Below are 144,179 nucleotides of genomic sequence, written 5' to 3' on the forward strand. Positions count from 1 at the left end.
AGGGCAGACAATCATTTCGCGCCTTTTTTCCTGAGTTACCTGTGCAGATGCCATACCACTGCAAGCATGGAGCCCGCTCAGGTAACCGTCACCCTATGTCTCCTGGGTGCTGGCAGACGCGGTACGGCATTGCTACACAGTAGCAGCAACCCCTTGCCTTGTGGCAGCAGACTGTACAGTACGACTGGTAGCCGTCATCATCATGTCCGAGGTGCTCCTGGCCACGTCGGCTGGGAGCGCCTGGGCAGACATGGGCGCAGGGACTAAATTTGGAGTGACTTGACCAGGTCATTCTCTTTAGTCCTGCCTGCAGTCAGTCCTATTGAACCGTCTTATGGTGAGCGGGCAGGCAATACGGACTGCTAGCAGTCGTACTGTACCATCTTCTGCCGAGCAGCCATGAGATGTGGATGGCATGCAGTCCTTCTGCACCGTCTGCTGCCAGCCAAAGATGCAAAAGATAGATGGAGTGGATCAAAACAAGAAATAGACCAGATTTGTTTTGTACTCATTTGCTTCCCCCCCTCCCCTGTCTAGGGGACTCATTCTTCTAGATCACACTGCAGTCACTCACAGAGAAGGTGCAGCGAGGTAAATCTAGCCATGTATCAATCAGAGGCCAGGCTAACCTTCTTGTTCCAATAAGGACAATAACTTAGGTGCACCATTTCTTATTGGAACCCTCCGTGAAGTCCTGCCTGAAATACTCCTAGATGTAAAGCCACCCCCTTTGTTGATTTTAGCTCCCTGAAGCCAACCCTGTAAGCGCCCCTCCCGGCATCAGTGCAACGGCAAACAATCGGGCATCTGAGAGTGCTGTCCAGAGCAGTCACAATGGAGCACTCTGATGGGGCTAAAACATTGTCGCGGGTGGTTCTGGGTACGTATCGTCAGGCCCCCGTTCCCTCCCTCCCTCCGTGAAAGCAAGGGCAGACAATCATTTCGCGTCTTTTTTCCTGAGTTACCTGTGCAGACGCCATACCACGGCAAGCATGGAGCCCGCTCAGGTAACCGTCACCCTATGTCTCCTGGGTGCTGGCAGACACGGTACAGCTCTGCTGCACAGTAGCAGCAACCCATTGCCTTCTGGCAGCAGACGGTGCAATACGATTGGTAGTCGTCCTCGTCGTGTCCGAGGTGCTCCTGGCCACGTCGGCTGGGAGCGCCTGGGCAGACATGGGTGCAGGGACTAAATTTGGAGTGACTTGACCAGGTCATTCTCTTTAGTCCTGCCTGCAGTCAGTCCTATTGAACCGTCTTATGGTGAGCAGGCAGGCGATATGGACTGCTAGCAGTCGTACTGTACCATCTTCTGCCAGGCAGGCAAGAGATGAGGATTGCTAGCAGTCGTATTGTACCATCTTCTGCCAGGCAGGCAAGAGATGGGGATGGCTAGCAGTCGTACTGTACCATCTTCTGCCGAGCAGCCATGAGATGTGGATGGCATGCAGTCCTTCTGCACCGTCTACTGCCAGCCAAAGATGTAAAAGATAGATGGAGTGGGTCAAAACAAGAAATAGACCAGATTTGTTTTGTACTCATTTGCCTCCTCCCCTGTCTAGGGGACTCATTCCTCTAGGTCACACTGCAGTCACTCACAGAGAAGGTGCAGCGAGGTAAATCTAGGCATGTATCAGTCAGAGGCCAGGCTAACCTCCTTGTTCCAATAAGAACAATAACTTAGGTGCACCATTTCTTATTGGAACCCTCCGTGAAGTCCTGCCTGAAATACTCCTTAATGTACAGGCACCCCCTTTGTTGATTTTAGCTCCCTGAAGCCAACCCTGTAAGCCGTGTCGTCAGTCGCCCCTCCCTCCGTCAGAGCAACGGCAGACAATCGTTCCGCGCCTTTTTTCTGTGCGGACGCCATACCAAGGCAAGCATGGAGGCCGCTCAGCTCACTTTGGCAATTAGGAGCACATTAAACACCACACGCATTATCCAGCAGTATATGCAGCACCAGAACCTGGCAAAGCGATACCGTGCGAGGAGGCGACGTCAGCGCGGTCACGTGAGTGATCAGGACATGGACACAGATTTCTCTGAAAGCATGGGCCCTGCCAATGCATGCATCATGGTGCTAATGGGGCAGGTTCATGCTGTGGAACGCCGATTCTGGGCTCGGGAAACAAGCACAGACTGGTGGGACCGCATAGTGTTGCAGGTCTGGGACGATTCCCAGTGGCTGCGAAACTTTCGCATGCGTAAGGGCACTTTCATGGAACTTTGTGACTTGCTTTCCCCTGCCCTGAGGCGCATGAATACCAAGATGAGAGCAGCCCTCACAGTTGAGAAGCGAGTGGCGATAGCCCTGTGGAAGCTTGCAACGCCAGACAGCTACTGGTCAGTTGGGAATCAATTTGGAGTGGGCAAATCTACTGTGGGGGCTGCTGTGATGCAAGTAGCCCACGCAATCAAAGATCTGCTGATATCAAGGGTAGTGACCCTGGGAAATGTGCAGGTCATAGTGGATGGCTTTGCTGCAATGGGATTCCCTAACTGTGGTGGGGCTATAGACGGAACCCATATCCCTATCTTGGCACCGGAGCACCAAGCCGCCGAGTACATAAACCGCAAGGGGTACTTTTCGATAGTGCTGCAAGCTCTGGTGGATCACAAGGGACATTTCACCAACATCAACGTGGGATGGCCGGGAAAGGTGCATGATGCTCGCATCTTCAGGAACTCTGGTCTGTTTCAAAAGCTGCAGGAAGGGACTTTATTCCCAGACCAGAAAATAACTGTTGGGGATGTTGAAATGCCTATATGTATCCTTGGGGACCCAGCCTACCCCTTAATGCCATGGCTCATGAAGCCGTACACAGGCAGCCTGGACAGTAGTCAGGAGCTGTTCAACTACAGGCTGAGCAAGTGCAGAATGGTGGTAGAATGTGCATTTGGACGTTTAAAGGCGCGCTGGCGCAGTTTACTGACTCGCTTAGACCTCAGCGAAACCAATATTCCCACTGTTATTACTGCTTGCTGTGTGTTCCACAATATCTGTGAGAGTAAGGGGGAGACGTTTATGGCAGGGTGGGAGGTTGAGGCAAATCGCCTGGCTGCTGGTTACGCGCAGCCAGACACCAGGGCGGTTAGAAGAGCACAGGAGGGCGCAGTACGCATCAGAGAAGCTTTGAAAACCAGTTTCATGACTGGCCAGGCTATGGTGTGAAAGTTCTGTTTGTTTCTCCTTGATAGTGAAACCCCCCGCCCCTTGGTTCACTCTACTTCCCTGTAAGCTAACCACCCGCCCCTCCTCCCTTCAATCACCGCTTGCAGAGGCAATAAAGTCATTGTTGCTTCACATTCATGCATTCTTTATTCATTCATCACACAAATAGGGGGATGACTACCAAGGTAGCCCAGGAGGGGTGGTGGAGGAGGGAAGGAAAATGCCACACAGCACTTTAAGCACAGCACTTTAAAAGTTTACAACTTTAAAATTTATTGAATGACAGCCTTCTTTTTTTGGGGCAATCCTCTGTGGTGGAGTGGCTGGTTGGCCGGAGGCCCCCCCACCGCGTTCTTGGGCGTCTGGGTGTGGAGGCTATGGAACTTGGGGAGGAGGGCGGTTGGTTACAGAGGGGCTGCAGTGGCAATCTGTGCTCCAGCTGCCTTTGCTGCAGCGCAACCATACACTGGAGCATTCTGGTTTGGTCCTGCAGCAGCCTCAGCATTGAATCCTGCCTCCTCTCATCACGCTGCCGCCACATTTGAGCTTCAGCCCTGTCTTCAGCCCGCCACTTACTCTCTTCAGCCCGCCACTTACTCTCTTCAGCCCGCCACCTCTCCTCCCGGTCATTTTGTGCTTTCCTGCACTCTGACATTATTTGCCTCCACGCATTCGTCTGTGCTCTGTCAGTGTGGGAGGACAGCATGAGCTCGGAGAACATTTCATCGCGAGTGCGTTTTTTTTTTCTTTCTAAGCTTCACTAGCCTCTGGGAAGGAGAAGATCCTGTGATCATTGAAACACATGCAGCTGGTGGAGAAAAAAAAAGGGACAGCGGTATTTAAAAAGACACATTTTATAAAACAGTGGCTACACTCTCTCAGGGTAAACCTTGCTGTTAACATTACATACATAGCACATGTGCTTTCGTTACAAGGTCGCATTTTGCCTCCTCGCACCGCGTGACTACCCCCTCAACCTTCCCCCCTCCCTGTGGCTAACAGCGGGGAACATTTCTGTTTAGCCACAGGCAAACAGCCCAGCAGGAATGGGCTCCTCTGAGTGTCCCCTGAAGAAAAGCACTCTATTTCAACCAGGTGACCATGAATTATATCTCACTCTCCTGAGGATAACACAGAGAGATAAAGAACGGATGTTGTTTGAATGCCAGCAAACATACACTGCAATGCTTTGTTGTACAATGATTCCTGAGTACGTGTTACTGGCCTGGAGTGGTAAAGTGTCCTACCATGAAGGACGCAATAAGGCTGCCCTTCCCAGAAACCTTTTGCAAAGGCTTTAGGACTACATCTAGGAGAACCGCAAATGCCAGGGCAAAGTAATCCTTTCACATGCTTGCTTTTAAACCATGTATAGTATTTTAAAAGGTACACTCACCAGAGGTCCCTTCTCCACCTGCTGGGTCCAGGAGGCAGCCTTGGGTGGGTTGGGGGGTACTGGCTCCAGGTCTAGGGTCAGAAACAGTTCCTGGCTGTCGGGAAAACCGGTTTCTCCGCTTGCTTGCTGTGAGCTATCTGCAACCTCCTCCTCATCATCATCTTCTTCGTCCCCAAAACCTGCTTCTGTATTGCCTCCATCTCCATTGAAGGAGTCAAACAACACGGCTGGGGTAGTGGTGGCTGAACCCCCTAAAATGGCATGCAGCTCATCATAGAAGCGGCATGTTTGGGGCTCTGACCCAGAGCGGCTGTTCGCCTCTCTGGTTTTCTGGTAGGCTTGCCTCAGCTCCTTCAGTTTCACACGGCACTGCTTCGGGTCCCTGTTATGGCCTCTGTCCTTCATGCCCTGGGAGATTTTCACAAAGGTTTTGGCATTTCGAAAACTGGAACGGAGTTCTGATAGCACGGATTCCTCTCCCCAAACAGCGATCAGATCCCGTACCTCCCGTTCGGTCCATGCTAGAGCTCTTTTGCGATTCTGGGACTCCATCATGGTCACCTGTGCTGATGAGCTCTGCATGGTCACCTGCAGCTTGCCACGCTGGCCAAACAGGAAATGAGATTCAAAAGTTCGCGGTTCTTTTCCTGTCTACCTGGCCAGTGCATCTGAGTTGAGAGTGCTGTCCAGAGCAGTCACAATGGAGCACTCTGGGATAGCTCCCGGAGGCCAATACCATCGAATTGTGTCCACAGTACCCCAAATTCGAGCCGGCAACGTCGATTTAAGCGCTAATCCACTTGTCAGGGGTGGAGTAAGGAAATCGATTTTAAGAGCCCTTTAGGTCGAAATAAAGGGCTTCATTGTGTGGACGGGTGCAGGTTTACATCGATTTAACGCTGCTAAATTCGACCTAAAGTCCTAGTGTAGACCAGGGCTAAGAAGCAATTCTTCCCCTCTCGCAAGCACAGAGTCTGCGGTAGAAAGAGTTTCTTTAATAAAAGTAACCTAGCATTAATCTGAGAAAACAGCACACTCAGTATTTATAATCATAAAAGCATTAGCAAGACATCCTCCCCAGAGTACGCTGAGCAGTGTCCTTTGCTTCAGGTTTTTGAGTCCAACACCCAACTTCTTGCAGTGTAATCCCCCCACCCCCTTAAAACCTCACTCATAGTTGTTGTGCCTGATTAGCACAGACCCAGAGTTCCTAGGTACATTTGTGTGAATTCTCCTCCGCCATGAGTGTGTGTGTGTGTGGGGGGGGGGATAAATGCCACCATACTCGCTCCGCTGCCCGAGCTCCTGCCGGCTGCCTGCTTGCTCACTGCTCCCACCGGCTGTCCCTGCCAGCCGCGAGCGCCGGCTGGCTGCTCGCTGCTCCCAGCGTGACCTCTGCTGGTCAGTCTCTTAGTGATTTTAGCTCTGGGCAGAAACAGTCTTGCCACAAGTGATTTCAGCTCTCAGTGATTTCCAGCTCTGAAAAGGCAGGGCAGAAGCACAGTTCTACTGTCCTACCAGAACTGGTTTCAGCTCTGATTGAGCAATTAAAATAACAAAGAGGCTCCTAATGAAATCTATTTAGCTCTATTCTTTGAACTGGGGGCGGGGGGAGGGGGAGGAGGAGAGAACAGGTTAAACCAGTCTAGAGAGGATGTGAGGGTGTGCAGTCCCCTGACTGGGATACCTGTCCCCACCCCTCTTACTTTCACAGGGCTCTGACATTCGAGGCCCTGGCTTAAGGAGGAGGGTGGCCCCCTCATTTGGGACAGGTTAAGCACAGTCATGCTTTCCTGTGTTCCTACAATAATTACAACATTGGTAACCATATTTCACTACCCATGCATTCAGTACTAAGGTGATTTGTACCCAGCACCAGCCAAAGTTGATCACTTTGACATGGCTGTATCCACTGAATCTGTAAGAAGAGCAGGAGCAAACTGTATTTACATAAACACACCCAAAGTCTCTCCTCCGCTCAGTTAGCTGTCAGGGCAACATTCATTCAGACCCTGCTTACACAGATTTCCATTTTGGTCCACTATGCCCAGAGAATAGTGAGAATATCTTAACATCTTTCGGCATCAGCTTTTGATGTAGCCACCCTCTCATAAAGTGAAAATAAAGCCTCTCTCTTATTGTATCTACTATGTAAATCGTATTAATTAAGTCAACATAGCCAGTCTTGTATAAATTAGCCTTGCTGTTAAACCTGTCAGTACCTTAGCAGAGTGACCTTTCTGGTCCCAGAGCTTGTTTCTTTTATTGCTCTAATAAAAGGCAACACATTCTCTATTTTGGCTGCTATTTAGCATCATGAAACACAGGAGGAAAATAAGCTGAAAGGTAAATAATTACTTAATCATCGTGTAAACTGTACTAAGCAGCGATGAGAAGATTGAATACATTCCAACAATTATAATTACAAAGGGGAGTATGTATATATATTAACCCAAATAACAGTTTATGGAAAGATTTTTGAAAAGCTGGTTCATCAAAAACAAGTTACAAAAATAGAGGTTAGAATTAAATAAAGTCAAATTATGACTAGATTTAAGCTATTTGCTAATAGTTGAAAATGTCTGGCACGCTATTTCCACAGTCCTAATGACTTAATTTCTCTTTGCTCCTAAATTAGCTCCACTAGCTATGCACTGAAGTAAATATTCTTATAGGGCCAAATCTGCTCTTAGGCAGGGAAAACTCCCACTGGAATCTCAGCTTGCCAAATCCTAGTGCAGCCATTGACCCATGGGACAGTAATCCAGTTCTGACAGAGGAGGGGCCCTCAGCCATAACCCTGGAACTGCCCTTTAGCTACCTAGCCTTTTCACCTTCCATGAAGGCAGATTTCCAGATTGTGCTTGTGTGGGGAAGGAAGAGGAAGACTGAGTAAGAGCCAGGCCCCATCACTACGAACATCAGAGCCAGCTGGCATCTGTGAAATGGAGCGGTCAGCCAGGGATGGTGGTCCACCCAGAAGGAAAATAACCCCATACTGCGGGAAAAGGAAAGTAGGGGAGAACAGCAGAACCCCCTTCAACTCTCACACTCTCCACCCCACCAATACTAACTCTCCCTCCCTTTCTGTGGATGCTATTTCTGCCACCAAACAACAGTATTCTCTGCAGTCCTTGAACAGGAAAGAGAAGGATCAGGATCCTTCACAAGTCAGTGAAGGAGATGTGAGCTCATTTATATGAGCTCCTAGACACATCTTAGATTAAACAGTTTCCAACCACAGAGCAGCCTAACTTTCTTCCTAAGTATTGGTCAGTCTGCTGGTGTACATGATTTAAAGCCATGCCAGAATACTGCTAGGTTAGCTGTAGTGAACGCTGCAGGATTTGGCTCTTTGGCAGCAAATTACAAACTTTTACATTCATTGCTAGCTTATGCTAAACTCTGTAGCACAAAACAGTGGGGAAATCCTCTTCCCAAGACACTTTTGTCCATCCAACGTTACAGAATGCTACTTTGAACCAGAGCCATCCCATGATATGAGAAAAAGTGATGAGCTGTAATAGAGCTGTTCTCATGGATGTCAGTTCCTGTATCTAAACTTCAGTTCACTCATCCTCCTGTAGATTAATGTATCAGTTATTTTCTCCATGAACCAAAATGAGCTTCTGTTTTAATATAATGGTGTATAATGTTGTTTACTTGTGTTACTACAATTTAAGTCTTATTATTATGTGACTGGACTTCCGATGCTCATGTGTGTTCTTTTTCCCTCCTACTACATTTTCTATACATAAAACTTGCATATGACTCAAGGTCACACATAAATGGCCTGGTTTTGCTCCTCTTATGTGCATGTAAATTGTAATACTCTAACTCAGCTGAAAGCAGAAGACTTGAAGTACGCCAGTGCAAGACCAGTGGTAAAAGCCTGATCCAATTCCCACACTAAAGATAATGGGGATATTTCCATTGACTTCAGTGGGCTTTGGATCAGGCCCTAAGTGAGAGCAGGATCTGTTCCCATGTCTTCAGCAAAGTCAGAAATAAAACACATATCTGCTTACTCCCGACCCTGTGCTTTCATCATAAAACCATCCTTCTTCATATGTGGCACCTGTAGTATTACATCTTCATAAGCAATCAACCCATCACATATTTTATCCTGCAAAAATGAATGGGTATAATCTGGTAGAAGTTCAGCAGCCATTGTACAACTAAAATATCTGACAAAATGTCCATCTCAAGCATTCTCTTCCTCCTTAAATGACATTATCTACCTTAAGGACCTAATTTAAAGGAGTAAAATCAGAGTAATTCAGAATTGCATCTGTTGAACCATCCACAAAAAATTACACAGAAGAAGTGGATGAGATATGGAAAAATCATTGGAAGCAGCAAATGCAACATCATTAAGTATGAAATCCTCAGTTAGGTACGACCCTATACGAAGGAAGCCATTGTTTCCATGCCATATTTAGTAAATCTTTTTCTGGTTATACAGAGTCACTCAGGTCAGCAAGTTGTCTTTTGTAGTAAGTTTCACCTTGATAGTAAACTTTTTGGGGGAAGAGACCTTGTCATATTGTGTTTGTCTGTATTAGGCATATTTACAGGAGTGTAGGACTAATAATATTTTTTTTTCAGATTCTGTGAGTAAACACCTAGCAAAACTTGCTTTCACATTTGACAAGTACAGACTGGTCATTTTAGCTGATGTTCACTTTCTGTAGGACAGGCTGTGTGCAAATTAGCTTGGCACAGGGATAGTAAATGTGAGGTCTACCCTCCGTTTGGCTTTGTCTTACCTCATTTAGTAGACCTGGTGGAACTGTATGAAAATCAGCATTTTACTTGTCAAAGTCTAAATCCTCTTGAAGGGGAAGAGTAAATTACTGAACTCATTCATCATACTTATCGTATAGGATAATTGTAAATCTTATAAAAGAAAAGGAGTACTTGTGGCACCTTAGAGACTAACCAATTTATTTGAGCATGAGCTTTCGTGAGCTACCGATGAAGTGAGCTGTAGCTCACGAAAGCCCATGCTCAAATAAATTGGTTAGTCTCTAAGGTGCCACAAGTACTCCTTTTCTTTTTGCGAATACAGACTAATACGGCTGTTACTCTGAAACCTGTAAATCTTGTATATCTTAGACTGTATCATAACAAATCTTTGACCATCTAGGATTTCATGACTTGATGCACATGATAGCTTTAAGGTAGCATCACTTACAGAACTCAGATCCTCTTCAGTGAGCACAAGCCCCCATCCCACTGAAACTAAAGAAAAAATCTCTATTAGCTGTTAGCAGGACAGGACCTATGACCCATAGTTGAATCATTCTGATTGTATCCAGTAGAGGGCAATAGGACATATACACACTATCCAAGTTCATTACATTATTCTTGATGTTTTATTTTCAGTGGTTTGGGGATTAGCTTAACCAACATTCTGGAGGCTGGTTTTCTTTAAAGTGCTCAGCTATCTAGACTGTCAGTGAATGTAAAACAGGACTTTTCTGTAAGACTCTGCCCACTGAAAATCATTGCTAGTCTAAGAAGATTATCTTCTGTTGAAATGAGAATGTTTTTTTCTTTCTGCAAGCTTATTTAGTCCTATCATTTTAAAGGAAAAACCACTAATAACTCTGTTCAACTGTGCTAAATGTGAGATCTTGCTGTGATGGGAACAATAGTCTCTCAGAAAGGGAATTGAAAGCACTAAACTTCTTTTCCTTAATACTGGCCAGAGTTGAATTTAAACTGGCTGTCGAGGCAAAAAGCCAGGAACATGTCTTTTTTTGACACCCAGCTGTTAGTACTTTCAGTCCTTGAATCGGAAAGAGAAATAAATGATCTACTGCAAACAATCAGATATCAGATGTATCTTTCTTTTCCCCACTTTAAATACGATTGATGTGTTTTTTTTTGTATGCATTTCCAGCACATTCCTGTTTGTGTGCAGCCTAAAGCAGTCCTAGGTTTTACAAGCCTTGAATGCCAGGAGCATAAAATTATATACTGTATAAAATTGTATTAGTATAGATCTGTATTATAATTATATGTGTCTGTAGCATACATTAGTATTCGTTTTCCCAACTTTGTCCCAGATCCTTCCCTTGTGACATAAAAACAGTGGAAGGGGAAAGTTATTTAGGAGGGGAAAAAACTTTCTTTGTTTTTGCCTCATCTCCTGCACAACCTCCCTTTTAAAATTTGGAATAGTGGCCTAGCAGAAGGAAAATTGAGAGGGGATTCATAGGCTATTCAGGACCTGACCTCAAAGATCTCTGACCAGACCCACAGAGCTGCCCTACCTATGGAAGCACCACTGGTTTCTGCTGTTGCTGCCACTAGCTTCTTCATTCCAATCTGCCAACTTCCATGATAAAACTGGTGAGGGATTTATTCCTTTCCTCAGGGGATCAGGGCACATATTTGCTTCTTTGCTTGGCAATCTTGCAAACTGCCCCACCTTCTACCCCCCTCCAATTTCTAGCAGATCCCCAACATATTGTTCCCAAGGATGAGCTGCACGAGAGAAGGAACATTCAGTATAGCTTTTACTTCCCTTTACAAGGTCTCCCCAGCCCACTTCTTCACTATTTTAATTCCCCTCTTAGTAAACAATGTTCAGATCTAACTTCCTGGGCTTTCCTGATCCTTGGGCATTGGTTTGGGTTTTATTTCATTATGAGATGGTCAAGAGCCCATTGAAGTCAATAGAAAGGCTACCATTGACTTCAGCAGGGTTTGGATCATTGTTTAAAAGGAACATAGGATTAGCTATACTACATCAGGCCTTCAGCCCCACATGAAAAATCTGCCTCTGGCAATGACCCATATCTGATGCTTCAAAGGAAGGTGAAAATCTACCATAACTCTCCAAGCCAATTGTGCAGTATTATAATTGATGGTGGTGAGGGATATTTTCTTGACTTCCGTTATGATCAGTATGAGATCTGATTACCCACATGATGGTGATAAAATTGAGGACTTTGCTCCCCCTTGCCAATTTAATTCTAAAACAAAAATGCTGTGACTTAAATTTATAAGTTACAGAAGGAAGAGACCAATACATTCATGCAATCCATCCATCTTCCAATGCAGGATTACTCCCTAGAGTAAATTTTCTAATGCTTTGTCTCATCTAGTTTCAAAACTCTGAAGTTATGGAAATTTCTCTACTTCCCTTCAGAGAACAGTCCATCTATGGCAGGACTTTCTTCCATATATTTAGTCTAAATTTTCCATTACTCTTACTTTTACCCACATGTGCCACCGTGAAGTCTTCAGATATCAGACTGTTACGTTGCCACTTAGTCAGCTCTTTGCTAAATTATACATATTAACTCCCCTAATCCTTCTTTATGAATCAGTCACAGCCCTCTGACTATTCTTGTTGCTCTTATCTGAACCTTTTTTTAATTCACTAATATTTTTCTGGTTATAGAAATTCATTAAAAAAATCCCCATGGACAAAATTTACAACTGACAATATAATTATTATGTATAACTTAATTATAATTATTTGAATTATAATTTTAAAATAACAAATTATGTGTATACTGTAGTCTTACAACCACACTGTCACTTTTTAATGGCGTTTTCAAGCAATTAGTTTGTAAATCTTAAAACACAAAACTGGCTTTCTCTCTGGAATGTGACTTTTAATTTGGTGCACCTGAGTATGTGTCATTGGCTTAACTTTCATAGCCAAGATACTAGCTTTATCCTCTGTAAAGATCTTTAGCAAACTATTTTTGTCCTCCAGACTCAACTTTGGAATTTTTTAAAGACATTAACTGTAGGCAAAATATCCTTTGTGACATTTTATTCATTGTTAATAACTAGAATTTAGTGTATGGCAATATACTGTGTCAAACAAATGGAGAAAGCAAGCTATGTAGACTAAATCACACATGCTGTTTTGTTGCATTTTTATAACCCCCTTTCTCTCTCCTATTTCGTCAGAATGTCTTGAGTCAGCAAGAGTTTTTCACTGCTGTATCATTCCCAAGTAATACATTCAAAGTAATTTGGTTGCTGGAAATAAAATCCAACATCTTCCTTCACCCAGGAGAAAAGGGGGACTGTAGTGAAGATGATTTTGTTATTTTAAGCAACCAGAATTTACACAGAGAATCATCATGGGAGTTGGATCAGCAGTCTGCTCAGTACTAATTGTGAATTTCAACCAAAAGGGAAAGCTCAGTCATTGTCAAACCCAAGTGCTCAAGTAATTTATAACTGATGAAAATGAAAATCATGAAAATAGAATGAGACAAACTTAGAAGATAACCACTAATTTTGGTGAGGTCAAATAGATCTGTTTTCTCTTTCAGGCATGCAAATGATGAATTGTTTCCAAACTTCAATTTTTGATGGGATTCATACAGTTCACTGCATATACAAGGCTGTCATGGGATTCATACAGTTAACTGCATATACAAGGCTGTCACACAAGACATATGCAGACCAGCTGTATCCAATTCTGAGCAGTGGAGCTAAAAGAAATCCATAGTATGAAATCAAGCAGAACTGAAACCCAGTATTCCACTGACATTGACTGAACTGCACCAGAGATGAATTGTCCCCCTCTCTTCTAATGCACCCCCCCAAGAAGTCTTTAATGCTGTGTTTTCATAGTATGAAGTACAGTTGCTCTCTGTTTTGATGATAGCTCTGCTTTCCAGGAACAAGATTGACCATTTGGATGATGGCTGAAGCAGGAGAGCCCTACACTTATTATGCAAATGCACTTAATATGTCTCGTATTACATCAGCAATGGCAGTTCCCATTCCCTTTGGTGCCTACACCAGATGGAAAATAAATTCTGCAGGTACTGATAGTTGAAGAATTAGATAAATTCATGGAGGACAGGTCCATCAATGGCTATTAGCTACAGTAGTGAAGGATGTAACAATATGCTCTGGGTGTCCCTAAGCCTCTGACTGCTAGATGCTGGGACTGGATGACTGGGGATGGATCACTTGATAATTGTCCCGTTCTGTTCATACCCTCTGAAGCATCTGGCATTGGCCACTGTCAAAAGATAGGATACTGGGTTAGATGGACCATTCTTCTGACCCAGTATGACCATTCTTATGTTCTCGATTATGCCTGGATCTTAAAAGGTTGTGAAAGAAGAACTAAGGATTCCCCTCCCACTTAGCATCACTACTTAAGGGCTACCTGGATTACAACTCTGTGCTTGGAGGAATCCTAGGACTGCACACCAGAAGAACCCCCAGGAGTGGGCATGGCTCTGCCCCCGACTCACCATGTACACATGCCCCACCCATCATCACAGTAGGGAAGCCCCAAGCTATATAACTGAGTAACGGTGTCTCCCAATTGTCTTTATGGGATGGTGTGCCAGTGCACCAGCCATTACTATGGGCAGCATGAAAGTAGCCTGATTTAGCCCGCAGTAAGTGCATTTTATTTTATCTTTTAAAAAATAATCTGCTGTTTTAGGGCCTGATGCAAAGCCCAGTGATGTCAACAGGAGTTTTTCTACTGGACTTCAGGGGGATTTGTATCTGGCCCTGTAGGTTGTATGTATATCTGAGAAAGATTTGCAGAATGGTCTTGTGAAGAAAGCAGTCCTACCAAATCACATGGTACCACTCCGTTGCTTTAAGAACTGGAAAAATAAATTACCAACATTCTCAAAAAGTAAAAGTTCTGACAGCATGTGCGCTGTGGCCTGCAGCAGTTTTATGAGAGAGAGAAAGCAAGACTATTAAACCGTGCAAGAAAGGCAATAAAAAATGGTTTGGAAGACAAGAAACAAGGAGTTTGAAAACTAAGCATCCTAAATGATCCATCCAGGTGGTCTACCTAAGGGCACAAGTGTACAGGAATTTGGAGCATTTTTGTTGGTTTTTTTTGTTTAATGCAACTTTCTTGCACAAATTTGAGAAAGATGAAGGAATGGTTAGATGGAAGGTTGAAATAAATGGAAAATGAAAGTTTCTGTCTGCTGTTTAAAGCATACCCTTTCTTAAGGCCTGGCCATTAATTTTTACTTCTGTTTGGCGCTCTGGAGAGTGTCAGTGCTCCTTGGAGGCACTATATATTTTATACAAAATGTTATAAAACAGCATCTTTCACAATTTTGTCAGATTTGTGTTTAAAATAGTGTGGAGAAAACATCCTCTGATGCAACTCTACTGCCTTCAATTAATTTATACTGCGGGATGAATTTGACCCACTGTCTCATAAATTATCATCTTTTTATCAACTCCTGTTGGACTTTCAGCCAAGAAATGTGACGGAAGAACAAAGTAAATTGGTTAATGAATCGAATGCTGAACATTTCTTGCTGGGCAAATTTGAAGGTGACTTTGTAGAAACCTTAAAAAATATCTCAGGGCTCAGTTTCTTAGAAGTCACACATTCATTTATGTTGGCTAATGGCACTTCCCAGGGTTGTTACAAATATCATGCTGGGAAAGTTTAGAATACGTTTCCAAAGTTGTGCATGGGTAGTTATTAGTACAACTTCAGTTATCAGCTGAAAGTGTGTTACTTCCTGTGCTCCTCTATTAACTTTGAATAATCTTTTTCTTTCTTTCTTTCTTTCTTTCTTTCTTTCTTTCTTTCTTTCTTTCTTTCTTCCTTCTTCAAATTATTAGCTTTTTTCTTCATCATATATTCTATAGGGAGCTGGTAGTGACCTCTCTAGATAGATTGCTTTACGCCTTTGTCAAGGTTCCTCCCCCACTCTGAACTCTAGGGTACAGATGTGGGGACCTGCATGAAAAACCTCCTAAGCTTATCTTTACCAGCTTAGGTCAAAACTTCCCCAAGGTACAAAATATTCCACCCTTTGTCCTTGGACTGGCCGCTACCACCACCAAACTAATACTGGTTACTGGGGAAGAGCTGTTTGGACGCGTCCTTCCCCCCAAAATACTTCCCAAAACCTTGCACCCCACTTCCTGGACAAGGTTTGGTAAAAAGCCTCACCAATTTGCCTAGGTGACTACAGACCCAGACCCTTGGATCTTAAGAACAATGAACAATCCTCCCAACACTTGCACCCCCCCTTTCCTGGGAAATGTTGGATAAAAAGCCTCACCAATTTGCATAGGTGACCACAGACCCAAATCCTTGGATCTGAGAACAATGAAAAAGCATTCAGTTTTCTTACAAGAAGACTTTTAATAAAAATAGAAGTAAATAGAAATAAAGAAATCCCCCCTGTAAAATCAGGATGGTAGATATCTTGCAGGGTAATTAGATTCAAAAACATAGAGAACCCCTCTAGGCAAAACCTTAAGTTACAAAAAAGATAAACAGACAGAAATAGTTATTCTATTCAGCACAATTCTTTTCTCAGCCATTTAAAGAAATCATAATCTAACACATACCTAGCTAGATTACTTACTAAAAGTTCTAAGACTCCATTCCTGGTCTATCCCCGGCAGAAACCAGCATATAGACAGACACACAGACCCTTTGTTTCTCTCCCTCCTCCCAGCTTTTGAAAGTATCTTGTCTCCTCATTGGTCATTTTGGTCAGGTGCCAGCGAGGTTACCTTTAGCTTCTTAACCCTTTACAGGTGAGAGGAGCTTTCCCCTGGCCAGGAAGGATTTCAAAGGGGTTTACCCTTCCCTTTATATTTATGACACGCCCCCCAAATCTCAGCTAGGGTGAAACACTGGCTGGGATTTCTTCCTGGAGCTCTTGGAAAAACAGAGTTAATAAGACACATGCATCTCTAAATATACTACCAAGTACATAAAGACTAACAATATTTTCCACATCTCAAGGACGATTTTAACCAGTTGATTCTGGGAAACTTTCACGGGAGAGTGCATCAGCCACTTTGTTAGAAGCTCCTGAGATGTGTTGGATGTCGAAATCAAAATCTTGGAGAGCTAAACTCCACCAAAGAAGTTTTTTGTTAGTTTCCTTGACGGTGTGAAGCCACTTCAGTGCAGCATGGTCGGTTTGCAGGTGGAAACGCCGTCCCCAAACATATGGGCGTAGCTTTTCCAGAGCATAGACAATGGCGTAACATTCTTTTTCAGTGACTGACCAGTTGCTTTCCCTCTCAGACAGTTTTTTGCTGAGAAACACTGCAGGGTGGAATTCTTGATCAGGTCCTTTCTGCATTAAAACTGCTCCCACACCACGCTCGGACGCATCTGTGGTTACTAGGAACGGTTTGTCAAAGTCTGGGGCCCTTAGTACAGGGTCAGACATGAGTGTCGCTTTAAGCTTGTTAAAGGCCTTCTGACACTTGTCGGTCCACTGAACAGCATTTGGCTGTTTCTTTTTGGTTAGGTCTGTCAGTGGGGCAGCGATTTGGCTGTAGTGCGGTACAAATCGTCTGTAATAACCGGCCAAGCCTAAGAAGGATTGAACCTGTTTCTTTGACTTTGGGACAGGCCACTTTTGGATAGCATCCACTTTGGCCTGTAGGGGGCTGATAGTTCCTTGACCCACCTGGTGTCCAAGGTAAGTCACTCTGTTTAGGCCTATTTGACACTTCTTAGCCTTAACAGTTAGTCCTGCCTCCCTTATGCGCTCAAGGACTTTTTGTAGATGTTCCAGGTGGTCTGCCCAGGAATCCGAAAATATGGCCACATCGTCAAGGTAGGCGACTGCATATTCTCCTAATCCCGCTAGGAGACCATCTACAAGTCTTTGGAAAGTGGCGGGTGCATTTCGCAGCCCGAAAGGGAGTACATTAAATTCATACAGCCTGAGATGTGTGATGAAGGCTGACCTTTCTTTGGCAGATTCATCTAGCGGTACCTGCCAGTACCCCTTGGTTAAGTCCAAGGTAGAGATGAACTGGGCCCGTCCCAGTTTCTCTAATAGTTCATCTGTGCGTGGCATTGGATAGTTGTCTGGGCGAGTTACAGCATTTAGCTTATGGTAGTCCACGCAAAAACGTATTTCCCCATCTGGTTTGGGAACTAGAACCACTGGAGATGCCCATGCACTTTCAGAGGGGCGGATTACACCCATCTGTAACATATCCTGGATCTCCCGTTCTATAGCAGTTTTAGCTTGAGGAGACACCCGGTAAGGTTGAACCCTAATTGGGTGAGCATTACCTGTGTCAATGGAGTGGTATGCCCGTTCAGTCAGTCCTGGGGTGGCTGAGAACGTTGGCGCATAGCTAGTGCACAGATCCTGGATCTGCTGTCGCTGCATACGCCCAAGGGTCATGGAGAGGTTCACCTCTTCCACACCACCACCACATTTCCCTTCATAGTAGACACCTTCGGGCCACTCAGCATCGTCTCCTCCCTGGGCTGTAAACTGACAAACCTTTAATTCTCTGGAATAAAAGGGCTTAAGAGAATTAATATGGTACACCTTAGGCTTTCGGTTGGAGGTGGGGAATGCTATGAGATAATTAACAGCTCCCAGGCGCTCCTGGACCGTGAATGGCCCTTCCCACGATGCTTCCATTTTATGGGCCTGGAGCGCCTTTAAGACCATGACCTGGTCTCCTACTTTGAAGGAACGCTCTCTGGCATGTTTATCATACCAGGCTTTTTGCTCTTTTTGAGCATCCTGTAAGTTTTCTTTAGCAAGGGCTAAAGAGGTTCGGAGGGTGTTTTGTAGGTTGGTTACGAAGTCCAGAATGTTAGTTCCTGGAGACGGTGTAAATCCCTCCCATTGCTGCTTTACCAACTGCAATGGCCCCTTAACCTCATGGCCATATATAAGTTCAAATGGGGAAAACCCTAAACTGGGATGTGGTACAGCTCTGTAGGCAAAGAGCAACTGCTGCAACACTAGGTCCCAATCATTGGAGTGCTCATTTACGAATTTACGTATCATGGCCCCCAAAGTTCCATTAAACTTCTCCACCATGCCATTTGTTTGATGGTGGTAAGGAGTGGCAACCAAGTGATTTACCCCATGAGCTTCCCAAAGGTTTTTCATAGTTCCTGCCAGGAAATTAGTCCCTGCATCTGTGAGGATGTCGGAGGGCCAACCTAACCTGGCAAAAATGTCTGCTAGTGCCTGGCACACACTTTTAGCCCTGGTGTTGCTTAGAGCTACTGCTTCCGGCCATCGGGTGGCAAAATCCATGAAAGTCAGTATGTACTGCTTTCCTCTGGCTGTCTTTTTCGGAAAAGGACCCAGAATATCCACAGCTACTCGCTGAAATGGAACTTCAATGATGGGGAGTGGCTGGAGAGGGGCTTTGACCTGGTCCTGGGGTTTTCCCACTCTTTGGCACACCTCACAAGACTGGACATAGGTAGAAACATCCTTGCCCATTCCCTCCCAGTGGAATGACCCCCCCAAACGGTCTTTGGTCCTGTTCACCCCAGCATGGCCACTAGGGTGATCATGGGCTAAGCTCAAGAGCTTGGCCCGGTATTTAGTTGGAACTACCAACTGTCTCTGAGGATGCCAGTCTTCCTGGTGTCCCCCAGAAAGAGTTTCCTTGTATAAAAGTCCTCTTTCTACAACAAACCTGGATCGATTAGAAGAGCTGAGAGGCGGTGAGTTGCTCCGTGCCGCCGTCCAAGCTCTCTGGAGGCTTTCATCTGCTTCCTGTTCGGTCTGGAACTGTTCCCTTGATGCTGGAGACATCAGTCCCTCATTGGATTGTGGACCTAGGCTTGGTCCCTCTGGAAGCGATATAGGGGATGGAGCTGTTTCTGTTGACTGTGAACCGCTCTCCGCTGGTGCACTATGTTGGGATTCAGGCTCCGGCTGAGCCTCTTGGGTCGGGTTATCAGCTGCTGCCAGTTCAGGGTCGGTGGGGCCCTCTGGAGTTGAGGTTGCAAGTACTGGATTCAGTGCTGACACGGGGTCTGGTGTTGGTTGTTCGGCTGGTTCCGGTTCTGGGACTGGTTCCGTCTGGGTCTCTGGGACTGGATCCACTACTGCTGTTGCAGACATTAGCCTGGGGTCCGGGTCCATCACCTCTGACTGGGTCCTGATAGAAGTTTCCGGAACAGAGCTAGGCCTCACGGCTTGTTTAGCCTGGCTGCGGGTGACCGTTCCCACCCTCTTGGCCCGCTTCACATGATTGGCCAAATATTCCCCCAACAGCATGGGGATGGGATAATCATCATAGACTGCAAAAGTCCACATTCCTGACCAGCCCTTGTACTGGACAGGCAACTTGGCTGTAGGCAAATTGAAAGAGTTGGACTTGAAGGGTTGAATCGTCACTTGGATCTCTGGGTTGATTAAATTGGGGTCCACTAAGGAAGCATGGATAGCTGACACTTGTGCTCCGGTGTCCCTCCACGCGGTGACCTTCTTCCCGCCCACACTCACAGTTTCCCTCCGCTCCAAGGGTATCTGGGAGGTATCTGGGCCTGTGGACCTCTGGTGTGATTCCGGTGCAATGAACTGTAATCTGTTGGGGTTCTTGGGGCAGTTGGCCTTTACATGCCCCAGCTCGTTACATTTAAAACATCGTCCAGCTGACGGGTCACTGGGGCGAGGAGGGTTGCTGGAGAACGGGGTGGTGGGACGATAAGGGGTCTGGAGGGTTCTTTGGGAGGTAGGTGGGGCTTTGGGCGGCCCCTGGTAATAGGGTGTGGTCTGGGGTGGTCCCTTCTGGTCTCCGCTCCAACTGCGACCAATTTTCTTCTTCTCTGCCACCTCCACCCATCTGGCTCCAATCTCTCCTGCCTTGATTACAGTTTTGGGTTTCCCATCTAGGATGTATCTTTCTATTTCCTCAGGAACACCCTCTAAGAATTGTTCCATTTGCATTAGGAAGGGCAAATTTTCTGGAGATTCAACACTTGCTCCTGATATCCAGGCATCCCAATGTTTCACAATGTGGTAGGCATGTCGGGTAAATGACATGTCTGGTTTCCACCTTAGGGCTCTGAACCTCCAACGAGACTGCTCGGGTGTTATCCCCATTCTGACTCTCGCCTTGGATTTAAACAGTTCATACTTGTTCATGTGTTCTTTAGGCATTTCAGCTGCCACCTCAGCTAAGGGTCCACTGAGCTGCGGCCTCAGCTCTACCATGTATTGGTCAGTAGAGATGTTGTACCCAAGGCAGGCCCTTTCGAAGTTTTCTAGGAAGGCCTCAGTATCATCGCCTGCCTTGTAGGTGGGGAACTTTCTGGGATGGGAAGTGGTACTTGGAGAAGGATTACTAGGGTTTGTTGGGATATTCTGCTGAGCCTTTATCTTCTCCATCTCCTCCACATACTTCCTCTCTTTTTCCTTCTCCTCCAGTTCTTTGTCCCTTGCTTCCATAGCTCTCCTGTGAGCAGCCGCTTGGTGTTGTTCTGCTTCTCTCGCTGCCTCCCTTTCTTGTTCCTTCTTCAGCCGCATGAGTTCTATCCGTCTTTCATGTTCCCTTTGTCTTTCCTCAGCCTGAAATTTGGCTAATTCGAGCTGTAGTCGAGCCGCGGATTTTGTCATTCTAACCTCTCTGTTTTTAACTAACTTTACACCCAAGGTTTAGAAATAAACAAACAAAACTTGGCTGTAAAATTTTGCTGTGCTGGAATAGAATACCTATTCTCTGATAGTGATTGTCAGCCTACAGAAAAAGACAATTCCCTTGTCTCTGCTCTGGGCCCAAATTAAAGCAAAAAACCTCCAACTACTTGGAATCCTGCTTACCCAGCCCAAAGAAAAAGCAGATGGGTAGAACACACACCCCCTATTTACTTTTAGGAAGAAAAAAAAAAAACCTCTGGGTTGGAAGACTGTGAATTTCCCTGCAGGAGTTAAGTACCCTGCCTCCAGGCAAAGAAAACCTGCAATTCACAAAGATAATCCCCTTTTGTCTCTGCTTGGCCACAAAGCAGAGAAAAAACAAGCTGCTTTCAGTTTCAGCTGCTTTCTGGACTTCCTTTCCAAAGGAAAAAAAAAATTCCTTTTTAAAATCTGTATTTCTTGTTCAAAAAATCTCAACTGGATCTCAAAATGATTTCAGGTTAATCCCACCACTATGCCACCATGTCAAGGTTCCTCCCCCACTCTGAACTCTAGGGTACAGATTTGGGGACCTGCATGAAAACCCTCCTAAGCTTATCTTTACCAGCTTAGGTCAAAACTTCCCCAAGGTACAAAATATTCCACCCGTTGTCCTTGGACTGGCCGCTACCACCACCAAACTAATACTGGTTACTGGGGAAGAGCTGTTTGGACGCGTCCTTCCCCCCAAAATACTTCCCAAAACCTTGCACCCCACTTCCTGGACAAGGTTTGGTAAAAAGCCTCACCAATTTGCCTAGGTGACTACAGACCCAGACCCTTGGATCTTAAGAACAATGAACAATCCTCCCAACACTTGCACCCCCCTTTCCTGGGAAATGTTGGATAAAAAGCCTCACCAATTTGCATAGGTGACCACAGACCCAAATCCTTGGATCTGAGAACAATGAAAAAGCATTCAGTTTTCTTACAAGAAGACTTTTAATAAAAATAGAAGTAAATAGAAATAAAGAAATCCCCCCTGTAAAATCAGGATGGTAGATATCTTGCAGGGTAATTAGATTCAAAAACATAGAGAACCCCTCTAGGCAAAACCTTAAGTTACAAAAAAGATACACAGACAGAAATAGTTATTCTATTCAGCACAATTCTTTTCTCAGCCATTTAAAGAAATCATAATCTAACACATACCTAGCTAGATTACTTACTAAAAGTTCTAAGACTCCATTCCTGGTCTATCCCCGGTAAAGACCAGCATATAGACAGACTATAGACCCTTTGTTTCTCTCCCTCCTCCCAGCTTTTGAAAGTATCTTGTCTCCTCATTGGTCATTTTGGTCAGGTGCCAGCAAGGTTACATTTAGCTTCTTAACCCTTTACAGGTGAGAGGAGCTTTCCCCTGGCCAGGAAGGATTTCAAAGGGGTTTACCCTTCCCTTTATATTTATGACAGCCTTCATTATAGGACATTCTTGCAGCCTTTTCTCTGAGAAGTTTTCACACTTCCATTGTTTACAGCAGGCCTTCAATTGTTAGCAGTGGGCTAGCCCTCTTATTTGTCCCATGAAATTCTCTTCAGCATAAGGTCCTAGAAGCCCATGCACCCCTTTGGGTGCATTATTTGGGGCAGGAATCCCCCAACTTCTGTGGAGCTGGAGAAAGAAGGAGCCAGGCCAATCTCCTCACCTCAGCCACTACCTATCAGATGCAGAACATGGCCCCAGCAGCCCATTGCCTTCTCCCTCCAATCCTGGTGGCAGCACCTTGTGGCATCACCTAGGGTAGGCATGGCAAGCAGAAGAGAGAGTTGGCAAAGCCAACCTGGGTTCCTCCTAGCCAACTACTGCTCCTCAGATTCCAGGACATAAACCCAGCTGTCTATCCCTCTGCCCCCTTCTCGAGGATAACAGCCTCCTCTTGCTGCCAGTTAGTTCTACAGCTCAACTGGGGGAAGTCTGTGCTGTTATGCTAAGGTTTGAAACTTTGCTGATGATGCATGATGAGGAGCTTGTTATACATGCACACAATAGAATCTGTATTTACCTTTTACCTTTAAAATAATTGGGCAATTACATTTGAAAAAAGGAACCCCTCAAATGTTATTTACATTGCAAACACAAGCACCCGAAATTTTAGAAACGTCAGATTTTCAGTTGCTCATGAAAACTTAATTCAGTCCTCCCAACCACCCCTTTATGCCTATTTATCATGGTACAGTCTTCAATTAATTCAGTCCTCCCAACCACCCCTTTATGCCTATTTATCATGGTACAGTCTTCAATTACATGCTCACATATTATTTCTTCCACAGGACCAGTGCACAGGCTAGACACACAAAGTCTCAGAATTAAGGCTGCAGTAGCAGCAACTGCAATAGCGGTATTTGTATGCTTGTCTATGAAACCTAAATAGTGTTTTTTTAACACAGACTATTTCATGTCATATACATGCAAACTTTATTACAAGGTGAAACTGAACACATAGTTTCACAAGGGCCAACATAGCAAAGACAGTAGTGTTACACTATATTTTTTAGATGAATAAATGGCCAATTTTTCCCTTAGGTGCATTCATAGGGCTTCAACAACAGATGTAACCTCAGTGATAGAAGTGAGTATACCTATATCAGGGCAGAATTTGACCCAAGGACCAGAAAAACAAGATGGTGATCAGACTAACATGAATTCCAGTGGTGAAAAGATATCTGACCTTACCCTAATACCCTTCTCTTTCTCCTCTGAGGATCTCAGTGCCCTTTACATGTACTAGAAATGAATGGAGTGCAGTATATATCACTGAGACATTTGAAATCACAGCTTTCTGAGGGTGAATTTAGCTTTGATGATTCATGAAATCATAGAATCATAGAAATGTAGGGTTGGAAGGGACTCCGAGAAGTCATCAAGTCCAGCCACCTGTGCTGAGGCAGAACCATGGAAACCTAGACCATCCCTGACAGGTGTTTGTCCAACCTGTTCTTAAATAACCTCCAATGATGAGGATTCCACAACTCCCTTGGAAGCCTTTTCCAGAGCTTAACTACCCTCATAGCCAGAAAGTTTTTCCAAATATCCAACCCAAATTTCCCTTGCTGCAGATTAAACCTTCGGTGGACCCAAAGAACAATCAGTCACAATCCTTTTTATAACATCCCTTAACATAGCTGAAGGCTGTTGTCAGGTCCCCCCTCAGTCTTCTTTTCTCAAGAATAAACATGCCCAGTTTTCTTAACCTTTCCTCATTACTTTTTAAATCTTTAATACTTTTTGTTGCTCTCCTCTGGACATTCTCCAATTTGTTCACATTTTTCCTAAAGTGTAATGCCCAGAATTGGACACAGTATTTCAGTTGCGATCTCACCAGTTCCGAGTAGAATGGGATAATTAGCTCCTGTGTCTTACATATGACATACCTGTTAATACAATCCAGAATGATATTAGCCTTTTTTGCAGCTGTATCACATTGTTGACTCATTCAATTTGTGATCCACTAGCATACCCAAATCTTTTTCAACAGTCTTACTGCCCAGCCAGTTGTTCCCCATTTTGTAGTTGTGCATTTGATTTTTCTTTCCTAAATGTAGTACTTTGCACTTGTCTTTATTGAATTCCATTTTGTTGATTTCAGACCAATTCTCCAATTTGTGAAGGTCTTTTGAATTCTAATCCTGTCTTCCAAAGTGCTTGCAATCCCTCCCAGCATGGTGTCATCAGCAAATTTTATAAGCATACTCTCCACTCCATTAGCCAAGTCATTAATGAAAATATTGAATAGTAACAGACCCACAGCCCTTAAATCTGTGACTGGTCCAGGAGTGAATATAGCAAATCCTGGATCTCAAGCTATTAATAATTGCTCTGACCTGAATTAATTCCCCACATCCTGTGGAGAATGGAGCAGCATTTTGTGATACATCATTTTTGTGGTATATTTTGTGGCACATCCAACTGTTTGAGTAGAGCTCAGAAGTTTGGAATGGATAGGAGGCAACAAGAACACATATTGTGAAAATCATGGGAGCTTAGAGTCTGTTTGAACATGGCTAGTATTTCATCTTGCTTAGGTTTTAAATGATTTATCCAACACATCAGAGGTCTCTGAAATCTATTAAGGCTCAATACTATATATTCTTTCCCTTGTAAAGAGAAAAGTTAATCTGTTTGTGTGATATGAGCAGCTCTCAGAAATGTGGTTTTAATTTTTTTCTTTGATTTAAGAAAAAAATTAAACTAAACTTGAGTAAAAATGAATTAATCTGTTCATTAATCAAGAATTGTCTATTTTGCTTATTCTTAAAAAAAAAAATCAACATCCCAATAGCCAGACTAAGTGCTGAGTCACAGAAATCCATTCTGAAACAGGATCAACACAAAGGGCCAAATTTGGCAGTGAGATACATGCACATAGCTAGCACTGACTGGGAACTGCATTTGGCTCAGAGGATGGAAATATGGTACTCTCTGCCAAATTTCAGAAACCGCAACACAGGAACATTTCTTGAATGTGACTGTGGTTGTGGTCCAATGGTCTACAAAAGTGAAAGAGAACAAGGAAGCATGAAATCAGCAAAACAGATGTGTTCACAAGGCATTGAGTATCAAGAGGGATGTAGCACAGAGTCTAGGGAGCCAGTAAACCATGCCTTACTGTTTGTATGAGTTTCTGAAATGGTTTGAAAAGCATTAAAGGAAAATAATTTTGTTCTTCAGTACCATTTAAAGAATTCAAACATACCCTTATTATAATAAAGTTTACATTTTTGTTTATTGATTCCTAGAGGCATTGACTATGAATGGATGCCATCCTATGCTTATATTTTTCTATACACATGAATGTATTAAAGTAAATATTATGGTAATAGTCATTCCACATACAGGTGCACATTATATTTTAAATGTTTTGCAGAAGGTCATTATTAGTTGCTTGGGTGATGACCGTGAAAGAAAAATGAAAATGTCTAATTGTATGTTAAACTGACCATAAAAATTAATATTTTAATATACTTTTTAGGGTACATTTGGTATTATTATTAGCCTAATTTGAATTAAACCAGCCTCAGTGAAAACCTCTCAAAATGTGTCCAAATTCTGAGGACAAAACTGTAAATCTAAGCCAGATTTGTTCGTTAAATGAATATTTGGTCACAACTTTTAAGGGGGGTGGGGTTTGGAGAATCTTGGGAAACATTATTATTGCTCAAAGTAACTAACTGTATCTTTTAGACTGAGATACTTTTATTCATGTTTCTACATTATTTTCCAGCTGTTTTCCATGGGGCCAGAGAAGGAAAGATGGGCACCCTCCTTGCTCCAACAACTGCGCCCCTTTCCCTGTGTAGCCCAGGCCCTGGAGCTCTCAGAAGGTTTCATGGGCCTGGGGACTGTGCCACTGAGATAGTGAGCATTACTACTATTCAGAAGGTGAGAGATCTATGTGCAGAGGTCCCTTTAATTTGTAGTTCTCACTTAGGGACAATCCAGACACAGCTTTGGCAGTGCTAGTCCATCCTGAACCGATAAACTCTTGTTATCCTGCAGCCCAATCTAATATTGTCTTACTCATTTGAGCAAAGATTACTCATGAAAATAAAGCTTTACAGGACTGAAATCATAGTCGTGGGCCTCTCCTAAACATAAGATGCTTGAAGTGAAATTTTGGCCCCACTGAAATCAATGGCAAAACTCCCACTGACTTCAGTGGTGCCAGGATTTCTCCCCGATTGTGACAAACTGTACATAATTAGTATGAGGTAGGTTTAATCTATCCTTTTTTCATCATGTGTACAGTATACAAGTAAACTCATACAACCATCTGTACAAGCAACAGTGAAACGTGATAAGTTGATGATTCTCGGTGTTTGCTTTTAAAATCCATTAAGTTACCGGGGACACATTATTTGTAATAATGTTTAGAAAAAGTCAGCTAATACTTTTTTTATGTTAACTTAAAAATAAGTGCTAAAGACATTACATTTGCTGTTTAGCATGCTCCAGCCAGATGCTGGATATTCCTGTCTACACTAACCTTATCCTGCATATTGTTGGTGGCTAAGGTTTTTACCTTAACTCTGAATTTTTTGGCTTTGTTGAGTTAAATGATTCCCCCAGAGTTATCCTTCCATTTCCTCTCTATTAATTTCAGGTAGTAATGAAACATACAAACAAACAAACCTCATAACTTATGGATGAAACTTCTGAGAGAGGGCCAGATCATCCCCTCCTGGTGGTAAAACCTGTGGAAGGAGGCTCTGGTGATAGCATGTTCGATGTCATGAAAGGGCATGCAGTAGGAACCAGGGAGATCAGAGAGGATTAGTTTAGAGTAGTCAAAGCAAGATATGGTGAGGGAATGGGCTACAGTTTGGGTAGGGTTGGCGCGCAAAAGATCCATTTTGGAGCTGTTGTAAGGACAGACAGATAGCTTTTAATGTCAGGCTGCATATCAGAGGAGTCAAAGATGATGCCAAAGGTTGTGACAGGGGGGATGGTGGACAGAGATAGAAAAGGGAGGGAGAAGGCAGGGAGAGGTGGGGTGAGAAGCTCAATTTTTGCAATGTTGAATTTGACTTGACAGTGAGATGAGATTTGGGAGAGACAGTTGATGATGTAGGACTGGATAAAGCAGGAGAGTTCTCAATAAATGTCTCTTGAAACTGGGTAGATTTCTCAAGTTCTCCTCTCCTACTAAACAATAACAGCACTCATCAAAGCAGTAGGTACTCTCTCTTAACTGCAGAGAGCCAGGTTGTAACTGTTATGTTCACACTGAGCAGAATCTTATGCCACAAGCAACCTGAATGACTTCAGTAGGACTGCTCATTGTGTAAGGTGCTGTTCAAAATGTAACCTGGCCCTTCAGAGTGGCTCTGTCACAGTACAATAACACTCTGTGGCTAACGTTTTCCGACCAGCAGTGCTTGTCTCCTGCTCAGGAGCCAGACCTTCCCCCATGAAGGTCTGGGACAGACTCCCTGCTCTCTTCCTGGGCTGCCTTTATATAAGGCCTAGCCTAGCACTGATTGGCTGGCTGTAATACTGGCCCTGATTGCCTCCCAGTAGGCCTTTTCCTGTTTGGCTTCCCTTCACGCCGTGTCTCTGATAGGTCTGGGGCAGCCGCCCCACCACAGGTATAAAAAATTAAAGAGCTGGAGAGTTTCAGCTGTAAAATGTGTTTTCCTCATGGTGCTGCAGTAACTTCTTAACTTATTTATTTTTGTAAGGTTTTTTTTTATTCCATCATTTAGAGCTGATGTTGGTATCAGACAGTCATAGGACTGTAAATATACAGGACAAGATTTTCAAAGGCGACTAGCATTTTTGAGTGCCCAATTTGATGTACATCAAGTTCCAGAGGATGGATGCTCAGCACTTCCTGGAAATTAGGCCCCTTTAAGTTTTCTTAAGTTAGGCATCCAAAAACTGAGGCACCCAAAAACACAGACAGAGCGGTGCTGGGGAGGCTCGGGGGAGGATAGAAGGGCTCTGGCCCAATACCTGCCAGACTGCGGGCCCTGATAGAAAGGGCCTAGAGGGTGTGCAGGGCCAGACGGGAAGTGGCCCAGGGACAGTTAGACAAGGGGAGAGAAGGAAGGCAGGGAGGCTGCCACTAGAGGGTTCCTGGGTCGGGACCCAGAGTAGTGGGCGGGCCTGGGTCCCCCCCTTCCTCCTTGTACAGCACCTGGCAGTGGAAGGGTGGCTGTGACAGACTGCAACCGGCCCTTGAACAGAGGGGCTAGACTCGAGAAGTTGTGGTTGGCCACTGCAGCAGGAGCAAACTGGAAAGGCTGCTCTTAACCCCCCAGGCTCTCCCCCCAGAAGGGGGTGAGTGTGGACTTGGGGGCACTTCTGGAGGGCAGTGTCCTGAAAAGAATGCCGCGAGCTGGGAGCAACGCGGATCTAGACGCCAGCAGGGCGAGAGATGGATGGGACACCACCGGCAGAAGGCACTCCGCACTGAACAGAGCTAATTCCCGGACTGAACAGCAGGAGGTGCTGCAGTGGTGAGTCCCAACACCATCACAATACCCTTCCTTTCTAAGCAATGGCATGTGCTTTTTGAATCTGCCATTGTATACTCTTGTGCTTCTCAATAGTAGCAACAGATTTAAAGTTGCAATTTCTATTTAAGGAAGCTTAACCAAGCGTTTTAACACTACCACTTCAGTATTTTTGAATATAAAACCACCTTAGAGCTGCCAAAAAACAGAATAGAAGCCTGCAGCCAGTGGCAGACCAAGAGCCAATGCCTTGGACTGGAGCGGAACGGAGAAATGAGAGAGGCAGATGAGCATGGAAAAACAAGAAGAAAGGAGACAACAATCAGGGACAGCTGAGAAGAGGGAAGTAAGAGAAAATAAAGCATGGTAATACAGATATGAAAACTCATTATTGATCATAGTGTAAATAATGGCATATTCTTCACCAAACAAATGAGCCCAAGGTTGTAAGTCCACCTTAGGTGTTCAGATGATACTAATGAACCCAATGATACTGATGAATATCTCCTGTTTGATGTTATGAGAACTCATTGATGGAAATACCACCTCACTGTTTGCACACAGCTGAACAGTATTTAGTATGTTAATGTTCGTGAAATGTTTATAGATTAATACACACTTCTAGAAAGTCATTAGAGTTAGAGAAGGAAGTGATCTGTTATGCCTGCTTTTCAAAGGAGTATTGATAGCTATTTGTATGTATTGTACACAGTCAGGTGCTTGGTGTTTGAAGATCTAATAAAATCCATTTTAAAGCCATGGAACCTGTTTGTGCCTAGAGACTGCATATTTAATTTACACTCAAAGCTGAAACCTCTTTGAAGGTTTGGTCCTTGAGGTCATCTTGTCTTTCTGCATGCTTGTGCAGGTTTTCTTTCTCATGGGATATTTCAGATGGTTTTTCCAGTCCACATTTTTTTTGTTTTGTCTAGTTTGTTCTCCGTGTGGTTTCTGTCACAACCCATGGGAAAATAGTCTGCATTCTACTAGACAAGGGGCATTGTGGAAACTTTTCTGATAAACAACCTACATTTTCCTTTGCCTAGTTTCATACAATTACTTCTATGGTGATTATAGCTCCTAAATCTAATCTATCTGTTTTATACTGCTGCCCATTCCTGTAGAATCTGTGTGTCTAATTGACGAGGTGGTACATTGGTAAGTGGATGTAAAGGTGTCTAAATGAGGCTAAAATGGCTAGATTCTTCTCCCACTTATCCCTGTTTTACACCAGTGTAACTCCATCAGGGAGTCACTCTCCATTTACACTGGGATAAGTGAGAGGAGAATCATTCTAAAGTAATATCTAGGAGTCTAAGTGAATGGAGGGGTGATTAAAATGGTGTAAGTCATATGATCAAGGATCAGAAGAAAGTGCAAGAAAAAAATAAATTAAGTAAGGGGTTATCCATGTAAACTTATTGTGACGTTGAACTCCATATGATTTTATGAAAATGTTCTAATGAGTGTGAATGTAATGTAACTGGAATGTGCTTCATGCAGGGGGTCTCTTGTAAGGTATCATTACAGAGTTTGTGGTCTGCTGAGTGTGATCATCCAATTTGTATGGATGTATGATTCTTGTATCTGAAGCTAGAAATGTGGGATATAACTCTGAGGTCCTATTGTGATTATGCAGAGTGTGGGCCATTGATGGTGGCTTGGAATCTTGATGGCTCCTATTGGCCAGGATAATTGACTGTAGATGGCTCTGTTTGCCTGCAGGCCTTCCTGTGAATCAGGCCGGGAGGTGTGAGGGCTTAGGGTCTCACAGGTCATGTGGCCATGTCTTCTGGAGCTGGAATCCATCTTGGACCTGGTGCTTTTCCATGTAGAGAGAGGGTGGGAACCCAGAGAGGGACAGGGGATTCCCGCTTTGTGCAAAAGATATATAAGGGGGTATGTATATATATAAAAGAACAAAGGGAGCTGCAGTCATGAGAAATCCCCTAGCTACCACCTGAGCTGGAACAAAGACTGTATCAGGAGAAAGGATTGGGCCCAGACTAGAAAGAGGCTAGTCTGTCAAAGAAGCTTATTGGAACATCTCTGAGGGTGAGATTTGCCTGCATTTAGTTTCCTACTCTATTAGGCTTAGACTTCTGTGCGTTATTTTATTTTGTTTGGTAATTTGCTTTGTTCTGTCTGTTATTACTTGGAATCACTTACATCCTACTTTTTGTGTTTAATAAAATCACCTTTTACTTATTCATTAACCCAGAGTCAGTATTAATACTGGTGGGGGTGAGGGGAGGGAAAACAGCTGTGCATATCTCTCTTTCAGTGTTATAGAGGGAGAACAATTTATGAGTTTACCCTGTATAAGCTTTATACAGGGTAAAACAGATTTATTTGGGGTTTGGACGCCATTGGGAGCTGGGTATCTGAGTGCTGGAGACAGGAGCACTTCTTAAGTTGTTTTCAGTTAAGCCTGCAGCTTGTGGGGGAAGTGGTTCAGACATGGATCTGTGTTTGCAGCAGGCTAGCGTATCTGGCTCAAACAAGGCAAGGTACTGAAGTCCTAAGTTGGCAGGAAAATCAGGCTCAGAGGTAGTCCGAGCACATCAGGTGGCAGTTCCCAAGGGAGACTCTCACAGACTCTCATGTGAGTCACTTTTTCTGCTACACCCCTATTGATATGTGAGTAATAACATAGACAGTACCTCACCCTTAATTAGGGTACATCTACACAGCAGCTGGGAGGAGTAATTCCCAGCTGAGATAGATGAAAACATACTAGCTCTCCTCAAGCTAGTGCCTGAAAATCACAGTGTGGCCACAGTGGCTCAGGCGGCAACTAGCTGCCAAAGTATGCACCCAGGAGGGTCAAGCTACATAGCTACCAGCTGCTGTGTAGGCATACGTTTAGACATTTAGACTTCCTGTGACTCATTTACATCCACATACATCATTTCTGAGTCTGAGAATTCACTGACAATATGGTCAACTGCCCTCAGTAACTTCCACTGGTTATCTTCAGGAGTTCTGCCAAGGAGAGGAAATGAATCATTGCATGCCCTGACCCATTCGTTCTTGCCTACTGTTCTGGCAGCAGAGGCCCTCTTTCTCCCCCGCAGTGGGCGGTTACAAGGCTGAAACAGCAGCAGCAAACTCCCACTGTGCATTATCAATCACTGGACTCCGCTGAGGTTTAGGCCAGCATTGACTGGCATAAATTATAGATAAATTTGGGCTATTAAATGGAAATCATAAAATTATCAATAAAATAAAACCAGAAAAGGCAGAAGTGTTCAATAAATATTTCTGTTCTGTATTTGGGGAAAAACAGATGATATAGTCTCATCATATGGTGATAATAACATTCTTTCTCTGGGAGATGTTAAAGAAAAGCTACTGAAGTTAGACATTTTTAAATCAGCAGGTCCAGATTAATGTGCATCCAAGAGTTTTAAAATAGTTGGCTGAGGAGCTCACTGGATCATGAATACTGATTTTTTCAGTAGGACTTAGAAAACTGGGGAAGTGCTAGAAGACTGCAAGAAAGCTAATGTTATGCCAATTTTTAAAAAGGGTAAATGGGATTACTCAGATAATTGTAGGTCTGTCAGCCTGACATCAATCCTGGGCAAGATAATGGAGCAGCTGATATGGGACTCAGTTAATAAAGAATTAAAGGAGAGTAATGTAATTCATGTAAATCAACATGAGTTTATAGAAAATAGATTCTGCCAAAATAACTTTATACCTTTTTTTGGCTGAGATAATAAGTTTGGCTAATAAAGATAATAGCGTTGACTTCTGCTTAAGACTTCTATAAGACATTTTACTTGGTATTGCATAATACTTTGATTAAAAAACTAAAACAGTATCATAACATGGCTCTCATTAAATGGATTAAAAACTGGATAACTGATAGGTCTCAAAACGTAATTGACATGAGGAATTTCCATTGAGTGGGCATGTTTCCAGTGGGGTCCTGCAGTGGTAGGTTCTTGGCCCTACGCTATTTGACATTTTCATTGGTGACCTGGAAGAAAACATAAAATCATTACTGATAAAGTTTGCAGATGAGACAAAGTCGGGGAGTGGTAAAGAAAGAAAAGGACAGGTCACTGATTCAGGGTGATCTGGAATGATTGGTAAACTGGGTGCAAGCAAATAATATTTGTTTTAACATGGCTAAATATAAATGTATACATCTAGTAACAAAGAAAGTAGGTTTCAGAGTAGCAGCCGTGTTAGTCTGTATTCGCAAAAAGAAAAGGAGTACCTGTGGCACCTTAGAGACTAACAAATTTATTTGAGCATAAGCTTTCATGAGCTACAGCTCACTTCATCGGATGCATTCAGTAGACCATACTTACAGGATCACTCTTTTCTGGGAACCAGTGACTCCAAAAATATTTGAGGGGTCGTGGTGGATAATGAGCTGAATACGAGGTCCTAGTGTGATGCTGTGACCAAAAGAACTAATGAGATCCTGGAATGTATAAAAATGGGGATCTCGAGTAGAAATAGAGGTTATTTTTACTTCTATATTTGGCAAGGCTGTGAGCGCTGCCAAAATACTGTGTTCGGTTCTGATGCCTACAGTTCAATAAGAATGTTGATCAATTGTAGAGGGTTCAGAGAATGATTAAAGGATTAGGAAACGTGTTCTAGTGATAGACTCAAGTAGCTATTAATTTAACAAAGAGACGGGTAAGCTGTGAATTGATTAGTCTGTAAGTATCTACATGGGGAACAAATATTTAATAATGGGCTCTTCAGTATAGCAGAGAAAGGTATTACACAGTCCAATAACTGGAAGTTGAAGCTAGACAAAATCAGGCTGGAAATAAGGTGTACATTTTTGACAGTGAGTGTAATTAGCCACTGTCAAAGGGTGGTGGTAGATTCTCCACTGACTATTTTAAAATCAAGATTGAATGATTTTTTTAAAAGATTTGCTCTAGGAATTATTTAGAGGAAGTTCTAAGGGCTGTGTTATACAGGAGGTCAGACATGATCACAATGGTACCTTCTAGTCTTAGAATCTATGTATCTATGAATCTATTAACTAACTAGTTCTCACACCACCACTGTGAGGATTCATGATTAATGAAGTCTTCACTAAAGTGCCAACCCTGCAGAGAGTTTCTTAAAATTGCCAGAATCATCTCTCCTCTTGCACTGCTCTTAACAGAGAAGCTTCAGCAAGTGTTAATTAGTCATTCATTGGGCTATGTGAAACACACTGCTGTGAAGAATTGTGCAATGCAAAGCAATCCTGCTTAGTATTTGCAAGTTGTCATTGGAGTGAGGACTGTAAATAACCCTGAAGATGTACTGAACATGCTTTGGAACAATATTAAGATTGAAAATAATCTGTCTGTTAATAAAATCCAGCTTTTAAATTGGGCCAATTTAACTTAAAATACACTGCGTAAGTACTGTCTTCATGATATTTTATTGCTGTAACAGAATAGTGTGGCAAGTGAATTCAAAACTATTTTATTTATTTAATCTTCCTGTTCATACATTTTGTTTCTATATTCCTTATGTGCTCTAGCCTCTTTTGGTGGTCTAAGTGGATTTTTTCTCAAACATCAGAGTAGATATATATCTTTAAAGTTTACTGGAGAAAGTAGAAAAATGCCAGAAAAAAATGGAACACTTCATTTGGACAAGGCTTTTTTAGAAAACCACTCAACAGAATGTAAAACTATGAGATAAATCAGTTCTAGTTTTGTGTAAAATCATTATTTTGTTTTTTGTACTGTAGTACGTAGAGAACTCAACCAATATCAGTGTCCCATTGTTCTAGAGGTACTACATACAGATTATGAGAAACTTTAGTTACCCCAAAGAGTTTATAATCTAAATAGCTAAATTAGATAAAGGCTGCGAGAAAGGAATTATTATCCCCATTCTACAGATGGAGAACTGAGGCACAGAAAGATCAAGTAACTTGCCCATGATCACACAGGAAGTCTGTGGTGGAATTCAACTCAGATCTCCTGAGTCCCAGTGCAGTACCTTAACCACAAGGCCATCCTTCAACTTTAAATCATATTGTTTTAACATTTATGGAGAACTTTGCCTTTTGAGGAATCCTATAATGTGCAATTGTAAAGACTATATACAGGGATCACTTCATCTAAGATGCAGCCACTTACTGTATGAAAAGCAGTAGCTATTCCATTCCAGACACATTACATGACAGTAGCATTAGGACATGTGAATACTAATTTATCTGATTGAAACAAAAGGGAAGACTTAGACAGAATTATTGTAATTGAAATTTGGCTAGGGCTTGTACTGTTCTCTAGCAATTATTATTTTATTTTGGTACCATCATTTTATGGTTCCCGTGGATTGATACAAACATAATGATCCTGACCATTAACTAGTAACTCTTTTTATGGAGGCCATGCAGATGTGGACCTACTGTGATGAATAAGATTTCACAAAAAAACAGGTTAAATAAAGAACTGTTTGGCCACATAACAATATTCGACTAAATTTTCATCTCAGTGGAATTACAACAGTGTAACTGAGAGGGAAATTTATTTTGTGCTATTTTTACTAAACAGCAGGGACCATGTACAAAGCCTTAGCCATTTAGGCCCCAAGCCTACAATTGGAGCTGTTACATGTTCTGTACCGATGCAGTGCCCCACTGATTTCTAAGCCACTCCATGCAGACATAAGAGCCTGCCCATGCAGATCTGATCGCAGGATCAGAGCCATGAAAGGTAAAGTCACATGCAGCAAAATTAAGGCTAATTTTCCAAGTCAGAGCTTAAATGTATATATTTATGGATCCTTGTAGGTGGATCAGTTTATCCCACTATCTTTTTAAACTTGACCATGGACCACAGCAAGCTTTTACTAACATAGCTGTTTCTCAAGCAATGCTGTCTTTATTTACCTAAATTATTTTTAGCTGTTTTGAATTCAGTGTTGTAAACAATGATTTGTCAATTTAATGTGGAGTTATCATTCAAATTAGAAGTTGCAGTTGTTTTTTTTTTCCCGGGAGGCAAGTAAGTGGGCAGCTAGTTGCAATGGCTCTTGATATATCAAGAAAATACTCCTTCACAGATGACAGGGAAAATAGGCTTAGCTGTTTGGAATATTAGAAACTGACTGTAGTTATATTTCAAAGAATGAATAGAGAGCACATAAATGTGATACTTGTCAGATTCTTAATGCAAAAACATATTTCAAAGTAACACAATTCAACTCACCTTGAAGAACTATTTATTCTGCTGTAGGAAGAGAATTGTCCCAGTGAACATCAAAAATTATGGTGTGAAAGGGCAATTTCCCACCATATCCTTGAAAAACGTTATTAAATTAAGTGTCTTTGAAGTATGTTGCATTGAATGCAAACTTTATGTATTATTATGGGATTAGCTGTAACTTCCGTAGGGGGGAGATGTGGCCGATGTAAACCCAGCAACATGTTATGAGCTTCAAAGGACTATTTTAAACAATGTACCAGACAAGAAGGAACTTTTGGGACAAAGTTAAATAGGTTTCCTAGGAAATACCTGGTGGGGGGTGGGGGGGAGAGATGCATGAAAATTCCCACGTCCAGACCCAACCTTTTGAAGCTATCCTTGAAGAGAGAACCATTGTCTGCAGATTCCCTATTCCCAGAATCTGAATATCAAAGGCCCAAGATGTATAAAGGACAGTCCTATTTATTCATATGGGTATTTGTTCTGAGCAGAGGCTGTTATGAACTTGTAACCACAGAAACCCACCTGGTGTGGTTTGAAGGACAGCCAGAGACCCTGCTGTGTGTGTTTGTGCGTGTGCGTGTGTGTGTGGGGGGGGGGGGCGTGATCTCTGGCAAGCTTATTGGCATGTGTGTAGGTTCTTTTAGTCTTTGTAATATGTTTTCTCTGCAATGCTTCCACATTAAGAATAAATGTGCTTGCTTAAAAAGGGCGGTGAGGTAACTTATAACTGTGGGAAATCACAACTGCTCATAGCTTCTGAGGCGAAAGCAAAGCACAGACACAAGCCTGCTTAGGCAGCCTAGTTTGCTGGGAATAACATAGTATAGGCAGGGAATTATGCAGTCTGAACAAAAACCTGTTAGAAGGGAGATAGACACAGGTCTTCATACATGAGTGATGATGGCTGGGGAGCCGGAGCCTAGAGTGGGTGCCCTTACTGCACCACAGAGGGGGAATATAGGTTCAGTTGCTATGAACTTGACAGGTGGAAGTTTCATAATGGATACCTAGAACTTGATTCATCCTTCTCCAAGTTAGAGTCAGGCCCTTAGGCTATATAAATGAGAGCAATTTGCTATGACACAATATACTAGAAATAATTTAGAGGTAGATTGTGAACCCCTTACTCCTTAATTGACTTCAGTCTGACTATTCATGTGAGTAACCAGACACCAGTAAGACTAAGGGGGTCATAGTCTGGTCCATAATTAATGAAGGATCAAATTCTCTTCACTGAGGTCCAAGGGGTTTCATTAGATCTGTAGAGTGATCTTGGAATGAGAAAGGAAACAGTTACCCTAATTTTATGTCGCCCAAGTGTGGATTATTTGTCCCGTAGATCAAAAGTTACTGCTGGTATGGGGTGGTAACTTAGCATGGATATTTGAGCATGAAAACCTTACTTTATGGAGAGTACCAAATATTGCATATTACCTTTCTGTTGACTTGTCTCACTTTTGCTCCTGGCATAGCCCTCATTTTCAGCCTAATTCTGCCACCCGTGCTCACTCTGAGTAGTACCTTAACCCAGAAGTAGTCCTATTTAATTGCAATAGGACTTCTTGTGCAATATGGTTTTACTCATTTGTTTGAAATCAGTGAGACTACTTGCAGAGTAAGATATTGCTCTGCATGAGAAAGGGTGGTAGAATTAGGCTTTTTAAGATCAGATCCCACAACCATTATGCAGACAGCAGCATATGTGGCAATCTGACAATGACATTATACCATGCACCCTGTGCATTCATGTGGATGCCATTAGACTGAAATTGCTCAACTTCAGACTATTTTCCAGTTGTGCAGCTGTTGGGAACATATGGGCCTTAATGTTCTGTTACTTAGTGATGCTTCTCTCACACACAGACACAGTCTGACTTCCCCTGTACACACTACAAAACATATTTGCGTTAGAAATGGGATAATGATACACTGAACTTCCTATAAATATTTAATAGCTTCATTGTTTTGGAACAATTTGAAACTGTTGCCAGCTCTCGTCTGTTTCTTTGGTACTGTTTAAAATTTTTCTCAGCATATTCACCCAGGCAAATGGGAGAGTCTCTAAACTCAGCAGGGAGAGCCCTATTTTTCTGAGCAAAACTGACTCTCATTTCTTAATTCTATAGAATGGTTTCCATTTACCCACAATCGTTACATTTTAACTAGCTATGATAATCCAAGGGATTATTGACATTGGTGAGGCCTCATCTGGAGTACTGTGTCCAGTTTTGGGCCCCACACCACAAGAAGGATGTGGAAAAATTGGAAAGAGTCCAGCGGAGGGCAACAAAAATGATTAGGGGTCTGGAACACATGACTTATGAGGAGAGGCTGAGGGAACTGGGATTGTTTAGTTTGTGGAAGAGAAGAATGAGGGGGGATTTGATAGCTGCTTTCAACTACCTGAAAGGGGGTTCCAAAGAGGATGGATCTAGACTGTTCTCAGTGGTAGCAGATGACAGACCAACGACTAATGGTCTCAAGTTGTAGTGAGGGAGGTTTAGGTTGGATATTAGGAAAAACTTTTTCACTAGGAGGGTGGTGAAGCACTGGAATGCATTACCTAGGGAGGTGGTGGAATCTTCTTCCTTAGAAGTTTTTAAGGTCAGGCTTGACAAAGCCCTGGCTGGGATGATTTAGTTGGGGATTGGTCCTGCTTTGAGCAGGGAGTTGGACTAGATGACCTCCTGAGGCCCTTCCAACCCTGATATTCTATGATTCTATGATAATTAGTCATTCTGAAATTAAGTTTTATAAAAGTAGTGAAGCGTGTGCTTGAAATCTACAGGACTACTTACCTGTTTAAAGTCACAATGGAAAATAAAGGGAAAATATCATGTTCTATTTCTCAATTCAGTTGTACAGATCTGTCTACAGAATTACTTCCATTTAATTTTTAGCACAACAGCCGTATTTTTTATAGAACTATGTGCCTCATCTTTCAAACACAGGATAAATCCAACCCACATTTTAGAACTATGACCCAAGTCGGGCTGCTAAAAGATTCTCTGGAATGTAAAGAACAAGTTTGTATCACTAAAATATTTTCCTGCTACCAAAGAAGAAATGATAATGAACTAAAATAGAATCTCATTGAAGGGGAAGGTGTGTCTGTGGGCGGGGGGAGGAATGGAAATAGCCTTTCATTACAATGGTTTCCATATTATTTTTGATCTGTATTATGAGGAATATAAAGCCATCAAGGGCCTTGCATCTATTTTGACAGACTGCCCTGATTTATAGTTGGTCACTTATAGGTCCCTGATCTGAATTCCTATTAAAAACTTTGAAAAAGTTGTCACAGTGCCTTTAATGGCAAATCAGGAAACACTACATTCCCCTGTAGCAGTATTTCATAATTTGCATTCATTCAAAAAATTATAGCAATAGTCAGAATGTTAGTAATGAAGCTCCAAAGTAAAATACATATGCATGCCAGCTGTTTTTCCATCACCAGATTCATAGTAGTGAGAAAATCCAACAGTGTTCCTGTCAGGGTTCCCTCCCCACTCTGAACTCTAGGGTACAGATGTGGGGACCAGCATGAAAGACCTCCTAAGATTATTTCTACCAGTTTAGGTAAAACTTCCCCAAGGCACAAACTCTTTGCCCTTAGAGGGTACGCTGCCACCACCAAGTGATTTAACAAAGAATCAGGGAAAGGACCACTTGGAGTTCCTATCCCCCCAAGCCCTTACACCTCCTTTCTGGGGAGGCTTGAGAATAATATCCTAACCAATTGGTTACAAAGTGATCACAGTTCCAAACCCCTGGGTCTTACGACAGTAGAGAAATCAGTCAGGATCTTAAAAGAAACAGAACTTTATTAGAAAGAAAAAAGGTAAAAGAAGCACCTCTGTAAAATTAGAAGGGAAGCTAATCTCACAGGGCAATCAGATTTAAAACATACAGGACTTCCTTCTGGGCAAAAACTTTAAAGTTACAAAAAGAAAACCAGGAATACACCTTCCTCTCAGCACAGAGAAAATCACAAGACAAAACAAAAGTAAACTTATGCATTTCCTTGCTAGTATTTACTGATTCTAATGGAGTTGGATTGCTTGCTTTCTTGATCTCTCTCCAGCAAGCACACAGAACAGACAGACAAAAGCCTCTCACCGCCCCAGATTTGAAAGTATCCTGTCCCCTTATTGGTCCTTTTGGTCAGGTGCCAGCCAGGTTACCTGAGCTTCTTAATCCTTTACAGGTGAAAGGATATTGTGCCTCTGACCAGGAGGGATTTTATAGTACTGTATACAGGAAGGTTGTTACCCTTCCCTTTATATTTATGACAGTTCCCCTTTGGCAAACAATGCTTTGCATGGTGGAAAATGAAGGAATAGGACGGGATTGTTAATATGGTAGTTGAGTGATTACTGAAAAACCTTATCCATATTTGCTCAAATCTAAAAATGGCTGTGACCCTTTTTTGTGGCAGTTCTTTTGCCTCGTTTAGTGTTTGCTTTCCAACTTGATTTTTTTAAAGGAACCTAAGAGAGTTAGGTGCTCAACTCCCATTAACATCCAGGGGCAGTTGAATGCCTAATTCCCTTGAAGATCCCTGGTTCCAAGAACATTCACTGGATCAAGTTTTACGCATAGGAATGTTCATGCAAGGTGAATGTTAAGTTTGCATCTTCAAATACCAGTACTAGCATGGTTGTAGTTTGTATGGAACACTACACTGTGTGACAGCAGGGGGACAGGGTTTCCAAAACTTTGGCACACAGACAATTAAATGAGCTAGACAAGGAGTTGCCCAAACCATCCACAAGTAGCACTGCAGATGTGCATGCTATCCCATGAAGTTGACAAGTAAAAGCTACATTTCTACTCTCTTTGCATCCAGCTGCTTACAGTATCCTAATGCTTCTAGGAATGATACTTCAGACAAGGCCTATCTGACCCAGAAAGAGAGAGGTTACAAGTGTTCTAAACTTCCCTAAACCTGCTTGTTTGCTTCTTCTCCCTGAGAGATTCAAAACCCCTTTAGCTCAAAACCTTTGATTTTAAGAGTTATGCCCATGAGCAGACAGAAACAACACTTGTGACTTACATGATCTACCAAAAACACTTAATGCAGTTCAAATTTTAACCCACCTACTGTTTTGGGAGTCTATCTGACCCCAATGTGTACAAAAGTGTAAATAAGATTTTTACTGTCAAATCTGTGCTGCTTCATACATCAAGTATTCTCTGACTAGGATGAGGTCAATTGTTCTACATTGGTTATATCATCCTACCTGTTGTGGTTTTTGTGTAGCAAAAAGTTACTAAAAAGGTAGTGGGATGAATTAGACCCACGAATCTTAATCATTGGGGAAAATGAAAGTACTACACTTCCAAGGTGTTTGAGGATTTCTTGGACCCCAAACTCATATAAACATTTAAGTAAAACATGTTATGCAAACAGCAACCTCTTCTTTCTTTAAGAATTCCCAAACTATGATGAGAACAACCTGTTAGTGTTGGTTTTCTTTGCATATCTGTTGTGGTTTTAGTGTAGTGAAAAAAGTCGCTCAAAAGGTATTGGGGTCAGTTAAACCCCAAATTAATTACTCAGGTATTCCAGCATCAGATTGTTTTTGTTTTGAGGCCACAGTTATGATTTGATTATATGACTCTTTCAGTATTGGTTTTATCATTGTAGTTTCAGTGGTTTGGGGTTTTCAACAAAATGCACCAAAAGGGGTGGGGGTCTCTGAAACCCAGATAACATGTGTCATGTATCATAACAGTTGTCCAGCAAATTGAGTTTCTTTGAAGATAATGACATCAAATTTTTTTCTCAAAAGCCTACACTTGCTAGAAAGAGTTTCTGGGGAAGTCCCAATTGTCAGATACCTTTTCTGGCAAGCCCACACTTGACAGATGCTATTGCTAGGGCAAAGTCAGTCAGCGTTGCTGGGGAAAAGAATCTGTTGCATTGCACATAAGCATGGCATGTCTGAATACATATATTGTTTACATTTTGTTGAATGGCATATGGCATAATAAATCTTTGAGTAAGAGATGGCTGTTTCTCAGAGACCTGGGTACAGAAATGGTGAAGCCACTGGTATAGGAAACAGCTCACGAAAGCTCATGCTCAAATAAATTGGTTAGTCTCTAAGGTGCTACAAGTACTCCTTTTCTTTTTGGTATAGGAAAGGAACATTGCAGCCTTGCCTCAGGCTTCCAGGGAAACAGTGTCTAATGTGCTGGGTACTGATGCAGCCTAAGAAATGGGGAAGATGTTACATCTGCCCCAGAGAACTAGGCAGAAAAACACATACAAATGTGCAAAGTGTATGAGCCTGGAACATTCAGAACAAGCCACCTATTAACTCCATTTGTTCAAATTAGTAGGCCATTTACTGCTACTTTGCTTTGTTTGTGCCTTTTATATTGTTGCTGTTGCTATGTATTTTCATTATGTAAACATGGCTTCAGTCAGACCCCAACACCTGTATAGTGTGTAGCTTTTTAAAAAATGTTTGATCATGGGGGCAGTTAGGCTGTAACACAAGTACTGTGTAGTGTGCTTCTTGATATAGGAAAGATTTGACTTGTTCATAGTTTTATAGTTCACTGGTTAGAATAAGTCCGTTTTAAACGCATCCCATTTGTTTTTGTTTTTCCAATTTTGAGACACAAAGGGTCTCCAAGACCACAGTTCGGACATAGCTGGGTGATTTTTCGTCCAATATGAGAGTTAATTACTGAGTAGTGAATACCTGAAGTGAACTGCTTACAATCAATCCAAGTAGAAACCGAAACAAATATTTTTCAACAAGCTAACAGTCAATATGAATAATGACTACAACCAAGGAAATCTCAGTCTGATTGCAGACATTCAGTGAGCACAAAATGAGGCTAAATTTGTCAAGTATGTTATTTGCTGTGAATTATTGCTTAAAATGTTGCTATTAAGCCATTTTATTATTATTATTGTTATTGATGCCTAATACACATTTAGGTGCATTTTTAAACACACTGTCAGTACAAACCACCCACATTCATATAGCATCCATCCTATTAGGTGTAATTCTTTATTGATTTACTAATGGGAAGTCTTGAGTATATATAGGACGTCTTCTTCCAGAGATTACAGTTTACTAGTGTGCTGTGCTTTGAATGAATCTGTACTCATCCATCACACAGTGCATGGCTTTCAATAAGAAGTTTTCATCTTTATCTGATGTTTCTTTTTCAGGTGAATGTTTTATCTTCTTTGCCCCAATGTTTAAAAATCACCCTCTGCTTTGACAATATCTTGTTCCACTGTTCACTTCATGGTAATAAATCTCTGCAACCTTCACAGAGGACACAATCAAAACACAACCTAATCTGATTTTCCTGTGACTACGTTTTACATTCACATCCCACAATGAATGAACATAAAATAATAAGAATTAGAATGGAAATAACTTATTAAGTCATCTCATTTATTCCTTTGCCATTTATTCCTTTGCCATTGGAGGGCTTGTTCCCTACAGCGTAGTATCTTGTGCTTTGTCCGGTTTAGTTTTAAATAACTCAAGCTATGGTAACCTACTTCATGTGACATGATTTTTTTCTGTTTTGGTTTTGAGCTCCTCAGTAGTTGATTTAAGAATGTTTTCATTCTTGATCTCCTTCCTTCAATACAGAAAGTCCTTGGCAGTTTGTCCTTTATTTTTCATTTCTTGTATCTGCACTAAAAATTCTTTTGCTGCTACCATCTTCATTCTCAATTTGTATGTCCCTGACTTGAATTGTAAATTCCATTGACCTTCCTACCTTCTTGATCTATCTAGATTTCTAACAAACCCATCGCCAGAGTCGATGCCATATCCTTAAATAAACACTGCAAGAAAGTGTTTGTGAAAACTTACTTCAATAAAAAACACAAATCTACTTCAACAGCATTCACAGATGAATAGATTCATAGTGTTTAAGGCCAAAAGGGACCATTAAAACATATGGTCTGACCTTCTGCATATGACAGGTTATTACATTAAATCGAGTTACACTTGCATTGAGCTTAATAATTGTAATATGTTAATAATGTAACACGTTTGATTAAAGCATAACTTTATGTTTGGCTAATGCATATTCATAGCACTTTACAGCTTTTTGTGGATATTAGTGAAGGGGAAAAAGTTGTTTGAAAGAATATTTGTTAAAAGGCAAAGTGTCAGAAATATGCACGTGAATGTGCATTTGCACAAGTATTTGTACCAGAAGTGTTCATTTAAGTGGCCATCTGCAAAGCTTATGGGTTTGAGACTCATCCAATCAGAATATAAATAATACCCTATGACCTATGTGTTCACTCACACAGCGCAAATAATAGTTACAGACACTGAATACTAAAAGCAGCAGTCGTAGTGAATAGTTCATGATGGGCATTCCTTAGGCTGAAATATATTCACATAAACTTTTAGCTGAATCATTCTGAATAATGAATAAATTTGTAACAATCGAAGTCTGTTTGCAGATCATTTATGAACAGGAAAAGGAGCTAAATTAATCAAATATAACATTAATGGTGACTATTGCCAGCCAGCTCAGCATGACTGATACCACCACTTAAATTCAGTGGTGGAAACAGTACAATTTCTGGCTTTCCGATTTTCTGGTTTGTTGTCCTTTATAGTAACTTCCACTTGCCTAAATAGAGTTGGACAGATGCCCATTATTTAACTAAACGGTATATTTTTTGTTTCATTAATAGAAATGAGTAGGATTTGAAATTCCTGTAATCTACATATACCAAGGATGCCCCATATTATCCATGTATTCACTGACCTCGAATGTGTAAAGTGGTATTTTTGGAAGTGATGTCACAATTCTAGAAAATTAAGCTTTTCTCTTCTGTGACATTAAATCCCAAAATATCCGTATCCAGAGGTGTTGCTTCTATTAATTTACTTTAAAAGAATTGCAGTGCCTTTGCAGATAGAGGTGCGGGGATCTAAGTCCTCAGCCTTCTTATAGAGCAGCACTACCCCCGTATTGAAACTTAAGCACTTGTCAGAAATTCTTGTGAGATTTAAACAGTTGGTAAAGTAACCAGTTCCACAATAGTTAAGTACTTCCCAATTGGAATAGATCAAATCAGTTGTCAGTGATCTCTTATCAGCTTATTATATACGTATCATTGACAGATTAGACCACAGACTGCAATGCATGATGTGTTTTTATTGATGCTAGAATACAGCATGATGCTAAAAGCTTGAATATTTGTATGAATTAAAATGCAACCATAGTAAAGAACATACAATGCAATGGATATGATTGTTTCACAACAAGTCATTGGAACGACTTGGGTGCAAGCCCAAATGGTTGTATAATATATGTAATGTGCTTTGCAGATGTTGCAGAGATGCAGTGACAAGAGGCAAATTAAGAGGATTGCACCACTGAGTCATAATATGTGGTATTATCATTCACGTTCTTGGCGAACCCAGAAGGATTTTGCAGAGTGGCCACAGTGAGTTGTAGTAGAGTTGTGAAAAAAATTCAAAAACTCACCTTAGGTTTCTTTGGAAAATCAAAACGGAGTCAGCTTTGTAGAGATTTGTCAGGGTCTGTAAACCTTTTGGCAAGTGTATTCCATAGTTCCAACAAGCCTGGGGTAAGTTTCAAAAAAATTGAACTGAGTTTCAAGCAATTTGGGGTCAATTTATAGTTTCAGGGGGAAATCATGCAAGACATTTTGTGGGTTTGATTTTAGTTTCATTCAAACCTAAAGGTCAAAGTGAAATGAGAAGAGTGAGAATCTACCTAAAGCACAATGATTCACTTCTGCGAACAAAAAGCTGGTGAGTTTTGCTTGTCAATAGCCGATATCCGCAGCCATGTATTTCTTGCAGCAACAACAACAAAACACTTTTTAAAAAAGTGTTTGCTGAAGATATTGGGTTTTTTTTTGTTTATCTCAAACAGGGATCAATAAACAATAAAAACTGTGGAGGCCATAAATAAGTGTTTTTGTAACCCACAGTTAGTGGGCAGATTTCAAGCAGATGTGCTGGGAGGGGGAGGGATTTTGGGGGTGGGAGGAGAGGGAGGAAGAGCTTGTTATGTAACATCTCCCCCTAGTGGGAAGTGACATGAAATGTTGACATCCAGCAGTTTCTAGAGAACCCAAACTTTCTAAACTTCACTTCTGTTCCTAAACCAATAAATAAATATATCCTTTTCTTTTAAGAAGAGCCTCACACTGGGGGAAAGCACTCACTGTTTCACAACAATTTGACTCTTAGTGATATTAAAAAAAAAAAACCTGGAGGAAAATTCTAATGTAATGAATTTAAGTTTTATTTTAATAACTTAAAATTGTGTTTTAAAATCTGAAAAGAGACTGTAAAAATTGCATTGTGGCATTCCATGCTTCCTTTCTCTCGGTGTATTCCCTGTTACGTTTGCTCAGTTTGCAGTGAGGTTTTTTTTCTAAGTGCCAATGCAGCAAACTGAGTTTGGGACCTGAAAGTCAAGCTGTGCTTCATGCATTATCACTAGGAATAAAGATTCTGTGGGGTAAACTCTATCCTCAGTCATACTTGTCTCTTTAAAAATCAACATCTGAAAAATTTGTATAACAATCTGTAACTTTTTATCTGTGAAGTTGTATGGAAATTCCAGTTTGTATTAATTGACAAATAATTTGTAATAGCATAAAGATAGACCATACTTTAAGGCATAAGTACAAGGGACAAAGTTAAGATTCAGAATTAACACTGTATGATTACTAGTCGGTGTGCATGCATTTTCTAAATTATATCATGAACATAAGAAAAAGTACTCAGGTTTGTAGTTCACTCCTTTGTGACCTTTCCTTTCTTCTGAGATAAAAATGTTGCCATCCAGTCTTGGATGCCATGGGACTAAGGCCCTGAACTTTTCTGCAGGACAACTAATAAAAATAAAAGGGAAAAGAGTGCATTATTATTCCCTGGACCACCAAGCCTACATTTGTGAGATTATAGAGAAGTCAAAACTGATTGTCATACATTGTTTAGTGTACAGTACTGTTTAGAATGTGTTTTCCTAAAGTTAATGTATATTTAGACTGGCTATGAAAGGTTATGTATATCCACGTAACTCACAGTTGCCTATCTTTTGTTATATATATTTATACACATGTCCACTCAAAGGGCAAAATTCTTCTCTCTGAACCACAATATGATTTTCTACAGCATAGACCCTGTTTGTTCTGTATGTAGAATTCTTGTTGACATCACTGGGAATTCTGTGCATGGAACAAATGTTGAATCTGCGATGGAGATCTGCCAGTGGGGATTAGAGAGAATAATTTTGCCCTGTGTATGAATAGGTATCACTTTACAGTAAGTGGATGTTGAGACATGAAATGATTTGATATGTATATAGCATAGCCATAAATTTGTTACTGAAATAATACAAATAGGATTCATCTTGGTTTTTAACACTGGGATTGCAGCTGTTGCTTTATGTTCTCACTTTCCTAGGATTTAGACTGTCTTTAATCTTTCTAGCTCAATGGCATGATTCCTTTTCCTTTATCTAGAAACCTTTTTGGCAAGCTCTTTCTACATTTATCAGGCTAACTGGCTCCACACCTGAGACTAATTCCTATATTTCAAGAAAGGAATCTACTCTGTGAGATTAGTAACTATTAGTAAGCATAAACAGAGACTTACAAAGATTGCCTGTTCCTGAAATATCTTAAGCATTCACCATTTCCAGAAGTTAATATGTGATGGGTACATCTGAGAATTACCAGATATATACAGATTGTACCTCTTTGTTCTGTGCACATCTTCAAATGTCAGAGATGAACAAAATATTTTATTCAGACACCTTTCTATGGTTCTGTACCTTGAATTTTTTATTTTATGTCTGGAAACAGATGTTAAACAAGTATCAATGTTTTGACTTCTTGGCACATTGCCAAAAATCAAAAGAGATCATTGTCACAATACATAAGACAAATCTTTAGTTATAGCTAGTGTATAGCTTATACACGTGAAGCTGGGAAAAATAACTCTGCTAATAGATATTACAATTAGAGTTGGTCAAAATTTCCCCAAATATGATGTTGTATCAATATTTGTATTTATTATTATTGTATTTGTTATTATTATGTACTGTGTGCCAGCAATGTGCGCTGCATTGCATAGCACATAAAGACAGACCTGTCTCTTGTTTATAGGTTCACATTGTCTGGAACCATTATTTGCCCTTTTTGAAAGAGAAATACATTGCTTGGAAGAAGAACAGACAACCAACCTTCTCTCATCTTTGAAACCTTCTCAGCTGTAAGGCATGCAAGAGAAGAGACTTACTCTCTAGTTCACCCTGAGGCCAATATAATATAATTGGGTTAAAAAAATTAGATAAGTTCATGGAGGATCAGTGCATCAATGACAATTAGCCCAAACCCAAGCTCTGGGTGTCTCTAAACCTCTGACTGCCAGAAGCTGGGACTGGATGACGGGATGGATTACTCGATAATTGCCCTGTTCTGTTCATTCCCTCTGAAACATCTGGTACTGGCCACTGTTAGAGATACTGGGCTAGGTGGACCATTGGTCATTCTTACGTACCAACCACAAAGTAAATACCTATTATAGAGACATTAAAAGAATACCATAATTTAGGCATCTATACTAGGCACACAAGTCATTCTTTTTAGTAGGATTTCTACAGTCACACTTAAGGGGTCTGTGATGGGATGTTCACCCCTCAAAAGGCAGAGCAGATTAAATTAGGTCAATTAACTTTATAAGCCACACCTGGAAGAGATTCAGGGACCAGTAAAGCTTACTGGAACATGAAGTCCTGTTGAGAAGTAGCAGGCTGGGCTTGTATAAAGGGATGAAATGGTCTGCCTTCACTTCTTGTGAGAAGGGAGATTTGTTTGGGGCTACAGAGTCTGGCAAGAAGTCAGAGCTGAAAGTAGTCTTCAGTTACTCACTGGTAAGAGGGAGTTTGGGTTGGTAAACCCAGAGAGGGGTGGGGGTAGGGGTGAGGGTGTAGGCAGAAGATAGAGAAGTAGGAAGGAGTCCAGGGAGATAGTGGTGTGGTCTGGGAGCAAACAGACCGTAGTTGCTGGACATAGGAATCCTGGACTGGAATCCAAAGTAGTGGAAGGGCCCAGGTTCCCCAACCAGCCGCTGGGAAAATGGCACAGGACCTGGCCTTGGATTGGAAATCTGTCTGAAATGGCATGTGGATGACTCATCCAGTGGGACTTCCATACCTCAAAAGAGGGCTGGGTCACAAAGAGGAAGCACTGTGAGTCCTGGAGAGTGGTGGTGGTGGTGGGGGAACGCAATGTAAACAACCATCAGAAGGGAGGCACCAGCCCTGAAAGGAGTTAATCCCCAGACCCAGCCACAAGAAGGCACCCCAACAGTGAGGGAACCTACTACAGGGTCATAATTAAAATATAGTCAAAATACTGGAGAAACTAGATGGGCATTAGTGTTGAAATAAAGCGGGTCCTCATGTCTGTTTCTGAATAGAGTTGGCTGGAAAATGGAAGTCCCTTCCCATGAGAAATTTCACTTTTTTGAAAGTTTTGCATCCTGAATCAAGATGAAAAGTCAAATATACCAAAAAAAAAAAAATTCCCTTTTGGGAGACCTAATGCAGAATTTTTTTATGTGCTGGCAGCTCTTCTGCCTCCCTGCAGGCAGAAAGTGCAATTGTCAGGAGCCTTCCAGATGGGCTGCTGGAGGTTGAGAAATCAGACTTTCCATGACCCTGGCTGTCCGCCTCATGCCCATCTCCACAAAGCAAGTTGTTTACTGCATTGATTTTGGTTAAAGTAAAAGTGTTTAATTTGAAATGGCAAAGAGTATTTTGATGGTTGGAACTGAAATGTTAATTTGATACTGAGCCTTGGAAGTTGTTTAATGTTTAGCAAACTTTGGGGATAATGTTTCCTATATTTGAGTCTGGAAAAGATAAACTTACCTTGAATTTAAGTTAGTTTTAAGTAAATGAAAAATGAACGTTAAGCTTCAAGGCTGAAGGAATTTAAGAGTATTATACATATACAACAGAATGCAAAGAGACTGTTACAGCTGTTCTTGAATGTTAGAAGACAAATTAACAGCAGAAAACAGAACTAAAAGACCTCAGAATATTACCATTGGCATAATAATTTAAATTCTCTTTTAGATTTATGAAATTCTAGAAAGCACCTTTGTGAAGTCTGAATGCCAGCTACTGGATGGGTGGAAAGAAGTCAGTGACCCCTGACTAGCCTAAGTGATGGATATTATCTATAACCTGAAGAAGGGTCATCCCACAAATTTTCTCTATCCAATGGTAAAAGTGCTGATATCAGAACATGGTGCACAAGGAGATGGCCTAAACCATCTATGCAACTGAATGGAAAATTTGTGCATAAAAGAAGACCCTCATCACCACAGGTTGGTGGAGTAGCAGCCGCACCTGAAGATCCACACATCCTGAGTGAAGAGTTGTCTTGATCCTGATCCAGAGACTCTCCACTCACTTCTTATAGTCCTGAAAAGGTAATCTTCCTCTCCCCAAAACAGAGGCATTTCTTTAACCAAGTCCTCCATGAACAAAACATTTGGAGGATTTGAGTACTAGGATCCCATATCTTAACCAAAGTTGCCTTGGGAAATAGAATATTTCCTAAAGATTGAGGACATAAAGAACATCTCTAGGCAGGGAATTCAAGCTGAGGGTGAGATTGTCTTATCCTGCTTCTGTGTAGAGATGTTGAGCAAAACAATATGTGTCACACATATACTATAGGTGAACACTGTGCTCTGAAGGGAGTGTAAGATTTTGACCAGGGAAAGAAGAAAGTACTGCCTTCCTAAACAGTTAAAAAAACTGGAATTAGAATCTTTGTAAAACCAGTTTTCAGAATTCAGTTTGGTTTGAACTGTAATGAAGTGTGCTAGAATTGCACTAGTAATGGTTTCAACTACCATGTGTAGATAAATATTAGCATTGAGCTATATGGTTGTTACCTGATTGAAAGCTGTTGCTTTTTAATACTGTATTAAGCTTTAGAAACTTTTTATTTCATTCTAAGGCAGTATAGAAAGAATTATTAGACTTAAACCTACTTTGGTTTAATAACGTTTTTATGGTATTAATATAGTTTAATATAGTTTTTCTCACTTTATTTTTTTATTTCTTTTGTTCGTTTCTAGGATGATTAGGCTATACTTTAGGTTATATTAGAATATGATTTAAGTATATCTGGCTTGATTACAACATTCAGCTAAATAACTACTATTCAAATGCGCAACTATGATTAAAAATGCTTAAACACATAAAGAAATATAAATTCAGTCTTTTTCGTTTCTTTACACATAGTGCTACTTTGACTCAGTTATTTACCTTGTATACTGTGTAATTCCATTGTACATCCTTCACAGTTCAGTTACATTTACAATTTTGTTTAAATAAGTTTTGTTTCAAAGTTAAACTGTTTTGTCTATTTGGTTGGTGTGCCTTAAAAAACTCGGTTGTATAATGTGGGACCACCTTTTTGGGATAGTCTCATAAATATTATCAATACCATCTGTTGATTTTGTTTCCCCTGAACTAGTCCTAAGAGAAAGAGTTAGTTAATAGTCTTATCTCACCTATTACTGTTTCTCGCAGTTGTCAATCTTGTCATTTTTTTTTTTGGTAATTTTAATTAGGTCATGTGATGTTACTCTTATGCGCACCCCAAACAAGTTACAATGTGGCATATTACCAACTGTCTTTCCTGTCATGTTTGTTGAATAAGAAGAGGGCATTAAAGTTATACGCTGCATGCTGGCGAGTGCCCACGTTTAGCAAGTTACATTTGGATGAGCTAGTCAATCTAAACACTGCGTGCACACAAGTGCCACCTAAAATTTTTTTCTAATCTTGATATGATAAAAATAAAGCTAGTAATTGAGTTAGATCATGTTCTTCCTATAGGAAAGGAATAACAAATGCACAACTGGCAAATGATTGGCTCTCACTGTCTCTTTTCTAATTTACAGCACGGACTCAAAGAAGAAATGTATTTCCAAACACCTCTTGGTACTAAATCATTTGAAGAACACTATAATTAAATTCTCTAGTTTGATGTTGTGGATAAAACAGTTTGTCTCCCACCCTCACACTTGTATCTCCAGATGCCCAAATGAAAAACTTGGTTTAAATAATATGAAGGATTTGAATGAAACTCAGAAAACCCAGGAAATTCTAAATTCAGGGTGAAAAGAATCAGTTCTCCTAGGTTCTCTTCCCCTGGCATACTGTTAACACTCTGTAACTCAGACTTTCCAGCCTAACCTTGTGAGCTATTGTAGATATTGGTGTTACCAGGTATTAATTAATATTTGCAATCCTTGGAGAAAAAACAGCTATGTAAATGCTATGGTAAGTATTATTATTTACATGTTAATAATTTCATTTATTATAACTACCATGGGCATGCAGATTATTGTGCAGACTAATAGTACATCAAATTATAAGAACATTCAAATGATAATGAAAGCATTTTTAAAATAATAGAAGTTCAAAAATGTCTTAAACTGTTAAACCTTTAGGGTTTTTGCAACCTCTTCTCCTTTTATTCATAAATAAGGTTCTAGTTAGGGTTCCGACTGTGGAGCCCTTGCTCACTATAGTGAGCAGTTACTCATGGGCAGAGTCCTAAGAAATTCAATGGGATTACTAATGTGAGTAAATACTTACCAATGTAAGTAAGCACTACACAGTCTGGTCTAAATTCTAACATACCCTTACTGAATCCTCTACACACCAAAAAAATCTAAAAGAATCTAAAGATCACACATCTTTAAATAGTCCCAGCTGCTACCCTGACTTCAATTCCCTAAAGTAATTGAATTAAAAATACTCCCATATAAAATGATAAATTAAAGTGAATTATAAATACTCCCAAATAAAAAATACTCCCACTCTTTGGAACTGAATTACTGAAAAACCTCTGCTTCAACACGTGGAGATGAAGATTCACTAAAACGCATGAGAACCTATCTGGGTAGGCTTTTGAAACTGAACTGGAAAGTAAAAACAATAACAAGTGAAAATAGCATTCAAGACACAATTTAATTCATGTTTATTTTCACTGTGTACAGAAGGTGGAGCCAAATTCTCAAGTATCTGTAGACACATTCTTCGTTCCCTGCTTGAAATGCTCTACTGACTGGCTTTTTCATTTATATGACTGCTTTGATGGAGGGTGGTTTGTTCAGAAGGGGTGGACATTAGCCAGAATCAGTTACACTGATCAGTGAATTTTTTATTTTATTTGAACAAAGCCACCACTTTTCAATCTTTAAGTTCTCTTCATTAAGTTCTGCTAGCACTGTCAAAAAGAATCAGAGGAACCATTCATTACCCTCCCCACATTCTGTCCACCAACCAGCGAATAAAATTGGGGTGAGTTAGTATGTCACGGGATGTGGCATGAGAAGGGGGCAAGCAGCACTGAGTACAGTGCCGTGAGCGAGTAGTGGTGACAGCTCAGTTGTGAAGAATGCTGTTCAGATGCATGCTGTGATACTTGGAGTGGGGTGGGGAGAGCCACATCCCCTGCAGCCCGTCCTCACTTCAAACCTCGAGTTACTTCAGTAACACCTGTTGTAGGGTTTTTTTTAAAAAAAAAACCCTGAATTTAATTGTTCTTACTGCTTAAACAGTATTTCAGAAAGACTAGAGAAAGGTGTTGTCCTGGGAGTTAGTAGATCTCCGTTCTAGTTCTGTCTTTATCAATGGCTGGCTGTGTGGCCATGGGCAAGCTGCTTAATTTCTCCATGTTTCAGTTTCCCTATGTGTTAAAATACTTCATAATACATAGCTTATAGGGGTAGAGTAAGGCTTAACTTTCACTGATGTTTGTAAAACACTCTGAGATCCTAGACAGATGTCAGGATAGAATCTCAAAATATTACTAAAGCAGGAGTGACAGTGATTGTTATAGTTAAGGTTGAATAAAGAATTCTATTAACCACCTGGTTTTAGTCACTTCTAACTTTTGGAAACCTTCAGCTGAAATTCTTCAGTCTTGATCTCTGCCCAAAGATGATACCCTGTATATTTTTCATTGTAATGTTTGATTCAAAAATAGTTTACCTGATTTTGAGTAAAAGGAGAGTAAAAAACATTAGAAAAGATTGTTGCTACCTTTTTTGAACAGCCCTACAGTCACAACACCTTGTGGGTAGAAAGGAATGGCAATAATGCTTGCTAAGAAGGAATCTTTTGAATATCCCAATTGTTTTTCATTCTCAGTAAATATTTATATAATAGTAGCACCCAAAGGATTGGGGCCCGAGTGTGCTGTACAAGCAGAGAAAAGAGACAATCCCTGCCCCTTGGGTTTACAATCTAAAGATTTTTGGCTTGTATTTAACCAAGTAATGACCTTTTGAAATTCATAAGCTGTGCATTTTGTGGTGCTCCCTCCTGCAGTCCTAAATTGTGTGGGATAAGGTCTTATGGGTGGATTCTAGGCCAATGGTCCTAGATTATGGAAATTACCAGGGTTTTGACCAATTTGTTGAATGCAAGCAGAACTTCAAAGCTATGAAGAATATAATTCTTCCTTTTCTTAATTTCACAAAATAAAACCAAATCACGACTATTCTAAAAAAATGTTAAGGTTGCACATTTAAGCACTAAGATAAGTAAGATACCATGCACAGTTATGGTAACATGCATTCTGAATCACCAACCCTCCATCAGCAAGACATGGGACATTGCAGCTCTGCACCAACCATAACCCTAAGCATACAACAAAGAATGATGTTGAAATTTTTCTGGTCATCTAGGGTCATAGTTAAGTTACTTTCCTGGTTAGAGGCCTAATTCCCCTGTAATGCACAACTGGTGCTGTGCATGCGTGCACAGCTGAGTGTACTTTGCATTGAATGGCCTCATTCTCTGAACCACAGTTAAGGAGGGCTGAGCAGTACAGGGGAGTACAGTGAAGTTAGATTTGCAGTCAACACACTCAGGCTTTGTCTACACTCCTCACCTTTTAGTGACACAATGTAGCTGCTGTTTGTTGGCAGGAGAGAGCTCTCCCACTGACAAAAATACTTCCACCCTCAACGAGTGGCAGCAGCCTTGTTGGCAGGAGAGTGCTCCTGCCGACAAACGCTGTTCACGCACTGGTGCTTTTCATTGGTAAAACTTTTGTCGTTCGGGGTGCGGGGGTTAACACCCTTGAACAACAAAAGTTTTGCAGACAAAGTTTCAGTGCAGACAAAGCCGCATGCTCAGATTGCAGCTCAGGAAGAATGTGTTATGCATCCACAGCACCAGTAGGATAGTGACACCCCTTTGCTCTGAGTGGGTCTTAGAAGTCAATGGGAAATTTTTGCCTCTGTAATGTCCACCAATTTGGACAAACAGATTTTAACATCAGTGACCTGATAGACATATTAATACTATATTTCAAATGAAACTCCGCTATTCAGCCTTTCCTGGTGAACTAGTTGATTAAAAAAATAGCATCTTTTAGAATGAAGCCTTTGTGTAGAATTATATATGTTCACCATACCATATGTGTGTGTAATAAATAGAAAAGGAATACTGGACTGAGTGCTGTATTAAAGACAATAAATATTAAATAAACTGTCAGAATGTGTAGTTAATTTCCTCTCTGATAAATCTGAGTCCTGGACAGAAAAAATTGAAACAGAACTGCAGTCTCTGAACCGTTTCCCTAATATAAAGGATCTTACTCCTGTGATGACTGAACAGAGAATTAAAAGAAATACTGCATAAATTGCCTCTGAGCTTCAGTCACAATGATCTATGTAACAGAAGCTGAGTGAGGATAAAATGTTTGGGTAGGAACCTGAACTTGCCTGCACTGGTTGCATTCTAGCCTGCCAGATCAAACCCAGACATGTTCCACAGAAATAGCATTGCCACGCTCAAGTGTTGCTTCATGACATCATGACTTATGCTTCAAAATGCAAACATCATCAGATGGCAAGACTGGTCCCAATACTCCATGCTCTAAGATCTCATTCCAAAAAAGTGAAAGATGTTTGGGTTCAATAACAGAAAATCTCCATGTGAGATCCCACATCCATCTTTTCACTCACCCCCTAGTCCTTCTTAGTTAGGAACAGACCTACAAATATCACAGCTCTGACATCCTTCAAAATTTCTGCTGAACACTAAGAAATCTGACTGGAGGGCAGCTGTGTGAAAATGTTCACTTGGTTTGAAAAAGTTAGTTTAATTTGTCACACAAATAAAGGTGAGTGGAATTTTGGCCCCTTTTCTGGCAGAGCTGGTAAAATCGAGCTGTGAAACATGAATTCAGTGACAAGTCTAATTCTTAAAGAGACATTGGCAAGGTATTTGCCATAAAATAATAATAATAATAATAATAATCTTTCTTATTTCTTTATAATGTCCTGTTGGAAGTTTGAAACAGAACACTTTCCTTTCAGAGGGCAATGCCAAGTATTACATTTACTATTACCAAATTTCTTTTTCTTATAGTGCTTATATGCACTGGCTCATTATTGTATGGTTACACTATGAAGTTGGGTTGCTGACATTTACTGTCGGTTTATTTAGGTGGAGAAACACTTCCAAGCTTTTCTTTTGAGAACGACATGCATGAAGAATTACAAAGACCTTTCAGACAGATATAGGAGAAAAAAATAAGGTATGGCAAATTTTGGACCCAAGGACCCTGAAAGTCTCTCATATAGATTACAGCACTGTATTCCAGCATGCCAGACTGTAGAGGAGAATCTGATTCCCTTTCAAATTAAAGCAATCTTCAGGAGGAACAACACTTCCACCAATGGCAAACTCCAAGCCACTCCAAATCTTCTCACCCACCTTAGTAGGTGTGGGGCCTTCTGGATCCAGCTGATAATCCCATGGTCACCTAATGAGGTTTGTATCCATACTCCACTTAATAATTAAAGTCTATACTAGGTTGCATTAGGAACATTTTATTTACTTAAGTGGCTATCCTCACCCATATTCAGGGAGGGAGGGAAGAAGGGACCGAACCCCATGGCTTGTAAATTATTTTAACTTTCAACAAGGGCCCAGGGCCCTCTAATGCACATAGCCCCAATCCTCTTACCCAGATGCTCTCCCTCTTCAGAGTTAAAGTTCCCAGTAAAGGAAAAACAATACTCACAGGGCTTGGTGACTACAATAACTAAAAAACACCTCACACAACAGACCAATATCAAGGGAAACCAGACAAGATAGAGAATCAAGTGTATCAGGCAGTGGCCGCAGGAAAAGGAGGGTTTAGGGGTATACGGATAACCCATGTGTTATCTTTTTAAAACAGGAGACAGTGTGTACACTGAACTGGGAGTCAGTATATTTGGGTTCCTTTGCCAGCCATGCCACTAACCTGCTGTGTGTCTGTGGACAAATATCTTTGCCTTATTTTCCCCATCTGAGTAATGATACTTACATTAATCTATAAAGTACTTCGAAAGCTATGGGTAGAAAGCACTCTATAAGAGCTAAGCAAAAGACTATGATATTATCCATGCTTAGGGTTACATGGTTTGACATCCATAGTTCCAAGAAGAAGATGAGTAGGAAACTTTACCCAAAATCAGGGATGAACACCAAAATGGCTATTATTTTACCTTCTCCCTGTTATAAGTCTTTTAAGTGAGACCAGAAGCTGTGAACCCTGAATGGATCCAGAAGTACCCTTCCCTGAGGATTAGGGCCCAAAATGAACCTGAAAAACTCTAAGTGTAGAGCATCACAGAAGAATGGTCATGGGGAGCTGTCCAACCACTTGGAGCTGTTGGAGTAGTAGTTAAACTATCCTAGTCATTGTCCAGGCCAGGGCAATAAAGGAGCCAACACCACATGATACAGAAAAATACAAATAAAATTCCTAATGTAGTGTCCAGAATGGTCCAGTTAATATGGACACTTATTTGACTCTGTGTCTGAGAAACCTCACCATAATGGACAGTACAAAATTTGCTGTGTTTTACAGAGAAAGCATTTTGTTGTAAGGGGGTTTATTGCAATCAGGTTGGGGCAAAAGCCATTTTGGCTTCAATCCAATTGGAAGGGTCTTTTTTCTTTTTCTTGTGCGCATTCAGTGAAATGAACTGAAATACTGTGACTACTCAGTGCTGCTCACTATTTGAGATTGAATGCCCTGCATTATTTTGTGGGTGTTGTATTGAAATTTCCTGGCATGAGTTTTCTGGAATGTATGTTCACTGCTCCCCTGGAATCTTCACCAAAATATAATGTGCTGTGTATCTCTTGAGGCAACCAGAGGGCTGAAAAAGTACATTAACAAACACACTGTTACTTTCTGTTGAGCACCTAAGGGAAATGGAAGCAAGTAAACTAAAGATATGCAAAGAAACTAAAGATAAACTTCTTATGCAGTGACTGCCACTCCACAGGGAGGAGAATGAAGAGGGCAAAATAGTCTATCCCAAGCCAGAGCCTGGCAGGCTGGCTCAGGTTACAAATTGATTCCTCTCACTCTGTTCCCTTTCCTAAGACTCCACACTCCTTAAGAAAGTTAAACCACCTCATTTGTCCCAGGTAACCCTGAGTCCTATTCTGGATAAACTACCACTCAGTGTATTACTTAGTATATCTCAAATATTCCTTACTGAGTGACTCCTCATTTGTTCAACTTCAATACACTCAAAACTCTCTCCTTTATTCCAAAATGTTTTCTGCTGTCTCTTCTTGCTTTTCCTCCTCCCCCTTTTCTCCTCCCCATTCCCTAGCTTTCCCTCCTCTCCCCTCCTCCCTTCAGTGGCTGGTTAAAAGCTCTCCCAGTGTTCCAAGTTTGAAAAAACCTTTTTTTACGAGGTATCAGCACTTTTCTTTCATTAGTGGGTAAGGAAGGATGAAAACTACAAAACAGCAGTAGACTTTTAAAGTTTAAATAGACAGGTCTGAAAGCCTGAACTTGCTTTTCCATTTTAGCTCACTCTTCCAAAGAGGCACTTGTTTGCTTGCTTCTCTGATCATCAGCAGGGGTAAGTTGGAAAGTTTTTACTTTGTTTGATTTCAGGAGTTTTCTATTGTTTTCCCCATTATTGGAGTATTTAAACCACAACTGTACAAAACAGCACAACATTTGTAAAGAAGTTATCCAGTTAACATTTCTGGAGATTTATTGTTTGTTTTTGTTACATTTTGAGCATTTCTCTAAATAATTTTAATTTTCAACTACTAACCTAGTTCTACAACAGGTAAACTATGGCAAAACTTCATCTGCAAAACTGGATTATGAGACTCTCTATTGGATTTTGGTAAAATAATTCAATGTGCACAATTTTCTAGGTCTAAATTTGCTAGTTTACTTTTAAATTGTTATTTTTTCTTAATCAGTGTGCCAGAATCCCTTGTTGCACTGAAAAGGTCTCAGAAGTTAATAACAGAGAGACCATATACTAAGTGTTTCCTATTTGTCCCCCATGCCTTTTGCTTTCATATGGCAATCTTGATTGATGTTTAATAGTTTGTGCAAAGCAAGGTTCTTAATTAGTTGCTTTGTTAAAATTCTGCTAGTACTAATCTGGTGACTTTCACGTGGTCTTGCTGATTTTTTCCCCCTTCTTTTAAATGGATGTGATAAAATCCAGAAGTGTGTTTAAGGATTTCTTTAAATCCAGTTTGTGTATAGTTAGTCTGTGTTAGCAACCCCAGTGAGGGATTTTAGAGGAGCCCTGCAGCACTCAGGCATCCGCCTCACCACGCTGGCAATGCCTGTGCAAGTTCTGTAAGGAAAACAGTCTGAGAATAGTCCCAATATGTGTCAGGATACACTTCCAATAATCTGCCTTGAATGCTGTAGTACAGGACTGAAGAGGAATGGAATTCTTGGGCAGCATCTTTCACAGACGTGACTCTTGTCTGAAGTTATAACAGATTGCAAGACTCTGGTGTGATTCTTTATTGTTGTTGTTGCATGGGTGCTTGCCAGTAATTAAAGAACAAAACAAGGGGGATGAAGAAGGGACTTCAGTGGAACATCACAATTGTGTTTTATTGTGCCCAGCTAGGATTTCCCCATATCTGTCCTAATATAACTTACTGGCCCTGCAGTTTGGGATATTTTCCTAACAGAATGTTCACTGAGAGTCTTCTAAGTGAGTTTCATTAAAACCAACAACAAAGCAGACCTGAGAAACAACTCATGTCTCTGATTTCTCTGTGTCTGTGCGCATGGAGGGAACTTGCACTGAGCCTTTCATCTTGCCATCTTAACATCTGGACAGCACACACTGCGCTGTAGAACTCCTGAAGTCCCCTGACTTTGAAATGTTTACTGAAGTGTTTCCCTCAGAACCTTCAAAGCTAAACATTGGCACTGACCCATGATACCTAACAAGCAAATACAAATAGGAGAAGGATGAGCAACGGGCTGAGTTCAAATGGGGAAAAGGAAGGAGCAATGGATTTGATTTGTAGCAAATATGTGTATACACACACTAAATATTGTAAAATGCTTTCAGCTCTCATTTGTATCTAGCCTGAAAAACGAGTACAGTCTGATGCTGAAATCAAATGCACCTCAGTTTAGGTAAAAAGACATTTGTGGGATTGGAAGTCTATGCAGTGTTCCTAGTGAAACAAATAATATTCCCTCCACCCTTTGAATATGGGCACCTGGATACACATTTATACCACATTTCCTTTGCAGGCTTTCTTATTTGAAAACTTATACATGTTAAACATACAGGATCAGCTTTCACTGATTTCAAAGGGATCTGCAGCGACTTACACCACAGATAAATTTGAACCAAAACATGAATGCATGGTTCATAGGCTGTTAATGGGTTTCATAAGCTGGAGACCTGACTTGTACAACTGGAAGTTCTTGTGTTTTTTCGGTCTTGCATTTGGTCCTTCTGTAAAGCTCCATAGAGGTAGACTGGGTAGAAAAGAATGAGATAGATGTAGAAGGAGCAGCTAAAGATAGAGGAGAGAATCCATCAGTGGTTATTAGTACTAGAAGCTTGGAAAAGAAAACAATGTGCAACCATCTAGGGTGCCCTCTGTGTCTTGTGGGTGAAATTCTCTATCCCTGACATGCATCTACAGACCTACAGATGGACTCTACCTTCCCAGTGGAATGTAAGAGTACCATTTCCCTAACCTTTGTGAGACTGAATACATGTAACATTAAAAAAAAAATCCTCAACCCCAAGTCTCGTGCATCTTAGCTCCTTTCCCTCAGCTGTTGGCTGCTCTTGGGGAAGGCTCACGGTGATCGATGCTCAAGGGGAAGGAATCCTCTCAAAGGCTCTGTTTTTTATTAGTTATTTATTTCTATTTGCATTTCAAGGGCAGGCTTTTGCAGGAGTTTAGGGGAGGGCCAGAGCTCTTAGCCCATTTCCTAAACACTCTTGCAGCTGTACAGCCCTATTTCAGATCCCACACACTTACCGCACTGCAGCCCTGTGCCTGATCTACTCATTACCATGTGACCTACTGACACTGCAGTCAGACCTGGACTCTTTAGCAGGGCACTCAGAGTACCCTATTCCCCCTGGAAAATATGAACCACATGACATGATGAATGTCTTCCATAAAAAAAAGTTCTCAAATTTCTCAATTGTGATGTATAGATCAAATTTCTTTTACATGTGGCCATCCAGAACTCATACAGATGAATATTGTCATAGTTCTTTCTTCTGTACAGCATAGTCTCTGTCTCTACACACACACACACACTAGAACCGAGAAGAAATTCATCTACTAAAATGCTTTACTGTCCAAGTTTTGTATTAGCCATCTCAAAACAAGCTATATCATCACATAAAATAGTAATGAGTAAGAACTTAGGCTACTTCATGCCAGTCCCATAGTTAAGTACCTTGCTGAATTTGGGGGTCTGACTATTTATCAGTTATATCAGCCACTGTGCTATGATGCAATCATTCCATTAGGATGACATTGCTAAAAGCAGTCTAAATCATAAAAGGTAAGAGATATTTAGGCTGCTCACTAAAGGAGATCTTTAGTTTTAAAGCAATTTAAAGCAGTAAGAACATTTAAATAGTTGTTCATTGCAGAAATAGAGAAAAACTCTTTGTAATATCTGGTAAACAAATAGTGTAAATTCATTAATAGAAATGCTCTTTTGGTACACTGAAAGTAAGCAACGTAGATCCAGTCAATGAATTTTCTCTGCAACAAACTGAAATACTGTGCTTCATAGAACAATAGTCTCTACTTAAGCAAAGGAATAATATGTTTGTGCCATTTCAAGGTTATCTGCTTAACAGCACACTGTTATGATTTGATGTAAGTGTTTTAGCACTGGCAAATGCTAAAGGGTAATTGATCTCTTTTTTTTTTTAAAAATTTGCTTTTCAGAACTATGTATAAGTAATTCAAGCAAGGAATGTGTCCTCCTGGAGTATGTATTGCCAGAGGATATAATGAAACTTAACAATTTTGCATGCTGAAACAAATTGGAAAATAGGCAATAAATTCTAAAAATACTGCAGGTGTGGGATTAAGTAAGTCAAAACTGGAGTATATCATCCTATATTAAGGGACCCGAGTGGAGTGTAATTAAAAAGCAAGCAGCCTATAACTGCCTAGAAATAACACCTCTTCTGTTTTTTTAATCATACTTTTAATCTGAAATAACATTTACACTGTAATGAAATCCACTGAGCCTGGGGAAAGCCTGCTAATGCAGTATTTTCAAATCATTCAAAAACTGGCTAATAAAATCAAGAAGCTATTATTTGAAGAAAAAAAATCCTTGCTTTTGTCCATTTCCATAGTTAGAACATGGAGAAAGGAGTTTGCCTTTTAAACAAACTTAATATATTATGCACCACAACAGATTGTTTTCTGTTTCAACAATTATAGCTTGAGAAGCAGTGTTTTACTGAGGTAGCATAACCTGCCAGCTTTTATGATAAAAAAATTTGCTGCTGGGCTCATAATCTTTTTTCAGAGACCCTTAAATGAATGTTTCAGAGGAACAGCCGTGTTAGTCTGTATTCGCAAAAAGAAAAGGAGTACTTGTGGCACCTTAGAGACTAACCAATTTATTTGAGCATGAGCTTTCGTGAGCTACAGCTCACTTCATCATCTGATGAACATCTGATGAAGTGAGCTGTAGCTCACGAAAGCTCATGCTCAAATAAATTGGTTAGTCTCTAAGGTGCCACAAGTACTCCTTTTCTTTTTAAATGAATGTGTCAGTCTTCTTCTCAATCAAAATGGACCAGTGAGGACAAACACCTTTCCCCAGAACTAACATGGGAATGCAAATAAATACTTCCTAGAATCTTCCGTGTAGAGGTTGATACATGGCCTCTTGTGCTAAATTCTAAAAGAGGCCTGATTCTTCAAAGGACTACTTGCATGAAAAAGAGCTAATCATGTGAGGGGGTTTAAAGGTTATTATGGGGAGTCCTTCTTCATATCCTTAGGAGGATGTCCATGTGGGTTAAGGAGGTTAGAAGGGACTCACGGATAAGAGACAGCAACCACAAGTAGGTTCTTTAAACTCTTGCCTCTTCTTGCTCCCTCAGCCTGCCTGTGGGAAGGAGGTGGTGTCAGTTAATTTATTTAACAGCAATTACTATGGTTAAGGTTGCCAAACAGTTTCCATTATAACCTCCTGTTTTCCTTCACTCCTAACTTTCCTAAAAATTATCTTCAGGGGCTGAAATATCCTATTCTAAGTCTATGGTGGCTTTTTTCCCCCCCGAGAAAGTTTAAAGAAAACAGTTTCAATCATTTCTGGATTACGAATATGTGAAATGTAGAACTTGGCAAGTCAATAGCCCTTACAGAGGAGTACATCCCTAATCCACTGTGAAAGAAACTGGTTAGAAGTTAATAAAGTTATGAATATTGGAAAATCTTTTACTCAGTTTGCATGGTACTAAATATCACTATCTGACAAATCATGCTTCCAAAGGGATGCTTCTTTAAGGTGCAAAATTTTCAATGCCGGTTAGATGTTCCAGGATACAGATTTCTAGGTAGGTTAACATGTACCATTTGGCCAAAGGCAACAGTGCTTGTTACCTCTGCCAGGAATCAAGCATGCAAAATTGACCATTTCATTACATTTTAAGGTATTTGTGTATTTGCAGATATGCTGCATAAGGTACACATAATCTAGAAATGGACACTTCAATATCAAATTGAGAGAGACAGTTAAACTAGCCTTATTTCAAACTTCTTGAAATGCATACCTATTACTTGCACACTGCAGGGCTGGCGCATTTGTTGAAGGCACCCATGTGATATTTATATGGCTAACAATGGGGGAGATAGGAAGGATTTGCTTTCCTTTTTGTTCCATTATTTCCTTTTTCTCTTTCAAAAAAAATATAGAAATTTAAATGCAGAAATTACATAAACACAAGGCTAAAAACAACACAAAATAAGGAAGCCACATAAGTCAGGAAATGCAGACATTAAGGTTTCTTCACTATGTGAACCTTAGCTTGGCTACATTTCATATATTTAATATTTTCTGGTCCTGTTTTCTGTGTTAAATATATACACTATGAGTCACCTCAAGTTAAGCATGTGTGCAAATATTTTCAGCTTTGGGACCTATATTCTTAAACATATCACATACAGTATACGGAGTGAAAGTTGGCTGAGTTAACCATGCAAAAATAATTTTAACCTATGTATTTTGTGATTTTCATTATTTTAATTGTACAACCTTTACACTGCTTTTGCATGATATTGCAATGTGTTTTCTTTTCTTTTTGACTGAATTGTGAATGTAATACTTGTGAAGATTGATCTAGATTGCTGGCCAAGCATTTGAAATATTCTGTTTATCCAGAGAATACTCGGGCAACATCAATGCAAACTTCCCCAGACTGCTTCCACATTGAACCTCCACTTTGATTTGGCTCATTCAGGCTTTGGCATCTGCGCTGAGACTGTGACAACAAAGATGCCAATTAGTGCCAACTCGAATGGCAACTTTTGTGGTGGTGACTGCTTTCCATTGAAAAGTGGAATGAAATTGGCAAACACATTTGCCATAGGGCACTGAAATGCAATGCAATATTTAACTTGTCATATATTTTATTTACATTAAATACAGGCCTACAAATTAAGGAGCTCACCATAACGTATTTCTCTTCTGTTAGTGTAAATCAGTGTAAATGCAAGTTCCTAGAGCTATACCAGTTAACATTATAGTGGACTGCCAGTTCTACTATCAGCAGAGGATCTGGCTCTATATTTTGTTCATGTGGACTTCCTATAGTGACTTCTGTTTGATGCCTCACCAGTGGAACTACTACTATGAAATATTCTCCTTGTTGTAGAAGGAGAGTTTTTCTTGACCACCTACATATCCCCCTCTAGACTAACATCCATGAACCAAGATAAGGACTGTGTTATGGTGGCTTACATGCATTATAAACCTACAGGTGTGAATACAGTTAACATAGCTTTAATTATTACTATTTTTGTTTTGTTTTTAGCCAGCATCCTGTGAAGATGGGTGACTGGAGTGCCCTGGGAAAACTTCTTGACAAGGTTCAAGCTTATTCTACTGCAGGAGGGAAGGTATGGCTCTCTGTCCTCTTTATTTTCCGCATCTTGCTCTTGGGGACAGCAGTGGAATCAGCCTGGGGAGATGAGCAATCTGCTTTCCGGTGCAACACTCAGCAGCCTGGTTGCGAGAACGTCTGCTATGACAAGTCCTTTCCGATTTCTCATGTGCGCTTCTGGGTTCTGCAGATCATATTTGTGTCTGTGCCTACCCTCTTGTATCTGGCACATGTGTTCTATGTGATGCGGAAAGAAGAGAAACTGAACAAGAGAGAAGAAGAGCTCAAGGGTGTCCAAAATGATGGTGTGAACGTGGAGATGCACCTCAAACAAATAGAGATGAAGAAATTCAAGTATGGAATTGAAGTGCATGGCAAAGTTAAAATGCGAGGAGGACTGCTCCGTACTTACATAATCACCATTCTCTTTAAGTCTATCTTTGAAGTGGCCTTCTTGGTGATACAATGGTACGTCTATGGGTTTAGCCTGAATGCTATTTACACTTGTGAGCGAGAACCATGCCCACACAGAGTGGACTGCTTCCTCTCCCGTCCAACTGAGAAAACCATCTTCATTATCTTCATGCTGGTAGTGTCTTTAGTATCTCTTGCCTTGAACATTATTGAGCTTTTCTATGTGTTCTTCAAGGGTGTCAAGGATCGTGTGAAAGGAAAACCAGACCCCTACTCTCCCACCGGTACTGTGAGTCCTGCCAAGGAATGTGGATCCACGAAATATGCTTATTTCAATGGCTGTTCCTCTCCCACTGCCCCCTTATCACCCATGTCTCCACCAGGCTACAAGCTTGTTACTGGTGACAGGAACAATTCCTCCTGTCGTAACTACAATAAACAAGCCAGTGAGCAAAACTGGGCAAATTACAGTGCTGAGCAGAACAGATTGGGACAGGCTGGCAGCACCATCTCCAACTCTCATGCCCAGCCCTTTGATTTACATGATGATCCCCAGAACACTAAAAAACTGGCATCAGGGCTTGAGCTGCAGCCCCTCACCCTTGTGGACCAAAGGCCACCTAGCAGAGCCAGCAGCCTAGCCAGTAGTAGACCTAGACCTGATGACCTAGAGATCTAACCATTCCGAGCTGCTCAACTATTAAATGAAATGCATTGGAAGATGCATGCAGTGTTCATTTTGTTCCAGTGGAGGTGGTACTTAATAGTCTCAACCAGGAGTTTTTAACAAACATAAACACTTTTAAGTTACTTGGTGTTTTCTGGGGCTCTAAGGGTGGCATGGGGGTGGTACAGTACATATTGGTATTTAAAGCAGCTGATTTAAAGAATTTAAATACTAAGAAAGAAGAGAAGATTAGCCAACATTAAGGTAGGGTTTTGTTTTTCTAGAAAGGATGTAAATGTCTAAATGTGTGTGTGCATAGTGTGTTCATTTCTAAAGTCTTCTGTTGTACTAAAAAAAAAAGAAATCACTTTTTTCAGAATGAAATGCTGCCTGAAGATGAAGATACGTTTTTCCTGTTGAACAAGTGAAAGACCTAGGACTGTCTTTGATCATTTCCCTGTCAAGAACATTCCATTATTAAAATTTGCACTTTGAAGGTAAACTTCCTCTTTTGATCCTCTTGGCATCAATAGACTTCTTCATGGATAACTTTATATCCTTTGAATCACATCAGTGAAAATTTCAAACAAGGCCCGCCAAAATACATTGATCAGAGGCTTCTCGATTCTTCATACAGGTAGATTTTGTTGTGTGTGGAGTTTGGATGTTCTGCACACCTACATCATTCCTACAGTATCATCCACATTTTGTTTTCTAAAGCAATATTCACATTCAACAGCTCACACATACAGTATAATGAAAGCCTTTTAAAAAACCATTTTGCTACCACTTGCAGATTTAAGAGTTGGAGTCAGACAATCAAGGCACCTTCAGTTATTTCTATCACACATGTATGTGTATTTGGGATTTGTGTGGGGAAGGGGTTTCCCTGGAGACATGCATACATAAGACACACTCACAAGCTTCGAGAAACACACACAGCAAACTTATAGTTGACATTTTCTGATAGTATTTGTGGAGATGTGGGCCACCATGGTGTTTACATTATATGATTCCTGCAGTGCAAGTAAAGCACGTCTGACTTTTTATTTTAATTCAATATCTTATTTTCCATGTATCCTATGATGGATGCTATTACTTTGTTAGGTATGAATAGAGGGTTTTGTTTTGTTTTTTTTAAAATCGCCTAATCCTGTAGATCTTACTCTGGAAAAACTCTCTCGAATGCCAGCGAGAGTATTGCCTGAGCAAGGACTGTATGATCAGGTCCAAAAAGTAGCAGTGGTGCAGCTCTTGCTGGCATGAATGATTTTCTTTTGTAGCTGTTAGAGATGGAAAAGACCTATTAGATCATTTAGTCCTTCTCCCTGTTATGTAATAATTGATGCTTGAATGATAGAGATTGTAGTACTGTAAACAAGCTTTAGTCTTTAATGTGAGAAACTTAGAAGAAATGCTTTGAGTTGGATTAATAATAAAATGTGCCTACATGAATTTTTCAGTAACTGGGTTTTTTTTGTTTTTTGTTTTTGTCCTACACATAATCATATACTCAACTGTAATAGTCTGGTTCAATCCAATGTTGACAGTTAAATCTTTCTAGATGAATTCAGCAATTCTGATGTTTGCACTTAGATTTTGTTTGGAATGAAAGTGAAGCTGAAAGGGTTTCTAAAGAGTACAATTCTAACTAATTTATTTGAAATATATGCTAAAGAAATCTACCAGTTTCTTCAACCACATTGCCTTTTAGCTCAACACAGATCAACCAAGGGAATACATTGCTTGGTTTCATTGCGCAGTAGCACAGATAAAGGGTTTTGTTTAACACATTATACTAATTTGTTTGACATTCCATGTTCAACTACCGTCATGTTCAACTTCATTGCATGTATGCAACCATAGACCATCAGATCATGTTGTCTGGAGAACATACTTTAGTCAATAAATTTTTAATTTAGTATAAATCAGCTTTCTAATTGTCTTTTTACTTTGACACATGATTGTTGTTTATCTTTTGTCTCAAGATTATGGTGCGATGGAAGGATTCATCCAAAGCATTTCCCATATAAAAACAGTTTACATGGGTTTATGTGATGGTTTGTATTGTGGGTACGCACGTATTTTCAAACTGGATTAACTTAGTTTGATCTGATTTAAACCCCCCATGTACACAAGCCGTAAATTTGCTTTGAATTGAAAGTTCACAGTAATCATAGAATCAGATTCTGGTTCCCTGAGTGAAACTAAATTAATGGAATCAGTGGGACCACTCATGCAGAAAGGTGCTAGTCCACTGAATCAGGATGTCAGACTCTGGCCTATAGTTTGGGAATATACATTTAATTATCTGCAAAATAATAAAGGATAGTATCAAGGCTCAGCTTCTTTTAAAAAAAATCCTTATATATGCTACTAATTTCTTAATTATAGAAGCAGACTCTAGTTTACATTTCACTAGCTATGCTGTTTGTTTACTTCTGCACTGCTCACAATGAAACTAGACTAGTTAGTTTAACTTTCTGGGTAAAATCCTGGCCCCATTATAGTCAATGAGAGTTTTGCCATTGACTTCAAAGGGCACCAGGATTTCTAACCAGTTTCACCTTCTAGTCAGGTCACCCCTGCAGAAAAATATATGCAAGAAGAAGACACCTGAATATTCTGTATGGATCACTCCTTTGAGAAGGTGGGGATGGCAAACTTTGTGGAAGAGACAGGAGACAAATGATAGAATCATAGAAATGTAAGGTTGGAGGTCACTTAGCCTATTCCACCACACTAAGGGAGGACCAAGTAAACCTAGACCAACCCTGACAGTTGTTTTTTCCAACCTGTTCATAAAAACCTCCAATGATGGGGATTCCACAATCTCCCTTGGAAGCCTATTCCAGTACTTAACTATCCTTATAGTTAGAGTTTTTTCTGATATCTAACACAGTACCCCAGCTAAGGCCTCACCAGTGTCGAGTAGAGCAGGACAGGCCTTTGTCTTATATATGACACTCTTGCTAATGCACCCTAAAATTATATTAGTCTTTTTCAAAACTGCATCACATTGTTGACTCATATTCAATCTGTGATCCACTAGAAGCCCAGATCCTTTTCAGCCTAGCCAGTTATTCCCCATTTTGTAGTTGTGCATTTGATTTTTATTTCCCAAGGGTCGTACTTTGCATTTGTTTTTATTGAATTTCATCCTGTTAATTTCAGACCTGGTACACCTGGATATATCAGGTTCTGCTGGAAACATTGTCCCAACAGTGAGGGTCAGACCCGAACTCAGTATCTCTCCCAGTCCCCATTCACTTGCCACGTCACTATAATTTCAAGCCCCTTTCTAGGGAGTTTTTCAGGAGTGCCAATAGCTTTATTTGCTATTTACATAGTTGTTTGATCTGTCTGTAGGCCTTTTTTATTTTTTAACATAGCATATGTCTATCAGCTACCTCACCCATCACCCCAATTTTCTATGGAGCCTTTTCTGGCCTTTCCACAGGCTCAGAGGGGGAGCATGTGGTATGCCTAGCTTGACCAAATTCTAGAGAGGTTTTTCCCATTTTTTGTGGGTTTTTTTTGCACTTTTTCTCCTCATTGTGCTGGGCAGAAGTTGGGAGCATCTGGCCTTAGTTTATATTTTCACTTTAAAATATTTTTTTCTGATTTTCCTGCCTACTGAGGGAAACAGGAAGCTATCCCTGCTGCTGAAATATGGATGGGGGCAGGCATTACCCAGAAAGTAGCCAGAGATTCCTTGAAGCTTAATTGACAAATGCTGCAGCCACTGAAAATTAACCTGTTTATGGTGTAATAGGGTTGCACTTCATATTTCTAAGCATCTCAGTATATATGTATCCAGAGTTCCCCCAAATCTGTGTTATTTCCAGTCTCTGGTTCAGGCCCAGCTCTTCTTTTATCCTTAACAATTATTCCACCACTCCCATTTTCAGTATTTGAAGTAAACAGTGTAGGGCAGACGAGGTGGGTGAGGTAATAGCTTTTATTGGACCAACTTCTGTAGTGTAAGGCAGAGCATTTACCTTCTTCCTATAGAGTTCTCTTCTCTAAATATGTCTGATGGGTCACTTTTATTCTTGGCTCAGAAACTGCCTCTGAAGAGCACTTTTTAAAATGCAATAGACTGCACCACATGATATATTTCCACAATGTTTTTCTGAGGGAAGATTGCCCCCAAACTTTCATAAAGGGTTTTATCCCACCCCTCTACTAGCTGCTCAGTTCAGACACTGGTAGCTTGATCCTCCAGCTGATTCTGACCATGTCGCTGATGTATCTGGCCCTGCAAGGATCATTCTGGCATGTGGAGAATCCTCTGGTGACACAGAGCTGGTACAGGGGGCTCTACACTGCCCTTCTCTCTGCTACTAACATAAAGGGTGTGTCCAGGAGAATGGGGTCATGGCTAGGAAACCACTACCCTGAGCCAGTCTCTGGCTGAGGTTTCTGCCCATTTGAGCTGTTCCAGGATCCTCCAGGGTATTGTAATTTATACTTGAAGATTAGCTCTGCCCCAGGATCAGGAGACTGAAAAGTAAGTTTTATATCACCACTGTAGCCTTTGACCTCCTCTGATTTGTACTGTGTGCTTCTTGGCCATAGCCAAGGATCGACCTTTTCCCAAACTCTATCTTTCTTGAAAACTTCTTAAAGTGCAAATTCCATGATGCTCGTGCATCGCTGGGTGAGAACAGCAATAGCATTCTGATCCTAGTAAAGAACTTTAAATGTACCCTTATTCTTTGGTAGAAGCTAAAGGAACATTGTATAAACATGTCTTGAATACTTATTATTAATAGCTAGTGTAAAGAGCTGTCAGAAGTGCACAGCTACAAGTTTTATTGGTCCTGTCAAACCTAGGAGCTATACTACATATTCTTGATCACCATTACTGGCACCCTATTTGTTAACTAACTAAATATATACAGCAATAGAGTACTCCTGTAACATTGACTGGTGCCAAAATGCTAATATCATTTCGTACCCATGATGATCCAAATGCAGCCGCCGATGCACCAGCATGTTGGGATTTAGGGCTGGAGATAATTTTGGTGGGAGGGGGTGGTTAGAGTACTGGCAGAGAAACACCCAGAGACAGCCATTCTTGGGATTATTATTAGGGGTTAGCAGTGTACAGCATATGGGATCATATTGCTGATTACTGCCAATGGAATCTGTGTGACTAAAACAATGAGGAGTCCGGTGGCACTACCAGTTTTTTTGGAGTCATGCATCTGAAGAAGTGGGTTTTTTACCCACGAAAGCTTATGCCCAAATAAATCTGTTAGTCTTTAAGGTGCCACCGGACTCCTAGTTGTTTTTGTAGATACCGACAAACATGGCTACTCCTCTAATACTGTGTGGCAAAAGACCCTCATGCCAAATGAACAGTGCAATCCCTACTGCATTACTGAGAAACAGAAGTGGCAGAAGTACCTGGATAATAAAAGAAGAATCAGGACTAGAGACCTATTTAAGGGGGCAAATGGGCAGACGTTTAAACTCTTCCTCAAGACAGATCTAGTCCAGAGTTGCATGTTTCCAACTGGTGGGATAGTGGATAAAAATATTCACACATTTTAATCAACATAAAAGCGCCTCTCAACTTCAATGGTCAGATGATCAGGCTCATGAGGAGATATGATGAAATCTGATGTTCACGAACTTAACCCCCCTCCAAGGAAAGGTTGTGCAGCTAAATTGTTTAGTCCTGCTTCAGTGAGTTGTGAACATACTCAGAGTCATACAGCTTCCTCATGACTTTTCACTGTAATTCAGTTAAGTGGCAAAACAATTTTTAAAAACATTAGCGGCTGCTTTGTGACAAAAAAACCCATAAATATAATAAATAGAGAACTTGGTGTCAAATCTAGGAAGAGCTAGATTGGGACAGTTAGCCATAGTCCTGCATTGAAGCAATTCCATGCTGTGCCAATCTGGGGAGTGCCATGTGGTGTTCTGACTCCTGTAGCTCCCTGGATCTCCCCCTTAACTTTAAGAGGTGCTGGGGCATAGTGTACTTCCCTAACCCTGCTGGCTTGTGTAGCATGGGGCCAGAGCTAGGGCTCTTCCTCCTTTCTGCCCCTCCCTGCCCTCTTTGTTTTTTGGAATGTTGCTTACAAAGGGCCTGATCAAATACTTGAGCAGCAGCCCCACACTCCTGAGTTCCAGCTCCTATGTATGCTCTGCAAGGGTGGGGAGCATCCTTTCCCCATCCTCCTTTCCCCATCCTCCTTTCCCCACAGCATAGCTATGTAAGGGGAATCCATAATCTGGCCCCAAATAAATAAGACATAGGGAACAATCACATTGGATGAAAAAGGCTCTAGCTGGTGTGATCATGAAACATGCAGATTGGAACTCATTAGTGACACTGGCCTCCCTTATAAGTTGTCAAGAACTAAATGGAGGAAAACAGCATGGAAAATACTTTAAGGGATTATAGAAACCTCTGGATACTTTAGGATCTTAATACAACTAGTCCCTGCTGAAACAAGCACTTTCAGTCTCAGCTTCCGCTGAGTCATGGAGTTTGCTGCCTCTGAAGACTCTAAAGTAGTTTGGCTCAAAGTTGAAGCTGTTCTGGAATCACACAAACTGACACTTTAAACACAAGAACAATATTTTCTATACCATTCACAAAGTCATTTACATCTCACCGGGGTACATTCTGCAACACATAAACACCACCAGCAGGACCTGTTCAAAATACAGCATCAGCCTTCACTTGGAATGTTCCTAGCTTTTGTCTGGGCGTCAATAATCCTAACATTGCTTCAATGTGTTTTGTTGCCAATAGTCTAAAAGATTTTCCAGCACTCGGCCTGTATTTATATGCCTTTGTGTTTTGGCATCTCATGGAAGTTATCTGAAAGCTAAATATAAAGCCAACAAACAGCCATCTATACTTTGGTGCAGATAAAAATACATCTCTTGGGTCAGAGCCTCAGCTGGTATAAATTGGCATAACTCTACTGAGGTCAATGAAATGAAACAGTTGGAGATGCAAGTCATGTCTATGTCTCTTTTATTCCCGCAACAACTTCTACTCAATACTCTGTCTTCCCTAAGGTTTTACACTAAGGTGGCTATATTACCATAACCTCCCCAGTGCAGATGCCCTGCCTTGGTGTAAATTGGTGCTTGTGCTGCTGTGACTTACCCCAGGGTAGCGTGTGTATGGTAGGGTATTGTACTGGTGTAAGCAGTTCAAATGTACCTCATCTATACACGCATGCTAACGTTTGAAATGCATTACACCCTATGGCCTGGATCCAGAAAATGTATCTGCTCCGATGGACCTGCATAGAGTTCTCTGAAGCTAATGAGGTTCTGTGTGGGTGCTGGGATATGCCTATTCAGACTAACTGGCAACATCAGGGCCTATTTTTCTTCTCTTACTTAGTAAATTATTTTACCTTACTGTCGAAAGGGGGTTTCATTCCTGGGGAATGAGAAGAGGATCAAGGTCATGAAACTTATGGATCTTCTGAGATTTGCTTGAGAGCCGGACTATTTCCCCAGCAACCCAGTACCTCCATGCTGCCTACAGCCCACCTTAGTCTACGTGGACTTTGTGCTTTCCCCTGTACTGGCTATGGCATTCAATCATCTAGTGAGTGAGTGGGGTGTTCAGAGTGCTGAGGAGAAAACTAGATAGATAATCCTGATGGGATTTGTATGCATCATCTGGTTTATTTCCTGTGGGGTTTGAAAGAGAGATATTGTGAAGATCAACCACTCAAATAGCACTGCTCTGCAGAGTTTGGTCTCCACAGAGAAGCTATGGAGGGGCTTCCATGGGCTTTAGGGGAAAGGTACAGAGCCCATACTCCTCCCTTCCATTCCATCAGAGTCATCTCCATTGCTGGGATCCAATGGGATAGCCAAGTTCTACCTATTTGTTCAATAAATGCTCCTACTCCTCTCCCCATTCATAAAGCCCTTCCCGTACCCTTACTTACCCACATAACCCTTTACCCTTATGCATTCTTTTCCATTTCCACACATAGGCATTCAATTTTTTTGTACTGTAGCAAATCTCCCCTTCCCACCTCTGCGCATCATACAGTAAGGGGGCATTCAAAAGCTTTAGAATAGGCTGTTCCTCTGAATATCTTTTAATAAACAAATTGGTATTGAAAGCATTTAAGAGCTGTCTGGGTTTGAATGCATCTTGCCAGTTTTAACCATTGTTGTGAGGGAGTTTGGGCTGGACAACTCAAAAAACCCATTTTACATCTCTCTTTTCAGCAGTCTACACTTGCCTAGATCTCTTTCTTTTCGGTTGCACTTTATAATTAAGGCAAACAGCAGAGGAACTGAAGGTGCTAGTTATCTCAATTTCCCAGCTGCACAGATGCAGTGAAAGTAGTGGGATATAGAATTTGTGCAAAGCCTTCTTTCACCTTCTTCCCAACTGCACTTAAAGCCAGGCTTCCACTGGTGACTATGCACACTATATAAGTAATAATAATACTTAGAGTACCACTTACACATCTTCAAAGTGCTTTTCAAACATTATGTCAAAAATGTGGTCTAGCGTCATCTCTTCTAATAATCTGGAAACTTCTCTCACATGTGTTGTGGGAGCAAGGAAGAGAGTCTGAACAGCTACAGAAAACTTCACGTATACCCACCATCACCACTATACTGAAATTAAATAGAAAAGGCTGACTAAGAGCATTTTAGTGATTAATGAATGTAGAGCTAGCTGGAAACCAAGCTCAACAAGTTAAGAAAATGGGTAGGTTTGCTGTGTTGGCAATCAGCTAATTGAGGTCTCCAAACACATTTCACCTTGACCTGTGTCTCAGTTAGACTGGTAGTAGATCACAAGTAGGTTAGCTCATTTACATGGAATCTTAATCCTTATCCATCTCTATGTGACTTAATATGTCCACCTTTCTTTTAATAAACAGGCCAAGGTGGTGCAGACAAGGTACTTCTGAACATGAGTAAGGCATCAGAAGCTGGACCGTGGTTAACATCCATCTTTAGATCATGATAGACTATTCAGAGAGTTTCTAGCGTGTGCATTACAGCTCCTTTTGCATCCCCAGTAGCTTACTGTTTTCAACCTAGTGAAGATTTGCCTAAGAAGATCACCCTGTCATTGGTTTGTAATTGGTTCCCACCCTCCTAAAGAGCGTTGACTCTTGTGGGGGACTAATTTTTAAAAAGTGCATTAAAAAATCTGGGTTATCTGAAAGTAAACATGGCACAGAGAGACAGACTATTTTGGATCAAGAGAACTCAGAATATCATTGGACTTTTATCCCCTTAGGCTCCTACTCTGCATACTTCACCAGCAGAAAGTTGCTTTTATCAAAGATCTTTTTTTCACATAGAATTAATAGGGCACATAAATCAGAATGCTGTAATTCTAGAGGAATATTTTGTAATGCTCTCTTAAATCATGAAGTGTGTTGAATGGACAGCTGAGGTATAATTTTAAACCTGGATGCTAAAAGGTGTGATTGTACGGAAGTAACTATGCTTCCCAGGCTGTTAATGAAAGCGTGCATCACATACCTTCATTTACACTCTATTTTAAAAGTCAGTGTTTTTTAAAAAGTTGTGTCCTTTCCTGTTCTTTTTTAAGTATCACACACAACCATAAACTCAACCATATGTCAGAGTGGGGCTCTGCTCTGATTGACGGTTTAGACTCTGCTTCCCTGCTTTTATTTTGACCACTGAGTTCCATTTATAGTTGGTAAAAATGTATTCTTTCTGTTTCTCATATTCAGCATGTTTGTAGCTGTTGTGGTTCTAAAGGAATATAACTGGAGGAAAAGTTAATGGATGATCTCAAGTGGCTCCGGCTTCAACTTTCTGTTCACTCTCTCTCTCGTCTCCTGGTGCATAAGGCCATGCTCACCAGTTGTGCCAACCACGACTAGGCCTAACAGGTGCCCTTGTGGAGAGGCAGAAAGGCCAGCACTGGGCAGTGGAGCAACAGCAGTGAGGTGAGCCAGGTGGGCTGGACCTGCATGAGCTTAGCAGCTGCTGCTGCGCCAGCTGCCTCCCAGGAGAAGCTGACCTTGAGCACTGTGGCATGTTGGCTGGCAGGAGGAAGGAAAGTGAGTGAAGAGACAGGCCTGAGGCACAGGAGAAGCAGGCTAGGGAACAGAGTTGACCACAGGGAGCTGGTTCTCTGAGAATAAAGGGTTGCAATAGAGTGAAAGTGCTGAGCTATCCTCAACAGGAGACTAAAGTGATGTGTTGGGATTTGGTACTAAAGTGTTAAAATATGGGAGGTGGGAGAGACTCAAGACTTTAGGGCTCACTGGGTTGGTCACGCCCTAATATAGCATCCTTCTGAAACACATGACATTCAACATCTAGGCTTGTAACAGCTATGATGGGGTCACTTTAGAACGATGCCAAACCTTGTACAGGATTATACAAGAGAACAGTGTAGCTAAAAATAAGAGGGATGTAATTAAGAAAATCAACCCCACTCCCCCTTCCACAAAGTTTAGATTTCTCATTTTCAAAACAGTCCATAAATCCATGTTTTCCTACATCTTACTTTTATCTCCTCCTATACCCCTATGTTCTTGTTACATTTCCTTCTTGATTGCATCCTCTGTCTCCTTCCATTTGTAAATACATACCTTCTTCCATGCTATACCTTGTGCTTGTTTTCCATTTACTTTCTCAAAACTGCAGTGTTCTCTGAGGCACTCCAGCTGTAAAGGTCACTAGAGACTCTGTTTGTTCTGTTTTCCATTGTTCTGTATTGTACTCATCCATTCCTTTTAGACTGTACTCAGGATAGGAATTCCATTCTTTGGCATGCTTTATCGAATGTAAATAGAGGTGCACATTTATAGCACTACATAAATTAAGAAAAAGGATATTTCTTCAACAGTGAGATCCATTAGACAGTACTGTATGGTCCAGTCTTTAGATATTTAGCACTAGACGAGTGGTTCTCAAGCTGTGGGTTGTGACCCCATTTCAATGGCATTGCCAGGACTGGCTTAGACTTGCTGGGGCCTGGGGTCAAAGCCTGAGCCCCACTGCCAAAGCCTGATGGCTTCAACCCTAGTGGGTGGGGCTCAGATTACAGCCCCCTCCTCCCCCTCTTGGAGCAGTGAGGCTCGGGCTTTGGCCCCCCCTTCTGGGATAGTGGGGCTTGGGCGGGCTCAGGCTTCAGTCCCCATTTGTGGGGTCATGTAGTAATTTTTGTTGTCAGAAAGGGCGTTGCAGTGCAGCGAAGTCTGAGAACCCCTGCACTAGACTATAAGGAAAACCACTTACAGCAAGTATACTAGGAAACCATCCTTCATCAGAGAAGGATGAACTGGATGACCTATGTAGTTGTTTTCTACAGCTATCAGTCTTGTTTAGTTAGACTGTAAGTCTTCCGGGGTAGAGACTGTCTCTTACTGTGTACAGTATGTAGCACAGTGTGGCCTCCATTTTGGTCGGGACACAGAGGTGTACAAAGAGTAATAATAAAAAGTCTGTGAAGTGTTGGTGGCTTAACTGGTAGGCAATGAACTGAAAGTAGATTTGGTCAGAAAATGTGCTGATCCCTCATCCCCAAGACAATATAAACTTTTTGGCAAAAAAATCAAAAGTCAGAATTTTTCAGCCAAACCCACAAAAATTTACCTGAAAGCTTCTGGTTTTAAAGGGAACATTCGGATTCAGAAATGGCACCGCAATGCCTCATGGGAGTTGTAAGTCAGGTGCCTCATGTCACCATTCTGCTCCCCGGGCAGACTCTAGCTCCCACAACACACCGTGGTCTGCCCTCGTGTTGAGCGACCATGGTGCATCATAGGACATAGGCTTTTTGAGTTTGGGGTGTTCCCTTTATAGGGAAATTCTCTGTAGAAAGCAGACATCCTTTATGGAAAAACCCTTTTAGTTGAAAACCCAGTTTTCCATCCAACCCAGTTTTGATGGAAACTTTTCAACCAGCCCCAACTGAGAGTGCTACTAGTTATGTTTAGGGCTATCATTTGGTCACGGAATCCATGACTTCCCTGACTTCAGCCCGTAGCGGCCAGGAGCTGCAGGGCTCCCCCACCTCCCGTGGTGGCCGGGTGCTGCGGGCTACTCCTGCCGCCCCCAGTGGCGGGGGTTCCCCGCAGCTCCCCAGCCTCCGTGGGCGGGGGGAATCCCCAGGAGCTCCCCAGTCCCCACGGATGCGGGGGACCCCGGCAGCTCCCTAGCCGCTGCAAGCGGCAGGGAAACCTCACAGCTCCCCCGCCCGTTGGGGGAATCCCCCAGAGCTCCCCAGTCCCAGGGCAGCCGGGGATCCCCCGCTGCTCCCCAGCCACCACAGGTGGGCGTCCCTCCCAGCTCCCAGCCACAGCCAGGCAGGGTGCTCGACCGTCCTCCCTCCCTGTTTTGTCACGGACATTTTTATTAAAAGTGAGGGACAGGTCACAGGCTGCTGTGAATTTTTGTTAATTGCCTGTGACCTGTCAGTGACATTTACTAAAAATATCCATGACAACAATCTTAGCCTTAGTTATGTTCACGTGCCACAATGGGCTGTAAAGCTAAATTGGTCCGGGCAGAGCCTGGTTTTCTGTTATTTGTGTCTACAGTGCCGAGCAGAATGGGGCACAGACCTTTGACTGAGGCCACTATGGACTAACCAAGTAGAAAGACATCACCATCATCATCCATAACAGGGTAATCTTCTAAAATGATACTCAATTCCAATAGGTTTCAGAGGAACAGCCGTGTTAGTCTGTATTCGCAAAAAGAAAAGGAGTACTTGTGGCACCTTAGAGACTAACCAATTTATTTGAGCATGAGCTTTCGTGAGCTACAGCTCACTTCATCAGATGTTTACCGTGGAAACTGCAGCAGACTTTATATACACACAGAGAATATGAAACAATACCTCCTCCCACCCCACTGTCCTGCTGGTAATAGCTTATCTAAAGTGATCAACAGGTGGGCCATTTCCAGCACAAATCCAGGTTTTCTCACCCTCCACCCCCCCACACAAATTCACTCTCCTGCTGGTGCTAGCCCATCCAAAGTGACAACTCTTTACATAATCAAGTCGGGCTATTTCCTGCATAGATCAAGGTTTTCTCACATCCCCCCCACCCCCATACACACACAAACTCACTCTCCTGCTGGTAATAGCTCATCTAAACTGACCACTCTCCAAGTTTAAATCCAAGTTAAACCAGAACATCTGGGGGGGGGGGGGTAGGAAAAAACAAGAGGAAACAGGCTACCTTGCATAATGACTTAGCCACTCCCAGTCTCTATTTAAGCCTAAATTAATAGTATCCAATTTGCAAATGAATTCCAATTCAGCAGTTTCTCGCTGGAGTCTGGATTTGAAGTTTTTTTGTTTTAAGATAGCGACCTTCATGTCTGTGATTGCGTGACCAGAGAGATTGAAGTGTTCTCCGACTGGTTTATGAATGTTATAATTCTTGACATCTGATTTGTGTCCATTTATTCTTTTACGTAGAGACTGTCCAGTTTCTACGTAAAAGAATAAATGGACACAAATCAGATGTCAAGAATTATAACATTCATAAACCAGTCGGAGAACACTTCAATCTCTCTGGTCACGCAATCACAGACATGAAGGTCGCTATCTTAAAACAAAAAAACTTCAAATCCAGACTCCAGCGAGAAACTGCTGAATTGGAATTCATTTGCAAATTGGATACTATTAATTTAGGCTTAAATAGAGACTGGGAGTGGCTAAGTCATTATGCAAGGTAGCCTGTTTCCTCTTGTTTTTTCCTACCCCCCCCCCCCCAGATGTTCTGGTTTAACTTGGATTTAAACTTGGAGAGTGGTCAGTTTAGATGAGCTATTACCAGCAGGAGAGTGAGTTTGTGTGTGTATGGGGGTGGGGGGGATGTGAGAAAACCTTGATCTATGCAGGAAATAGCCCGACTTGATTATGTAAAGAGTTGTCACTTTGGATGGGCTAGCACCAGCAGGAGAGTGAATTTGTGTGGGGGGGTGGAGGGTGAGAAAACCTGGATTTGTGCTGGAAATGGCCCACCTGTTGATCACTTTAGATAAGCTATTACCAGCAGGACAGTGGGGTGGGAGGAGGTATTGTTTCATATTCTCTGTGTGTATATAAAGTCTGCTGCAGTTTCCACGGTAAACATCTGATGAAGTGAGCTGTAGCTCACGAAAGCTCATGCTCAAATAAATTGGTTAGTCTCTAAGGTGCCACAAGTACTTCAATTCCAATAGCATTCCATTTTACACGGCTCTTTTCACCAGAGAAAAAAAGACAGGGGAATCAGAATTGTAATATTTGAGTTAAATACTGTGTGCCTGATTTTCTACACGTAGCACAGCAAGACTCTTTGTGTCCCACAGGGGAATTTGAATGTAAAATAGGCAGATGATTTAAATGGAAGGAAGTAGCTTCATCTGCTGCTCGGAGCTCTGGCTACAGCATGGTGCTGAATCAGCAGAGACTCTTGCTGCATGAGCCACACCCACCTTCCAGCCAGCATGGGTTAGTTTTAGGGTGGTGCTGGCCTCCGATCCATACCCCAGTATGAACTGCTTTCTACTTCTGCAGCCTTCTCTCTTGGGGGAACTGTCCACTGCTGGATCCCAATGCCAGGATCTCTCTAGACCCCTGGAGGAATTCAGTCCTAGTTCTATTTTTAAGTTGCATTCAAATGATTGGACTTGAATGCTACTTATGTATTTAAATAAAACAAAACATAAAATTAATTCTACACAATCTGAGCATTCCAGCAGGTGACACGATTGGGCACACAGAGAATTCTAAATCTAATTTAAATTACATTCCTCGAATGGCAGAAAAAGTCTGGGTCATGTGTCGAAGCTTGGTACAGAATAACAGAGTTATTCTTTTGTAAACTGCAAGAACTTTATTAAGAAAAGATAAACAGCTTTGTCAGGGGTCTCTAACCGATTTTCTAGTTTACACACAGCATTTCCTCTTTGCTTTTTTTCACCCTAGGTACAGGTGTAATACTTATCTTCACATAGTCTTTGATTGAGATTCCCGGCCCTCCATGTATGACATTCATGGGAGAGAAAGGCTTGCATAATTAGGCCCTAAATCTACTATTTCCCTGGAGGTATCTACAATATCTAGATAGTGCTTACATCTCCTTCTTCCCTGCAGAGATAGCTATGCCTGGTAAGAAGAATATGCATCTTTCAATAGCAGGATTCTATAAATAAAGAGTACATCTAACCAAATTGGTGACATCACACTTTCCAGTGGTGGGAGGTGAGGTAATGGGGTGGGGAGAATGAGAGTACTATTGGCAGATAAATAAATTGTATGGGTTAAAATTAGCACTGGGCAAACTGTTTCAGTTAAAATAAGAACTGGTCTGGATTATTGCCCATCCCTCAAACTAAACTCAAGCCAATTTTATTTTTAAGTTTGAAAAGTAGTATGTATGTTATGTGTGTATAACATATATGTATGCGTGTGTATGTATGTGTGTGTTTATCTATGTGTGTGTGTGTGTGTAGATAAAACAATGAGGAGTTCTTGTGGCACCTTAGAGACTAACAAATTTATCTGAGCATAAGTTTTCATGGGCTAGAACCCACTTCATTGGGTGCATGGAGTGAAAATACAGGAGCAGGTATAAAGAAATGAAAGGATGGGGGGTTGCTTTACCAAGTGTGAGGTCAGTCTAATGAGATAAATCAATTAACAGCAGGATACCAAGGCAGGAAAAATAACCACTTTTGAAGTGGTAAGAGAGTGGCCCATTACAGACAGTTAACAAGAAGGTGTGAGTAATAGTAGGGGGAAATTAGTATTGGGGAAGTTAAATTTAGGTTTTGTAATGACCCAACCACTCCCAGTCTCCATTCAGGCCTAATCTGATGGTATCCAGTTTGCAAATTAATTCCAGTTCTGCAGCTTCACGTTGGAGTCTATTTTTGAAGTTTTTTTTGTTGAAGAATTGCCACTTTTAGGTCTGTTATTGAGTGACCAGAGAGACTGAAGTGTTTTCCTGCTGGTTTTTGAATGTTATGATTCCTGATGTCAGATTTGTGTCCATTTATTCTTTTGCGTAGAGACTGTCCGGTTTGGCCAATGTACGTGGCAGAGGGGCATTGCTGGCACATGATGGCATATATCACATTGGTAGATGTGCAGGTGAACGAGCCCCTGATGGCATGGCTGATGTGGTTAGGTCCTACGATGGTGTTTCTTGAATAGATATGTGGACAGAGTTGGCACTGGGGTTTGTAGCAGGGTTTGGTTCCTGGGTTAATGTTTTTGTTGTGTGTTGTGTAGATGCTGGTGAGTAGTTGCTTCAGGTTGGGGGGCTGTCTGTAAGCGAGGACTGGCTTGTCTCCCAAGGTCTGTGAGAGAGAGGGATCGTCCTTCAGGATAGGTTGTAGATCCTTGATGATGCGCTGGAGAGGTTTTAGTTGAGGGCTGTAGGTGACAGCTAGTGGCGTTCTGTTACTTCCTTTGTTGGGCCTGTCTTGTAGTAGGTGACGTTTCGGTATCCTTCTGGCTCTGTCAGTCTGTTTCTTCACTTCAGCAAGTGGGTATTGTAGTTGTAAGAACACTTGATAGAGATTCTGTAGGTGGTTGTCTCTGTCTGCAGGATCAGAGTAAATGCAGTTCTATCTTAGAGCTTGGCTGTAGACAATGGATCATGTGATGTGGTCTAGATAACAGCTGGAGGCATGTAGGTAAGTATAGTGGTCAATAGGTTTCCGGTATAGAGTGGTGTTTATGTGACCATCACTTATTAGCACTGTAGTGTCTAGGAAGTGGACCTCTTGTGTGGACTGGTCCAGGCTTAGGTTGATGGTAGGGTGGAAACTATTAAAATCTTGGTGGAATTCCTTGAAGGCCTCCTTCCCATGGGTCCAGATGATAAAGATGTCATCAATATAGCGCAAGTAGAGTAGAGGTATAAGGGGACGAGAGCTAAGGAAACGTTGTTCTAAGTCAGCCATAAAAATGTTGGCATACTGAGGGGCCATGCAGGTACCCATAGCAGTCCCGTTGACTTGAAGGTACAAATTGTCCCCAAAACTGAAATAGTTGTGGGTGAGGACAAAGACACAAAGTTCAGTAGACATATACACACACACACACACACACACACACACACAGGATAGCTCAGAATTGGAATAAGATGTATTTTGCATCTAGGGCTCTAACCTTGTAAATATATATGCATGTGAATAATCCCACAGGAGTCATGACCAAGTATAAACATGTACTATTGCCCCTCTAATCAGGCAAAATGTATGTATTCAGAGAGCACTAATGCATGTTGGAAGGCCAATATACCAAGCACATCATGGTTTACACCTTATCTCCCAAAAGAAGAAAGCTGACACTGTCAGCAGGAGAAAGCTGTCACCAATTAAAACACCTCTAGCATGTTAGCTTCATCTGCTGGGAGTAGAGTTATCCCTGTTCTAAGGAGTGGAGCTAGACCTGCCTACAGCAGGACACAGTTTCCAAATGTCATATGCTACATTTAATTGGTTTCATAAACTGAGGTGTGGGGCAGGGGGGTTGGAATCAGCGGTTGGAATCATTTACATTTTTTTGCATGTCATAAACTTCATCTTGCAAGAATTTTATTTTAGCAGCCCAGAAAACAGACTATTCCCACCTGAAGTTTCACAGCACCAAACCATGAGCAAAAGTGGTGTTTTCCATTTTCAGATGCTTCAGCATGGGAAGTGGGGAGGGAATTACCAAAATGTCACTGAAAACCAAAGTTTTGCAGTGTGAAAAAGCCTAAAATGAAAAGGAAAAGTGTGTACACAAATTTTCACAAAAAGATTTTTACTGCTTACCCATAGCCCTAACCTGGCTTCTGGTAGGACCACCCACAGTATCACTCAACAGCACTAGACCTCCTCTGGCTCCTTCATGGTTTCTACACAGCTTCTCTTTCTTGTTAGAGCTAGACAAGCCAACACAGCTCAGATGGACTGCCCTCATGTCTCATGAAAACTTAGCAATGGCTGGGCAGTCAAGAACTCTCTCTCCTTCTCTGCGGACCTGGATCCCTTCCCCACTTCTCACAGGAATCCTTCTCCCTTCTTCAGAACAGGCTTCCCGTAGCCCTTAACTAAAAATATCTCGTGGAGAGGAAATCTGGTGGCTTTCTAACCACTCTTCTTCAAGCTCATAAGGGGCAGAAGGTGGCCCTTTTCCACTTCCTAGATCTTCGGGGCTGGTCATATAACATATGTGGATGGATAATTTATGCTTACTCTCCAGATACGGGCCCACAAGAGGTACAAGTGTCTGCTACTGCTAGCAGCTTTAACAGTTTTCCTTTAGTTTGAACGGTAGATGCTGTTTGGGGAACTGAAGAGCTAGAGTTGTAGTCCTGGTTTGCCAGGTGTATGTGTGTGATTTACATAATAATTGTCTGCAGCACATAAATGAATCTCAGCTGGATGAGCTACTCCCAGCCTGTGGGAACTTCAGCCTTGCCTAGTCCCAGAACAGGAACCACTACTCCTACTCCATTTGTGACTAAGGCTTTCACATCCTGGGGTTTTGAAATTCCAGAGTGCTCTGGGGCATTTTACTAATATGACCCCTAAATACAGATATAATCTGACCCTGTTCACCCATCACTGCTAATCAGTTAATATCCATTTCTGAAGCAACTGCTCTCTGAACAGCTCTCACCTTGCTGCATACAATGAGTGCACAACAGAAGATTTTCATCTTGAAAGTAATGAAAAGCAGCAAAACTACAAGAGACCTATAAAATGTAATTAAAATGCTGCCTGAGGACCTACCTGTAACTAGCTGAGTTGAAGACACTTTAGAATGCATATTAATTGGGCCATATAGTACAGTATTTAAACAAAACAAGGATTCTGATTATCTGAAACTTGCAGCAGAGATTTTAGAAGGAAGCTGCCTTGGCCTTGGCTACATTTGTGATCAGCCAGTGGAAATATTTACATTGCAATAAACATTAAAGACTAAATCCTGCCCTGTGATGACACATGGATGAGCACAGCTGGGTAGCTTGTAGAATCAGCTGCAGTTCTTGTGCATTCATGTGCATTGCCCCAGCTTGCTTGCAAAGGGCTTAACTGGGTCTGCTAGGAGTAGCCCAGAGGAAAGGGTAATACAGAGTTACACTGCCTCAGTGGATGCGTTTTTCCTTATGGAGGAAGAATGCCTCTTGCACAGGGTATTGGGGTGTCTGCTACTACATCCCTGTAGTGGTATGGCATATGTCCCACTGCATGCCAAGGTCACTGCAGGGCCATGACTTCACCTCCTCTCCTTCTTTGCAGTGCTGTGTGACCCTGAGGAAGTAGAAATGGAACGATACATGTGCTTCCAAGAGCCCAGAACTGTAATTCTCCCTGGTCCTTGAGCAGGGGTTGAGCACCCTTCCCACCCTGCATGCTTGCAGTACAGGTCAGGCATAATCTGGCCCAAATATAGAGATGGAGCACGTAGACCCCAATTCTGCAATAAGCTCCATACGGATGCAGGGATTTGCCTGCACAGAACTCACTGCAGGACTGAAGCCTAAGACTATATGTTTCCTTGGGCTGAGCACACTGTTGGCACTGAGCACACTACCATTAGCAATATTGTGAGCCATATATAAGAGGGAATGATGAAGCCTTTACAGTAAGACATGATGTAAGAAGAGTGCATGCATCTTTCCTCTTGTACTTGATGTCTTTTATACACTTGGAGATGGTTGTTCAACAATGTTATAAGAACAAATGAATCAGAAGTTAAGGCTGGCAGGATGCTTTTTGTTATATTTATCGGAAAGCAGGGAATTATTTTTGTTTAACTTTGGATGGTTCATGAGAATTACCTCAGTGCATTACACCATTAACAAATATTTATACTCTAATACATATTTAATATATTTCACATTAGGGAAATGTTAGAATTTTGTTTTTGTTAACTAGTGATTCAGGATAACCTTTTTTTTTTTATAAAATGTGAAAGGCAAATAGTGAGCCATCTCTTACTTCCTAATCCTCTTTGGCAAGTTTTGTCAACTTTAAATCCACTCATATTATTAAAAGAAATCAACATAAATAGCCTTGAATAAATATTACTTTATTAATCAAGGGCTGGCAACCCTACCAATGAAATATTTACACAGTCAACAGTCTTCAGCTGGTCATATATTTTCACACTACTAAGTAATTTAAAACATGTCAACCATTTCCAGATTGTAGAAAAGATCCAAACACGGTACTGATGCTGGCTTATGAAGGCTGCCTTTTTTTAAAGCCTAGAGGCAATTATTCCTGCAAATTATCACCATATATCTCTCACAGATCTCCTTAGCAGCAGAGCCCCTGAAAATTAACAGTAAATAGCAAGTAAAAGAGCTAGCGGAAAGGGCAGACATAGTAGCAGCATATACCCTTTAAAGGATTCTGCAGAAAACTGTTTCGCAAACATATTATTTACATGCTGGTGATACATAATGAATATTATATTTGAAAATAGTTTTTCCCCCCTATTTGACCACCTCTGCTGTTCATCCTCCCACTCCTAGGAGGAGCTGATGAGGGAAAAGGAGAGAAGTTAATCCATGTCTTTCAATGATCTGGAGTGCAATAAGAAATACCATCTCATTGGCAGACACCCAGGAAAATCTTTAATTTAGTTTCCCGAGCCAGAAGGGAGAAGGAGCTACACTCTGGTTCCCAGGGCAAAATGAACAGGTGTATGCCAGGGCTGATTAGCAGAGCAGACATGTTTAATGTATTTATTCATACCATTTTTTTAAGACCCCCACCTCTTGTGCAATAGCATAGTATGCTGGACACCACATCACACAAGCAATGACCTCGTATTTGGCAAAAGGAGGTGTCAGAATGCTCAGCCAAGTGAGAGGTCTAATTAGCTGAAGGTGCTTTATTTTTTAAAAAAAGGCACAAATATCCCAGTAATTCTCAGCCAGGTCTAAGAAAGTGTAACTCAGAAATCTGCCATGGAAAGCACTACTTTAAAAACACTGTTCCCAATGAATGTCACTACAGCAAAGAAACAATTAAACCTCTGTCCTAGAACTGGACAATAAACCTGATAGCAGCATAGTCCTCTTGGGACAGATATGTTTGGAGAGGTTTTGTGGCAGTCATGATGTTACTGATTAGTGATTGTGCTGCACTTGAGTGTGGTGAAAAGAAAGTATTTCAGAATAAGCACATTTTCTTACTCACACTTTATCTATGTATTTTGGCCAAGTTGTTGTTGGAAAATAATTTTGCCCAACAAAGTCTAAAGTCCCAAAGAGTTATGGGATATAGTTGTGATAGTCGGTATCCCTATGTCCACCCTTTTTCAAAACTATGATAAATTTTGTACAAAGTATGCCTTGTGAGGTATCATTAGAAAATGTATAATTTGCTGATTATTATTGTTGTTAATGTCCTGGTAAAATATGTGTGGCAACATTGTATATAAAGTTATAAGATTCTACTGGGTGATGTTACTGGGACATGGGGAAGCAGCCACAAACCAGTTCCTCAGACACAAAATACAAACTAATGCCTCAGCCAAGTGTCAACAAAATCCAATGAAAAAAAGAAAGGGAGTACTTGTGGCACCTTAGAGACTAACCAATTTATTTGAGCATGAGCTTTCGTGAGCTACAGCTCACTTCATCGGATGCATACCATGGAAACTGCGGTATGCATCCGATGAAGTGAGCTGTAGCTCATGAAAGCTCATGCTCAAATAAATTAGCTAGTCTCTAAGGTGCCGCAAGTACTCCTTTTCTTTTTGCGAATACAGACTAACACGGCTGTTACTCTGAAACCAAAATCCAATGGACTCTCATCTGGCTAAGTGGCCATTCTTTGACAGGAAAAATGGTGTGAGCGAGAAATTCACATCTCGGCAAAGAAACAGCTGGAGATTACCCACAGACTTTCTGGTCTCCTGAACCCCAGCTGGAGATGATTCTCAAAGAGAGGAAAAGGTATAAGAATGGGGCACAGATAGCCCAAAATATCTCTTTCTTCATCTCTACTCATGGCATCGACAACACTTGAAGGACAAAGGAAGCATCATTGGACTGTGGAGGGATCCTGGCTGAAAGGAATTCAGCCAGTAAGACTGCTAAAACGTGTGGTGAGACAGACCTTTTGCTTTGAATTCACTCTAGCTTGTTAAATTAGATTTTAGTTGCGATTTACTTTATTTTCTTGTAACCAGTTCTTACTTTTATGCCTCACAACTTGTAGTCACTTCAAATCTACCTTTCTATAGTTAATAAAATTGTTTTATTGTTTTATCTAAACCAGTGTGCTTGGATTGCAGTGTTTGGAAAACTCCATTTGGCTTAACAGAATTTGTGCATATCATTTTCTATTCATAACATGATGGACTTTATATGAGCTTGTATTGTCCAGCAGAGAGCTGGGCAGTACAAGGCATATATTTTTGGGGGAAAGTCTGTGAGTAAGAATTTGCTGGTGTTGCTCCGTAATGTAATTCAAGGGTGGCTGGGCATAGCACTCTTGCAGTATAGCTGGGGCTAATTTACATGCTGGAGGCTCTCCTGAGCAGACCAAGAGTGGTAACTCCCACAGCAAAGCAGTGTAAAAAGCACCCCAAGTTGGAGAACTGAGGAGACACAGCTGTTCATTGGTCCAACTTGTACCCTGGGTAATGTCACAGTGCTAAAGGACATGCAATATCCTAGCAAAAGGATGCTGATCTGAAATTCTGATAAGAGCCTTAAACAGATTCTGCTTGATTTTTGAAATTTAATTAGTAAATCCCACTGCTCTGAAAGTGGGATTCACCAGTTAGCCTAATAGCTCTTTTCCGTATATAGCAGTGATAACTCTGTGTCAGTACAGGCAAATGGATCAAATTCACAGTAAATTGGCATACGTGACAGTTAACTTTTCCTTGCTACAATATATGCTCTGACTTTAGACCCCAATTTGGTCAATGAGACAAATGACGTGTTTAAAGTTAAGCAAAGTAACTAACTCAGGGCCCCACCTTTTCTCTTCTAGGCAAATAGAATCAATTTCCACTTTCATTTGTGATCTGGAAAAATCTCAGATTGAAATAAAATATTTAAAGGAGAACGGGTTGATAGACATTGATAGTCAGCAGAAATAGCAGCTAGACAACAGTGAATTAAGCTATTTCAGAAGCAGGCTGGTGCAGGTTGAAAGGGGAGTGCAGGAGCCAAGTGATGAAGAAACTTCAGATTTTTAATGACATGCATTTTTTTTTAAAAGGTCAGCAAACATTTTCCAACGGTCTGCTGGTTGATGCGTCAGTGCTCTCTCAGGTTTTGGCAAGGGCATCGGCCCATATGAAAGAATGATTGCACATAACATTTCAATTTTTAAAAAACAAAAGACAGTTTCCAGCCAGTGTTTAGCAAAACAACCAAAACTGTTATGAAGTTGCTTTAAATATACTTTTCCCCCTCCACTCTGGACGCATCTTATCTTACTTCTTTTATATCTTTGGATTTGCAAACTATATGCTATATTTTAACCTGATCTAATTGCAATTGAAATAATATTGTATAGCTGGTATAATATTTTACTGAAATATTTGCATGCCACACAGCAAGCTTCACACACAGAGGGGTTGTATCGAATCTATTCAGTTCCAAGTATAATGTACATCACAGATTACTAAGGCTAGAAAATGAATTTTACAAGTTTTAAAGAGAGGCTTTGGTGCATCATTGGAACTGTCTCAGTTTCTCAAACATAAATGCATAGGAGCAGATCCTCAGCTGGTGTAAACTGCCATAGCTCCATTGACTACATCTACCATATATTAGCTAACATGTGGAAACTTCCACCTGATAAATCCTAGAGAAGACAAGGCAGTTTGTAGTTTTCACACATATTAGCATGGTGGGATAGACTACTTGTCTTCACAAGGGTTTTACCTCGTGTTAGTTACTGCATGTTAGCTACCAGATAGTATTTAAATTTGAATAATAACTGAAAAGATGCCTATTCAGGGCTCTAGGAACTGTAACATATCACTAGCACTGCAATCAGATCTCAGCAGCATTATAAGAATCAATTCTGCAGTAACTCAGCCAGACAGCCATATACAAAACTCTTTTTCTGATCCTTCATCATCTAGGAAGTGTACCCTCAGCTCTCTCCAAAAACTGTCCAACAGGTATCTTTAGCAGCATGCCCAGAAAGTCACTACATTTGGGCTTTTTCAGACCAAGGGAGGAGCAAGTTCCAGAGTCCTGGAGCCCAAACAGAGAACAACCCACCAACCACTCCCTCTCTTGTATGATCGAGGGAGCTAGCTCGAGCACCTATGCTGACTACAGTTGGGGCAGTAAGACATGGGGAGAGAGGACATCCCTCAGGTAGGCTGATCCCAGGCCATTTAGGGCTTTATAGATCATGACCAACACCTTAAATTCCACATGAAGACGATGGGTATGGGCAGCCAGTGCAGATGCCTAAGCACTGGTGCACATGATCACTGGAAGAAGCCCTGCTCAATAAGAGAACTACTATGTTCTGTACCAGCTTGAGTCTTTGAATGGTTTGGTTTTAAGATGTAGCCCCATGGAGAATGCACTACAAGTATCTAATCCAGAAGGAACACACCTTTATTTCCTAGAGATGACTAGGCCGAAGGGTTCTTCTGATTTAGTTATTTCAGTAACAAATCACACCCTGGACTGAAATAGTAAAACTGGTATAAAACCTGTGTTTACTGTGCAGACTTGGGTAACATTTTCAAAAGCACCATCTATATGGCAAGTGGCAGCCCACGGTAGCAAGTCTCAGAGCCCAGGCTGAAAGACTTGGGCTTGCGCTACCGTGCTAAGGATAGCTGTGTAGATGTTTGGGCTCAAACTAGGACCCTAAAGCCTAGGGAGAAGGTGGGCTTCAGAGCCCACATTTCAGCCCGAGCCCATCACAGCTGTTTTTAGCATTATAGTGGTAGCCTGTGAGCCCAAGTCCATCAACCCAGCATCTGACACTTCCTAGTGTGGGTTGTATAGACTTACCCTAAATGATTTAGGACCCCAAGTCCCACTGACTTTCATTTATTTAACACTGTGTTGTATACAGCTGTGTTGGTTTGTGGTGCCAGTTAGGAAAAGTTTTTGAAATTGTTCTGCTTGACTTTCCAAGGTATGACTTGAGCTGGAGCAAATCACAGAAACTGTTGATCTTGGTTTTTTCATTAAAATAAATTGATTGTTAGTAGAACACTGGGGCAGCTTGTTTCCCAGACCCTGCTGATTTAGTATTTATTATAAATATTTATTGAAAGTAAAGTGACTCACACTGAGCACTGGTCAGATTTACTTGGACAGTTTGTGAAAATATCCATAGCTGTTATGTGATAAGCCCTAGTTTATTCTGGTCTCTTCAGCTCATCTCCCTATTGTGGATCTACATCTGTCATAATAAAGATAAATAGGCATTTTTTGTTAATACCAGTGGTGGGTGATCCTTGAAAGTTTCTGAGTTTGGTTTCAGTTCAGCCAAGTGTGCAAACTTTTGGATGGTTATCTGAAGCTTATCTGAACTATATAGATTCCTGCTTTCTGCAAAGTTATGCTAGACACCTGGCAACATATACTGTCTCATCAGATTTATCTGACTTCTACTTTCAATCTTCACCATCAAGTACATGAGAACAATACTCTGTCTCAATATTTTAGTGCTTCCATTTCTGGTTTTGGCTTTAATCAGGAAGTGGGAGGAAAAATCTTTAGTCAACTGTTTAAAAAACTTTAGTAAAGGTCCAGTTTGGCTTTAGGAGACTATACACGGGTCCTGAGAACGAGAACACAGCCTAAAATATATGACTTGGAAACAGGAGACCTGGGACCTTTCCCTGATCTGACAGCAATTGGTACAACCTTGGATGAGTCACCTAACCTTTCTGTGCCTCAGTTTCACCATATATAAAATGGAGATAATACTAACCAATACACAGGGAGAGCTTCAAAGGCACAAATTGCTACCATAGCCATTCAGTGAAAGGAGCTGATTCACAAATATGTTGTGAATAAAAGCACTGAGTTCAGTTCACTGTGATTTTCAGGTCAAATTATTCACTATTTGTAAATATTTAGGTGATTCCCAGCTATTCATGAAGACGTATGTGTAGATCCCAACAGCCATGCACAAAAATGGCTTGACATCAGAAAATTCATACCAGACACTTGTTGTTCACTACTGGTCAGTGCCCTGTTTAAAAAGCTCCAGCCAGCCAGTAAAAACTACACTAATGGTTTAGATGACCATTCAGTCACACAATAGGAACGAAGATGGACTGATATAAACAATTCCTGAACAGCTCAAAGGTTAAAAATTATTCATCAAAATTGTTCACAAATAACAAACCTGTTAGTAGGAATTAGGAATTTTTCACAAATGATTTCTGTACAGAGACCAGGGCAAGATTAGCAAAAACAACGAGGAGTCCTTGTGGCACCTTAGAGACTAACAAATGTATTTGGGCATAAGTTTTCATGGGCTACAAAAGCTTATGCCCAGATAAATTTGTTAGTCTCTAAGGTGCCACAAGGACCTAATTGTTTTTGCTGATACAGACTAACACGGCTGCTACTCTGAAACCTGTCAGGGCTAGATTAGTAATGCATTTTGCTTGCAATGAATAGCTGAGCTAGGTTTACTAACCTACCTCAAAGGCTTGCTGTGGGGTTTAGGGCCAGATTCTGATACGCTCACCTAGATTCCGATACACAGTAGGACCTTATTCCACAAATTGTCCCACTAACATCAATGGAGCCACAAACAGTGAAGTGTTATTCAACATGCAAGGATATCAGAACCTGGTCCTTAATGGGTAGGATTAGCTTCTGCCACCATTAACCTCAGTAGGAGTTTTATCACTGAGTGGGATCAGGCCATTAATGTGGTTCAATAGAAATGCTATTGAAGTGCTAAAGAGAGTATTCTCTTTAATCTAAACTTCCCATCTCCACTTCGTTCTATTTTTGAAGTATGGCATTGTGGGCTTTTGCTTTCAACCTGAATTAAACAAAGGTTTTCATAAACTCCTAATAAAAAATGCCCCACAACATAGAGAAATACAATTACACATTTTGTAGTAATAACCACAAACACATCAAATTAATCAGACTAGAAGAGAAACCAACTACTTCCAAGATCTAATTAGATAACATTTATCTATGTTAATGAGTATTGCACATTCACTTGTAACACTTTTGTGCAGAATGTTTCTTAAAGGGACATTATCGGCCAAAACAAACAAAAATACCCACTACTGTCTAAAAATAGCAATTGTACCTACTATTGTTTCAAGTAACAAGACTGTCATAACTGAAGATTAGAATTTTTTTTAATATTATGTTTGTTTCCTGTATTTGTCGTAACACTCCATATGATCATTTTCACTTGTTCACTCTTTGTATGAGTCTTTCACACAGCAACTGGGATAGAGGGAGAGCAAAGCATTTAAACACAGGAAAATGTGGTTGTAAAACCATAAAAAGATTATGAAGATGGTAGGGAGAGAGTTAGCGACAGATGTAATAAGTGAAAATACTTTTAACTCATTTTGAAAAATTGACTAGATTTCAAATTGATTGTGTCATTTTGAAAAACTAATTTATAGACTATTGTTAATCAAGTTAACACCTGTCATTAAATTATGACAGTAATTGCATATGTAATTTAATAAGTGCATGACATGAATGCTACTAATGTAAGAAACAATTGGTTTTCTACTTATTATTGCAGTATTATTAATATATTTCATTCAAAAGGATTCCAAAGCATTTTACAGAATATATACTCCATATGTCGGAATCTTTTAATCACCAGTAAATGCAGCCACAACTGGACTAGAACACAGCAGTTGTTTAATAACACACTGCAAAAATATAGGCCTGCTTAAAACAGGAGTGTGATGTAAGCCTTATTAAAGTGAAACTACAAGCTTATGTTGAATGTTTAACTAGGTAGCACGTTATTTGCCCAGATTGGAATTTGGAAAGACATAGGGGATAACACTCCTCTTGTGAAAAGTGTCATGAGATCTTTAATGATCATTAGTAGTCAGGAATCTCCCATCCAAAAGATGCTTGTTAGGAGCTAAGGGTGCTAGAGCCCAGGCGATAACATCACATTGGTAGTGTGGGTGACACACGGCAGGCTGCACTACCACTTGCTGCCACTGGGGGATTCCTGTTGGGGCAGGAGTCGTTCCAGCACTGGGACTGCCCCGGGGAGTGGGGGCGGAGGGAGGGGCAATTCTGACAGGCAGTCTGCAGGCAGCAGAGGGAGGAGGCACAGAGCAAGGAATACAAGCCTCTCTGGGGCTATTTCTGATCAAATGCTCATGCTCCCTGCTGCCTTTGCTCCTGCTTTTGGAAACCCAGCAATAAATGTAGGGGTGGGGTGTATGTGTGATTTCTGAGCTGTGGGGAAGTGACTTTTGGAGTATGATGGTGGCTATCCAGTTGGAAGGGGAAAGGTTCTGACTTTGGAGGAATGTGTGTGTATGTGGCAGGGGTGGGTGCTCTCTGATCCTGGTTGTGTTGGCTGGGAGAGGGTTCAGAGCTGAGGGGGCAGCTCAAGCCATGGAGAGGAATCTTCTCTCATACGTGTGCTTCTGAGCTGAGGGGAGCTAGAGGGAGCTGAGGAGGTTAGTAGGGTTCTGAACTGGGAGAGGAATATGTTACGTTGGCAGGGTCCAGTGCAGGGTGAATGGAGTTACTTGGTAAATGAGGGTGTGGGTGTATTGGTGGTATTTTTGAGAAGGGGGTTGTAGGGTAAGACCTAAACTGCAGGGAGACAGGTTTGGATGAGAAAAGAGTAAGAAAGGTATCACAGAAGGATAAATACTAGATTCTCCTGCACTATCCTGAACTATAGGATGACCCAGTTTTCATTTTGCAGACTGATCGATTTGTATGTACGTGCGTGTGTGCTTGTGTAAAGATTGCTTCCTGTTGCTCCACACTCCCACCTCCAATAGCATAATTTAGTTTAATCTCTAGCTGAGACGTTGCTTCAAAACTGACTCAGAGAGAAGAGCATTATTTACTCAATCACCAACATCACTTCTTGCAGCACTTGGGTTTTCCTTGGAGAATTCCCCATCCAAATACTTTATTGAGCAGGCCTAACCTTGCTTAGTTTATGAGATCTGGCATGATCACAGCCTGAGGTGGTTTGGCAGATGGCCAAGAGTACAAAATAATTGGATCTCGCAGATATGCAGGCGCTCGTTCTTGACAAAAACATGAATTGTTTTTTCTCATGTTGCTAACTCTGCCTAGACTGCCATTTCAAGGGGGAACATTGTAAAATTAAATTGAGACTCTTTTACCGATGTTTGTTTAATTGTAATTCCAGTTTTTGTTTGGTGTAAAATACGGAGCTTCAACCCCCAGGATTCTGTTCTGCTTGTGAAATCAGGGACAGTATGTCAGACTAAAATGTAACAAATCCTTATTAAATAACATAGCTGCTACACATGCTGGCAGAGAGAGTTGGTGGCTCTGGGTCTGTGGCAAGTGGGTCTTTTTGGATAGGTGCTATTTTGCGGGGTAGGGGGAATAACATTGTGAGAAAAATAGTGACCTACAGTAATAGGTCATACTACATATTCCTGAAAGGCCATATGTGTGTGTGATGCGCAAACAAACTGGAACTGGGGTACCACTGTGCCCCCTTAACTCTCCAGCCTGGGCTGTCTCTCACAATGCTTTGCTAGTGACAATCAGCAAACCCCTCCAGGCACTGCTATCACTCAGTACAAATGAATGTGGAGCCCTAGGAGATTGTATGAATGCTCCCTGAGCCACTCATGAATCACACAAAGAAAGGTACGAACAAATCTCCCAAGCCCCCAGCCTTGCACCCCTGGAATATACTGTCTTGCCCTGGTTAGAAGCTTGACGAGTGTAAGTTTATTACCCAGTCTGCCCCTCCCAGTGCCGTCTTCAGGCATACGCAGCATACGTGGCTGCGTAGGGCACCTGAAAAGTTTGGGCACCATTCCCCTAGAATCCTCTCTTCTCTAGCCACTCCCCTGCGCTGGGCCGTCGGGCTTCTCTCCAACCCCAACCCTGACCCCTCCCTCACTCCAACCTCCAGCTCAGAGCGGCATGGCCGGTCACTATCAGCGTGGTGGCCCGGCCCAATGCCGCCCAGAGCGGAGTCCCACCCTGGACCCTTGCTGCCTGTGCTGCTTGGTCTCTGGGGCCAGGGCAAGGACACGAGGAGCGAAACTTCCATGTGAGTCAGCGGGGGCGGGGGGTAAGGAGGTGGGCCAAGCGGGGGAGGGAAGGAAGGATGGGGGGACTTAAAGTGACAGTGCGCTCACTGTCTCTCACTCTTCCCTAACAGACACACACTGTCTCTCTCACACACAGACTGGCTTTCACATCCACACATACTCTGCCTCTCACAAGTCACAGTCCCCAAATACAGATTGTGATACACACAGTCTCACACTCCCCAACACACAGTCACACACACACAAGCAGGCTCTCTCTTTGTCTCTCTCACATGCACACACACTCTGACACACACACACATACACACACACACACACACACACTTGTATTATTGTTGTTATTATTACTGCTTGGTACTTCCTGCCAAAATGCTTGTGGTGAGCCAGGAGTAGCTAGGGGCTGCAGGAGGGCCGTGGGCTCTGGCAAGATGCAGCCCCCATGTAACACCACAAAGCCTGCCTTGAGCCACTGCTGCAGCATCTGCTGCGTACGAAGCTTGATGTGTGTCAGCAATGGGGGGAGTTCTGGGGTTCTGTGGGCAGGGGTAGTGGCTGTGCCCCCTCGACACACTGGCTGGGGACCATCTTCAGTGGAGCAATGGGGCACCAGTTTAATAATACTGCATAGGGCCCCATAAATCCTAAGGATGGCCCTAGCCCCTCCCTCAGTGTGATGAGGACACACACTAGCCATTGCAAACTGAACTGAGATTTCCCAAGGATTTCAAGCAAAACACACTATTTCAGGTGAAACATAAAACAGATTTATTAACTACAGAAAGGGAGCTGTTAAGTGGTAGGCACAAAAGATCAGAGATAGCTACCAAAGAAAATGAAAAATAAGTGCACCGTCTAAATCTTAAACCTTATTACACTAGGCAGTATTTGGATCAAGCAGTTTTTCTCACCCCATTGGATGCTGTAAATAGTTTATAATTCTTAATTTACAGGCTTCCCCTTTAAGCCTGGGACTGGTCTCCTCCGTTCAAGTCTTTGTCTTACCAGCATTCTTGTTGCTTCCAATGTAAGTGGGGGAGGAGAAAGGCCAAAGCCTGATGCCACTGTCCTTTCTTTTATATCCTCAATCCATGTGCCTGGAAAACACTAGCTCAGACATGTCTTGGTGGGCTTTGCTGGCTCACAGGGTTGAGCAACCCCCAATGTGTGACGCTTCTGCAGCCCTCTTGCAGGATTATAAATCCCTTGTTTACAACTCCCCTGCTGATTAACAGTTGCTTAACACCCTCCGGAGCGTGGATCACCACCTAGCAGTAGAGACTCTCAAACTTACAACATATTTCAGTAACAATTATATAGCAAAATCACATAAATTCATACACCCTAACGATATACATATTTTGACAGAACAATGGGTTTCAGCAGATCATGACCTTTCATATGATATCTTATATGGCATGCTTTACATAAGAACATAAGAACGGCCAAACTGGGTCAGACCAAAGGTCCATCTAGCCCAATATCCTCTCTTCCTACTGTGGCCAATGCCAGGTGCCCCAGAGGGAATGAACAGAACAGGTAATAATCAAGTGATCCATCCCCTGTCACCTATTCCCAGCTTCTGGCAAAATATATCATAATTATATGACAGGTATGAATATGGGAGTTTCAGGATGCTGCTTCGAGGTAAAGAATGCCACACGGTATTTCTCCATTTGCTTCCTGTTGTCCCATCATTTATTTTGGGCACCAGCTGCCATTGTCATCTCCAATAGCACAATTTCTCCTAATATCCAGCTGAAATTGCAAGCAAAATGGTTTAAAACAATGAAACAAGAAGGGCAGGGCAGAGTGGGGGACTATTACAAATTCCAATTGCAAGGGGTTAAAGTTGAAGTATTTTATTTCTGTAACCCACAGGCTATGTCTTTATTTCTGTGATATGAGGTTTCTAGTCCACAGGGTCTGGTGTACTTGCAAATCCTATGACCCCATCCCTGGAATGCCGCAGATTCCCCTTGCAGCACAAAGGGGTCTCAGAGACACGTGATGTGGCCATTCAACTCATGGTTCCTCTACTCATCGGCTCACCATGGTGGAGTAGAAAGAATAGACTGAAAGTCAAATTAATCTAAACACCAGAAAAGTACAGTAATTCTCAAAAGCTGTATTTCTTGGGTCACTAAGGCTATTTTAAGATTAACCTTATATAAGGATACTGGTCTAGCCCTAACAGCGTTCTAGAAAATATAATCATTACTATCTATCTGTATTTTTATAGCTGTATAAATCCCTAGGGCCAAATTCTGCCCTCCAAGACATCCGTGGAACTCCCATTTACTCCACTGGTAGATGCACATACCTATCTGAGGACAAAATCTGGCCTTATTTTGCAGATACCAATAGGAAAAAGGGGAGGTCTTTTGCCTTTAAAAACATTTACTGTATCCTAGCAATGTGCAGCAATGCTATGCAAGGCTAACAATAGATAAATGACTTCAAATGACATAAAACTTTACAGCAATACAGTAGGAAGACTATGTGATGTTCCTTGGGAGTTGATGGGTAGAGCAGGTTGTGATGAAAAGCATTGCCTTGACCCAAAGCGCCAAAGAACTGAGCTAATGTGTGAAGCAATTTCTTAAATACTTAGGCTGCGGCTGCTGCAGAGCACAAGAATATCTCTGTCTCCAGAGATGAAAACAAACAACAGTGAGGAAGGAAGACATTTTAGAAACATTTTGCTCTACAGGCTTCAAGTCTCATAAAATGATTTAAATCCACAGTCTGTCTTATGTCAAGATCTCTTAATGAGACCTGGGTTTGGAACTGTTAAACTGCAACTTAGAGACCAACTGAAGGATTTGAAAATTCTTAACAGCAACTAAATCTTAGGAAATATATTTCTCACTCAAGCTAATACAGTCTGAATCAATTGCTCTAAGCGCAAAGAGAAGACATGCCTAAAGACTATATCTACTATCTATCTAGTTAATTAAAAATTGTAGTTTATTAGAATAAAATAGTGTACGACATTCTGGATTTAAACTATACAAGAGCTACAGGATTATTATTTACAAAGGCATGTTCTGTGTTCACAGTCTGCTGCAGTACAGGCCAACCTGCTGCATAACACGTTTCAAGCACTATGCCTTGACAAATGAATATTGAGCTGATATGATTCCCAATAGTGGTAGCTGGGTAAACATTTGCCAAATTTAAAAAAGCAAGGCAGCAGGCTGCCGCATTGACAGGTCATGCTGTATACGATTATTTATCAGAGGAAGTAAAAACAAGTCGCAAGATGGTCAGTGAGGATGAGACTAGAATTACCCTCACAAAGCACTGTAACTCTCCAGAAATTCAACTGCTTTTTGAACTTCCTTGAATAGAAATATAGGTTGAAATAAAATGGAAATAGCATGTAATATGGAACACTTATTTAGTTAGTCTCTAAGGTGCCACAAGTATTCCTTTTCTTTTTATTTAGTGAAGAAGGTCTCCTCAGGGACTCTTTCTTCATGTCAAATTTTGTGTCAAATGGTGCACAAAGTGTGCCTAGTGCAGCACCTTAGTGCCTCAGTTTTGCCTACTCATCAGTCCTATGCTTGCTTACACTGTTTTGGGGCATATCATTATGATCTTAACTCATCGGTATACATTGGCTGTAAACAACACTTTTATGCTCCAATTTTGAGTTCTAGTTTTACTCTTGTAAAAGCAAATATACCCAGTAAGAATGTGCACTCAGGTGCTGAAAGAATGAAACTGAATTTCTGATCTCTGGTCTGGCTGTAAATTGATCCTCATCTGTCAGATATGTTCAAATTCTAAGAGTGTAGCTTATAGTGTTTTGATTCTATATTTAATATTTGGTTTGCTTGAATGCACCTCAGAAACAATTAAGTCAGAGAGACCAGCCTAGTAAACAAACTTTCTAAAAGGTTCTCAATGTCTGGGTTTATGGAAGGAGTAAAAGGGCATGGCCCTTCAACTTCAGATACTCATAGACCTACTGGTAATTGGATTTGGTGGAATTTGTACAGGGGCCTGACTCTTTGAATTTCTCCTTGAGTTTTCTTCCATTGCAAATAAGGCCCTCTTAGGAGCCATGTTGCTATCGGCTCCATGAGTGCCCCATTTTAAGGAGGGAAGAAGCCACAGGAACTTATGTTAATGTGGAAATGATCAGGATTAACTCCCAGAGAAAATTCTGCAGGAAATTCTGTGTGGTTTGTCAGGGAAAGATGCCAAATGAAGTGCCTTCCACTTGGCTTTGCCCATTTCATGGCAACCAGTACCCCCAGAGACTTCTGAAGATTCAACCACACTTTCATGGCACGGAGGGTCATCTGTTGTTATCAGAGAATGGGTTTCCACTTGCTCTCCTTCCTTCATTCTGTCAGTACCAGTCAGTTTGGTTGCCCTCTGCACCTCCCGGTTTTTATTCAGCCTCTGCATTTTAATCGTGAATTATATATTCAGTGCATTTCTGGAAGTTTCTCACTGGTAAAATATGCAGGCCAAATCCAAAACCAATACTGGCATGTCTGAGTTGTTTCCATATTTGCATTCAAGTAAATATGTCACGTTTCAAGTACTATCCCTTGACAAATGAATATTGAGCTGATATGACTCCCAATAGTGGTAGCTGGGTTAACATTTGACAAATTTAAAAAAGCAAGGCAGCAGACTGCTGCATTGACAAGTCATGCTGTATACGATTACCACAAAATATATTGCACAGAAGATAATGTTATTAGCTCTCATTCCTTGCTAAAATGAATGCAGAGATTCCTGTGGCAATGAACTCACAGAGGTGATATCATCAGAATGTCAGTAATCTAAACCCATATATTTATCTGACAACCAAAACATAATAATTAATATAGTCTAGTTCCACATTGCTCTATATTGCAGCTGGACTCAATGTGCCTATCCCTGTTGTAGGTAGAACTGAATGGGTGTGTCATTCACAGTGTATTTAAGCAGACCAGTCCCTACATGTCCGACTTCTGATTATATCATCATTGTTGTGATATTATTGATTTGTATTAGTGTATTATATAGTCTTTGGATCTCATCCATCTGCACTATATTTAATGCCCAAGCATGCGCAATCTCCTGGCAGTTCTAACTATATATGAGAAACATTTTTTAGTGGCTACAGGAAGAGATTGGGAGACGAGATTTCTGGGTTCTAGTCACAATTCTGCCCCTTTCTTTTTTTGGGATCTTGGAAAAGCAATTTAAAACTCCATGCCTCAGTTTACCCATCTGTAAAATGAGGCAATAGTACTTGCTTACCTCTAAGCCCACTGAGTTATTGTAAGGCTTACTGAATTAATATTTGAAAAGTGTTTTGTGATTCTTGGCTAAGCAGAGCTATATGATTGCATAGTATTATTATGGGTTTCAGAGTCGCAGCTGTGTTAGTCTGTATTCACAAAAAGAAAAGGAGTACTTGTGGCTCCTTAGAGACTAACCAATTTATTTGAGCATAAGCTTTCGTGAGCTACAGCTCACTTCATCGGATGCTAAATCTCCCCACGGTATTTTCCACTGAATGCATCCGATGAAGTGAGCTGTAGCTCACGAAAGCTTATGCTCAAATAAATTGGTTAGTCTCTAAGGAGCCACAAGTACTCCTTTTCTTTTTTAGTATTATTATTGTGCTTTGAAAAATGAATGCCAGCCTTTGGATTTTAACCCTTCTTTTTTGGCTTTCGTTCTCAGTTCTTTGCTGTTTTAATGGCAGAGTCCATAGTTTATATAAAGACATTGACCTCAGTGGATATAATAGCAAACTGAACCTGGTTCTGCACTTTATGTAAATAACATCTAGTCATACTGAGCTTGTTTTGTATGGGGACATTAACCAGCAATGCTTATTTTTTTATACCTGGCAAATTTCCTTGAAATTTTCGTTTTGAATAGATGCAGAAGACTAACACCAACAGTTTATTTTGATATTCATTCTATACAGATCCTCAGAGTACTGAGCCACCCAGGAGACAGTACAGTAAAGGTTACTTTAAAGATTTCATGCTTCAATTTTAAAGTTCCCTTTCCACATAAGATGTCTCATACTGAGGGAAGGAACATAAGAATAATCTTTCTCTACTCCACTGCAGTCCAGTAGTTTTGAATTTTACAGCTTGCCATTGTTGTTACCTACTGCCTGGTTCTTCTCCCAGCTACAACCAGTTTTACTCGGAATAATTGTATTTACTTCAGTGGAATTCCTAGTGATTTACACTGATATAAGTGAGTGGAGAATACGGCCCACAGATTTTTTAAAAATTCATTTATTTTTTTACTGTTTTCTCAAGTCATTAGTTGATTCTTTTGCCATGTATGGAATGGTTCTTACATTTAGTCATTATGAGCTACTTATAACTTGGTAAGAAACTGTGGGCATCTTCTAACTCCCTGGGGTTCTTTCACATGCAGCTATGGTTAATTGGTATTCATTCTGTTTGTCATGAATTCTTACCAGAGATAAAGCACCATGCATCTCTGGGTGTGTTTTGTATACCTACCATCTCCATACAGGAACTTCTACAGCTGAACGTTATTACCAATAATATGTTCCTTGACCCACAGGAGGTACTGAGGCACAATGCAATGAGCATCTTCCTCTCTCTGAGACAATCAGGTGCCCTCTCAGGTCGATGGAAAGACTTTCATTGATTTCACTGGAGGTTAGAGCTACGCATTTTTACATCAGAAGGTGGTGTCTTAACCCTGGTCTACACTCAGCTACGTGAATAATGTAACTGAAGTCGACGTACTTAGACCTACTCACCACAGTGTCTTCACTGTGGTGAGTCAACTGCTGCCGCTCCCCCGTTGACTCTACCTGTGCCTCTCGTAGTGCTGGAGTACAGGAGTCGACAGGAGAGTGCTCGGGGGTCGATTTATCGTGTCTAGACTATACACGATAAATCGATCCCCACTGGATCGATCGCTGCCCACCCATCCGGCAGATAGTGAAGACATACCTTTAGTACTGGTTTGTTTGTTTTTTGGGGTGAGGGGGAATTTTACATTTGGTCACAATCAGGCCATTCTTCATTTGTTCACTTTTTTACTAAGTTACATTTAAAGCAAATGGGCAAGAAAACCGCAACCCAGACAGGGCTTCCGATAACCCCAGCCAGAGAGTCCATAAAATCCAACAGGGACATGGCTATTGCCAATCTATTTGACATAGGTGGCACTCAGATGTTACAATGATAAATACACGAACAAAATAATGGGTGATCATGAGTGAAGAAATGTCATCATATTAAGCAGTGATCATTGAAAATACAATGGTTGGAAAAGAAGAGACTCTTTAAGAATTGTTCATGTTATCAGCAAGACTGGCAGGATGACTGCTGGTTATAACAGACACTCAGCAAAGTCCATTCTCGTTATAATGGTATTTCTGGTTTTTTAGTTTTGTTTGTTTGTGTGAATGTAATCAACATTTCCAGTGGATACATTTATTAGCAATACTCTTATGGACTGTCAGCTCTAGAGACAGAAATATCCTAGTTGCATCACCAGCAGTGGCTGCAAGTCTCCTCATATTAACCTACCAAATTGCCTCGTCCTCAGCCCTGTTCTGAAGGGACCATGGTCCCTGGTTAGGATGCCCCTTCTGAAACCCTTTTCCAGTCTCCTGAATATTATCCATTTCAAATGGCTAGCCCATTCCTCCACTTCTCTTTGGTGTGGGTGTCTTGATCTAGCTATTCCCTGACTTGGTGTCTAGGATACACCCTACTGGTGACAACTATGGTACCTACCAAGCCCAGTGGGCTTGGCAGCTGCATGAAGTTCCCTTTGGGAGTCCGTGGACAGTAAAGATGTGCAGTAACACAGAAGCAGCAGCTTTTTCAAAACAAAGTAAAATTTATTTGCCAAAAGGTGCATGACATTTGGAGAAATGGATTTGAAACAACCAAAAGACATACACACAGATGGTCCCACCTACTCCTGGCATTCCATTCAAGCTCCTAGGTTTGGTGCTTCCCATTCTTTTGGGGAGTAAGTTACAGCCTGCTTGCTGCACACTGTCAGTCAGTGTGTGTCAGCCTGTAGCAGCTGACAACTTTCCCCCTCCCTTTTTGCAGGGTGGATCTTTTAACAACTCATTGTTTTTTTGATCTCCCAGTTCTCAGTCTTGGCAAAACAGCTAAGTCACCAGGGTTGGGCTGAGAGTCGCCTCTTCACTGCTATAATCTTCTCTGTTGTGTCTGAGTGTTTGCTGGGATGCTCCTTATCTAGGCCACTGCTTTATCTTTCCTGCTTGTTTCCAGTAATAACCAATTTTGGTCTAACCCCATAGCAAAAAGAACAGGAGTACTTGTGGCTCCTTAGAGACTAACAAATTTATTTGACCATAAGCTTTTGTGGGCTAAAACCCACTTCATCAGATGCATGCAGTGGAAAATACAGTAGGAAGATTTTATATACAAAGAGAACATGAAACAATGGGTGTTACCATACACACTATAACAAGAGTGATCAGTTAAGGTGAGCTATTAGGAGCAGAAGAGAAAAAAACCTTTTGTAGTGATAATCAAGATGGGCCATTTCCAGCAGTTGACAAGTATGTGTGAGGAACAGCAGGGGGAAAAAATAAACATGGGGAAATAGTTTTACTTGATTATCACTACAACAGGTTTTTTTCTCTCCTGCTGATAATACTCACCTTAACTGATCACTCTCGTTATAGTGTGTATGGTAACACCCATTGTTTCATGTTCTCTGTGTATACAAAATCTTCCTACTGTATTTTCCACTGCATGCATCCGATGAAGTGGGCTGTAGCCCACGAAAGCTTATGCTCAAATAAATTTGTTAGTCTCTAAGGTGCCACAAGTACTCCTGTTCTTTTTGCGGATACAGACTAACACAGCTGCTACTCTGAAACCCCATAGCAAGTAATTCATCATAAACAAACATAACAAAGCAGGCACCATTTTCATACAAAATAATACAGATATTTCCCGGTTCTCAACACTACCTTTTGGGGCTGAGAGAAGTAGAGCAATCTTAAAGTCAATGCAGTTCTTAACATCTGCTGAGACAGGTGCCAAATTAGTCTAGTGTCTGAGGATGACTGTGTGATAAGAGACCTATCCTCTAGCAAGTTGAGTGAGACAATGACCAGCTCATTTTACATCCACTATAATATAGTCATTGTTTGGTAAAAACAGATCTGATCTGGGTTTGAACCAGTGACTTAGAAACTTTGTATCTTATTATCAATCTCTTGAGTTTAACTGTTCCTTTTACCCAGTGGTCATTTTTTCACTCTTGCACTCACACTGCTCATGAACCTACAAAACACCCAGAGCAGCATGTTCTCACATCTGTGAGTACAGAATATACTGATAACATTTTCAAAGGAAAATATTGACATTAATCTGGTTGCAATAATTCAAGCAAGCAATAGTTGACTGACCATTTGGTAACAAGCCCAGTCAAGAAATCTTATACAGCCACAAATCGAATTGGAATAAGAAGACTCAGTTCCTTGCCACACTCTCCCTGCTCAAGTTCTGGGTTCTGGGAGACGTGCAAGTATTTGGCAGCTACCTGCATACCAGGGCTTGCCAGCTTTCCACCCTATCCTCTTTCAAATCTAGTTGAAACTCGTCTCTGCCATAATGCATACATAAAAACTACCATTTGATAATGTCTAGGTAGGCAGTGAAATATGATTGCTGATGCTGCTTGCCTAAGAATGGCACATTCAGTTTGTCTGTGGAAAAACATCCACCCTCCTGCCCACTTCCTTGTCCCATCCATCTGTCATAGCTTGCCTTTCTTAGATCAGGGATTGTCATTTACCATATATTTTACAATACCAAGCACAATGGGTCCCAAGGCCCTTAGGAGCTAATGCAATATAAACAAAAGTTACTCCAGGACAGCAGTTCTTGGCATCCCTGAGACATACTTCCTTTTAGCTTTTTCTAACACTGACAAATCCATCCATCCGTTTTGTACCATTACAGCCATGCCAAACCTTTGCTCTTTAAAGTTTTGCCTAAGACTTTCTATTTGCTTTATATGTTCTTAGTTAGTTATTTTACCTTCTTTAATAAATGCTTTCTGGACCATGTTTTTTCTTTTTGTTCATTCATTCTTTTCTACATTAAACAGCAGGTCACTGCCAGAATTTTTCAGGACAGTAAACGACATCATCAGTGCTGATTGCCACTAGCCCACAAGACAACACCATATGAGCTTTCAGCCTATTTTACAGAGAAGTTCACCTGAATCAGAGATGTCTGCTGCAGATAAGAAGAACTATACACTGAGTCCAGGACCAGAAACATTCCTCCCTTTTCCCCAGTCTTTGACCCATTCACACAACAAGTGACATATGAAGCACTGCAGAAAATCAGAGCCATGGTATGTGACTCAGAAAGGAGTCTATATGTCTTTTACTATCACTCATCTTGTTCAACATCTACATTAAACCATTGGAAGAAATCATAAGACAACATGCATTCAAATGTCAGTATTATGCAGATGACCCAACTTTATGTTTCACTCATTCACAATAATGATAGTGCCATCATCCAACGGTCTAAGGGCTTGGTGGAAATCAGCAAGTGGATGAAGGGCAGCTGGCTGCAACTAAACAAGAGCAAAATGGAGGTGATGCTGGTGGGAAGAGGGAAACATGCTGAAGAACTAGCCACCACTCTAGCATCTCCTACTAGCAAGTAACTTGGTTCTCAAATAGTGAGGTCAGTTCCTAGTCCTTCTGGATATCTCATGATTGTGGGCATTCAGATAGCTTTTCAAAAACTGATGTTTTTAATCTGTCAGTAACAAAAGGCCACAAACCCTGCTGGCGACCTGACCACAATGATCTCCACATTTGTTACTTCTAGGCTGGGTCACTGCAACTCATTGTAATTGGGAATGAATGCCCGATCTTGCAAAAATGCCAGCTGGGCCAAAATGTGCCTCCTCAGCAACAATGGCCACCGAGGACACAGCACCCAGCTCATTTTGCCCGTTGGCTCCTGGTTGAACAGTGTTCTTTGAATGTCCTGAATGTTCCCTTCTGCTGACGGCATTTCATGGAAAGATGGCACTTCAACTGAAATGTACCTGGAATACGTGAAATGGTAGACAAGTTGATAATAAGTGTTCTTGCTGAGATATCTTTGATTACTAAAGTGTTGCCACATGACCAGGTTTGTCAGGCAAAACCACAAGCTTTGCCCTAATAGTGTAGTGCTCTAATGGAAAAAACACAAGTCAGTGAAAGCTGTTCCTGTGAGTCATGGTAGTGACTCATGGTCAAGATGGAAAAAGAGAATTATCATCACCATATACAGGATGGAATTTGATGAGGAATCTGGGGCACTGCCCTGAAACTATAAAGCATTGGATCTTTATTCTTAGTTGGTCAAACTCTGGGGTCCTTGCCCAGTTTCCATTGCCCTGGCTTGAAAGGGAGTTTGTCTGAATAAGGCCAGTAGAAAGCAAATGAGGAACCATTAGGTTTTGATCTGTTAAGTTTTTGCACAGTCCTAATCACCTACTATCCCATTCAAAATCAATGTAACAAACACTCCATTTACTAAGAAAATTATAGCCATTTTCTCCCTTTATATAATGCTTTTGATCAAAGGGGGAAAATATTGTAAAGGCTGGAATAAAATTATTAGATCTGAACAAATGCTTCAGAAATATTTCTGAAAATATTTGCTCTAATTTTTACATTAATTTATGCATATACATACAAATACCACTGCTATCGATGGGGCTCAGACTCAGTACCTTCACACCAGAAGCACAAAGCCTAAATTAAATTAAATTAAATTAACCACTTAAATTAAAGGAGGGCTTCTTTTCCTAAATAAAATAAGCAGCTTTTTATAGACCCGGTACCAGCCACTAGAGGGAGACATGAACACATTCATTAATACATTTAGCCACTAGAGGGAGACAGGAATAAGTTCATTAATCCAGTGCATTACCCTTTTACCTCTTCTGAGATCATTTTCTATGAATGTTTGATTGATCAAGTTACTTGCACAAATGTTAAGGTAAAGCAAATATATGGGTGGCAACCAAACTAATTTTAAATTTGCAGTTCTGAAAAAGGTTGAAACAGCAATTTGAACAGTATAGGAAAGCCATAGGGGCTAGTAAAATGAAAGATGAGCTAAAATGGCACTGTTTTGGATGGTGGTTGGGACAGAAGCACAATAGAGACACGATGCATTCCATGTTGAGGATGGTGAGGAAGGAGAAGAAAACTTTGAAGAGGCTGTGATGGGTTGGGTCATAGAAACCCTCTTGGGACTGCCACCTGATGTGCTGTGACTACCTCTGAGCCCGTTTTCCCTGCCAGCTTGGGACTTCAGTACCCTGTCTTGTTGAGCCAGGCACGCTGGCCTGTTGCAAACACAGACCCAAGTCTGAACCACATCCCCCAAAAGCTGCAGACTTAACTGAAAACAGCTTAGCAGGTAAATCTCATCCTCAGAGATGTTCCAATAAGCTTCTTTCACAGACTATACTCCTTCCTAGTCTGGGTCCAGCAATCACTCACACCCCTGTAGTTGCTGTCCTTTGTTCCAGTTTCTTTCAGGCATCTTTTTGGGGTGGAGAGACCATCTCTTAAGCCAGCTGAAGACAAAATGGAGAGGCTTCCAGGGCCTTTTGTATTCTCCCTCTTGTGAGCAGAAACCCCTTTGTTCTTCTGTGCAAAGTCACAGCAATAAGAAGGAGTTTGTAGCCACTAGGCAAGTCACATGTCCATGAATGAGTCAGCTTTTTGCAGGCCGACACCATTTTTTTATATGTTAGTTTGAACGTTCCCAGGAAAGCTCAGATGTGGACTGGCGTCTCCCAAAGTCCATTGTCAGTTAAGTGCTTCTTATTGGGCACTTACTGAGAATAGTCCTTTCTCAAGAAGCTGACCAAACGCTTCACTGAGACTACTTAGAATCAAACACATTGAGATACAAGTACATAGCCAATATTCATAACTTCAAATACAAAAATGATACACACAGCGTAATCATAACCAGCAAACTACAACCTTTCCATAGATACCCCATTTGACTTCCTCTGTACAAGACCTGGTGCAACCATAGGACCCTGGTTGCAACAATGATCGATACGGTCACAGGTCATGTCAATAATGTCACAGAGGCATTGTAATGTTTGAGGATCATTGTGTCACTAGAAAAAATGTTATCTATGAAAGATATAATTTCCACACAAGGGCCCAGAAAGAAGGGGAAACAACAGAAGAGTTTAGAGCAGACATAAAAGTAAAAAATGCTGTTCTTGTGAATATGGAACATCAAAAGACTACTTCATTCAAGGCCAAATAGATGTGGAGTTGAACAATAAAAAAGTATGTGAAAGGCTACTCAGGGGCATGAAACTGACTCTTAAAGAGGCAATATTCACATGCCAAGCACCAAAAGAAATGCAAATAAATGCCTTTGAGAGGCACAAAACATATGACTGAAAACACCATAGTTAAAAAAATTAAGGAAAATGTGCAGAAAATAAAAGGCAAAGGGAAAAAATAGGCCAAACAAGAAATTCCATATGTAATCTGACAACTGGCATGAGCGTGGAACGTGCTCAGCATTTAGGCCCATATGTAGAAACTCTAGTCAACCCAACTGTGCAAAAAAATGTGCAGACAAAGCATGAAAATGCATCGGTTAAAGGTAGAATATGATATTCCCTCAGGGGAAGGCTATGAGCTGTTCATAGGTGAGAAAGAAGCTTCAAAATCATAAAAACATGCACAAATGTCCTATTATGAAATAGACACATGAGCACAGATGGATGTAATATTACAAAGTGAAAGGAAGCAATCCAGTGAATGTACAATATAAAAGGTGAGGTTTAAATCGTATAGTGAGGAACAAAAGAAAGTGTTGGGGAAATATCAATTGTCAATGAGGTACAAAGTTGCAACTGAAAAACAAGCAGGCTTGGGCTTGTACATCTGTAAGGTGTTTGGCCTAGTTAGTAGGGCATAAGCCACAGAGGGCTAGAACAACAAACCTGAATTAGATGTGAACAGGTTGGTTACATCATATGAAGATATGTGTTCTCAGGGAAGGGATGTCCTCTGGTGACATATAAGATTTGGTTATAGGAGGACTCAGTGTCTATAATAATACATGCCTCCTGACATGTTGCATAAGGCCTTGAACATGTGAGTGGACAAAGAGCTACAAAACAGGTCAGTCAATGGCATCACTGGTATGTAGAAAGAGCCAACAAACTGGATTCAATTCTTTGTCATTGTAGAGGTAAAAAAGGGTGGACTCAGACTTTTCATTTACCCCACAGACCTGAACCAACAACATTAAAAGGGAATATTAACACTTGCCACCGAGGAATGAAATATCTGTTGAGATGGCAGAAGCCAAATTCTTCACCAAATTAGACGCATCCGCCAGATTTGGGAAGATTGCCCTGGATACCAGTCCAAGATTTGAACTTTTGCCAAATACTACTTCTTGAGATTGCCTTTTGGAAAATGTTCTGCCCCAGAAATATTTTATGTTATGGAATAGGTTCTCAGATGCAAGAAGGTCTCTCGAGAGTGAAAGTATAGACTCATAGACTCATAGATATTAAGGTCAGAAAGGACCATTATGATTATCTAGTCTGACCTCCTGCACAATGCAGGCCACCGAATCTCACCCACCCACTCCTGCAATAAACCTCTCACCTATGTCTGAGCTATTGAAGTCCACAAATCATGGTTTTTAAAGACTTCAAACATCATAGACTGGGGCAGCACTGCAACTGAACTTCAGGAAGAATTGCAAAGAACACTGGAAATTGGAAGAAGAAACAGCCTTAAACTGAATGAGGCCAAGTACTGATTTCAAATATCTGAAATCACCTAGGGACAATCACCTAGGAGAAGATTTCTTGATCACCAAGAAAATAATGCTTGATGATTCAAGCAATGCAGATATATTACAGCCAGGATGTCACTTAGTAATAACTCTTGTGCTGTCAAGAGTATATGGTACATGTGATAAAGGTGTCAAGTGGTGTATCACCACAAATGCAGGATGAATGGGAAAGAAAAAAAAGCTAAGGATGAAACAAAACAAGTAGTAATACAAGCTGCAAGTAATGGATGGAAGAATCAACACCTCCATATTCCCCCTACAAAAATAAGCTGTCAGTGAGTTTGGGAGACTTCATGTTGCCCTATATTCACGGTTGAGAGCATTTTCTCTATTTAACTCTTAATAATCTATTTCTTGTCAGTTATATACTGAGTTATTCTAAAACTTGCCTCAATCATCAATGAAATATTATGGAATGGACATCATGGGGACGACCATGCAGAATCTGGGATTGGCAATGGTCTACAGCGTCTTTCCCATCTAATTTACATGTCTGAATTCAGCTCAGATCAGGAATGATCTAAACTTGTTGCTTACAATCTGATAGTTGTTTGGTGGAAAATGTATGATGGGCTGATGAACTGATTGTGTTCTCAGTAGATAAATGTCCATATGGCAAGAACACAGTCAAAACTGACACCTTTGCTGGCAGCCTCAGCCCAGAGACCAAGGACTGAATAAGCATGAAATCTTCTGGCCAGTTGGTGAAACATTAAAGAGAACATTTCTCAGCCTCCTGGTGTTCTTGTTTGTTTATAGCAGCAGGACAACAGGAGACCAGTTGACTGCAAAGACAACAGCTCACTAGAAGCTTATTTCAGAGCCATGCATTTCAACACCTCCCCCCCCCCCCCCCCCGCTAGAGGAAGCCTACGTGATTGATTTTACGAGCAAAAGAATCTTCAGATTAGAATTTTAACAATAAATATGGAGGAAATATGGAGGAAACAAAAATGTGGAAGAAACTTATAAATTTAAATAAGAAAAGCAAGAGAAGTACAGTGATTTGAATACATTAATCAATGAGATAAAAATGAAATATGTATCAGCAGAGGTAAAAAAATTACCACACACACATGCACCAAGATTAATGGAAAAAAGATTCAGTATTGTATTATAAATGTTTAATGCCTTTATTTTTCACATTGTGGTTTATGTTATGGATGTAATGACCTTTCAAATATGGCAGATAAATGACAATTTCAAGCTAAGAAATTTTCAACTACTTAAGGAAAGCTTTAATGCCAAATTTTCTTATGATTTTTACTGCAGCATATTTACATTAAATGCTACGTATTTATAAACCATAGCAAAGAACCCTCTAGTCAGAAATCTCATTTATTTGGAATTCCTATGGCTATGCTTTATTACAGTATTATGGATATATTTAAATAACCACAATAAAGCTAAAAATCAAATGATCAGTGCTAACAGTTTAATGTTCCTAATCTTTCATTTAAAATATTGTTCTGAAAGTTCATTTTAAATATATGATTGATATTAAAATATGGCACATTCATCATACGAACCTATCTGAAAAAGATTAAATCACCCATTCATGTACTACCTAAAATATTATTCATAGTTCGAAAGCAATTGTTGGCTTTGTAAATGTTGGTCGACATATTGATCTCTCTTCACTGATTGCCTTCACATTACAGTGGATAAATGCCTTCCATAAAAAAAAATGCAGAAGACACATATCTCCATTAGTGATCAGGGTATATGATAGGATGTTGATTTGACAGAATGCATAAAATACTGACACATCATACAAAATTGCTTGAACCTTTATGATTTTGATAGGAAAAAACATTTAAAAGCAAGGGAGTTAGGCATCTTGCTATAGAATATTAGCATTATGGAAATCAAAGCACAGACTGATAGCTCTCTTTCCATTGCCAGCATGGAATATGGACACCATTGTTACCACAGAAATGCTGAACTAGGGCAACATCCTGTCCTCATTAAAGTCAATGGGAGTTTTGCAATTGACTTCAGAGCAGCCAGGACTTCATTCCAGATGCTCCGCTGTAGTGAATAAGTATAGCTCAATTGAAGTCAATGGAGCTGTTGTGATTTACACCAGCTGAGGATCTGACTGTGTGATGGCATAACTCAATGATCCAGTGAATCCAAGACAGAGGCATAGGACTGTACAACACATTCCGAATGGTAGCTGAAATTCTTTTGTGTGTTTTCACACAAACCTCGATGTACTCTACCACACTACATATTTTCCCTTGCCACTTGATTTGGATTTAAACTGGATGGCATCGACAGACTGGAACTTTCCCAAAGTTCTATGAATGATATAATTCACCACTGGCACATGTGTTTGTGGTGAATATGAACAAGAGATCACTTTGCTTGATTTAGATAAACTCATTTCTCTGCTATCTGAGGCTTTATAAAGCTTTATAAAGCCTTTCTGAGCAGCGTGAATTTGTGAATAGAAGCATTGTTATAAGGGAGAGTGATTTGCAGGGAACCCTATGAAATAGTCACATCAAGCCACAGACCAACTCTGGGATGCTGTCTTTACGAGTCCATGAAGATGATTCATTTGCTACGTGTACTTACTTGCTTTGTACAGCTACCATACAGCTATGTGGTGCCACTTGTTTTGAAAAGAACTTGTATTGTCTTTTCAGTGTTTCAGAACTATATGTGATACTTAGAAATACTGCTGAGCATAAGGGAGAATGAGAAACAACTGTGGCAAAAAATCAGACAATGAACAATTCAGCTGGGTCGATCTATTCCTTATCACTAACTTCTGTTTCTTGGTTCAGCATATTCATAAATGATCATATATTATCTGAACAAAGGGGTGAACAGTGAAGTGGCCAAGTTTGCAGATGATACAAAATTACCCAAGATAATTAAGTCCAAAGCTGATCTCAGTAAACTAGGGAAATAAAATTGCAAATTGCAGTGGGGGAGGTTTAGATTGGATATTAGGAAAAACTTTTTCACTAAGAGGGTGGTGAAACACTGGAATGCGTTACCTAGGGAGGTGGTAGAATCTCCTTCCTTAGAGGTTTTTAAGGTCAGGCTTGACAAAGCCCTGGCTGGGATGATTTAACTGGGAATTGGTCCTGCTTCGAGTAGGGGGTTGGAGTAGATGACCTTCTGGGGTCCCTTCCAACCCTTATATTCTATGATTCTATGAAAATGGCAGATGAAATTCAATGTTGATAAGTGGAAAGTAATACACATTGGAAAATATAATTCTAATTATGCATCCAAAATATTGGGGTCTAAATTAGCTGTTACCACTCAAGAAAGCATCTTGGAGTCATCATGGATAGTTCTCTGAAAACATCCATTCAATGTACAGCAGCAGCCAAAAAAAGCTAACAGAATGTTAGGAACTATTAGGAAAGGGATAGATAATAAAACAGAAAATATTGTAATGCCACTATATAAATCCATGGTACGCCCACATCTTAAATCCTGGTGCAGTTCTGGTTGCCCTATGGAACAGCCTCCATGCAGGCAGAGAGTAAAAAGACTCGGGCAGTTCAGTTTAGAAAAGAGATGACTAAGGGGGGATATGATAGAGGTCTATAAAACCCTGAATGATATGGAGAAAGTGAACAGGGAAGTGGTATTTAGCCCTTCAAATAACACAAGAACCAGGGGTCACCCAATAAAATGTATAGGCAACAGGTTTAAAACAAACCAAAGGAAGTATTTCTTCACACAACACACAGTCAACCTGTGGAACTCGTTGCCATGCACATTGTGAAGGGCAAACATATAACTGAGTTCAACAAAGAATTAGATAAGTTCATGGACGGTAGCTCCAGCAATGGCTATTAGCCAAGATAGTCAGGGATACCACCACATGCTCTGGGTGACTTTAAACCTCCAACTGCCAGAAGCTGGGACTGGGGAACAGGGGATGGATCACTTAAATTTGCCTCTGAAGCTTTCATTCCCTTTGAAGCATCTGGCTCTGGCCACTCTCAGAAGACAGGATATTAGGCTAGATGGACCATTGGTCTGACCCAGTATGGCTATTCTTATGTTATATGTGTAGGCATCTTGCTATAGAATTTCTGTGGTAACAATGGTGTCCATATTCCATGCTGGTAATGGTAAGAGAGCTATCTTTGCTTCCAAGTTTTTTTTTCTCCACTGGAGTTGATGTTATTTCTTTAAACACTGTTTCCATACTGATATCCCAAAACATCCTTCCTCTAATGAGCATTCATGCTACCAATAGTGGCAATGGCATGATGTGTCCTCCTGGTATTGGGACTGCCAGATTTCTTTACTTCTGTGACACAGGACTCCCAGTATCAGACATGCGAGAGAGAGACCAGGGATTTTCTGCCATTGAGAATGCAGTCTATCCTTAGGGTTATGATTATATTTTGCTTCTGTACTGACATCATTGATTCTGACACACACATAACTCCAGCTTCCCATATCCTTGCTCATGTGAACAGTCCCTTATTCCACATGCTGGGTGGGATATTCAAAAATGATTAAGTGATTTGGAAGCATAAGTCCCATTGACTTTTGTCATAAATATAAAGGGAAGGGTAAACCCCTTTGAAATCCCTCCTGGCCAGGGGAAAGCTCCTCTCACCTGTAAAGGGTTAAGAAGCTAAAGGTAACCTCGCTGGCACCTGACCAAAATGACCAATGAGGAGACAAGATACTTTCAAAAACTGGGAGGAGGGAGAGAAACAACGGGTCTGTGTGTCTGTCTATATTCTGTCTTGGCCGGGGATAGACCAGGAATGGAGTCTTAGAACTTTTAGTAAGTAATCTAGCTAGGTACATGTTAGATTACGATTTCTTTAAATGGCTGAGAAAAGAACTGTGCTGAATAGAATAACTATTTCTGTCTGTGTATCTTTTTTGTAACTTAAGGTTTTGCCTAGAGGGGTTCTCTATGTTTTTGAATCTAATTACCCTGCAAGATATCTACCATCCTGATTTTACAGGGGGGATTTCTTTATTTCTATTTACTTCTATTTTTATTAAAAGTCTTCTTGTAAGAAAACTGAATGCTTTTTCATTGTTCTCAGATCCAAGGGTTTGGGTCTGTGGTCACCTATGCAAATTGGTGAGGCTTTTTATCCAACATTTCCCAGGAAAGGGGGGGTGCAAGTGTTGGGAGGATTGTTCATTGTTCTTAAGATCCAAGGGTCTGGGTCTGTAGTCACCTAGGCAAATTGGTGAGGCTTTTTACCAAACCTTGTCCAGGAAGTGGGGTGCAAGGTTTTGGGAAGTATTTTGGGGGGAAGGACGCGTCCAAACAGCTCTTCCCCAGTAACCAGTATTAGTTTGGTGGTGGTAGCGGCCAATCCAAGGACGACGGGTGGAATATTTTGTACCTTGGGGAAGTTTTGACCTAAGCTGGTAAAGATAAGCTTAGGAGGTTTTTCATGCAGGTCCCCACATCTGTACCCTAGAGTTCAGAGTGGGGGAGGAACCTTGACAACTTTCAATGGAGCATGTGCTTCCACGTGGCTTAGTCGCTTTTGAAAATCCCATCTACAGTTCCCACTGATGTCAAGGAAGCTATTTGTGGGGGGAAGGTACTACTCAGTGTGAGTAAGGGAAGCAGAATCTGGGAAAAATGAAGCAAAAACAGCCATATTAATCACACATTTTCTAGAAATATGGGAGAGGAGTAAATATTTGCTGAAGGGAAAGGGATACAATTGTTAAAAATAATTAATTTCCAATGACATTTTCATTGTCGTTCATTGTTTAAGCAATAGGGAAAATGTATGAATTCAGTTCCATACCCAATTTATTTTATTAGTGGTTCTTGGGAAAATTTCTTGAAAAGACTTATGAAATGATTGAAAAGAAGAGTCAGAAGATTATTTTTTTTTGTTAACTAATTTACATATTTGCTATAGTATTCATGTTCAGTGCTCTAAAATTCCTGTTTCACTCCTTACATTGACCTAAGTGGTTATGGTTCATTTCCCTAATGACTGGCATTAAAAATTTCTTTCTCTTTAGCAATTAGAGTTTAGGCTACTGGTAGGTTTAGGGAGGATGATCCTGCAATGCAAGCCTCCTTTGCTGAACTCTGTGAGGAAGGTTTCTTCCAATATTTCACAGGAGGAAGTGCCATCTGTATTCAGCTTGCATACAAAGCACCTGGTTCTGATCTGTTTCACCAGTATAAATAAGAAGGCACTCCACTGAAGTCAATGACATTACACCAAAGTGTCTGTGAGACTGGAATCAGGCCTAAGATATCAGACTCAAGTTGCATGAAGTCAGAAGAATATTTGAATTCCACTTCTCTCTAATACTTCTCATTCATACTGTGCACTTTTTTTTTTTTTTACATACATACGTAGGGGTGCACCTTTACTGGAGTCCATGCTAGGCTAACTCCTTAATGAAGAAACTTATGTTGGGGGGTGGAGTATTAAAGCAAATAGAATTTATGGTACAGCATTTTACTCCTTATTTAAGATATAATAATAATCGAGTTTTCTGAGACACCAGCTGTTGAGAGGGAGAATATAATCCTTTTGTATTTTCACAGGTGAAATACTGATAGCACATTTACCGTACTTGGGTATGCTCTTTCCTACAAAATTTCCCACTTGAATTTGGCTGCTACTTGTAGAGAAAAAGAGGAAAACAGAATGGAAATTATTGTACAGCAATCAGGAAGGACCAGCTGTGACCATTACATGCAAAGCCATTTATGATATTTATCTACCAATGATTATGTAGTAATTTTTGTTGTAAGAAGGGGGTTGTGATGCAATGAAGTTTGAGAACTGCTGGTCTATCCCTACTCAGCAAAGCACTTAAGCACATGTATAATTTTAACTTAACATTGACTTCAATGGATCTTAAGCCCAAGTGCTTTGCTGAATCAGGACGAATTTAAGCATGAGCTTAAACACTTTGCTGAGCTGATGCCATAAGTCATTTCCATCTCTAACTTATGACTTGTATGTGTTTCCCATGACCTTCTCTGTGTTATCATAAACTCTCTTTACTAATGATTGCAAAATCATTCTTTAAAAACAAAGCAAACAAACAAGTACTGGAATACTGCATTGCAAAACTTGTTTTCTTCTGGCTTTTCTTTTTGTTTTGGTGTTTTCAAGGTTCTTCATAATTTATGTGACATTGGCTAATGATAGTGCTGGTCCTTTATTCATTTTCTGAAAGTTAGCAAAGCTGGAGCCTAAGATTATAAACTTTATTTACAACAATTTCATGCAATTTAAATGAGAATTACAGGGCAGTATCAGCAGTACCACAGAAATGATTGTGGTAGGCTTTGGCTCAGATTTCACTTGGGTGGATTAACTATTTCAGAGTGAGCTCAAGCAAATTCCCTAAATCAGGGGTGAGAGTGGTAGAGGAGGAGGAGTTAAGGATGGGACAGAGAAGAATGTATTCACATACAGTCGTACAAAAAATACAATAAAGGAACAGACCCGTCTAGTTTTCCAGAAGTCAGATATTTTATTGAGTTTCTCCCTGAATATGCTACTCCATAAAAGACCTCCCGTGGAATCTATCATACACTTTCTGTCATTGTCTCTTTCTTTGTCTCTTTTTGCTTTGAAGTTGGAAGTCATCAATTTGACAACTGCAACTAAAAAGTCCTAACAATGGGCCTGATCATGCCCTTGTGATCTGACCTCTCCACTGGCAGTTCTTCCTGCTTCCCATGCAGAAGTAAGGAGTCAGCCACTTCTGTGGTGCCATTCCTGCCAAGTCTTGAGACCTCCATAGAGTGCCCTTCATGGGGTGCCATGGTAGGAAGATTAATAGGATGTAGATAGGAAGGATGGGGATGCTTCCTCTCATCCCAAGTCTCATGCCAAACAACCCTCGCTGAAGAACTCACCCACTTTAAGGCAAATTCTGGCAAGCTGCCATCTCGGGAATTCCTAGCAGTGCAGCTCTTGTGGGGACTCCTGAATCAGGCAAGCCCAAGTCAATGTAGAGATGTAGGACCTTGAAAAAATGGCTCTGGTTTCCTGTGTCTCCCATGAGGTGTGCAAGGCTTAAGGGCACATCTACCACCTGCTTAACAAGGCTTGGGGGCAAAATGTACCTCAATGACTCGTGGTAAATTCTGCAAGGGGAATCTCACCAAGATTTCCTCCCTACCCATCTGGTGTGATTCCATGGGAGAGGGCCACCCAGACTTATAGCAAATGTATTATTTGGCCTCTGCTAGAAGTCATTAACATGAATACATTGGTGAAATCAACCACTTTACCTTTATTCCTCTCTCTCCCAAACAGCACATATCCTTCATACCTGTATTCCGGTCATGTTTCTGTAATGCCTATATCTAGTTTGGTATCCTTCATCAGTGGTACCAGTCTTCCACCATGTTTCTGTAATCCCTATAATATCTGGTTTGGCATCCTTCACCAATAGTTCCTGTTCCTCCATTTTATTGCATTCATGTACAAGCATTTCAGTTGTTTCCTTTAGACCTCCCCAGTTTTCTAGCTGGATTTGATATAGTCCTTTCACTAACTGTAACCCCTACATGAGTAAGTCTCACAACAGACTGTGGAAGAAGGCAGCATGAACTAGTATTTTTGACATTTTCCCAATGGGAACCCTGAATCATAACAAACCTGGTTTAAGTGGGTGGAGCTCCCACTTAAGTCAATGGGAATCACTCTCACTCACAGCTTGGATTGAATTTGGCGCCAGAATGGAATCTCACATTTGTGACAGAGCTGGAAATATAATGCCGCTCCCCCAGCTCCCAGGCTCAGGCCTTAATCACAAGAACATCCTTTAGCCCCACAAAAATGTTTTCCTTTTATACAATCTGATGTGTGCGTAACTGCTTAGTCCAGTGAAAATACCCGGGGGGAATAAAAAAGAAATCAGAAGAAATGAAAACACTTACCTAACCATCCTCCTTATATCTGTGCACTCTCAAGTAATTGATAGAGTACAGGCTATTTTAGAACAAACAAATCACTCATGACATGCTTCTGGGACTGGCTCAATCCTCTCTAACCAATGATAAGGTAGCTTGTTTTAAAGAATGCATTTCTCCTTAATGGGAAAAAGGCCATTATTCTCATCATTTACCATGTTAATAGAGCCTGAGACAGCCCACACTACCCCACTACTGGATGATACTGAAAAATATTTTCCTTCCTGCTTTGGAATCACTCTTACAAACAACCCTTGATGATCCATTAATAGGCAATAGCAATAGAGTACAACATCATCGCAATACAAAGCTACAGAAATGCAGAACGTTTATTTTTCAAGGCAGGAAATCAGTATAATCAAGTGACCATTTCCAGAGTATTATAATAACTTTCTTTCTATTACACTAAATGGCTGGTGGAAAAATAGTTATTTTGGTGCTGGTGCTGTAGAATTTTAACTCCTTCCTCTGAGTCAGATCCTGTATTCTTCTACACTCAATAGTAGTTTTTCCTATATTAGGACGGTGGGATTGGATCTTCTAACAGAGGAAGTTTGCCTGGGATCTGTCAGAGAGGAGGTACGCTAAGTGCTGCATTAGGGGGGCTGTGTTGGTGAGTATCTGAGTGTCTGTTGTGGGGACAGTTTGACCGTGTGCTTGATTGATTGTTTGAAAAGTGTGAATTGGGAGTGCTTTGCTCCAGGTGAGCCTTGAGGGGGCCTGACTGTTATAAAAAGCCAATCAGCTGCAAACCAGCTAAGAGGCGAACAGCAGAGAGGCTAACAGAGTGAGTTTGCCTGGGGAGAGCCCGCTGAGGTGTACATCTTGCCGGCTTCTCTGAGTAGTTACTACAACTCCTGAGGAAGCTCGTAGAAGGAAGGTAATATGGATGGGGAGTGTTCAGCTGTTGTGACCTGCACTGGATGTGCTATGTTTGTCTTTCTTCCACATGACAAAAGCGACTTTGTCTGTACAAAGTGCAAGCTGGTCTCCATATTGGAAGAGAAGGTTCAAGGTCTGGAGAAACAAGTAACGACCCTGTGTTGCATAAGAGAAACTGAAGATTTCCTGGACACACATCAGGATATGCTTCTACGGACAAAATGTTCTGAAGATTCAGAGCAGGTCTGCACAGCAGGGACAGAAGGATGGTGAAGAAATTTGGCAGCATGTGACCTCCAGAAGAAGAAAGGGGAGTGTCCATGTACCAGCAACGCAGATACAGGTAAGTAACCGTTTTCTTGTTCTCTCCACAGGTACTATTGCGGAGAGTGGACCAGATGATACATCTGAGGGAAGGGAGAAGAAGGAGACTCCGCCGATTGGAAGGCATGAGATGCCCTGTGCTAGGGATGGGGGTTCCACAACCACCGCTCCCAAGAGAAAAAGCTGGGTGGTGGTGGTCGGGGACTCTCTCCTTAGGAGGACTGAATCATCTATCTGCCACCCCGACCGGGAAAACCAAGAAGTCTGCTGCTTGACAGGAGCTAGGATTACGATGTGACGGAGAGACTGCCGAGACTCATCAAGCCCTTGGATCGCTATCAGTTCTTGCTTCTCCACATGGGTACCAATGATATTGCCAAGAATGACCTTAACCGGATCACTGCAGACTATATGGCTCTGGGAAGAAGGATAAAGGAGTTTGAGGCGCAAGTGGTCTTCTCGTCCATCCTCCCCGTGGAAGGAAAAGGCCTGGGTAGAGACCGTCGAATCGTGGAAGTCAACGAATGGCTACGCAGCTGGTGTTGGAGAGAAGGCTTTGGATTCTTTGACCATGGGATGGTATTCCAAGAAGGAGGAGTGTTAGGCAGAGACAGGCTCCACCTAATGAAGAGAGGGAAGAACATCTTCGCAAGCAGGCTGGCTAACCTAGTGAGGAGGGCTTTAAACTAGGTTCACCGGGGGAAGGAGACCAAAGCCCTGAGGTAAGTGGGGACATGGGATACCAGGAGGAAGCATGAGCAGGAGAGCGTGAGAGGGGAGGGCTCCTGCCTCATATGAAGAAAGCAGGACAAACAGCAAGCTATCTCAAGTGCCTATACACAAATGCAAGAAGCCTGGGAAACAAGCATGGAGAACTGGAAGTCCTGGCACTGTCAAGGAATTATGCTGTGATTGGAATAACAGAGACTTGGTGGGATAACTCACATGACTGGAGTACTGTCATGGATGGATATAAACTGTTCAGGAAGGACAGGCAGGGCAGAAAAGGTGGGGGAGTTGCATTGTATGTAAGAGAGCAGTATGACTGCTCAGAGCTCCAGTATGAAACTGCAGAAAAACCTGAGAGTCTCTGGATTAAGTTTAGAAGTGTGAGCAACAAGGGCGATGTTGTGGTGGGAGTCTGCTGTAGACCACCGGACCAGGGGGATGAGGTGGATGAGGCTTTCTTCCAGCAACTAACGGAAGTTATTAGATCGCAGGCCCTGGTTCTCATGGGAGACTTCAATCACCCGGATATCTGCTGGGAGAGCAATACAGCGGTGCACAGACAATCCAGGCAGTTTTTGGAAAGTGTAGTGGACAATTTCCTGGTGCAAGTGCTGGAGGAACCAACTAGGGGTAGAGCTCTTCTTGACCTGCTGTTCACAAACCAGGAAGAATTAGCAGGGGAAGCAAAAGTAGATGGGAACCTGGGAGGCAGTGACCATGAGATGGTCGAGTTCAGAATCCTGACACAAGGAAGAAAGGAGAGCAGCAGAATACGGACCCTGGACTTCAGTAAAACAGACTTTGACTCCCTCAGGGAACTGATGGGCAGATGACACCCACTATGAGCGACCTCATGGTGCATATGTCCTTGTAGGCCACCTCCTCCCCTCCCCCGGTGCTTATGTCTTTTTAAACAATCATTTGAGTCCAAGATCATCGGAGGGTTACGTGGTGATGGGCTGGATGGTCCACTGTTCCACCGCTGGAGGAGCAGGCACCGCCTTCAGGCGAGAGTGGTGGATCCAGTTTTTGTGTCCCTCGACCTTTGCCTCTGTCTTCACGAACAAGGTCAGCTCCCAGACTACTCCACTGGGCAGCACAGCATGGGGAGTAGGTGACCAGCCCTCTGTGGAGAAGAAAGTGGTTCGGGACTATTTAGAAAAGCTGGACAAGCACAAGTCCATGGGGCTGGATGTGCTGCATCCGAGAGTGCTAAAGGAGTTGGCGGATGTGATTGCAGAGCCATTGGCCATTATCTTGGAAAACTCATGGCGATCCGGGGAAGTCCCGGACGACTGGAAAAAGGCTAATGTAGTGCCCATCTTTAAAAAAGGGAAGAAGGAGGATCATGGGAACTACAGGCCAGTCAGCCTCACCTCAGTCCCTGGAAAAATCATGGAGCAGGTCCTCAAGGAGTCAATTCTGAAGCACTTAGAGGAGAGGAAAACGATCAGGAACAGTCAGCATGGATTCACCAAGGGCAAGTCATGCCTGACTAATCTAATTGCCTTCTATGACGAGATAACTGGCTCTGTGGATGAGGGGAAAGCAGTGGAGGTGTTGTTCCTTGACTTTAGCAATGCTTTTGACACAGTCTCCCACAGTATTCTTGCCAGCAAGTTAAAGAAGTATGGGCTGGATGAATGGACTATAAGGTGGATAGAAAGTTGGCTAGATTGTCGGGCTCAACGGGTAGTGATCAATGGCTCCATGTCTAGTTGGCAGCCGGTATTAAGTGGAGTGCCCCAAGGGTCTGTCCTCGGGCTGGTTTTGTTCAATATCTTCATAAATGATCTGGAAGATGGTGTGGATTGCACACTCAGCAAGTTTGCAGATGACACTAAACTGGGAGGAGAGGTAGGTACGCTGGAGGGTAGGGATAGGATACAGAGGGCCCTAGACAAATTAGAGGATTGGGCCAAAAGAAATCTGATGAGGTTCCACAAGGACAAGTGCAGAGTCCTGCACTTAGGATGGAAGAATCCCATGCACCGCTACAGACTAGGGACCAAATGGCTAGGCAGCAGTTCTTCAGAAAAGGACCTAGGGGTTATAGTGGACGAGAAGCTGGATATGAGTCAACAGTGTGCCCTTGTTGCCAAGAAGGCCAATGGCATTTTGGGATGTATAGGTAGGGGCATTGCCAACAGATTGAGGGACGTGATCATTACCCTCTATTCAACATTATTGGTGAGGTCTCATCTGGAGTACTGTGTCCAGTTTTGGGCCCCACACTACAAGAAGGATGTGGAAAAATTGGAGAGAGTCCAGCGGAGGGCAACAAAAATGATTAGGGGACTGGAACACATGACTTATGAGGAGAGGCTGAGGGAACTGGGATTGTTTAGTCTGCAGAAGAGAAGAATGAGGTGGGATTTGATAGCTCCTTTCAAGTACTTGAAAGGGGGTTCCAAAGAGGATGCATCTAGACTGTTCTCAGTGGTAGCAGATGACAGAACAAGGAGTAATGGTCTCAAGTTGCAGTTGCGGAGGTTTAGGTTGGATATTAGGAAAAACCTTTTCACTAGGAGGGTGGTGAAACACTGGACTGCGTTACCTAGGGAGGTGGTGGAATCTCCTTCCTTAGAAGTTTTTTAGGTCAGGCTTGACAAAGCCCTGGCTGGGATGATTTAGTTGGGGATTAGTCCTGCTTTGAGCAGGGGGTTGGACTAGATGACCTCCTGAGGTCCCTTCCAACCCTGATATTCTATGATTCTTTGATTTTATGAACTGAAAATGGTATGCCAGAGAGGGAATTTTGTCCAGAATACTAACATCAGCCACCCACAGAACACAGCTGACACCAGCATCCGGAAAGTTCCGGACAGAACCTCCGACTGCAAAGCTCCCATGACAGCAAACTGACGTGTGTGCTAATAGGGTAACATCATACATATGCTAACCTATAAAAAAATGAACACCTTAAGGGGAGTAAATACAAATAAAAACCTCTATTGAATATACAGTGGTCATGGCAGCGTCAGCGTACCCTACTATAAAAATAACATTCCCGGGGCAGCAAAGAGGTTGAAAAAATGTAAACCTTGGGAGGGGCCAAAATAATGACCACTGGGAAAAATGAGAATGATAACGGTAATAAGAAAAATAATGGTTAACATTCCAGGGTGTAAGTATGGATGTCCAAATGTACTTTCTGTATTATCACTATCTGCTTTTTTAAGTTTAAGTGTGTGTATAACTTTGCTAAATTATTAATAAATCATATATATATATATATATGTAGAAAAAGTTCCTATAGTGTGAGTGTTGCACCTATGCACATTGGGGTCCCCAAATTATATAATAACTTTACAATAATCTTACTGGGCCTAATCTTTTCTGGTTCTTTACCTGTAGTCTATTATGTCCACTTTTCTTAGTAAGGAAGGGAAAGCAGTAACACAGACAAACTTCAAAGGAAGGTGCACTGAACTCAAATTTTTAATCATCAGGCATGCGAGAAGCAGGATGCAAGTGGGGTGGTGTGGGACATCAGGCTGATTGCAGTCCCTTATTGTATATATTTGACTAATCCCTGGGGTTAAAATCTTGCAAAAATCTCTTATACACATGCTAAGGGGGCTTCTGAAGTAATCAGTCATTGTTAAAATAGCAGTAGCAGAGTGCACGGTGACCCACACTTTGAGGTGGCGGGAGAGTTGACTAATTGCCACCAAGAGGCCACAGTACCTCAAAACTTAGTACAGTTCGAGCTACCTTCATGTCAGTCCTCTCAGCTCTCCTGTGCTACGCCTAAAGCCATCTCTAATCAGCTTCCCCCTCGCTGCTCGGTAGGTCTGGACTAGGTAATATGCCTCATGCTGAGTTAATCCATCGGGGGAAGAGATACCTCTTGGTGGGTTGGTCCATCGGGGGAAGAAATACCTCTCGGCGAGTTAATCCATCAAGAAAAGAAAGAGGGAGCAGAACCCCCCTCACCTCTGTTTTTTCTTGGGACTTGTTTATGTAATTGTTAAACTGGTTAAGGGGTTAATTATTTAAGGTGAGACGTCCCTATATATGTATGTGTGTGTGTGTGTGTGTGTGTGTGTGTGTGTCATGTAATTTACGTAAGCTTTAAGTGGAAGTTAAAGAAAGTAAAGTAAAGTTGGTAAGTAACTCAAATTAAATAATTATTAATAATAAAATAAATACATAAATAAAAACGGTCTGAGCACAGCTGTAAGTACAAGTCCAACTTTCACCTAAGCAGGGTGTTAAAATCCCAAAAAACTAAATTATATAATAATGTAAAAATGGTTAATTAATGGGGTATTAAAGGAACCAGAAAAACCCTTACCAAAAGGTACCAAAATATTTGTTCCCCCATGGGTCATAAGGACCTTGTAGCCATGCCTTTTCCCCATATTATGTAATCCACCAAGACAACAGTTTATGTGCCTTTAACTTGAAATGTCAAAGAAATCCTCAGCAGCAAAATCATTGAGGCTTTAACCAGCAGCTAACATGTTGCTAGAAAGGGAAAGTGCTTTTGTACTCTGTGCTTGGGAAAAATAAGGGAAATAGGCAAAGCAAACTGCTTCTAACTCAAGTTTAGCAGTTAATTAATAACTAAATAATAACAGATAATTACAATTAAAAACCCCTAAACATTTAATCGCATATGGGAAGTCCTCCGGCAAAAGGAGGAGAAAAGTAAGCCAAATACTTTCATCTTAGAAAATAAGCAATTAAATGTTGTAAAGGGAAAAAAGTTAAAAGAAATCATTTTAAATAAAAAAGGGTTATGTCTAGTATGCCTAATATGCATGTACAAGGTAAATAAAACCTTTACTGCGCCTACCCTGTAAGTGTTGAAAGCAGGCAAGGTAATGCCTTTAGGACAAGTTCAAACATTCAGTACTTGTTACTTGCATGTTTGTATTCTACAGACCTTCCTAATCTAACTAATCAGTTGTGTATTATTATTCCATAAATAGGTATCAGGTTAGTTGCAACTCCAAACTTACCCTCTACGAGAAAGAAAGTCAGCAACATATAATCTTTCTGCGTTATGCAGGAATCATTATTTTAAGAAAGTGTTGAAACTTCTTCAACATGTGGCAAACTTGGCTACCCGCAAGATAAATCATGCTTATCATTATAGTTCCTAATTCATCAATGTAAAATGTGGAATTAATCTATTTACAGTTGTGCCTTCATATTTCCTAAAAAATATTGTCATGTGTCATGTGACTAAACCATTTTTCTTTTTCTCCACACATGTTGGGAAAGTTTTTGTTGCAACAATAAACTTTTGCGCAATTATTAATAATATATTTTTTCTTTGTGGTACCACACTATTTTAGTAGTAAAATTAAAATCTAACCACCATGGTGTCTGTCCTTCTATGACACCTGGGGTGGTTCAATCTGTGCATAAAATCAATCAAAAATATAGGCATGTTTGTCTCAATAAACAATTTAGGTAAAACTAATTCTCTCTATATATATAATTAGCTTTAATTTGGAATTTGTCAGGCAATCTGGCCAGTTGTTTGGCAAAACCCAAATTACAATTCAAAAGTTCCTTAAGCAAACCATCATCCTATTAGTGTAACATTAATAGCTATATTATAGCCATAGTGCTTTATAATGTAATATATTTTGCTTGATTCTCATATTATAGCTAATGTAACCTGGTATTAAACCATCAGGGTTATCACCCCAACAAGTATGTGTGGGGTGTATATATCTGTTCAAAGTAATCTAGTTAACTATTTAGCTATTTGTGGATTTGCCCTTGTAAAATGTTTTGTTTAAAAATAGTAAAAAATTAAAATAGCTAAATTAGTAAATCTTATAATATCAAATCTCACTATGCTGTACCAAAAAAAAAAAAACAAAACAAAAAAACCATGTCTTTACGGGTGCTCAGCAATAAAACAAAACCCTCAGAGAGGACCCAAATCCAGTTTACAGCACTTTGCTAACAGCATTGTTCCTCCTCTGCAGCAGTCTTAAGGTCCTAACAGTTTGTTCAAAAATGCAAACTCACAAGCTCCAGTGTTTGTACCATGTAAAGAAAACAAACAAACAAACAAAAACTTTGTTCTAAACCTCCAAATAATAAACTCTTAGTGCTAAAGTAAGCATGGGCTAAAAAAGAATGCTCTTTGTTGCTCTGGTGCAAGGACACTCTTTGGTACATTGGTGCCTTCCTTGAAGACATATGATTTCATCCCTAGTATACCAAACTTGGAAAAAATTAATATAAAAATACTTTTTGTTGCTCTGGTACAAGAACAGTCTTTTGGTACATTGGTACAATAATCAAAACTAACAGTATTAATTTTATTGCCTAAATTAATAATATTAATGTGTGTGTGTATATATATATGTGTGTATGTGTGTATTAAAATACATTATGTATAAAAAGTAAACGTATGGCAAAAGGGTACACCAAGTAAAGGTGTAACCCCCAGCTAACACATGTAACCATGTCACCTGTAGTAACCTGAAACAAACCCATCCCCTCATCAATAACTCCAGGGTGGAAGGTGGCTACACTTACATCAAATTATATCATATATCAGTTTCTGCATATGGTATACACATATAGCATAATTATGGGTTAAGAAACCCCACATTTAAAGGAAAATATATATAGTTGCAATTTAGTAGTGTTAAGGTTGTAAGAAGTAAGAATGCCACTGTTTTCTATGAAGGGCAGCTCAGAGATGGGGTCTGTAACACTACACCCTAATTAAAACTCTTATTTAACTAAAATGGCGTTGTGGTACCTCCTTAACTGGGTCCAATCCAAATAAGGATGTATTTGTTCACTTGGCAGCTTCACTCAGTAGGTCACCTCATAATAGTGTCTACTACTATCACAGCAATGTACCTCCTCTGGTCATATTCCTCCCAACAGCAAAAGTTTCACTAATAGCCTGGTGTTCTAACAAGGAAATCAGTACATCAAAGTAATGTTTGGGGTAAACACACTGTGGTGTGGCCAAAGAAAAAGGCACCAACAAAATCCGTTGTCATCTTCATCATTGGTAACCCGCCTAATTAACCAAGTATATAAAGGGTAACATTTATCAAAAGTGGCAAGCATGGCAATAACCAAATATCAAATTATTTTTATGCTCAATTAAGTGTGAGGTGTGACGAAGTGGGACGGTTCTTAATGTTTCCTCTGAATACTGTAGGGGTGCCTCAGTTTCCCCTATGCATTTCTTAAGTCTCTAGGTGGTGGGATAAGGGAGTAGAATTGTTGCAGACCAAAGGGCCAGGGTACATAAATGGCTGAGGCTCTGTCTCCTGGCAACTGATGGCTTGGGCCCTTCCCCCCTGCAAGGAGAAAACTATTCGGTTGGAGAACAAAGGAATCAGGTGGCCTCCTGGCCCAGGAAAGGGACAAAGCCCAGAGGAGGAGGGGCTGGACGGTGAGTCAATTTGGGGCTGGCTGGGGACGAGGAGTGAAGTGCAAATGTGGTTGTCTGGCTCACTGCCCCCCAGAATGGACCCGGCTCTGTTTTAGACCTGTACCTGCAAGCTCTGTTTTAGACCCTGCTCCTGTCATCTAATAAACCTCTGTTTTACTGGCTGGCTAAGAGTCACATCTGACTGTGAAGTTGGGGTGCAGGACCCTCTGGCTTCCCCAGGACCCCACCTGGGCAGACTTGCTGTGGGAAGCGCACGGAGGGGCAGAGGATACTGAATGCTCCGAGGTCAGACCCAGGAAGGTGGAAGCTGTGTGAGCTTTTTGCCCTACAGCAATCTGCTCACAGAGAGGAGACTTCACCAGGGTCCTACCCGGCTTCGAAGGGAGCATTTGCAGAGCATCGCCCGGGGACTCTGTGACATAAGGTCACATTAAATATTGTTACACCCCACAGGCATTTATACCCACATCTTAATTGGGCAAATGGTGCTTCCATCAGTCATCTTGTGCATGTAAGGCACAGGCTTTAAGCATACAGTAAGGCCCTAATTTATGTGATAGGGTTCATTGGCAATTCACCCTATCAAAGGGGAGCCTGTAGCCCAGTGGGCCAACTTACCCGTATTATATTCATTGCTTTATTATTCTGCTTTCTTATATTTAGTAGTAATGCAAGGAAACTACAGGCTTTTATCCTGTAAGATTTGGCTTTAGTAGATAGTGTGAGGCTTGAGGCCTATAACCTTTGGTATAGATAAACTTAAGTAACTCATAAGTTATAGGGAACTGAAAGTGGTATGCCAGAGGGGAAATTTTGTCCAGAATACTAACATCAGCCACCCACAGAACACAACTGACCCCAGCACAGAACATAGCTGATACCAGCATCTGGAAAGTTCCGGACAGAACCTCTGATTGCAAAGCTGCCATGACAGCAGATTGACGTGTATGCTAATAGGGTAACATCATACCTAAACCAGAGGGGTAGCCATGTTAGTCTGGATCTGTGAAAGCAGCAAAGAGTCCTGTGGCCCCTTCAAGACTAGTAGATGTATTGGAGCATAAGCTTTCGTGGGTGAATACCCATGTCCTCATGCATCCGACCAAGTGGGTATTCACCCACGAAAGCTTATGCTCCAATACGTCTCTTAGTCTATAAGGTGCCATAGGACTCTTTGCCGATCATACATATACTAACCTATAAAAAAAGAACACCTTAAGGGGAGGAAATACAAATAAAAACATCTATTAAATATGCATTGGTCATGGCAGTGTCAGCGTAACCTACTCTAAAAGTAACATCCCAGGGGCAGCAAAGAGGTTAAAAAAATGTAAACCTTGGAAAGAGCCAAAATAATGGCCACCAGGGAAAATAAGAACGATAACGGTAATATGAAAAATAATGGTTAACACTTCAGGGTGTAACTATGAACGTCCAAATATACTTTTTGTATTATCTCTATCTGCTTTGTTAAGTTTAAGTGTGTGTATAACTTTGCTAAATTATTAATAAATCATATATTTTATATATATATATATATATATATATATATATATATATATATATATATATATAAAAAGTTCCTATAGTGTGAGTGTTGCACCTATGCACATCGGGGTCCCCAAATTATATAATAACTTTACAATAATCTTACTGGGCCTAATCTTAAAACAAAAACCTGTTAATCCTCAAGTTACAATTATATTTACCCAACTTTGTGTCAGGCTACGGTATGCAAGGGCTGGGGCCTGGAGGAGACCCTGGCTGAGACTGTAAAAACCAGCTCTTTCCTCTTCCCCCCATTTCCACTCCTGTCCTTTCCTTAATAACAAATAAAGAAAACAAAAAATTGGCTGTGCCAATTCTGAATAATTTTCAATAAAGTCCCTTGAAAAGCCCGTTAGACCCAGGAAAGACCTGAGCGATGACATATCCTGAGGCGCAGGTAACTTACTACTTAATTCTATCCTGGCAGCATCTGATCACCTCCTATGTATCCCCAACTCCATGCCCAGATAGGTGACCTGCTGCTGCAGCATTTCAGCCTTGCTTGGGCTAACGATAAAACCAGTTGCACTAATAGCCTGCAATACCTCTTTCAAGATCCTTAAGTTTTCTTCTCTGGTCACGGTGGCAATCAACATATTGTCTACATAACTGATTATATTATCTCTACAGCTGAGCTCTTCCCACATTTTCCAGACGAATTTATGACACAGAGATGGAGCATTATGGTATCCTTATGGCACACGGGAGAACGTTAATTGCTGATTCCTATATGTAAAAAACCATGCACTAGGATGTAGCAGAATAGAAAAGAAGATGTTTGTTAAATCTACTATTGTGAACCACTGAGCACTGGCAGCTATAGTAGACATAATCTCGTGGAATTTAGCCACGACTGGTGCAAGTCTTGGTGTAATCCAACTCAGTTCACGGTACTCTACTGTCAGTCTCCATGTTCGTTTATCCACCTTTAGTACAGGCCATATTGGGGAATTACATATGTTCTCGCTTAAACCAATACCCCTTGTTCTTTAAGGGATTCTATGGCATCTTTTATCCCTTCTTTGGCTTCTCTTGAAAACCGGTATTGTTTTTGGACATTAGCATTGGGACCCTCCACCTTGACTTCAGCCTGTATTTTTCTGCATTGCAGTTTATTCATTGCAAAGGCTTGTGGAAACTGATCAGTAACCTCCTTTACTGCTTTCTCCCATTCAGGTGTGGTGACTGACTGAGGGGCATTCATTGCTGACACTATGTGAGGCAGGCACTGTGAATCCACCCAGCCCATTGTTCGTTTTACTTAGCATACCATTAGGTAAATCCACAATTATGTTTAATTTTCTGAGTGCATCCATCCTAGAATTCCATGTCTGTCTAAGCACTGCAGACCAAATGTCAGTTTAGTCTTAATTATTCCAATAGTACAGGAGATTGGTTTTGTAAAAGGGACTGCACTTTCCTTTCCATTATAACCTTGCCCTACCTTAATCTCCTGAACTGGTAATCTCTTGATTTTAGGAGCGGCTCTAGTACAAATAAGGGATGTTGTAGCACCTGTGTCTAATAACATAATTTGATTAACTATTCCAAACTCTCTGTCAAGGGTACCCATAGTTACAGGCCTCTCCCACATATTGTTTGAGATTGGTGTTACAAAAGAGGGAGGAGGGAGAGCTTGGCCTACTCGTTGCTACTGATGACTGGCTGATATGGGATCCTGACCACCCCCTTCATATTGAGCCAATTTCCTGAACAATTCCTCCCTCAGGAGAGGATGAAGCTGATCTTTCTTTTCATACTTTAAAAGCCTCCTCCAGAGGATGGACCAAAATCCTCTTATATCATGCTCCTTTTCATACTTTCTGTCAAACTCCTTATCCTCTCTATCAACTTTAGCCTGATTTTGATTACTTTGGCTATTCGTTGCTGCTTGACTTCTTTTCAGGTAAGGGCTGTCTTTGCTTTCTTTAATCTCACAGATAGACTCTTTAACTGTTGCTATCTTTTTCTGACCCCAATGACTAGGGTAAGCCTCCTTCTGTAATTCAAAAGCTTCCTGCATTAACCTTTCCAATTCCTTAAGATTTACATTCTTTACATTTATTGGGCCCATGTTGATTCTAATGGCAGGTGATAAGCCTTGGACCAGGGCCACTTTAAACTCAGAGGTGCCACTTACAGCAATTCCATTTATTTGGGGGACATACCGATCAACCAATAAAGTAACCTTTTTCAAGCCAGATATTTTTCTGGCTTCTCCCCGTCTTTGTTTCTCAGAATAGAACTTGCCAATAATATTTTCATGCAGATAATATAGATGGAACACAGAATTATATACCTCTCCAATGTCCCTGGTATTTGCCATTTGCACATCTCCTGGCAATGCCTCAAAGTCGTCACCATTTATGCACTCTCGTATTAAGGAGACTGTGTCCTCCTTGCTCAGAGCTGGTGTACTGCTAATCTTAGTGAGCCAGTCAAGAGCAGACTCCTTGTTGAGAGCTCCCAAATTTTTCCCCGTGGCCCAGACCTGTTCCAGCCCAAATGGTTTTGTTTCATACCAGGTCTCCGGGGGTTTGTTTGTACCGTATTGTACGACTGTAGTTGTTATTGAGGCCAGTGGAGGATATAATTTCCCCTCCTCCTTTTCCCCATACGGTACCTTTTCTAAATTCTGGGGGGAGCAGAAGGCTGTACTGACCTCACCGGTTTTCTTCCTTCCTCCCAAGCATCCATGCTGTCAACATACGCTTCCCCATCTCAGTCTATATCACTGGTGTTTTGGGACTCATATCCCCTCTGGATGGCACTCACTGCTCCCTGGGTTTTCCTCAGCCTCTCTTTTAACAAATTGATATTGAAATTACAGGAGACATGATTACTGGAGCTTTCTTTGGCAATCTTAACCTCTTTAACCATTTCACTCAAGGCTGCCTGTGAAACTGCCAATTTGGTTGCTAGCACAAAATTATCTTTGTCTTTCTTTGCGAAACACATATTAAGATCTTTCACCGATTGCTCCAGTTAATTAATCTGAATGGTCTGGTTAGAGACTTGAGCAGACAATGTATTGGCATGTGCTGTTAATTTCTTCATTTCAGAGTTTTTTGATGTCATTTGTTCCTTAACCTCTGAAATGGCACCCTGCTAAGACTTGATATACTTGTCCAGCTCCTTAGCTACCATGGCAAACCCATATATTAATGCCCGTTTTCTTAGCTTCTTGCTAGGTTTTGGCTTGGATGTCACAAAGCCTTCCCAATTAATGCTTAGTTTTTTTTAGAGCATTATCTCCAACAAATAAATCCTCCTCCAATGGGTTCTTCCCTTTCCCAACCAATTTCCCTGTTCATTATTCTGCTTGTGATGTTATAGTAGAATAAAACAGAGTGTGTGTCTGTCTTTGGCAAGATGTGTTCTGTGGACGGTGAAGGTCAGACAGTTGCTGCTTAACTACTGGACTGTGGACTGTGGAGTCAGAGCCAGCAATAGAGTGAATATGTAGCTCACTGGGTCTTACTAAAGACCAGAGCAGAATGCAGCTTCCCAGACCATGTATGCTGGAGCACAGGCTATCGCTACCAGCTGTGGGGTCCAAGCTGATTCTATTTTTGTTCTCCAGGGGCAAAGGCCTGGAACAATAAACTGCGTTCTCTGGGTCCTATTGACCAGAATGGGCTATGGCTCACTGGGCTGACTACAGCCAGAGCCTTACACTGAACTTGTTCCGAAGATTCAGAGCAGGCTGCGCAGAGGGGACAGGAGGACGGTGAAGAAATTTGGCAACACGTGACCTCCAGAACAGTAAAGCGGAGCGTCCATGTACCAGCAACGCAGATACAGGTAAGTTTCAGAGTAACAGCCGTGTTAGTCTGTCTTCGCAAAAAGAAAAGGAGTACTTGTGGCACCTTAGAGACTAACCAATTTATTTGAGCATGAGCTTTCGTCAGCTACAGCTCACTTCATCGGATGCAGTGAGCTGTAGCTCACGAAAGCTCATGCTCAAATAAATTGGTTAGTCTCTAAGGTGCCACAAGTACTCCTTTTCTTTTTGCAGATACAGGTAAGTAACCTTTTTCATGTTCTCTCCACAGGTACTAATGCGGAGAGTGGACTAGATGATACATCTGAGAGAAGGGAACAGAAGGAGACTCCGCCGATTGGAAGGCATGAGATGCCCTGTCCTAGGGATGGGGGTTCCACAACCACCGCTCCCAAAAGAAGGAGGCGGGTGGTGGTGGTCGGGGACTCTCTTCTCAGGGGGACTGAGTCATCTATCTACCAACCCGACTGGGAAAACCAAGAAGTCTGCTGCTTGCCAGGAGCTAGGATTCACGATGTGACGGAAAGACTGCCGAGACTCATCAAGCCCTCGGATTGCTACCCCTTCCTGCTTCTCCACATGGGCACCAATGATACTGCCAAGAATGACCTTGAGCGGATCACTGCGGACTACGTGGCTCTGGGAAGAAGGATAAAGGAGTTTGAGGTGCAAGTGGTTTTCTCGTCCATCCTCCCTGTGGAAGGAAAAGGCCTGGGTAGAGACCGTCGAATCGTGGAAGTCAATGAATGGCTACGCAGGTGGTGCTGGAGAGAAGGCTTTGGATTCTTTGACCATGGGATGGTGTTCCAAGAAGGAGGAGTGTTAGGCAGAGACGGGCTCCACCTAACGAAGAGAGGGAAGAGCATCTTTGCAAGCAGGCTGTCTAAACTTGTGAGGAGGGCTTTAAACTAGGTTCACCGGGGGAAGGAGACCAAAGCCCTGAGGTAAGTGGGGAAGTGGGATACCAGGAGGAAGCACGAGCAGGAGCACGCGAGATGGCAGGGGTACTGCCTCACACTAAGAAAGCAGGACAAACAGCAAGTTATCTCAAGTGCCTATACACAAATGCAAGAAGCCTGGGAAACAAGCAGGGAGAACTGAAAATCTTGGCACAGTCAAGGAATTATGCTGTGATTGGAACAACAGAGACTTGATGGGATAACTCACATGACTGGAGTACTGTCATGGATGGATATAAACTGTTCAGGAAGGACAGGCAGGGCAGAAAAGGTGGGGGAGTTGCATTGTATGTAGGGGAGCAGTATGACTGCTCAGAGCTCCAGTATGAAACTGCAGAAAAACCTGAGAGTCTCTGGATTAAGTTTAGAAGTGTGAGCAACAAGGGCGATGTTGTGGTGGGAGTCTGCTGTAGACCACTAGACCAGGGGGATGAGGTGGACGAGGCTTTCTTCCAGCAACTAACGGAATTTATTAAATCGCAGGCCCTGGTTCTCATGGGAGACTTCAATCACCCTGATATCTGCTGGGAGAGCAATACAGCGGTACACAGACAATCCAGGAAGATTTTGGAAAGTGTAGTGGACAATTTCCTGGTGCAAGTGCTGGAGGAACCAACTAGGAGCAGAGCTCTTCTTGACCTGCTGCTCACAAACCGGGAAGAATTAGTAGGGGAAGCAAAAGTGGATGGGAACCTGGGAGGCAGTGACCATGAGATGGTCGAGTTCAGGATCCTGACACAGTGAAGAAAGGAGAGCAGCAGAATACGGACCCTGGACTTCAGAAAAGCAGACTTTGACTCCCTCAGGGAACTGTTGGGCAGGATCCCCTGGGAGAATAATCTGAGGGGGAAAGGAGTCCAGGAGAGCTGGCTGTATTTTAAAGAATCCTTATTGAGGTTACAGGGACAAACCATCCCGATGTGTAGAAAGAATAGTAAATATGGCAGGTGACCAGCTTGGCTTAACAGTGAAATCCTTGCTGATCTTGAACACAAAAAAGAAGCTTACAAGAAGTGGAAGATTGGACAAATGACCAGGGAAGAGTATAAAAATATTGCTCGGGCATGCAGGAGTGAAATCAGGAAGGCCAAATCACACTTGGAGACAAAAGAAGAAAGTCAAGGAAAGTGTGGGCCCCTTACTGAATGAGGGAGGCAACCTAAAGACAGAGGATGTGGACAAAGCTAATGTACACAATGGTTTTTTTGCCTCTGTCTTCACGAACAAGGTCAGCTCCCAGACTACTCCACTGGGCAGCACAGCATGGGGAGTAGGTGACCAGCCCTCTGTGGAGAAGAAAGTGGTTCGGGACTATTTAGAAAAGCTGGACAAGCACAAGTCCATGGGGCTGGATGTGCTGCATCCGAGAGTGCTAAAGGAGTTGGCGGATGTGATTGCAGAGCCATCGGCCATTATCTTTGAAAACTCATGGTGATCCGGGGAAGTCCCGGACGACTGGAAAAAGGCAAATGTAGTGCCCATCTTTAAAAAAAGGGAAGAAGGAGGATCATGGGAACTACAGGCCAGTCAGCCTCACCTCAGTCCCTGGAAATATCATGGAGCAGGTCCTCAAGGAGTCAATTCTGAAGCACTTAGAGGAGAGGAAAGTGATCAGGAAAAGTCAGCATGGATTCACCAAGGGCAAGTCATGCCTGACTAATATAATTGCCTTCTATGACGAGATAACTGGCTCTGTGGATGAGGGGAAAGCGGTGGACATGTTGTTCCTTGACTTTAGCAAAGCTTTTGACACGGTCTCCCACAGTAGTCTTGCCAGCAAGTTAAAGAAGTATGGGCTGGATGAATGGACTATAAGGTGGATAGAAAGTTGGCTAGATTGTCGGGCTCAACGGGTAGTGATCAATGGCTCCATGTCTAGTTGGCAGCCAGTATCAAGTGGAGTGCCCCAAGGGTCGGTCCTCGGGCCGGTTTTGTTCAATGTTTTCATAAATGATCTGGAGGATGGTGTGGATTGCACCCTCAGCAAGTTTGCAGATGACACTAAACTGGGAGGAGAGGTAGATACCCTGGAGGGTAGGGATAGGATACAGAGGGCCCTAGACAAATTAGAGGATTGGGCCAAAAGAAATCTGATGAGATTCCACAAGGACAAGTGCAGAGTCCTGCACTTAGGACAAAAGAATCCCATGCACCACTACAGACTAGGGACCGAATGGCTAGGCAGCAGTTCTGCAGAAAAGGACCTGGGGTTATAGTGGACAAGAAGCTGGATATGAGTCAGCAGTGTGCCCTTGTTGCCAAGAAGGCCAATGGCATTTTGGGATGTATAGGTAGGGGCATTGCCAGCAGATTGAGGGACGTGATCGTTCCCCTCTATTCGACATTGGTGAGGCCTCATCTGGAGTACTGCGTCCAGTTTGGGGCCCCACACTACAAGAAGGATGTGGAAAAATTGGAAAGAGTCCAGCGGAGGGCAACAAAAATGATTAGGGGACTGGAACACATGACTTATGAGGAGAGGCTGAGGGAACTGGGATTGTTTAGTCTGCAGAAGAGAAGAATGAGGTGGGATTTGATAGCTGCTTTCAAGTACCTGAAAGGGGGTTCCAAAGAGGATGGATCTAGACTGTTCTCAGTGGTAGCTGATGACAGAACAAGGAGTAATGGTCTCAAGTTGCAGTTGGGGGAGGTTTAGGTTGGTTATTAGGAAAAACTTTTTCACTAGGAGGGTGGTGAAACACTGGACTGCGTTACCTAGGGAGGTGGTGGAATCTCCTTCCTTAGATATTTTTAAGGTCAGGCTTGACAAAGCCCTGGCTGGGATGATTTAGTTGGGGATTGGTCCTTCTTTGAGCAGGGGGTTGGACTAGATGACCTCCTGAGGTCCCTTCCAACCCTGATATTCTATGATTCTATGATTCTGTGAACTTGCTGGACCACTGGGTCAGAGCAGAATCCTTAACTCCTAACTGTGGGGTCAGAGTCAGTGGATTGCTTCCACGGGCTTTTACAGCCTGAGCAAAAAGCAAGCAGCTCTCTGGGCCGTATTGGCCAGAGCTGCCGAAATCCAATTAGTGGCTTCCACAGGTCTTATGATCTGAGCCCCAAACCTCACTGCTTCCACAGACCCATCAGCCTGAGCCGGAATTGCTTTCCCGTCGTCATTGAGAGAGTAGCTCACCTCCCACAAGGTCAGTGGAACTTTAGCAAGTCTGAACTGGCAAAATTATAATTAATTAACACTGCGACCAAAATCAGGAGTCCTGCCATGGTTGTCACAATGTATTAATGTAGGGGAAGAAATTAAGGATGTTATGGACCCCTGCTAAGAAGTCACAGGTACAGCTGTCCCTGAATTAGGATTTATCACCTAATTGATCTCAGTGCAAAAAAGGATAAGGGACAAGAAAAGGTAAACAAAAAGGTGCTTTATTTAATATAAGGTAAGTATATGGACAAAATATCTCAGTGGCTTGCATGCGCATGAAGCCCAGAACCCTCTCCCTCTACAAACGACAGACAAAGGTATTCATACTTTACAGATCAAAAAAGCTCCTCTCTCTGATCATCTGCCTTGGCCTCAAGATGTTGGATCCGGACCTACCACTGCACTTGGGAATGACAGGCAGTGCAGGAAGAACTTGGACCTTTGATGACTGCTGAACCAGGATTAGGATCAGGATCAGGATTACTTCTCAGGTAAGAACCTGTGGTGGTTTCTCTCAGAGATCTTCCGGTGGTTCTTCATCCAATGATGCGAGCGTGGGCTGCCGCTAAGGAGGACAGCACCCTAGAGCCTGTGTATGTGGCTTTTATATCCTCTAGTATCTAAGCAGATTAGTGACCACTTGACCAGTCCTTTTCCCACCTTTCCACAAAGGAGCGCCAAACTCAAACAAAAGGGCACCACATTTCAAAAGAGAAGGTAGTCAACATGGCTGCCAAACAACTACTAGACACCATTCAAGATGGCGATTTTAACAAATTTTTGACATTACCATTTTCCAGGTAAATAATACAAGATACCACATAGACATAAATCAAAGCATGCATAGTAAAACATAAATACATGAAAAATGCTGTACATTTGGATTTGTAGGATTGGCACCAGAAATCTGTATTATCCGTCAACATTTATTTAATGTACAACACCCCACCCCCCATCTAGTCACAGATGAAAAACCCATAGAAATTCTCTAGTTTGAAATTTGCTCATGCACAATTTGGTAACTGACAACATACTAAATAAATAAATAAATCTGGCCTAGAAGCAAAACAATTATGGGACCCAAAACAATTTATTGCTCTTAAGATTCTGTTCTCATCAGTTTCTTGTGTATCTTTTCATTGTTTATGGAAAAGCCACACATCATCTCAAGCAAAAGGAAGGTTATAATCTGTGGTTGACCTTTTATGAAGATAATGATATATCTGGCCACAAAATTTCTACTAGGCAGAGTTATTCATAACTTTGCAAAAATGCACTATTTAAAAACAATGTATTGTTTTGGGGGAAAAGATTTTGTTTTCCATCACAGTTTAAAGAAGGGCAAAATAACACCCACCAAACAAATGTGAAACTATCGGCTTGTATACCTATGTTTAAACAGAGGTTTGACTCCTGCTTCTTTGTAAATCTGTAATACCGACAGACCCTAGTTGTTGTTGGGCTGGATAGAACCTGGGACCTCTGGATCTAAATGCATGAGCCTCTATTGCATGAGCAAAAAGCCACATTGCTATTAGCTAAGGCCGTAGCAGACTCATTAACCTCTAAGTGGTCTTGGTGCCCCTAGAGGGGACAGAACACCACATCCAGGAGGGGTGTGCGTTACAAATGGAAATGTTAAAGAGGCTGTGATTGACTTGAAAAGATACACTTTAAAAGGCTATGCCTACACTTCAACAGTTACAGTGCTGTAGCTGTGCCACTGTATTACTTCAGTGTAGATACTACCTACGCCAACAGGAGGGATTTTCCCATTGACGCAGGGAATCCACCTCACCAAGATGTGGTAGCTAGGTTGATGGAAGAACTCTTCCGTTGACCTAGCGCGGTTTACACCAGGGGTTAAGTTGACATCGCTACGTCTTTTGGGGTGTGGACGTTTCACAACCCCTGAGAGACATAGCTATTGTCCGTGTAAATTCCCAGTGTAGGTCAGCCCTTACTGTCTGCCACTGTGTAAAAGGTGACTTTTTCCTTGGAAGGCCAGACATAATATCTGGCCTAGCAGCCTATTTTCTATTTGTTTTCTGATGTGCATGTCTTTAACAATGAAGTTCAGAAGTGTATGTATCTGAGGGTATGTCTACACTACGGAATAAGGTTGAATTTATAGAAGTCGTTTTTTTAGAAATCGGTTTTATATATTCAAGTGTGTGTGTCCCCACAGAAAATGCTCTAAGTGCATTAAGTGCATTAACTCGGTGGAGCGCTTCCACAGTACCGAGGCTAGAGTCGACTTCCGGAGCGTTGCACTGTGGATAGCTATCCCACAGTTCCCGCAGTCTCCGCTGCCCATTGGAATTCTGGGTTGAGATCCCAATGCCTGATGGGGCTAAAACATTGTCGCGGGTGGTTCTGGGTACATATCGTCAGGCCCCCGTTCCCTCCCTCCCTCCGTGAAAGCAAGGGCAGACAATCGTTTCGCGCCTTTTTTCCTGAGTTACCTGTGCAGACGCCATACCACGGCAAGCATGGAGCCCGCTCAGGTAACCGTCACCCTATGTCTCCTGGGTGCTGGCAGACGTGGTACGGCATTGCTACACAGTAGCAGCAACCCCTTGCCTTGTGGCAGCAGACGGTACAGTACGACTAGTAGCCGTCATCGTCATGTCCGGGGTGCTCCTGGCCACGTCGGCTGGGAGCGCCTGGGCAGACATGGGCGCAGGGACTAAATTTGGAGTGACTTGACCAGGTCATTCTCTTTAGTCCTGCAGTCAGTCCTATTGAACCGTCTTATGGTGAGTGGGCAGATACATGATACAAAGTGTACTATAAGTTAAAAAGACATCAGTATATGTAGGCCCAACATTAAAGGCCCTGACTAGCTAGATTTAAATTCTGCACTAAGAACCCTGGGATTCTGTGTCACTTTGCTGTGGTACATTGGACATTATTTCTTTTTTAAAGGAGGTTTTTGTAAACACATAACACCAGTGCTGTGCAATCTGTACTCACTGCCTGTCAGCTTCTGGATGGGGTTCCTACTGATAGTGTTCACCTGTAAGAGTAGCATTTTCAAAAGCACTTATCTTTGACCTAATTCTCCTCCCATTGAAGTAAAATCAACACTGAGCTTTTTTTCAAAACCCCACCCTAAAGTTCTACCTGGATTGGGTCCAGTTTTTGAAGGAGACTGGCTCTCTACCATAGTTATGATCAGCAGAGGCACTCGTACTGGAGGTGCCTCAGAACAGAAGAGATAGATCTGCTGGTGGACCACTATCAACTACGGAATGTTCTTCCCTTGATTTGTAAGAGCCCACATTTATTAACCTTCCAGGCATTTTGCAAGGCCCTCCTTAATTCATGGCCATTTGGCAGTGTATGTAATGAGGACTGGGTAAGATAGTTTTCATAATTGTGATGTAATGGAGTTATTGGGGGAGTGAATGGATTATTCTTGTAAGGTGGTCCAGAGTGGATTTTAATGGTTGAGCATAATAGTTGATTATTGTGCCATTTTAAACATTGGAAGGAGCAATGCGCAATAGGAAGGAAGTTGCTAATGTGTATGTTTTAAAAATCAGAATAAATAAATTTAATATGAAAAATAAAGACTACAGTCAGCACATAAGCTCCTGTGTTATCATTTTCAATATTAAATTAAATTTGCTATGTCTTCCCCACATCTTCCATTTTTAATATTTTAATATATACTTTTAATATTGACTGTGCATTAAATACAGAGGTAATCTGAGGCAAAATTTAAGCTTTGGCCAGCTGGCAGACATGAGAGGTGGCCCTGGATTGTAGGATAATCACAGTTACTGAACATAAGAACATCAGAATGGCCATACTGGGTCAGACCAAACATCTAGCCCAGTTTCCTGTTTTCAGACAGTGGACAGTGCCAAGTACCCCAGAGGGAATGAACAGAACAAGTAAACATTAAGTGACCGATCCCCTGTTGCCCATCCCAGCTTCTAGCAAACCATCCCTGCCCATCCTGGCTAATAGCCATTGTTGGATCTATCTTCCATTAATTTATCTAGTTCTTTTTTGAACCCTGTTATAGTCTTCGTCTTCACAACTTCATCTGATAAAGAGTTCCACAAGTTGACTGTAGAAGAAATACTTCCTTTTGTTTGTATTAAACCTGCTGCCTATTAATTTCATTTGGTGAACCCTAGTTTTTGTGTTATGAGAAGGAATAAATAACACTTCCTTATTTACTTTCTCCCCACCAGTCATGATTTTATAGACCTCTATCATATCCCCCCTTAGTCATCTCTTTTCCAAGCTGAAAAGTCTCAATCTTATTAATCTCTCCTCCATACAGAAGCCGTTCCATAACCCTAATCATTTTGTTGCCCTTTTCTGAATCTTTTCCAATTCTAATATATCTTTTTTGAGATGGGGCGACCACATCTGCACTCAGTATTCTATATGTGGGCATAGTACCATCGATTTATATCAAGGCAATATGACATCTTCTGTTTTATTATCTATCCCTTTTTTAATGACTCACAACATTCTCTTAGCTTTTTAGACTGCCACTGCACATTGAATAGATGTTTTCGGAAAACTATCCACCATGACTCCAAGATCTCTTTCCTGAGTGGTAACAGCTAATTTAGACCCCATCATTTTATATGTATTGTTGGGATTATGTTTTC

General features: G+C 41.5%; 1 protein-coding gene and 1 long non-coding RNA gene across 2 annotated transcripts; both read left to right on the plus strand.

Moving 5' to 3' along the window:
- Nucleotides 1-13,472: 13,472 nt before the first annotated feature.
- Nucleotides 13,473-45,535, plus strand: LOC142071417 (uncharacterized). The gene is made up of 3 exons (XR_012667450.1): nt 13,473-13,966; nt 26,206-26,363; nt 45,471-45,535. It is a non-coding gene; the product is annotated as an uncharacterized LOC142071417 (long non-coding RNA).
- Nucleotides 45,536-58,879: 13,344 nt separating this feature from the next.
- GJA1 (gap junction protein alpha 1) lies at nt 58,880-68,651 on the plus strand. Its single transcript, XM_048844664.2, has 2 exons — nt 58,880-59,114; nt 65,574-68,651. The coding sequence occupies exon 2, from the start codon at nt 65,590-65,592 to the stop codon at nt 66,733-66,735; it is 1,146 nt and encodes a 381-aa protein (XP_048700621.1). The 5' UTR covers nt 58,880-59,114; nt 65,574-65,589; the 3' UTR covers nt 66,736-68,651.
- Nucleotides 68,652-144,179: the final 75,528 nt, after the last annotated feature.

This window comes from Caretta caretta, chromosome 3, assembly GCF_965140235.1.
Source record: "Caretta caretta isolate rCarCar2 chromosome 3, rCarCar1.hap1, whole genome shotgun sequence".
Lineage (NCBI taxonomy): Eukaryota > Metazoa > Chordata > Testudines > Cheloniidae > Caretta > Caretta caretta.

What these genes read in the sequence shown, in the direction of transcription:
- GJA1 (XM_048844664.2), top strand. Translation starts at nt 65,590, where the DNA reads ATGGGTGACTGGAGTGCCCTGGGAAAACTTCTTGACAAGGTTCAAGCT.